The 144,179-nt window shown below is 41.5% G+C and overlaps 5 protein-coding genes across 5 annotated transcripts in view; 2 read left to right on the forward strand and 3 right to left on the reverse strand.

The window, feature by feature from the left end:
* Nucleotides 1-48,803: 48,803 nt before the first annotated feature.
* rab27b (RAB27B, member RAS oncogene family) lies at nt 48,804-51,991 on the reverse strand (the record flags this gene model as incomplete). Its single annotated transcript, XM_083910835.1, has 5 exons — nt 48,804-48,990; nt 50,358-50,481; nt 50,700-50,803; nt 51,655-51,743; nt 51,839-51,991. 5 exons carry the CDS (start codon nt 51,989-51,991, stop codon nt 48,804-48,806), a joined length of 657 nt encoding a protein of 218 aa, XP_083766961.1.
* A 32,523-nt stretch (nt 51,992-84,514) lies between these two features.
* Nucleotides 84,515-88,223, forward strand: brcc3 (BRCA1/BRCA2-containing complex, subunit 3). The gene is made up of 2 exons (XM_083892188.1): nt 84,515-85,048; nt 86,732-88,223. Exons 1-2 carry the CDS (start codon nt 84,617-84,619, stop codon nt 87,080-87,082), a joined length of 783 nt encoding a protein of 260 aa, XP_083748314.1. The 5' UTR covers nt 84,515-84,616; the 3' UTR covers nt 87,083-88,223.
* Nucleotides 88,224-88,619: 396 nt separating this feature from the next.
* cfap44 (cilia and flagella associated protein 44) lies at nt 88,620-108,158 on the reverse strand (the record flags this gene model as incomplete). Its single annotated transcript, XM_083910077.1, has 34 exons — nt 88,620-88,835; nt 88,947-89,081; nt 89,178-89,338; nt 90,152-90,383; nt 90,560-90,676; nt 91,626-91,756; nt 91,875-91,958; nt 92,083-92,278; nt 93,603-93,806; nt 94,264-94,378; nt 94,594-94,838; nt 95,898-96,075; nt 96,858-97,002; nt 97,488-97,708; nt 98,398-98,528; nt 98,636-98,798; nt 98,883-98,938; nt 99,763-100,042; nt 101,059-101,201; nt 101,284-101,460; nt 101,548-101,700; nt 103,105-103,215; nt 103,395-103,604; nt 103,694-103,788; nt 104,564-104,663; nt 104,788-104,835; nt 104,920-105,075; nt 105,164-105,328; nt 105,782-105,896; nt 106,014-106,230; nt 106,305-106,407; nt 106,964-107,126; nt 107,488-107,659; nt 108,107-108,158. 34 exons carry the CDS (start codon nt 108,156-108,158, stop codon nt 88,620-88,622), a joined length of 5,190 nt encoding a protein of 1,729 aa, XP_083766203.1.
* A 496-nt stretch (nt 108,159-108,654) lies between these two features.
* On the forward strand, nt 108,655-115,529 carry slc31a2 (solute carrier family 31 member 2). Its single transcript, XM_083899858.1, has 4 exons — nt 108,655-109,049; nt 113,520-113,586; nt 113,659-113,881; nt 114,811-115,529. Exons 1-4 carry the CDS (start codon nt 109,041-109,043, stop codon nt 114,977-114,979), a joined length of 468 nt encoding a protein of 155 aa, XP_083755984.1. The 5' UTR covers nt 108,655-109,040; the 3' UTR covers nt 114,980-115,529.
* A 3,052-nt stretch (nt 115,530-118,581) lies between these two features.
* niban2a (niban apoptosis regulator 2a) overlaps nt 118,582-144,179 on the reverse strand; it is a gene marked incomplete at its 3' end in the record, with an annotated part of 27,666 nt that continues 2,068 nt past the window's right edge. The window contains exons 2-14 of the mRNA XM_083910751.1: nt 138,057-138,187; nt 137,268-137,396; nt 137,065-137,170; nt 136,804-136,971; nt 126,294-126,409; nt 124,882-124,986; nt 124,629-124,791; nt 121,503-121,690; nt 121,263-121,418; nt 121,011-121,124; nt 120,803-120,910; nt 120,545-120,656; nt 118,582-119,465 (exon numbers count right to left, since the gene is read on the reverse strand). Of these exons, the coding sequence (XP_083766877.1) occupies nt 118,582-119,465; nt 120,545-120,656; nt 120,803-120,910; nt 121,011-121,124; nt 121,263-121,418; nt 121,503-121,690; nt 124,629-124,791; nt 124,882-124,986; nt 126,294-126,409; nt 136,804-136,971; nt 137,065-137,170; nt 137,268-137,396; nt 138,057-138,187 (2,480 nt within the window). The remainder of the gene's footprint in view (nt 119,466-120,544; nt 120,657-120,802; nt 120,911-121,010; nt 121,125-121,262; nt 121,419-121,502; nt 121,691-124,628; nt 124,792-124,881; nt 124,987-126,293; nt 126,410-136,803; nt 136,972-137,064; nt 137,171-137,267; nt 137,397-138,056; nt 138,188-144,179) is intronic.

A 144,179-nucleotide genomic window follows, 5' to 3' on the forward strand; every position in this document is an offset into this window, starting at 1 on the left:
TTTAAAGGTTCCACCTGGAACCCTTTTGGAGGGTTTTTAAAGGGTTCTCTGGATCAAAATGGTTCTTACTGGAACCATTAGTGTTACCAAGAACCCTTGAAAAACCCTTGTAGAAGAACCCTTTTGGAACCCTTATTTCACAGAGTGTAGTTTCAATGTAAAAGTGCGGTTCTTACTGGAACCATTAGTGTTACCAAGAACCCTTGAAAAACCCTTTTTTCGAGGAAAAGTTTTTTCAGAAGCAAATGGTTCCAGTTACAACCTCAGCCCTTGTAGAAGAACCATTTTGGAACCCTTATTTCTACTTATAGTTCCAAATTCTACTAATATTTCCAAATTCTGCTTATAGAGTTTTTTTAAAGGTTCCACCTGGAACCCTTTCGGAGGGTTTTAAAGGGTTCTCTGGATCAAAATGGTTCTTACTGGAAACCATTAGTGTTACCAAGAACCCTTGGAAAAACCCTTGTAGAAGAACCCTTTTGGAACCCTTATTTCTAAGAGTGTAGTTTCAATGTGAAAGCGAGGACGAGGTATCGGATTCGGCTTTCCGTGAGAGAAAACAGTGCCAGTTTGAGTCTCTGAGTGAGTCACGGACACAGACAGTGAGACAGACAGTGAGACAGACAGTGAGACAGACAGACAGACAGATAGAGAGGACGATGAAGGTTAGCGTCGTCCTCTGCCAGCATGACTCAGCGACGCCTGTCGTCTCCTCAGCCCACAGCTCCTCAAACTCCACGAGTTCAGACACGACCAAATCGTTGGGTTTTCAGTTTGTTTGAGTTCAGGTTTAAAACCCTTCGTGTCCTCAAATGCCCCTCTCCCCCTCCCCCCCCCCCCCCGTCTCTGCGTCTGTCTTCTCTCTGGTTTAGTCGGAAATTCGTTGCCATGTGTGACGTAGCCAGGGTTCGGTCATGACTGACGGCTGAAATGTTAGACTCTCTGTCTTTTAAGCACACGATGACTTACAGATTACGACTGGGATTGTTTCGTCTCGCGCTAAACACACTTTTTCCTTTGACTCGTCTTTTCCACCGCGGCGACAGGTTTAGGCGTGTCGACGAGAAACACAAACCAAAACAAAACCAGATCGAGGACATGGCACTGATTTGTTTCCGACACGATGAAAGCTAATTCCGGTAGCACCATATTGGACAATAAGACATTGCGATGTTGCCTTGATAACAACGGAGATATCAGGAAATGATCCATTTGTCCTGATCCACTTTGACAATGAGCTGACTTTCTTCATGAAAACAAAAAGTATCTCAGAATGACTTGAAATTTACCATCATAATAGTCGGCATCACCCTGAACAAGAATCCATTGAAAATATTTGCAAACCTATAAAGGAATATTTTTAATTAATTTTTGAAAATCATGAAATGGTCCATTTGCCCTGATGCACTTTGACAGTGAACTGACTTTCTTCTCGAAAACGAAAAGTATCTCAGAATGACTGGAAATTTACCATCATAATAGTCGGCATCGCTCTGAACAAGGATCCGTTGAAAATATTCGCAAATCTCTTAAGGAATAATTTTGATGAATTTTTGAAAATCATGAAATAATCCGTTTGCTCTGATGCACTTTGACAGTGAGCTGACTTTCTTCAAAAAAACAAAAAGTATCTCGGAATGACTGGAAATTTACCATCATAATAGTCGGCATCGCCCTGAACAAGGATCTGTTGAAAATTTTTGCAAACCTCTTAAGGAATAATTTTAAGGAATTTTTGAAAATCATGAAATGATCCATTTGCTCTGATGCACTTTGACAGTGAGCTGACTTTCTTCAAAAAAACAAAAAGTATCTCGGAATGACTTGAAATTTACCATCATAATAGTCTGCATCGACCTGAACAAGGATCAGTTGAAAATATTTGCAAACCTATAAAGGAATATTTTTAATGAATTTTTGAAAATCATGAAATGATCCATTTGCTCTGATGCACTTTGACAGTGAGCTGACTTTCTTCTTGAAAACGAAAAGTATCTCGGAATGACTTGAAATTTACCAACATAATAGTCAGCATCGCCCTGAACAAGGATGTGTTGAAAATATATGCAAACCTCTTAAGGAATAATTTTAATGAATTTTTGAAAATCATGAAATAATCCATTTGCCCTGATTCACTTTGACAGTGAGCTGACTTTCTTCTTGAAAACGAAAAGTATCTCGGAATGACTTGAAATTTACCATCATAATAGTCAGCATCGCCCTGAATAAGGATCAGTTTAAAATATTCGTAAATCTCTTAAGGAATAATTTTAATGAATTTTTGAAAATCATGAAATGATCCATTTGCTCTGATGTACTTTGACAGTGAGCTGACTTTCTTCTCGAAAACAAAAAGTATCTCGGAATGACTTGAAATTTACCATCATAATAGTCGGCATCATCCTGAACAAGGATCCATTGAAAATATCCGCAAATCTTTTAAGGAATAATTTTAATGAATTTTTGAAAATCATGAAATGATCCATTTGCCCTGATGCACTTTGACAGTGAGCTGACTTTGTTCAAAAAAACAAAAAGTATCTCGGAATTACTTAAAATTTACCATCATAATAGTCGGCATCGACCTGAACAAGGATCAGTTAAAAATATTTGCAAAACCTATAAAGGAATATTTTTAAGGATTTTTTTTTAAATCATGAAATGGTCCATTTGCTCTGATGCACTTTGACAGTGAGCTGACTTTCTTCTCGAAAACGAAAAGTATCTCAGAATGACTTGAAATTTACCAACATAGTAGTCGGCATCGCCCTGAACAAGGATGTGTTGAAAATATTTGCAAATCTCTTAAGGAATAATTTTAATGAATTTTTGAAAATCAGGAAATGATCCATTTGGCCTGATGCACTTTGACAGTGAGCTGAGTCTCAAAAACAAAAAGTATCTCAGAATGACTTGAAATTTACCATCATAATAGTCTGCATCGCCCTGAACTAGGATCCGTTGAAAATATTCGCAAATCTCTTAAGGAATAATTTTAATGAATTTTTGAAAATCATGAAATAATCCATCTGCTCTGATGCACTTTGACAGTGAGCTGACATATCTTCTCGAAAACGAAAAGTATCTCAGAATGACTTGAAATTTACCATCATAATAGTCGGGATCACCCTGAACAAAGATGTGTTGAAAATATTCGCAAATCTCTTAAGGAATAATTTTAATGAATTTTTGAAAATCAGGAAATGATCCATTTGCCCTGATGCACTTTGACAGTGAGCTGAGTCTCAAAAACAAAAAGTATCTCGGAATGACTTGAAATTTACCATCATAATAGTCGGGATCGCCCTGAACAAGGATCTGTTGAAAATATTCGCAAATCTCTTAAGGAATAATTTTGATGAATTTTTGAATATCATGAAATGATCCATTTGCGCTGATGCACTTTGACAGTGAGCTGACTTTCTTCTCGAAAACGAAAAGTATCTCAGAATGACTTGAAATTAACCATCATAATAGTCAGCATCGCCCTGAACAAGGATGTGTTGAAAATATTTGCAAACCTCTTAAGGAATAATTTTAATGAATTTTTGAAAATCATGAAATAATCCATTTGCCCTGATTCACTTTGACAGTGAGCTGACTTTCTTCTCGAAAACAAAAAGTATCTCGGAATGACTTGAAATTTACCAACATAATAGTCGGCATCGACCTGAACAAGGATGTGTTGAAAATATTTGCAAATCTATTAAGGAATAATTTTAATACATTTTTGAAAATCAGGAAATGATCCATTTGTCCTGATGCACTTTGACAGTGAGCTGACTTTCTTCTTGAAAACGAAAAGTATCTCGGAATGACTTGAAATTTACCAACATAATAGTCAGCATCGCCCTGAACAAGGATGTGTTGAAAATATATGCAAACCTCTTAAGGAATAATTTTAATGAATTTTTGAAAATCATGAAATAATCCATTTGCCCTGATTCACTTTGACAGTGAGCTGACTTTCTTCTTGAAAACGAAAAGTATCTCGGAATGACTTGAAATTTACCATCATAATAGTCGGCATCGCCCTGAATAAGGATCAGTTTAAAATATTCGTAAATCTCCTAAGGAATAATTTGAATGAATTTTTGAAAATCATGAAATGATCCATTTGCCCTGATGCACTTTGACAGTGAGCTGACTTTCTTCTCAAAAACAAAAAGTATCTCGGAATGAAGAAAACAAAATTTCAGTAATTCCTCGCACCACTGTGTGACAGTCCAGACCATAATAACAATAATAATAAATAAATCTGCTCTCATTGTGAAAGTGAAAGTGATGAATGTATGAATGAATGTGATTGATGGTTGACTGCGGTCACTCAGCAATAAACAAAGAATGTGAAACTGGCTCTTGTCCAAGGTTATGATAGTTGGGGAGTTTTACTTTTTATTTCACTTTGAATGTTATTTTTAAATGTTTTAAAAGAGTAGGTTAGTAGTTAAATGCTTAGTTTTAGTTTAGTTTTAGTTAGTTTTAGTATTCGTTTTGTGTCATGAAACCCCCGACAAAATATGCCATTTAAAAAAATTATTTGGACAAATGATGAACAACCATCTCTGAATCGCAATTAACAGCTTTTTAAAAAAAATTTTTTTTAAAAACTCTAATTAAAATTTTTTATGACCTTGGCTCTTCAGGGTTCGGAGTGCGAGCAGAATCCCGGACTTAGGCGTTTGGCCGTTTGGAGCGAGGATCTGACCTTTGAACTCCAGCAGCTGCAGCGACGCACAGAGCAGGAGCTCGACAACATAAACACACAGTGAGTCCAGGCCGGTGTTGACCACACAAACATCACACCCGTGTATGCGTTTGTCAAATATGTACGTATTGTTCCTTCAAAGGCGGATTATTTGATTTCTTTTCGGCCGCAGGGTTGAACCACATTTGTTGTGTTTGAAGGGTGTCGTCATTGCTTTTCACTCAACCCCCCGGTGTGTGTGTTATAATTACAGTCCACTTGTCTTGAGGGTTTATTTTCTAAAGATCGACAACACTCCTTAGAAGGTGTGTTCATATCGAAAGTGGAGTGTCGCCCATTCAGCTATTATGGTCACTGGATCATTTCTGTTTATTCACACGTAAGTAAAACGTCCTTGAGGCTCGTGCTGTGACTAATTATGATTGTGGTAAAGTGCAACCGACAGTTTGACACATATTTACAAAGGTTACCAGGTAACGCAACTTTCTCGCTGACTTTCTTCCTCTTCGCCCGCTCTTGGTCGTACTTTCGTAAGAATTTTTAGTACTTGTTTGGCCGTCGGGTAACCGCGTTTGACCGAAGTTAGTTAGTGGAGCAAAAGCAACACAGTTTTGTGCAAGTGACAACGTTGCGTCACGCAACTTTATTCAGTTTACGCAAAAGCTCGGGCGGTTTGAAGTATTTGAACACGAGGAGCAAATAATGAGAGTCATCTGAATTTTGGGGGATTTGCGTCGCATGATTCGCTTGTTTTGGAGACGCCTAGATGTTGATGACGTGATGATGTTAGCGCCTACTCTAAAAGGGTGTAGTTATACGACTACCTGGACTCAATGTATGGCAAAGTAACGGGTCACTTCCTGTCTGGAAAGATCTACTTCCTGGGGCCCTTGGTCTCGTATATCAAGTTTCGAGCCAATCGGTCAATGTACGGGTGACTTAGCGTTTGGCAGCTAAAACGGCAGCATTCAAAATGGCCGACATCACATTGGGTCATGTTTATGTTTGTAGACGTACGGTCAGGTTCTCGTGTCACATACAAAGTTTTGTGCGGATAGGTCAATGTACGGTGAAGTTATTCCTGCGAATCCTCAAACAAAATGTATACTGCCAAGATGGACGCCACATTTAAAATGGCCGACTTCCTGTTGAGTCGGGGTCATGGTCCCGATGGTAATTTTTGTCCGTCCTGGGCTGAACGACGTTTCCACCAAATTTCGTGAAAATTGGTGCAACTAAATTTTTACCTGTTTCATATGCGTTTGACCTGAGGGGGCACTCCTGAGCCGTTTTGCATTGTTTTTTCGCATTGCCATTATTTTTATCCAATTTTCCCGTTTCCACGCGCGTTCAGGAGGTCAAATAATACAATAATAAATAATAACACCAAGGAAAACGATAGGTCCTCGTATCACTGTGTGAATCCTCGGTCCCCAAATGTGACGGCTAACTTGCCTGCTAAGAAAAATTGATGCTTTGGTGAAGTTCGTTCTTCCTTTTGGGAGAAACTATCCGGTTCGTCGCTGACTGGTGATTATTGTCTCCGGAGGTGGTGAAAGTCGACATAAAACCAGGAGCATGTTGTTTGGTGTTTGAACATGTGAGTGGGAGGAAGCTCGGTGTGTGTGTGTGTGTGTGTGTGTGTGTGTGTGTGTGTGTGTGTGTGTGTGTGTGTGTGTGTGTGTGTGTGTGTGTGTGTGTGCGTGTGTGTGCGTGCGTGTGCGTGTGTGTGCGTGTGTGTTCGTGTGTGTGTGGGCTTTTGTCACGGAGCTGAAAACCAACTGTGGGAGTTTCACTGTATCTCATAACAGCAGCAGGTTCTGCTCCACTTGAGAAAACAACAGGATCCTGCCTGTTTAAGTGTGTGTGTGTGTGTGTAAGTGTGTGTGTGTAAGTGTGTGAAAGTGTGACAGATGGGAGAACACACAGAATCGGAAAAAAAAAAGAAAGAAAGAACCATTCACTTTCGTTTTCTCTCTCAATTTCACTCTCTCTCTGTGTGTGTGTGTTCTTGTCCTTCTATCCTTACGGGGACCGTGACCTCACACATTACACATCTGGACCTTTTCCTTTCCTTGGTCCTCATAATATCAAAAATCCTGTTATATGTTCTGTTATGTTTGGGTTTTAAGCTCCAGGGTTAGGGATTGGACTTAAGTTAAAAAATGATCGTAAGGAGCTTGGAAAAGCTTGGTGTCAATTAGGATTCTCCAAAAACGAGAGTTACGGTACACTGCCGACGTTTTCCACAACAGATTAAGTGTCGTACAGCTCAGAGTGTCCACACACAAAAGCAAAACGTTTCCCTCTGTGCGTAAAGTGGACGTTAGCAAGTATGTTGTACGTTGTCCGGAGAATCTCAACGCCGATTGGCCGTCGCATCAGCGCGACTTTATCGCCAAGGTTCTTCAACTCAACTTCAGACTCGATGTGTGCGATCGGCGCGATTCGACACTTAACCTTTTCCTTGATGTCCTGTGATCCTGTGAAAGCCAAGGGGGTTGTTGCCGGTTCGAGTCCCCACCAGGTCATATAAAGGCCTGGGGTACTTTTGAGCAAAGGTAACCATCCCCTGCTGCTCCTGATTCTAGGAAGGTTTCTAGTAGAGGTTCCCTGCAGGACTGATAAAGTACTAGTTTATTTATTTAATGCACTATCGCAAGTAGTATTGGGCACGCTAACGCACGGCGCGTTTCCACGACGACTGACCTGGAAAAAGGCGCGCGTGACGCCATGTTTACGTGACTCCCCGATTGTTAAAATGAGTCTCTAAACTTAAGTAACGCTAAAGTTTAAAAACAGAGGCACACATACGCAGTAACACAGGTACGCTGGTTATTTGTTAGCGCTGCTCTTTTAGTTTTAATAAACAGAGCGCTCCAGTTCGACTGTAGGCGCTAAAGGAGCTAACGCAGCTAACCGAGCTAACTGGCGAACGGTGCCTGGACTCCGGTGCATGATGTCACGACGTCACGACGCCAAGGAAACGCGTCGTGCGTTAACGTTGACGCCGTTAACGTGCCCAGCGCTAATCTCAAGTCTTGCTAACTATATGTATCAGACCTTCAGATGTTGGATGTGGACTAGAGATTCCATCATGGGTCGTCTCGTCTAATAATCCAAACCAATTCCTATCTTAACCCTTAATATTAACTGGCCCTCAAAACCAAGTGTTGAGGGTCATTTTGTCACTTAGAAATGTTAAGACACCCCTTAAATGCAGATACAGTCTTCAGACTGTAGGGGGCAGAATAATGCGAAAGCTGCGTCCAGTCTGTCAACTCCAAAAAAGAAGAAGAACACATTTACGTCAGGATTATTTATTACGATCCGTTTGTCAGTCACACCACGGCTTATTGAAAAGTAAACCATAGCAAACCATCGCTTGTCCGCACCGGCCGACTATTGACAAAAGATCGTAAAATTAAAATAAACGTTACGCAACAATGACGTCAGTAATCCATAATATGGGCCTAAACTAAGATAATACAATGGTTTTCATCATTTTTATATCTATATTAACAAAGAAAACACTTCATTTGTAGCGTACTCGTTTTAGCTGCTTTCGGCCGCCATCTTTGTTACGTCAAAAACGCGCAATGCATTCTGGGTAGCCCTTGCTCCCCAAGGGCGGTCTCGGGAAAATTTCGATATTGAGGGCGATACAGCCCTTAAACTCGGCCCCTCAACTTAATTTTTCTGAGAATCGGGGACAGCACTTGCGCTAGCGTGAGCTAGGACTAGCATTATTGAGATTGAGCGTTAAGATCGAGAATTAATCAAGGAATTGGAATTCACAGACTTCAGCGTCGGTTGTGACAGTGAACTGACTCTGCCTCACCCTTCGCTCTCTGTTCTCCTGCCATCGCTTGGCAGAACAACAGTGCAACTCGTCTCGCTCGTGACAAGACGCAACACATCCCGGCGTTTAAGGCGTGCACGCACACACACACACACACACACACACACACACACACACGCACAGTTCTGATGATATTCCAGGAAACGTCCCATTTCTCACCAACCCTCATGTTGGCCGTTGCCAGCGGTTACCGACTCCTGTCACGACTTGGATAAAACGGGGGTTTAAATGAGTGGAGATTAACGCTTCCTTAATAACAACTGTTGCGTGTCGTCACGTCTCCGATACCCACACACACACACACGCACACGCACGCACACACATCCTGTCGGTTTACTGGAAGACGGCGATCGCGGCGACGACGTCAACACCCCCCCCCCCCGCGCGCGTTCGTTTCGACGTGGGTTTACCTCGTCTTTACCGGAGGATTACGTCGTAATGTCGGAGACAAACGAGCCGCGGGGGTGGAGTTTCTGAGGACGCTCGCAAAACACGGAGGATAAAGCCGCGGTTTTTTTTCCTCTCGGGAGCGAACGCTAAGCTGCTTTTTATACGGAGAGAACTTGTCGAGACTCGGCGTCTTTGTCCGTCTTCAGGATTGTTTCCGCTGTTTTTGTCCGAACTTAATCCCAAACGTAAGGTTCGGTTCCTTTATCGCAACAAAACTTTTCTCACGAAACAGAGGACGAGCGGCGTCGTACGAAGTAGCTGCAGCTGCGAACATTTTGGACGATCGACGCATAAAAGGTGTTTCGAGGACTCGTTTGGTCCATGAAATGTCGAAAAATTATGATCTTCTTGAATGTCCTGAGAAACCTGATTTAAATTTCAAAATAAAACTCAAATCGATGAAACCGTTATCATAAAAATAGTTGCCGTTTAATTTAGTACATTGGTTATTAGTCCATCAAACTTGCATTTAAGCTAATTTCATTCATGCTAATTTCTAGCGTTGAGCTAGCAAAGACTGAAAAGAGGCGTTCGCGAAAAGTTTCAGAGATGATGATTCTTGGTTGTTGAGTAGTTTGTTGACATAAACACTCACTGACTCCGCCCACCCCTGCTCTGCTGCTGTATACACACAAACGCTCCCTCAGAGAGATTGGCATATAAAGGTGTTTCGAGGACTCGTTTGGTCCATGAAATGTTGAAAAACTATGATTTTCTCGAATGTCCTGTGAAACCTGATTTAAATTTCAAAATAAAACTCAAATCGATGAATCAGTTATCAAAAAATAGTTAATAGCCAATTAATTTATTACATTGGTTATTAGTCCATCAAACTTGAATTTAAGCTAATTTCATTCATGCTAATTTCTAGCGTTGAGCTAGCAAAGACTGAAAAGAGGTGTCCGCGAAAAGTTTCAGAGATGATGATTCTTGGTTGTTGAGTAGTTTGTTGACATAAACACTCACTGACTCCGCCCACCCCTGCTCTGCTGCTGTATACACACAAACGCTCCCTCAGAGAGATTGGCATATAAAGGTGTTTCAAGGACTCGTTTGGTCCATGAAATGTTGAAAAATGATGATGTTCTCAAATGTCTTGATTTCTTTGTTTACGTGGAGCAAAGAAACCAGAGAATATGACAATTTTAGAAGCCGAAAAAACAATTTAATTTTCAAAATAAAACTCAAATCGATGAATTATGAAAGTAATGAAAAATAGTTGCTGATTAATTTAGTTAATTGGTTATTAATCCATCAAACTTTGATTTTAAACTAATTTCATTCAAACCAAACACAACTCTGTGTTTTTTCAGTATAGTGGCGTTTGGATCTCGTGTCGCCCGGTGACACGGGAAGGGATTTGTTTTAACGTAGAAAAAGACCGAAAAGAAGCGTCGACAAAAAGTTTCAGAGATGAATTCTCTTGTTCGGAAAACCAACCGGTTGTTTCGCTCGCTGACTCCGCCCACCCCTGCTCTGCTGCTGTAAACGCACAAACGCTCCCTCAGAGCCTGTTTTCAGATGAAGGAAACGCTAACATGCTAACACCAAACGTTACGTACTACGGCGTTAAATCCTCGGCGATAAACGCACATGAAACTATAGCATGAAATATTTACATACGTACGATTTACTAAATTACGACCAAACCGAAAATGTATTTGTTTTTGAAAACTTCTCGCAGCCAAACATGCAGTACCTAAAGCGCCCACCAGTGGGAGGGGGGGGTCATAGGCCTGAATCACTGATGTTCTCTTAACAAATTTTTTAACGCACAATTAATTAACGCAATCACCTCATCGTGAGCTATTTTTATCGCGATAAATAAAACCGTCCCTTATTTTGGTTCGTATTTTATTATAATCTGTATTTTTTGGATAGTTTTTACGATGGAGGACACGACAAACAAATGCTAACATGCTAACACCAAACGTTACGTACTACAGCGTTAAATCATCTGCGATAAACGCACACGAAAATATAGCATGAAATATTTCAGCCAAACGTGCAGTACCTAAAGCGTCCACCAGTGAGAGGGGGGGTAATAGTTCTGAATCGTTGTTGTTATCCTGACTTATTTAACTCGCTTTTTAGCACAATTAATGAGTGCAATCACCTCATCGTGAGCGGGTGATTGCCCTCTAGTGGACAATCGTCCCTTATTTTGGTTCGCATTTTATTATAACCTGTATTTTTTGGATAGTTTTTGCCTCTTATTTGTTTGTTTTTCATTAAAAAATAACTTTTCCTCTTCTTTATCGCTCTCGTTCCTCCTCCGCAGGACATTTTTCCTTCATCCCTACATTCCTTATTCCTTATTTCACTCCCTTATTCGTCGTTAATTATCTTCATTCTGTCTTTTTTTATATATATACATATATATATATATGTATATATATAATATAAAATAAATATTTCTCCCACATTCTTCGTCTCACGTGTGTCAAAACAACATTACGCTAAGTTCGTACAAAAACCTCGCGACCTCGACATGTGACAGGCTGTCAGTAAAAGATAAATAAATCAACAATAAGTCATAAATTAAAATAAATAAATATATAAATAACACCCACGCGTTTATTTCACCTGCAATTAGGGAAAAAAAAAACCTGTTTCTCGCATACGTTTTAACAACCCGGCGTTCACGCTTTTTTCTGTGCGTTAGCGTCACTGACAGCTGACTGTGTGTGTGTGTGTGTGTGTGTGTGTGGTTAATGAAGTCATGTGATCGGTTTTTCTTTTTGATTGACAGGTGACACGGCGGGCTCGTTTGCACGGCGCTGACATCACGTTTGTCTCCGCGTGAACACCGGGTTATAATTATAATTATATCGTTACCTATAGATCGACGACACTGGGGTTAAAATTCCCCCACAATCCCTCGGGGGGGGGGGGGGGGGGGGCGGTACTTAACATACACATCGCCATGGCGACGCAGAGATGCTCAGATTACGCTCGTGTCACAGATCTGTTGTTATTGGTGTTCTTTTAAGTAAAGAAAAATATTCTGAATTATTATAATATAATATATATATATATATATATATATATATACTACACTACTCTTACTACTTTCGCTAGTATTACTGTGTGTGTAAAGAAAAATAAGTGTGTTACCGGCCTCAAAAATGTGGTATTTTTTTATTTAAGAAAAATAGCTGTTTACACACATTAGAATTAGACGAACTGGAGTTTCCGGATATAAATTTTAAATTTATATTATATTATTATTATATTATTATTTATATAATATTTTAAATTGTAAAGAAAAACAACAAAAACCAGTACAATCACTATATTTACGTTTAATTATAATAATCCCAAATGTAAAATGGAGCCAGTGTTGAAGTGTCTGAACCCTGTATTCTTATGACTGTCCACCAGGGGGCGACTCCACTGGGTTAGTATGCAGCTTTAAGAGGAAAGTAGCTAAAATATTTCCCTGTGATGTTCTCAATCACTTTTTTCAACTCATGGCGTCCATTTTTTTTTTTTATAAATTATGGTCCCATTTCGTGTCAAACAGACCATAATTTAGCAGATTTATATGGGGGCGTGGCCGCTGTGATTGACAGCTGGGAGATTTTAGCTTCTAATAATGCTGCACGGAATTAAATATATGTTTAAAATAATAAGTCAAACCACTTAATTTTGCCGTTAGACTGCGTTTTCTAACAGAAACCTGTCGGGGATGTAAACGGCTCACTCTCCTGCACCAAACCCCATAGAGAATATCGACGATTTTAACGTCACGGCTCACAGGGGTCGTCGATCCACTCGCGCCTCCGTCTGTAAATTAAAATGTGCCATTTTGTAAAAATTCGAATCGCATTCGAAATCCTTCGTTTGGGATTCACGTCAGTGACACAGAGTGACCACACGAGGCAGCAGTAGAGCAGCAGCGCCCCCTGTGTTCCACCGTGAGCTGAAATCGCCGGTTTTCTTAATGGGATTTGGTGTAAGAGGAAGTAGTGTTTTTTCAAACCTTTATTTAGTTTATCTTCATAAAATAAGAAAGAAGAAGAAGAAATATTGTTTATTATCACACATTAAAGTTCACGCAGTAATAATAATAATAATTATTATTATTAATAATTGGTTTTATAATCTTTAACTTAAGGGTAAACTGTTTCCCTTAAGGAGCTTTTTTTGTTTTTGTTCCATCCTCGGATGATTCTCTTCTTCTTCACACTCCTCTCCTGTCATCATCTTCATCATCGTCATCATCAGCTGCTGCTGCTCTCTGTGTCACAGAGGTTTAGTGACCCCCGGTGGACGAACGTGTCATTGCGCCCTGTGACGGTTCACCTGGGAGTGGCTTTAAAAAAAATCAGGACTCGTGTTGTTGTTAATGAGTCCATATGTAAACACAGAGGTGGTTTATGAACACGGCCTGTTACTGACCGCCCACCTTCATCATCATCATCACCATCATCATCATCATCATCATCATCCTCTTTTACTGCCGCCATCTTTGACTTCTTTTAAACTTTACTGACACAGGTGTTTTTATACGACGTGGTTTATTTATAGAGAGAGAATCGTCACCGTCTCCACAGACGCTGCGCTAACTAACCAGTACTCGTCATATTCTATGAGTATAATGTCGCCCTCTGGTGGTCGCACGCACTTCCACGTTAGCGTTATCTCTAACTCTGTGATCCCGACATGAACGACGTGATCATGTGACTATTAAAGGTTTTCTGGCTGATGTTGACTTTTAAAAACTCGGGAGAATTATTGACCGACACTGTGTGTGTGTGTGTGTGTGTGTGTGTGTGTGTGTGTGTGTGTGTGTGTGTGTGTGTGTGTGTGTGTGTGTGTGTGTGTGTGTGTGTGTGTGTGTGTGTGTGTGTGTGTGTGTGTGTGTGTGTGTGTGTGTGTGTGTGTGTGTGTGTGTGAAAACACTGCGGTGTTTGTTCAAGGACGGGATCGAGTTCCTGTCAAACACCGGCGTTGTGACCCTGACGCTCGCGTCAGGACGAGGAAAAGTCGTAAAAAATCTGAAAAAAGAAAAAGGAAAACCCGACCTGGACTCGTTTGATCGTCGCCATGACGACCACCCGCGTGGAGGAACCAAGAAATCATGGAAAATGACGCGACTAAGACGTGTTTGTGCAGCTTTATCTGCACAGGTATGGCTGGTGCAGCCCAGTTTCCGTCAGTGTTTTGGCGTTAATCGCTCTCCAGACCAGTAGGTGGCGCCCACGCTTGGGTTTCTCGCCAGTTGACAACCTGAGAAGAAGAAGACGATGACGTTTTCGGACACTTGTTTTTAGGGTAGGAGGAAGAGTTCCACTGGTGATTCCACTTCTACAACTCGTGTTGTTTACAACCTTATATTGTGCCACCTAGTGGATTGGAGTGGAATGGAACACGGTTACGATCGTGCGGACAACTGCAGATCTATTAGTTTGTAGAATAACGATCGGCAGATTCTGGTGCTGGGCACATTAACGCGCTAACGGCGGTTAGCTGCGTTAAAGGCGGTTAGCTGCGTTAAAGGCGTCAACGCTAGCGCATGCCGACTGATCGGAAAAAAGACGAGCATGACGTCATGTTTGCGTGACTCCCGATTATTAAAATGAGTCTCTAAAGTATTTAGTCGTTATTTGTAGCGCTGATCTTTTCCTTTAATAAACAGACCGCTCTCCAGTACGACTGTAGGCGCGCTAATGGGCGCTAAAGGAGCTAACGCAGCTAACTTAGCTAACTGGTAAACGGAGCCTGGACTACGGTACCGCGCCACGTAAACATGACGTCGCACGCGGTTTTTTTCCCGGTCAGTCGTCATTGAAACGCGTCATATGAGTTGCGCGCGCTAACGTTAACCGCCGCTAACGTGTACAGCACTAGCGGATACAGAATGCATGGAAGTATGGCAGCCAATAGGAGGCCGTGATTGGTCAGAATCTCCTGTCACTTCATTTAAATAATGATGGAAGGTTTTTATGGAGTTATTGATCGAAAATGCCCGTCTTTTTAACCTTTTAGGTCATTTCTTTTCCGCTTCTGTGTTTTCAGACTCCTACAAATTAAAGGTCGTCGTCAGCTGCTGACTTTTGAGCTCTCGCATCTTCACGAGAAGAAGAAGCAGAACGAGGAGGACCTGAGGAGGATCTCCAGCCTTCAGAGGGCCACCGTGAGTGACCTCATTCTTTCAGAAGAGTTCCAGGTCGTGTGTCGGCAGCAGATCCTGATCGTGTTTTCCTTCCCTCTCCAGCTTCAGTTGTGCGCTCTTCACCAGCTTCAGGCCTCCATCACCGAGTGTGTGGTCCAGTCCGAGGGGCTGCTGTTCCAGGAGGAGGCGCTGTACGAGCTCCGAGACCTGCTGAGCCAAGACCTGCAGAGGTACCGGCAGGAGACGACCAGACTGAGCCGATTCACACGGAGAGTTCTCCTACAGTCCCACCGGTACCTGAACGCACCGCTCTGAACAAATACACATCATATACTACATGTTTCAGTTCAGGATGTTTGAAGTGTGTTTGTGTGTCATTTGTTTTAAATCACGGCTGCATCCTCTGGGATGCTGCCTCCATCAGTGACAGTGACACAAAGTGACCACACGAGGCAGCAGTGGACCCAGCAGCTCATGTGTCCTCCGTGTGACGGGAGATTCTGACCAATCACAGGGCAGTTCAGAGCGAGAGGGTCGGCCTCCTATCGGCTGCCGTAGTTCCCATGCATTCTATATCTGCTAGTGCTGGACACGTTAGCGGCCGGTTAGCGTTAGCGCACGTTTCCGCGACGACCGACCGGAAAAAAAGACGCGCGTGACGTCATGTTTACCCGCCACGGGCACCGTTTACCAGTTAGCGCCGTTAGCTGCGTTAGCGCCTTTAGCGCCCGTTAGCGCCCTAAACAAAATTTGATTTTGGGGCCCTCTGTTACTGCCAATAATAATGATTATTGATCTATTGACTATACTAAAGCTATTCTACTTATTCTACTCTGTCACAAATACGAATACACTTGTAAAACTAAATGTGAGGACTCAGCAACTCCCTCTACTGGCGACACAGAGAAACAATACATAATAACGGTTTAGATTGGGACCGGTTGGGATTCAAAATACACTTTTATATGTAAAAAAAACACAGCATTAAATAAAATAAACAAATAAATATCAAACAAATACTTCAATAATAATGTAAATCAACAGAGGCACCCGGAACAAGGTAATAACAATGGTTTATAAGTAAAATATAACGTTAAATAATCACATCTGGCAACTATGTAAAAACAAACTACAGCAATCCAAACTTTTTTTTTGAGTTAATTGCTCTTGGGGGCCCTCTAGTGGTCACGGGGCTTAGTACACGTATGCCTTTGGCCGGCCCTGTGTGTGTCGCCGTGAGCTCAAATCGCTGATTTTCTCTACGGGGGTTTGAGTTTGAGTTTGGACAGAAAGTTTTTCGGTTTTGTATAAAACGTCGATTCGACGCCTTTGTGTCCTTCAGGTCAGAGGGAGAGGACGCCATCGCTCACGGACGCGGTCACCAGAGCATGCTGGGAAAGAGCGAGACGGGACGGAACAATAACATGGTACGGTCGCATCACACGACGTCCACAACTTGAGCGGGAAAAGTGCTGAAATGTCACCGGACTTCATTATTCACGGTGAAACGGCTTTGTTCAAAAACTCGATCTCCTGGTTCAGGAAATGGAAGAAAAAAAAAGGAACGGGTGAATATTAATAAAAGGCAAAAAATAGAACTGCTCAGGTGTGTGTGTGTGTGTGTGTGTGTGTGTGTGTGTGTGTGTGTCTGGCATCGGTCCAGCTGTTGTCAGTCTCTCTCAGACAGTCGGAGTAGAGACAGAGGAAACATCTGCCTGCTCGTCTGGCTCTGTCTGTCACACACACACACACACACACACACACACACACACACACACACACACACACACACACACACACACATTAAAAAAAAACACCCCATAATAATTTGACACAGTTGTGACAGGAAACGACGAGGGAAGGAAACCTGGTTTTCGGAGTCTTATTATAACAGAAAACCTGTCAAAAGTGTCATCGCAGTTTAACTCGCCGAGCTTAAACACACAACGCGAAGACGAGACGACTGCCAACGCACAAACACACACACACAAACACACACAACACGACGCGAGTGTTACTGAGCTTCATTAAAACATTTAAAACAACAATAACACATTTATAGACACGAAAAAACGACGTCAAAAATCAACTATTTGTGACATTTTTCCCCCGTTAATGATCTTTAAATGTGGTAAAATACGGAAATATTGATGCTTTAATTTGATTAAATTGAGGTTAACTGGCTGAAAAAGAAGGAAACGGTAAAATAATGTTAAATAAAGACAAAAATTGTGACGCATTTGATGTATAACTTCATCACGTACCGTATAAACCACGAACTATCCCTTTAATTGTGGTTAAATACGGTCATCTATTATTGGGACAGTGTTTTTAAACGTAAATAAACGACGTAAAGGGCTCGACTAACGTGTCGTTTGAACAGGAAGTGGGTCGGCTCACGAGTGGTTGAACAGGAAGTGGGTCGGCTCACGAGTGGAAGGGGATTTCACGGCTGACGGATTTTGCGCGGCTCGTCGTTAGCTCCGATCCCGCTAAAATAATTTGCCCGTCAAACGTTAGCGCGCCGTAATGACTTGTTGACATTTGTGTTCTCCGAGTGTGACTCGAACCCCGCTAACACACACACACACACACACACACACAGCCGTAGCCTCGTTATCACATTATTTGTTGCTAATCCGTCAGAAAACGAGCCAGGATTTGTATAATCACACATCGTTTTAATGATTAGATATTAATTAAAAAAAATATTCAGCTAAGAGGTTTTTTTGTAGCTAAGCCAGATTTTGTTAATTGAATAAATGAACACTGTGCCGTCTGCTCAATATGTCCAGTTTAGGGTAATGAATATTAATTAACGTGAAAACATATTTTAAAAGAAAGACGACATAGATCGGCATTATTATTTTTTTTATAAATATTATACGCCCGTGGTTCTCAAACTGGGAGATAAATCATAATAATGTCATTGACGCCACTTACTGATTCAAACCAACAAATGAAACCAAAACGTTTGAAAATAAACTTTAACCTGCTGTTAATCTCATCTTTTGGCTAACCTTTAGCTAGCTGCTTTACTGGTTTAAAACAACACTATGTTAACTAATGTTAGCTAACAGTTAAAGTCTGAAACTGACTTAGCTGAGGTTGTTTAATGACATTAATGCTGATGTCAGCTAAGTTATGTTTTCACTTACTTTTAATTAGCTGCTAAAACGTTAGCGTTGATTGTTCTGCCCCGAACAGTAGCTCATGTTAATGTTAAGTAATGTTAGCTAACAGTTCAGTCTGAAACTGACTTGTCATGTTTTCGCTAACTAAGAACTAGCTGCTTAACTGATTTAAAACACAACTGTGTCACTTAGCTTTCATTGTTCTGCTACGAACAGTAGCTAATGTTAGCCAACACTTAGCTTTGACATAACTGGCATTATAACTGTTTTATGAACTGAAAGCTGGCGTCGTGTTTTTGCTAACTCTTTAGCTAGCTGCTGAACTGATTTAAAACACACCTATGTGTCACTTGGCGTTCATTGTTCTGCTACGAACAGTAGCTAATGTTAGCCAACACTTAGCTTTGACATAACTGGCATTATAACTGTAGTATGAAATGAAAGCTGGTATCGCGTGTTTTTGCTAACTCTTTAGCTAGCTGCTTTAAAACAAACCCACGGAAGTTTCCTTAGATTATTTTTCGTAGGACCACTGGCTAATGTTAGCTAACCGTTGCTATCACCTTTTGGCTATCAACAAATACATTTATTTTGCTATTTTCCCTTTTTAAAACTGTCTTTAATACATGAAAACAGAAAATAAAACAGTGTCAAGGAGGCGTTTCCTCAAACTATTTAGCTTATATTTACATTTTTATCTTTCCAAAACCCTAATTAAAAACCTGTGCAGGAGTTTATGCTCATGGGAAAATATATTTTAGAAATATTTAATAAATGTAGAATGTTATGTTTTAATTATTTGGTTAGCTACCTCTGTGTATCTTGGATAAAGTCAAATAATATAATATAACAGGAAGCTGTTTTAAAATGAAATTATCCTTATTTACCATATCAATAATTAATATTTAACAGGCTTACAGTGATGAAGTAAACACATGAAATAAAGAGAAACCCAGGATTAGTTTATAGCAGATTTCACTCACAAATATTAGTGTTAAAGTGATAAACGTAAGTGTTAGCGCGGGCAGCAGGACATCAGGTGAGGACAGAGAGACGGCCGTTGATTAATCTCTGATATTTACAGCCTTTAGGGGGGGGACGACACACAAACAACAACAACAACAACAACACAGGAGCATATTGCCAAACAGATTGTCTCGGGTCAAACGTAGCTTAGCGTTTTGCTCTTTGTCAGAAACATACGTGGCCAACACGCGACTGCTGCCGCTAATTGGTTATTAATTTATATTTCAATTACGTTAATAGATATATATACTTTTTTTTCCCCTTTTGTTTAATTTAATTAAAAGTGAAGATAAGTGAATAACTTTATTCTGCAGACTTTTGTGTTAAAAAAAAATACATGAAAAATGTTTATATTAAGAAACATACTGTTAGTGTTTAATTTGTAATACTCTTTTCAGCCACAAGAGCTGGACGCGTGCCCTCATTTTAGCCAACTAACAAAACTTAAAAAAACTGAATGTAGGATAAAAAAAACTAGAAGAAAAACTAAAGAACACAAAGCAGTTTTTGTGCAATTTGTGTCAACGCGTAATTTGTATGCTATTTAATTTAGCGTAAAAATAGACGGAGAGCGCTACGAGCAGAATATTTGTGTGTTTTTTTTTGACCTGTAAATCAGGATATTTCACTCTCAGGCTAACGTTGTTTTTTTTTTTTTTTTTTTATAATAATTCCATAAATCCAAAACTCAACAGTGCACACGGACGTCCTCGGCTGAAACCCTGAGCGCTGCTGCGCCAAACATCAGCGAGGCATTTGCCGTATTTCCCAGGGCGCATTGCCTTCATATATCTGGGTCAGATGGCGTTTCAGCGCTGCACCATATGTCTATACTGTAGTCAGACCACAGGGAATGGCAGACTATTGTGAGTCTGTGTGTGTGTGTGTGTGTGTGTGTGTACGTGTGTGTGTACATGTACATGTATGTCCAGGCCTTCAGGGAATATGGACCTGGTTTTCCTGAATGAACAGTGAGTCTCTGCAAACGGAGGCTGAGGAGGTTCGTGTGAGCGGAAAATAAATGTGAGGCGTGTGCGAAAAAACACATCTTTTATCTTAAATTTGTCACTTTGACTCTGCCGCACACCAAACTCCATAGAGAAAATGTGTGCGTTTCTAGCTAGTGTGGACGCAAAACGATATATTTTAACTCACTAATGATGGAAACGGTGGCTTAGCTAATGTTAGCTAACAGTTCACTCTGAAACTGACGTTAACAAGGGTGTCAGTAATGTCATATTTTTGCTAACTCATTAGCTAGCTGCTTAACTGATTGTCAACAATACTTAGCTTTGATTGTTCTGGTCAGTAGCTAATGCTAATGTTAGCCAACACTTCGCTTTGACACAACTGGCATTATAACTGTTTTACAAGATGAAAGCTGGCGTCGTGTTCTTGCTAATTCTTTAGCTAGATTCTCAACTGATTTACAACACTACTGTGTCACTTAGCGTTGATTGTTCTGGTCAATAGCTAATGTTAAAGTAGCTAACACTTAGCTTTGACATAACTGACATTATAACTGTTTTATGAGATGAAAGCTGGGGTCGGGTTTTTGCTAACTCTTTAGCTAGCTGCTTAACTGATTTACAACACTACTGTGTCACTTAGCTTTGATTGTTCTGGTCAATAGCTAATGTTAATGTTAGCCAACACTTAGTTTTGACATAACTGGCATTATAACTGTTTTATGAGATGAAAGCTGGCGTCGTGTTTTTGCTAACTCTTTAGCTAGCTGCTCAACTGATTTACAACACTACTGTGTCACTTAGCTTTGATTGTTCTGGTCAGTAGCTAATGCTAATGTTTGCCAACACTTAGCTTTGACATAACTGGCATTATAACTGTTTTATGAGATGAAAGCTGGCGTCGTGTTTTTGCTAACTCTTTAGCTAGCTGCTTAACTGATTTACAACACTACTGTGTTGCTTAGCGTTGATTGTTCTGGTCAATAGCTAATGTTAAAGTAGCTAACACTTATCCTTGACATAACTGGCATTATAACTGTTTTACGAGATGAAAGCTGGCGTCGTGTTTTTGCTAACTATTTAGCTAGCTGCTCAACTGATTTACAACACTACTGTGTCAATTAGCGTTGATTGTTCTGGTCAGTAGCTAATGTTAAAGTAGCTAACACTTAGCTTTGACATAACTGACATTATAACTGTTTTATGAGATGAAAGCTGGGGTCGGGTTTTTGCTAACTCTTTAGCTAGCTGCTTAACTGATTTACAACACTACTGTGTCACTTAGCTTTGATTGTTCTGGTCAGTAGCTAATGCTAATGTTAGCCAACACTTAGCTTTGACACAACTGGCATTATAACTGTTTTACGAGATGAAAGCTGGCGTCGTGTTTTTGCTAACTCTTTAGCTAGCTGCTTAACTGATTTACAACACTACTGTGTCACTTAGCTTTGATTGTTCTGGTCAGTAGCTAATGCTAATGTTTGCCAACACTTAGCTTTGACATAACTGACATTATAACTGTTTTATGAGATGAAAGCTGGCGTCGTGTTTTTGCTAACTCTTTAGCTAGCTGCTTAACTGATTTACAACACTACTGTGTTGCTTAGCGTTGATTGTTCTGGTCAATAGCTAATGTTAAAGTAGCTAACACTTATCCTTGACATAACTGGCATTATAACTGTTTTACGAGATGAAAGCTGGCGTCGTGTTTTTGCTAACTATTTAGCTAGCTGCTCAACTGATTTACAACACTACTGTGTCAATTAGCGTTGATTGTTCTGGTCAGTAGCTAATGTTAAAGTAGCTAACACTTAGCTTTGTCATAACTGACATTATAACTGTTTTATGAGATGAAAGCTGGGGTCGGGTTTTTGCTAACTCTTTAGCTAGCTGCTTAACTGATTTACAACACTACTGTGTCACTTAGCTTTGATTGTTCTGGTCAGTAGCTAATGCTAATGTTAGCCAACACTTAGCTTTGACACAACTGGCATTATAACTGTTTTACGAGATGAAAGCTGGCGTCATGTTTTTGCTAACTCTTTAGCTAGCTGCTTAACTGATTTACAACACTACTGTGTCACTTAGCTTTGATTGTTCTGGTCAGTAGCTAATGCTAATGTTTGCCAACACTTAGCTTTGACATAACTGACATTATAACTGTTTTATGAGATGAAAGCTGGCGTCGTGTTTTTGCTAACTCTTTAGCTAGCTGCTTAACTGATTTACAACACTACTGTGTTGCTTAGCGTTGATTGTTCTGGTCAATAGCTAATGTTAAAGTAGCTAACACTTATCCTTGACATAACTGGCATTATAACTGTTTTACGAGATGAAAGCTGGCGTCGTGTTTTTCCTAACTATTTAGCTAGCTGCTCAACTGATTTACAACACTACTGTGTCAATTAGCGTTGATTGTTCTGGTCAGTAGCTAATGTTAAAGTAGCTAACACTTAGCTTTGACATAACTGACATTATAACCGTTTTACGAGATGAAAGCTGGCGTCGTGTTTTTGCTAACTCTTTAGCTAGCTGCTCAACTGATTTACAACACTACTGTGTCAATTAGCGTTGATTGTTCTGGTCAGTAGCTAATGCTAATGTTAGCCAACACTTAGCTTTGACATAACTGACATTATAACTGTTTTATGAGATGAAAGCTGGCGTCGTGTTTTTGCTAACTCTTTAGCTAGCTGCTTAACTGATTTACAACACTACTGTGTCACTTAGCTTTGATTGTTCTGGTCAATAGCTAATGTTAAAGTTAGCCAACACTTAGCTTTGACATAACTGACATTATAACTGTTTTATGAGATGAAAGCTGGCGTCGTGTTTTTGCTAACTCTTTAAGTAGCTGCTTAACTGATTTGCAACACTATTGTGTCACTTGATTGTTCTGTTCAGTAGCTAATGCTAATGTTTGCCAACACTTAGCTTTGACATAACTTACATTATAACCGTTTTACGAGATGAAAGCTGGCGTCGTGTTTTTGCTAACTCTATTGCTAGCTGCTTAACTGATTTAAAACAACTGAAGTTTCCTTAGATTATTTTGAGTAGGACCACTGGCTAATGTTAGCCAACAGTTGCTATCATCTTTTGGCTATCAACAAAAAAAAATTATTTTATTTTTTTTGCTATTTTCACTTTCACTTGTCTTTAATACGGAGGTGTTTCCTCAAACTATTTAGCTTATATTTAACTGTTTATCTTCAGTGTATGCTCATGGAAAAATATAATTTATAAATATCCATGTAGGATGTTATGTTTTTATTTTTTTATTATTATTTTTTTATATTTATTTTTTTATTTGGCGATGGACTTTGGTTCAGGAGACTCAGTCATTGTTATAGCGACACAGTTTCCAGTTGGAATTCCCTTAAAATAGCTTAGCTTTTCCTTGTGTCCCCGCTGGCAGCCATGTTTACAGTGAGAGCGATCGTCCAGAATTCATCAGCTAATCCCAGCACGGCCTGTTAACATTTTAATATCGTGGTGATTAGCACCAATCCTAACCCCCAGACACCAAACCCTCCCTCCATCCCTCCCTCCCTCGCTGCCATCCCAGGCCCCGGCTTCTCTCCCTGGGGAAGCCGACCATGCGAGTCCCCGGGATTAAGGCCACTCGGTGCTTTGGAGTCTGGAGCCCTGAAAGTTAAACCCTGTGGATGTTTGCCATTTCATTTCTCTAAGTGGGCGCTGGCCTCTTGTTGTTAGGACGGTTAATTAAAGCGGGATTTATTCAAGAGTGATTTATTCAAAATGCGTCCATTTTCTGTAAATGTTTGAGTTTTGGAGTCCTTCCGTCTAATTGTCTGTTTGTTGAAGTCAAAGTCCTTTTTTTTGTCTGGATTTGTGTGTGTGTGAGACTGGGATGTTGTTTTGGGGGGGGGGGGGGGGGGGGGGTTATTTCCAGATGAATGAGCAGATGTTGCAGTTATTCAAGGGGGATTTATGTCAGGATGCAAACATGCACACACACACACACACACACACACACACACACACACACACACACACACACACACACACACACATACACACACATTCATACCGGACTTCATGTCATTAAGTATGCATTCCAACAATCACACACACACACAAAAGGTCCCAGAGTTAGACTGGATACGAACTGTTCATATAATAGTTTCTAAGGAGTTATAAAAAGGTAAAATTTAAGTTATTTTGATGTGAAACAAGAAAAATATACTTATATATTGGTCTGGTAAGCTAGCTATTAGCTGTTAGCAGCTAGCATCACTTACGCCGCGGCCTTTTCCAACAGGAAACTGAAATTTGCGTACGCATACCACTCTCACGTACATACCCAAAATGTACCTGGACCTGATTTCAGTCCAGTAGGTGGCAGTAATGTAGTGGCTACTTCCACTTTTATCGACATAAGTACGCTCATCATGACCCAAGCAAGAGTTTGCCTCTTGTGTTTGTGTTTGTATTCCTTTCAAAATGGGATTCTGGTTCTGGTTCTGGATCTCCTCGCAGAACCTCTCTTCACAACTAGCATCATCTCCTTCTTCTTCATCGTCGCGTCTTTGCTAACCGCTAAGCGTGCACCATCGTCATGGACTCTAAAGTGTTGATAGCTCAAGTTCTCAAATTTTGGACTGAAATTGGATGCCCACTTAAGGTCCCACCTGTATCCGGTTTTTTAATGAGCTAACATAAATAGTAGGTAGCTCCACTGTCCATTTCCACCATCAAAACAATCACATTAGCATTAGCATTGCATTCCCAGAACATTCCTTGACTGACAAGGACGTTTTTTGTTGCCACCAGTCTTGCTTCACGGTTGTGTGGGGGATCTTCTTTGTGTTCGTCCTCTTTCAGACCACCAACAAGGAAGAGGCAGAGCAGTTTTGGAAAGCCACTTACGTGAAACCGTCCGCAGGCTTGTCCCGTAGCACGAACCTCCGCCGAGCCGGTAGCATCAAAGACCTGATTAACAAATTCTCCGGCTCGGAGTACGTCTCCGCTTACGGGACTCTTCAAAGTCCTGCGTCCGGAGTGGGACGGAGCCAGAGGTGGGTCTCCATGGAGGCCCTGCACTCCGCAAAGTCGGGCAAAGTTGAGGGTCCGGTTCCCAGCATCAAAGTGAGTCCGCCGCTCAAAGAGCCCGGAAAAGGAGAGGCCAAGTCTGCCAAAGAGACTCGGATCGCTGCGAGAATGGACTGTTCGGCAGAAGACCGCGTCGAGAGCGCCGACCCCCTACCGAGGAACAAAGCTCAAACCGTAGCGGACTCTGGTAGAGACTCCATGGCCGACTCTGGAATGGGATCGGTAAGAAAAAAAACAAAACAAAACACCGGTGAAGTCTTTGCATGAAATGAAAATCTTGCATCCCTACGTGAAGACGGCACGACGGCACGACCCCGCAAGGTCGTTGAATGCATCTCGTTGCATGGCTAACAAAAATAAAAACGCCGCTCTCAATCCGCATGATGACTGGAGCAAATTTAACCACGTCAAGACTCTAAAGCACTACTAATCAAAAGTGGCCTCACAGATCTACCACTCACTCTCTTTGATTCTTTCACCTTGCAAGTTTTTGCCTGTGGACTAAAATAATAACCCTCTCACTACAGTCGTGTTGATTTTTTTGCTGCATGAAGTGATTATGACGCACTCGACTTTTTTGGTCTGACACTTTGCTTGGTGAGAAATAAGGCTTCTCGTCTACAGAACGTACCAACGCTGCGTGAAGTAATTACCGACTTAATGCCTTGTTTTTTTTTATGTCTGTTCGTCACGATCATCATGTCCCTGTGTTTCATGTCCAGATACATCATTTGTCCATCTGTTTAGCTGCTGGTTTAGCGATTCTCCGTATATTTGTTTTAGTGCTGTGCAATAGGCTAACGCGCGTTAACGCACGACACGTTCCCATGACGACCGAGCGGTAAAAAGACGCGCATGACGTCGTGTTTACATGCTGCGACACCGGAGTCCAATCGCCGTTTACCAGTTAGATCCATTAGCTGCATTAGCCGCTAGCGCTAAAAGGAGGCACTAACAAATAACCAGCGTACCTGTGTACCTGTACGTATGTGTGCCTCTGTTTTTAAAGATTAGCGTCACTTTAGAGACTAATTTTAACAATCTGGAGTCACGTGAACATGACGTCGCGCGCATCTTTTCCCGGTCAGTCGTCATGGAAACACGTCGTGCGCTAACGTTGACGCATTTGACAGCACTAATTTGTTTACCAAGAATCAAAAATGCGCAAAACCTAAATATTGCAATAAAAAAATCTAATTGTAAATAGCTATAAAATATCGCTATACCTTTTTTATACTCTTATGAGGTGGGGTTTTTTTTGCCAGTGTTTATCGCAATCGTACTTTGTTGATTTTTTAGAAATATCGCTTTTATTTTGCGAAAAACTGTAACACAAAATTTGTTCTGCAACTTAAAAAAAACTCTTTTATCTGTAAATGAATATCAAAGATATGACAATAACAATAGAAATCAATTTTAGTGTGGTTTAGCTAACATTTAGCCCATGACCTGGAGACGATGACTCTCCTGTGGCTAACGCTACTGCTAGCAGTGTGCATAATTAATTGCTAACATTAGCTTTAATCAAGTTAGCAGCTAGCTAAAGTTCCTCGCCCATTTTCCGCCTTTTCACCTGGTCTTAACAGATGGTGTTAACTTGTAAAACAAGTGTTCTCTGACGCTAGAAGAATCTGGAGTTAAAATATGAAGTTATTGAAGTTATTTAGGTATATATATTAGTTATATATATATATATATATATAGCACTTTTCGTTCAAGGCAGTGCAACTCAAAGGAAAACAGGATAAAAAACGATAATCTAAGAAAAACAACTCAGCGCCAGCCCAACATTTGGCCGGTATTATGTATTAAAAACTGTAAGAAGTGAGTGAAGAAAGGAAGGAAGTGACAAAAGAAGTGAGGAAAGGAAATGAAGTGAGGAAACGGCCGTTAGGGAAAACACGAGAGACTAAAATATAACTAATATGCTAAAAACTGGAGGTAAACGAACACTAAAAAGAGACTTAAAGGTAGAATAAAATGAATTGTGAGGTAAAAAAACGTTGAAATAGCACATTTAAAAACAAAAATAGTTAGCATAAAACATTTAAAAATGATGCATAGCATAGTGAATACACGTAACTAATCACTAAGTAAATAACTAATAAAGTTAAATCCGCTTCTGTTTTGACGTTACATGCAATTTAAGCGCGTGACAAACGTGCGTCGCGTTTAGCGTGAACTCTCCGTCGCCGCGTTAGCTCGTCGCTCGTCAGCGTCAGCGTCCACAGCTGTAGCGGTAGCAGCGGAGTTTTTTTGTGCGATCGCCCGGCGAACGTCGTCAAAACATTTCATCGCAAAAAAAAAAAAAAAAAATAATAATAGTCCGTCGATATTTTGTCCAGCTGTTCGCCCAATATGTTCCGTTCCGTTTCTGTCAGTCGTACGTCGACGCCGTCTCTGTGGAGTCCTTCTGCCCCCTGGTGGCCGCAGAAGACGCTTCGAGATATTCTTGGAAAAGTTGATTGATTTGATTTATATTCTTCACAGAGATTAATCAGTGTGTTAATTTCTTTAGATTTTCAGCTTTTTTATATTTGATCATATAATGCCATTTGTCCACCTTCCTCATCCTCACGTTCCCTCTCCCCCAGGAGTCTGAATTTGACCTGAACAAGCAGCCCGACAGTCCCACAGAGGAGGGACCGTCCACACCCAGCGCCACGATCGTCAACCAGAACCCCAAGTATCAGCTGTTCCTCAACAACGACCTGAGGACCAACGGACTGAGCGGCGGCAAGGACGCCGACGCCCCTTTGGGAGCCGGCGGGTCGGCGGGCGAGAACGGCCCCCGACTGTCCCGGTGGGAGACGACCCGGCTGGAGCCCAACCAGTACCGGGGCTCCCTGGAGTCCCTGACCTCACGGGACTGGGACATGACGTCCGACAGGGTGAGTGAGGCAGACCGTGAATGTGTGTGTGTGTGTGTGTGTGATAATAAGATCCTGGAAAAACCCACTGCTATGGTTGTCAAACAGTGCCATCTTCTGGACAACACGGGTGATGGCATTTATAGTGTTATTGTGATTATTAGTATTGTATAAAGTAGCTTAAAGGGATATTTTCAGAGTAAAAGTACAAGTATGTTACCAGAAAATGTTTAAATAATATTACTTAAGTAAAAGTATATAACATTTACTGTACTTAAGTACACAATGTAGTAAAAGTACACATTTATTCTATTTAGGAAATGTAGTGGAGTAAAAGTAAAGTTGCTAGGGATATATATAACAAAGTAAGTATTTGTACTTGAGTACAGTAATGAAGTATTTGTACAAATGTAGAACTTTCATTTTGCCATATTTCTATTTAAATGATCCGTATCGTAACATTGTTCCTTTCCAGTTTTTGGACCGTACCATCTTTTGGACTAAACACAAATATAAGGTTTCTCATTGGCCGTCCTCTTTGTCTACGTGTTATCACAATGTCCTGTTTTTACCAGTTCAGTTTTTTTTTAAATTTTATTAAAGAAATTATTATTATTTGTTTTTTTTAAATTAAAATGACAGTTGAGAAACCTTCACATGTTCACATTCTTTCACAAATCAAATATAATCACCTGAATTTCAAGCACCTTTTTTGTTTCGAATTAAAAAAAGAAGTGGACGTTCATCACACTCCGCAGTAAAATCTCACTTGTAATTACGTGTAATTCACACCTAATAATGTGAATTATTTAATCATCCCGTTTAAAGTAATAAATGTACCAACTTCTATTATTACCGACATCTACATTATCTATCATTTTTGTTTTCCTGCGTCTTATGTTGTTTATTTGTTTGTTTACAGCTGGGTGTTGTTGACAGTCCTCCCCGAGTGTTCAACAGTCCGTACTCTACGGCTACCTCCATGGATTATAATCCCGTACATCGAATGTCAGAGTACAAGGTGAAGTCCTATTTAAAATGTTACTTCAATTATTTGATTTATTCATTTATATTTACTTGTATATTTGTTTATCTATATACTGTATATTATTATTAATATATATACTATATACGCATTTAGAGTGTTGTTATGAACTGCTATTGCTAGACTACATAAACATGTATCGGGCTAGCCAATGTTAGCTGTTGTGAGCCATCGTTAGCAGCAGCATGTACAGCTTTGTTATTAACTGCTGTTGCTAACAATATCAGTTGAGAAAGGCTAACATGTCTTGGACTAGCCATTGTTAGCTAGTGTTATCGACTGGTTTTGCTAACAATATGAGTTGAGAAAGGCTAACATGTCTCGGGCTAGCCATTCTTAGCTATCGTTAGCCATTGTTAGCTATTTTTAGCAGCAGCATGTACAGCTTTGTTAACGACTGGTTTTGCTAACAATATCAGTTTAGAAAGGCAAACATGTCTCAGACTAGCCATTCTTAGCTATTGTTAGCCATTGTTATCCATTGTTAGCAGCAGCACGTACAGCTTTGTTATCAACTGCTGTTGCTAACAATATCAGTTGAGAAAGGCTAACATGTATTGGGCTAGCCATTGTTAGCTAGTGTTATTGACTGGTTTTGCTAACAATATTAGTTGAGAAAGGCAAACATGTCTCAGACTAGCCATTGTTAGCTAGTGTTAGCCATTGTTCGCTATTGTTAGCAGCAGCAGCATGAACAGCTTTGTTATCAACTGCTGTTGCTAATAATATCAGTTGAGAAAGGCTAACATGTATTGGGCTAGCCATTGTTAGCTAGTGTTATTGACTGGTTTTGCTAACAATATTAGTTGAGAAAGGCAAACATGTCTCAGACTAGCCATTGTTAGCTAGTGTTAGCCATTGTTAGCTATTGTTAGCAGCAGCAGCATGAACAGCTTTGTTATCAACTGCTGTTGCTAACAATATCAGTTGAGAAAGGCTAACATGTATTGGGCTAGCCATTGTTAGCTAGTGTTATCGACTGGTTTTGCTAACAATGTCAGTTGAGAAAGGCAAACGTGTCTCAGACTAACCATTCTTAGCTATTGTTAGCCATTGTTCGCTATTGTTAGCAGCAGTAGCATGAACAGCTTTGTTATCAACTGCTGTTGCTAACAATATCAGTTGAGAAAGGCTAACATGTATTGGGCTAGCCATTGTTAGCTAGTGTTATTGACTGGTTTTGCTAACAATATTAGTTGAGAAAGGCAAACATGTCTCAGACTAGCTATTGTTAGCTAGTGTTAGCGACTGGTTTTGCTAACATTATCAGTTGAGAAAGGCAAACATGTCTCAGACTAGCCATTGTTAGCCATTGTTAGCTATTGTTAGCAGCAGCAGCAGCAGCATGTACAGCTCCGTTATCAACTGCTGTTGCTAACAATATCAGTTGAAAAAGACTAACATGTCTTGGGCTAGCCATTGTTAGCTAGTGTTATCGGCTGGTTTTGCTAACAATATCAGTTCAAAAAGGCAAACGTGTCTCAGACTAGCCATTGTTAGCTAGTGTTATTGACTGGTTTTGCTAACAATATCAGTTGAGAAAGGCAAATGTGTCTCAGACTAGCCATTCTAAGCTATGTTAGCCATTGTTAACTATTGTATCGTTACGATATTTCACTTTTCTGGACACAGTGTCCCACAGTGTCTCACAGTGTCTCACAGTGTCTCCGTCCTCGTCCCTCCAGGTGCAGAGTGGACTGTCTCCGGCCACCTCAGAGATGAACATTTACAGCATGAACAACCGCAGCACGAGTCCCGTGGGCATCAACACCTCGGTCAACATGAACGCGCATCGCTCGCGGTTCTCCACCTACGACACTCTGAGGAGGAGGCCGGAGGTCGTCATGCCTGCTCCACACATGCCCACGCACTACAGCATGCGCTCGGCCACTCTGGGCGCGCCCCACAACTCAAAGAACTACATCGAGGAACTGACCAAACAGCTGGACGTCCAACAGAAGGTGAGTCTGGTCAGGTTAATCTGGTTAATCTGGTTAATCTGGTTAATCTGGTTAATCTGGTTAATCTGGTTAATCTGGTTAATTCGATCCGTGACCGTCTACACCTGTCTGATGATCGTAAAGAGATTATAAACTCAAAATGTGTTTGTTTTTGTGCAGCGGAACCAGTTCCTCGAGGCAGAGAGTCTGGAGATGGAGAAGGAGAGGAACCAGATCAGGTACACTTCACTCTCCTGAACTCAACTTAACTTAACTTAACTTGACTTGACTTAACTTAACTTAACTTAACTTAACTTAACTTAACTTAACTTAACTTAACTTAGGTATGAGATGCGAGGTCTCCTGGTGAACAACGAGGACCTGCTGAGGACAAACACTCAACTGTCCAACGAGATGAAGAAGATGAGGGAGCAGATGATGGAGATGGAGAGAGAGAACCATATGATGTCTGAGAAGTACAGAGAGATGGAGGTAAAGAACGAACCAACGAACGAAGAGAGGGAGGGAGGATGAAGCAGGTGGAAACGTTCATGTGTTCACGACACTCGTGTGTGTGTGTGTGTGTGTCTTTGTGAAGGTGGAGGTGAGACAGGCGCGGGACATCATGGTGGAGGCCAACACTCAGGAGTACGCTTTCAACTACCTGCAGCAGTCGCTGAAGAACAAGATCCAGGACACTGAGGTAGGTTTTTCAGGGACTAAGAACTGAAACAAGCTTCTGCTGACTCGTGTTTCTCATCAGAAATGTATCACATGTTTAATTTTGGCGATTTTTTAAACAAACAAAAATAAAACAAGTGCATTTTTTTGTATGCAAAAAAGTCCAAAATATGGTTTCTCACATTTACATTTTCAAATTTTACTCGATTGTCGACGGACATATTTAATTTCCTTTGGTGTGAGTCAATGTTAAATAAAATAAAATAAAATTAAATTAAATTAAATTAAATTAAATTAAATTAAATTAAATTAAATTAAATTAAATTAAATTAAATTAAATGATTGTATTTATTTGTATTTGTTTTAAACATATCTATGTACATGATTTAAATTTTAGTTCTATTTTTCATTTGTGTATTGTATTTTAAAAGTTTTATATTTTAAATGTTGTATTCTTAATATATATATATATATATATACAATTACATTTTTAATTAAATTTAAATTAGATTTAAATTCATCTATACATTTATAAAAATGTACACAAGTATCTATATGTTTAACATAATACATTGAAATTAATAAATAACTGTATTTTACAATATTAACTTTAATTAGTACTTTAAGTTTTCTTTCAGAGTTACTATTTTTATTTTTTGTACCTTCTTATAAACTCTTAAAAAATTATATTGGTGAAAGAAAATGATCTTATATATAAGTTTTTTTTGGTAAAAGTGTGTATGTGTACACCTGTATTTGCATCTTTACGGGGACCAAGACTTTACACAACACAGTGAGGACCTCTTTTTTTTTTGTTTTGGTTTTAAAGTTGAATGCGTTAGAATTCATTTTAAGGGTAAGGATATGATTTAGTTTATTTTCAAAATTTTATTGAAGCGCCTGAAATGTATTGTATTAATAACGGGTCCCCACAAAGATGGTATTAACCTAAACACTGCGTGGTGTGTTCAGGAAAACCTGGACAAGCAGTCGCAGCACGCTCAGACTCTGAGCGAGAAGTTGTGGCTGGCAGAGCGACAACTGGAGGAGTTCGAGGTGGACAAGGAAACCAAGGACAAGAAGACGTTTGAGCTCACCAGCACCATCATCAGGCTGGAGACAGAGGTGCGGCCGCTGCTGCTGCTGCTGGTTTCTCTTTTACGAATCTTTATCATCGTGTCGTATCTTTAACATCTTGTGTGTGTTATTTTAGCTCAGCGAGGCCGTGCAGGTGTCCACGCAGGCGGCGGCGGAGATGAACCTGCAGAAGAAGCTGCGCGACGACGCCCACCTGAGGGTGGAGGAGCTGGAGGAGGCTCTGCTGGAGAAGGAGCAGGAGGTGCAGAAGCTGCAGATCATCGTCGGCAGGCTGCAGGGAGAGGTATTTTAACACTTTTAACACCCCCAGAAACCTTTTAATACTGGGTTAGAGAATCAGTCAATCACAGGTGTGTGTGTGTGTGTGTGCAGGTGTCTGGTAAGCTGATCGATAAGGAGCGGACTCTGGAGGAGGAGATCCAGCTCAGAGAGCGACTCCAGCTGCAGTGCAAACAGGCCGAGAGGACGGTGGACGACCTGCACATGGAGCTGCAGGCCGTGAACCAGGCCAGAGACGACCTGTCCAAACAGCTCAAACAGGCCCAGGTACGCGTCGGAGTGCACTATATACATATACATATGTACATATATGTATATAAATACTTGATATTTATATACATATACAGTATATATGGATTATAATCCCCTGCATCGAATGTCAGAGTACAAGGTGAAGTCCTATTTCAAATTTTACTTCAATTATTTGAATTATTCATTTATATTTACTTGTATATTTGTTTATCTATATACTGTACATTATTATTACTATATACGCATTTAGAGCGTTGTTATTGACTGCTATTGCTAAGACTACTAGTTGAGGAACATAAACATGTATCAGGCTAGCCATTGTTAGCTATCGTTAGCAGCAGCATGTACAGCTTTGTTATTGACTGGTTTTGCAAGGGCAAATATCTCTTGGGATAACCATTGTTAGCTTGTGTTATTGACTGGTTTTTCTAACAATAGCACTTGAGAAAGGCTTACATGTCTCAGACTAGCCATTGTTAGCTATTGTTAGCTACCGTTAGCAGCAGCAGCATGTACAGCTTTGTTATCAACTGCTGTTGCTAACAATATGAGTTGAGAAAGGCAAACATGTCTCAGACTAGCCATTCTTAGCTATTGTTAGCCATTGTTAGCTAGTGTTAGCAGCAGCAGCATGAACAGCTTTGTTATCAACTGCTGTTGCTAACAATATCAGTTGAGAAAGGCTAACATATCTTGGGCTAGCCATTGTTAGCTAGTGTTATCGACTGGTTTTGCTAACAATATGAGTTGAGAAAGGCCAACGTGTCCCAGGCTAGCCGTTATTAGCTATCGTTAGCCATTGTTAGCAGCAGCATGGACAGCTTTGTTAACAACTGGTTTTGCTAACAATATCAGTTGAGAAAGGCTAACATGTCGCAGACTAGCCATTCTTAGCTATTGTTAGCCATATGTACATGTATGTATATATATATATATAAATATTTGATGTTTCTGCGTCTTTCAGGAGAAGATGATCGACCTGGAGAGCGATCTGGAGGAGCTGCACGACAGCGAGCAGCGATGGGCCTCCAAACACAAGAGGACCATCGAGCAGGTGAAATAGAATGAGGACGAATGAGTTCAGGTCAATTCAAAAAATATTCATTTTATGGTTCACTGACATGTTTCCTGTGTGTGTGTGTGTGTGTGTGTGTGTGTGTGTGTGTGTGTGTGTGTGTGTGTGTGTGTGTGTGTGTGTGTGTGTGTGTTCAGACGGAGCAGCTGCAGCTGAAACTCATTCAGGAAAAGGATCTAAACGATCAGCTGGAAACTGACAAGGCTGTGACTGAGAGACAGGTACGGTGTGTGTGTGTGTGTGTGTGTGTGTGTGTGTGTGTGGGGGGGGGGTGTTTTTAACCAACAAAGTGAGGTCATTTTTACAAAGTGAGGACATTTTGCCCGGTCCTCACTTTGTTTTCATTGAAATCACTTCCTTGGGTTGTAAACATATAGCTATACTCTGTTTTTAACGGCGGTCTTCGATTTGGTACAAAACCCTGTTTTCCAGCCCCTGGTGTTTCACACACTTACTGCTCTGGGGCTCCACCTGCAGACATGTTATGGTACTGCACCCCAGTAGTTCTTTATAGATGTCATAATTGTGTTGATTTATAAAGTGGAAATTCCGGTCCTCACTTTGTCAGCACTTATACCCGGTCCTCAGTATGCAGCAAGTACAAGAATGTGTGTGTGTGTGTGTGTGTGTGTGTGTGTGTGTGTGTGTGTGTGTGTGTGTGTGTTCATTTACAAGTTCAAACAGTAAAGTGTCATTTGAAAACAGTAAAAACAAGCAGGCACAAAGCAGCAAAAAAATTTATAGGAAAACTACTACAATAATCTAATGGTGACACTTTTTGGTGAAAATTAATGAGGACATTTGACCTTGTGGGGACATTTTGTCTGGTCCTTGCAACTTTAAAGGACTTTTTGAGGATTAAGACTTGGGTTTTAGGGTGAGCATTGTGTTTAATTTAGGGTAAGAGTTTTTAGTTGTGATGGTAGGGAAATGAATCCAGCAGTGCTCTCTGGTGGACCAGGTGTGTAATGACACTGTGTATTTATTGCCTGTGATAGATATGCCTGTGCTACTCTCTTTAGTTTCTTATTTTACAAAGTATTTTTATTGATATTTATTTATTATAACTGTGGATGTTTTTGCAGTTGCGCGAGCTGCGTCTGGAGGTGGACGAGCTGCAGAGCTCCAGGGTTCAGGAGGACGTCATCTCCAGAGCCGAGAGCAGAGTCAAGGAGCTGGAGAACTTCCTGAGGACCGAGGAGAGGTCAGTGACAACAACAACAACAACAACAACAACAACAACAACAAAAAACATTTACAACCAACGATTCGAGTCATATTATAAACATAATGTTTTTGTGTTGTTGTGCAGGAACAAGGCCGTTCTCACAAACACCATCAGCAAGTTGGAGAGGAGAATCAACGAGCTGAGTGATCAGATGGAGGAGGAGCACAGGATATCTACTGAGCAGAAAGATCTGGTGAGACTCGTCACTGGTTTGCACGGAAAAAAATCAAATATACTGTAAATTTTAAATAATTACAGGGATAATGAGGAGGCAGAAGCGAGAATGTTTATGTTGAGGTCTGTTCTGGCAAATCAACAACCCCCGACAGAGGATTCTAAGATGGCTGCCACTCGTACAAACACGATTTCTTCTACTAATTAAATCAGTCGTACACATAGTGTTAGTTGCTAGAAATACTAGTGCTGTCAAACGTTAACGCGTCAACGGCGTTTAGCGACGTTAACGCACGACGGGTTTCCATGACGACTGACCGGAAAAAGACGTCATGTTTACGTGACTCCCGATTGTTAAAATGAGTCTCTAAAGTAACGCTAAACTTTAAAAACAGAGGCACACAAACGCAGTACACAAGTACGCTAGTTATTTGTTAGCGCTTCTCTTTTCGCTTAATAAACAGACCGCTCCAGTTTGACTGTAGGCGCGCTAAAAGGAGCTAAGGCAGCTAACGTAGCTAACTGGTAAACGGTGCCTGGACTCCGGCGTCGCGGCACGTAAACATGACGTCATGCGCGTCTTTTTTCCGGTCAGTCGTCATGGAAACGTGTCATGCGTTAACGTGTGTTGCGTTAACCTATTGCACAGCACTACAAAATGCTAATGCGTAGCGTTGTTGTCGCCTAACAATGGCTAACCTGAGATATGTTTACATCTATGTTTAGATGTTGAGACGGGTCATTGATTGGCAGAAACAGACATTTATTATGCATTGTTTTTTTTGTTTTTTTTTGCAGTGTCAGGTTTATTTTCAAAAAACTGACATATTTGTCCCTGGCGGCAAAAAATGTCACCTTCCCAAAAACGGCTGTAAGAATCTTAAATATTAGTTCTACATTTTTCCAAAAATGAATATCCTCTGGTAAATTTGAGCTTTATTCATTCAACACAGACAAAATTACTTGACAATAAAAAATTAAAAAACGGAACGGCACTTAATGTCCCGAGGAACTCTGAAGGGTTTTAACCCCTATGGAAGCCCTGGAGGTTCCAAAATCGTCCAAAAGTGAGTGACTTTTGTTGCGCAACTGAATGGTTTTTCTTCTCCCACAGATGAACCAGAGGATCCGCTCCCTCAAGCGTCAGCTGAACGAGACGGAGGAGGAGGCGAGCAGGAAGGAGGCGCAGTATCGCCACACCCAGAGAGAACTGACCGAGGAGCGGGAGACCAGCAGCCGCCTGCAGAGGCAACTGCTCGACCAGCACCTGCAGTCAAAGTACGCAACTCAAAATGTCGTACGGTTGTTGGTTAGAGCTAGCATGTTTAGCAAGTCCATCCAGTTGTTGTTGTTGTGAACGGAACATCTCAAGAAGTTGTTGAGGAAATTCTCAGAAATTTGGCAAAAACGTTCACTTGGACTCAAGGATGAACAAATTCAAAATTGGTTATGAAAAGTCAAGATCACTGTGGTCTGAAAACATCTCAAGATATGCTGAGATTTGGTAGAAACAATAACTGACTAGAATTAGGTGGTTACGCTAACCCTAGCTATCAATATCTCAAGAACATCTTCATCAATCACTTGGACTCACAAATGAACTGACTAGAATTTGGCGGTTGAAGGTTTAACTATCAATATCTCAAGAATGCCTTGAGGAAATTCTCTCAAATTTGGCAAAAACGTTCACTTGGACTCAAATATGAACAAATTCAAAATTGGTTATGACAAGTCAAGATTACTGTGGTTTAAAAAACACCTCAAGATACTCTGAGATTTGGTAGAAACAATAACAGAGTAGAGTTTGGTGGTTACGCTAACCCTAGCTATCAATATCTCAAGAATATCTTGAGGAAATTACCTAAAATTTGGCAAAAACGTTCACTTGGACTCAAATATGAATAAATTCAAAATTGGTGATGAAAAGTCAAGATTACTGGTGTAAAAATGCCTCAAGATACTCTAAGATTTGGTAGAAACAATAATGGAGTAGAATTTGGTGGTTACGCTAACCCTAACTATCAATATCTCAAAAACATCTTAAGGAAATTCAAATTTGGTACAAACAATCACTTGGACTCACAAATGAACTGACTAGAATCTGGCGGTTTGAGGTTTAACTATCAATATCTCAAGATTGTCTTGAGGAAATTACCTCAAATTTGGCAAAAACATTGACTTGGACTCATCGGTGAACTGTTGTAGATGGTTGTCGAAGGTCAAAAGGGTCAAGATTACTGTGGTCTATAGACAAACCAAAGATTATATCTCCTTTCAGATTTGGTACAAAGAGTCACAGAATTTGGTAGTTAAAGGCACCGTATGTAAGAATGTGGCCAAAAACGGTTACTACATTCAAATTCAAAATACAGAGGTCTTTTAGGTTTTGTTTTCTGACGTAACTGGCAACCTGTGGTTGCTCGGCAGCTGAGACTCTACTGACTGCAATGATTGGTAGACGGCGGTAGGTGGCGCCACATGATTTCCAAACATAAACATGATTTGCAGTTTGCAAAATACTTTTTTTTTAATGCAAAATATTTTGTCTGTACTGTTGTTGTTGGTGAGTTCAGTTTGTTATATGAACATTATTCCTGAGTCTCTGTGACATATTAGGAGGATTTTATGGCCTTTAGTTGCTTTAGATTTATTTCATAATGCACCTTTAACAAAGACCACTGTGACTTTGCAAATCATGTTTGAGGAAAAAAAAAATCTTCCGATTTGTTCCAAACGTTCACTTGAACTCGAGGACAAACTAATTAAAAACGTGGCGCTCTCAGGTCGACGTGACCTCGCGGAAACATGGTTTTTGCCTCGTGAGCGTGATAAAGACTCCAGTTCTCTTATTATTTCCTTTATTTTTAAATTAAACAAACCTCTCACTCACTCTCTCTCTCTCTCTCTTTCTCCAACAGGCGTAAGGAAGCTCTGACCATTCGTCAGACTCTTGATAACCTGAGGCTGGACCTGAGCGTCGACGATGAAGATGAAGAACAGCAGCAGCAGCAGCAGCAGCAGCCACCGCCTCAGGAGCTGACGGAGAACGTCTCCAAAGTGTGAACCCAAAACACTCAATCAGTCAATCAGTAAAACATAAATCTGTGTATATAAACGTCTGATTTTAATGAGACTCTCAGCCGACGTGACGGCACACACAAATTATACCAGGATTTATTATTTTTCTGTTGTGTTTGTTCACCAATAATAATAATAATTATTATTAATAATAATAAATTACAAAGCTAATTTGGTAATTGAGGCAAATAAGTTCAGGAATTTATAACCAATTCTCCATAAATGTCCATTATTTATCGCCCTCTCCTGGTGGCCGACAGGAAATCCATCCGACACTAATCCATTTTATTTCGATTGGACACACTTTTTTTCTTGGCCACTAGGGTGGTGTTTTTTGTTTTTTTTTTACGTTAAAATTAATTTACGATTCTATTCCGTTTTCAAAACCAGTATTTATCGGACTCGGCGTACATACTGCGATGTATTTTTGAGTGACCAAACTAACAAAACGTATCAACGAGAAGTAGCGAGAAGCTAAATACGACTAGCTTTATTGTCGCATTATTTATCGCCCTCTCCTGGTGGCCGACAGGAAATCCATCCGACACTAATCCATTTTATTTCGATTGGACACACTTTTTTTCTTGGCCACTAGGGTGGTGTTTTTTGGTTTTTTTTTACGTTAAAATTAATTTACGATTCTATTCCGTTTTCAAAACCAGTATTTATCGGATTCGGCGTACGTACTGCGATGTATTTTTGAGTGACCAAACCAACAAAACGTATCAACGAGAAGTAGCGAGAAGCTAAATACGACTAACTTTGTTGTCGCATTTTTTATCGCCCTCTCCTGGTGGCCGACAGGAAATCCATCCGACACTAATCCATTTTATCTCGATTGGACACACTTTTTTTCTTGGCCACTAGGGTGGTGTTTTTTGTTTTTTTTTTACGTTAAAATTAATTTACGATTTCTATTCCGTTTTCAAAACCAGTATTTATCAGATTCGGCGTACATACTGCGATGTATTTTTGAGTGACCAAACCAACAAAACGTATCAACGAGAAGTAGCGAGAAGCTAAATACGACTAACTTTGTTGTCGCATTATTTATCGCCCTCTCCTGGTGGCCGACAGGAAATCCATCCGACACTAATCCATTTTATCTCGATTGGACACACTTTTTTTCTTGGCCACTAGGGTGGTGTTTTGTTTTTTTTTTACGTTGAAATGGCGAATTGATTTACAATACTATTCCGTTTTCAAAACCAGTATTTATCGGATTCGGCGTACGTACTGCGATGTATTTTTGCGTGACCAAACTAACATTACGTATCAACGAGAAGTAGCGAGAAGCTAAATACGATTAGCTTTATTGTCGCATTATTTATCGCCCTCTCCTGGTGGCCAACAGGAAATTCAACACTAAGCCATTTTATTTCGATTGGACACACTTTTTTTCTTGGCCACTAGGGTGATGTTTTTTTACGTTAAAATGGCTAATTAATTTACGATACTATTCTGTTTTAAAAACCAATATTTATCGGACTGCTGTGTATTTTTGCGTGACCAGACCAAAACACACCAACGAGAAGTAGCGAGAAGCTAAATACGACTAGCTTTATTGTGGCAGAAAAACACCCTTTCACAATAAAACGAGCTAATTATTTCCTCTGTAGAATCAAAAAATGTTTTTTTGACTCAACAAATCACTGTTTTCCCGTAACTTTCTTTGCCGTCACTTTTAGTGTTTAGATTAACGTGTAACACATTTATCTGCAGTATTTTTGAACGTATCCCGCGCAGGCTGTTGACATATCATGTTTAAAAAACGATAACACGAAAAAACCAATTGAGATTTAGAGATTATTTATGTTGAATTCTTGCGTTTATGTTGACGAATTGATGAATTTTCCTGAATGTGCGGTTGCTTGTTTGTGGGGGCCGAGAATAATTCTTTAGGGAATGAAATGATGCGTACGTGTTGTTGTTGTTGTTGTTGTTGTTGTTGTTTATCAGGTATTTAAGGGGGTTTTGCTGCTGTATCTCTGGGCCTCCCTCATACATGAGATTTAAGGGATGAGAATTATTTAGAAGATGAAGAAAATCACCATTAATAGTGTGTGTGTGTGTGTGTGTGTCTCTCTTGAGTTGGTTGTGTTTTAATTCGGATTCACACAAATGCGCGTTAAACACATTTAGAATGTACAGTAATAGGTTTACTTTAAATGCAGTTTAAAAAAAAAAAAAGGATAAGTGCAGGTATGAAATGTTGAAAGTCAAGATTCCTCCCAAGTCTGGTCCTACAGAGAAAAAGCTAGATTAATTTAGTTTAGTTTAGTTTGCGATGGAAAAACCGAACTAGCAAGCTAGGCTAGCATCACCGTTAAGATACCGCGTCACAGAAACAACAACAACGTTGTCTTTTGGTAGAAAAAAAAAAAGGGTAAAAATGTAACATGAATTTAAACCACGCAGTGATGTTTTGTTTATTTTATGTATTTTATGTCATTTATGCTAGCTAGCAGCAGCTAACAGCCTCTTTACAGCTTAGCAGTAGCATAGCAGTTTCCAGCTAAGTATTAACGTCAACTCATGCTAGCCTTTATGCCTTCGACTTTATTTTAGTTCAATATATTTTCAATTATGACAGTTAAAACATTCTTTAAAAAGTATATTGAGCTGTTGCTTCGGCTCTGTTGTCACTTTTAATTTTTTTTTTTTTTTTTTTACACAAAATGTTATGGAAATTTATTTTTTGGGGGGGGTTTTAATTGTTTTCTTTATGAAGAGTTTTATGTGTTTAACTAACAAGTTTATGTTTAATTAACCAAACAATGGAATTGGATCACATAGCTCCCTAGCTAGCCTTATTTATGCTAACTTCCTGCGGTGCACAGTCTGGAATCGAAGGCAAATTCTCGGCTTTAAGGGAGGAATTTTACAAAATTACGGACACAGAACTTTGTGGAAACAAAGATCCGATAAAATACAATGTGGGTGTGAGATGTATGTTAGCGAAAAATGTGGCAGAGGAAAGAAAAGACATTTTAACTGTTAATCTGTGCTTTTATTGTGAAAGGGAAACGACAGGTTGGGGGGGTCAATGAATTTAAAAGATTGGGTGAAAATCAGGCTCTTTCACTGGTTTAATTGATGATGATTTTTGTGCTGCGGCGCCTGAACGTTATTTTTGAATGTTTATTAGAAAGACGAAGCTATTTTTCTTATTTTTCTGACACTCTTTGGATTCTTATGTTTACACCAGTTCATGTATTTTTGTTGTCGTTTTAGGAAATCATGAGTTTTCTCTATGAAAAACATTCATATTTCAGCCGTTGGGAAATTTCTTACGACAACTGTCATTGTCGACACACACAGACACACAAAGAAATGTACAAAGAAATGAAAAATACAACCACTTATTTTTGTAACTTACTCACTCCGTCACATTCTACTGGTTCTGCTGTTCCTGGGTATTTATTTTTACGTTTCATATTCTCTCTCTTTTGGTGAGAAGTTTCTTAAAAACAATATGCAAATAAATTCTCCACTGTGATAATATTATAACGTCTGTGTTTTTTATTTTATTTTGTTTTGTTTTGAAGAAGAAATGTTTGCTTCTTTCCTGGTGCTCCAGCTCCCCCTAGAGGCACCTCAGCACCACTGCAGCACCTCCATGTTTTGTCAGATTTTCACAATATTATTATTTTTGTATGAAAATGTCAAAAAATTGTATTGTAATTTGAAATGTATTAAATTTTGTTGAATTTAATTGAAAAGTTTCACCCGCAAGTTGAACGTCAACGGTTGTTATTGTCCTGCGCAAGCGCGCGCGTGCGACTACTCCCGTCATGCATTTCGGTTTGACGTGATTTTGACGTGATTTTGCGACTCCGAATATTAACGAAAAAATCCTTCGTACGAGCTCGGGAGAGTGAGTACCGGGGAGCCGTGTGTGATTTATACCGACATTCAGCCTTTAAATACGGAGGAAACAGCTGCTGACGTCACCCAAGGTTCAGGTGAGGAAGTTCTGAACCGGCACCGGTCACGGAGCTAATGCTAATGCTAACGCTAACGCTAGCGCTAGCAGCAGCAGCGCCGTCAAGGATTGTAGACCGGAGGACCCGAGACCGGGTTAAACCGGAGGACCCGAGACCAGAGGGTCTTAAACCGGAAGAGATCGGAGGACCCGAGACCGGCGGACCCGAGACCGGAGGACCCGAGACCGGAGGACCCGAGACCGGAGGACCCGAGACTGGATCTGAAACCGGAGAACCGAAGCCCGCAGGATCTGAAACCAGAGAACCGAAGACCGGAGGATCTTAAACCGAAGGACCCGAGACCGGTGGACCCAAGACCGGGGGACCTGAGACCAGAGGGTCTGGAACCGGAGGACCCGAGACCAGAGGGTCTTCAACCGGAGGACCAGATACCGGAGGGTCTTAAACCGAAGACCGGATTAAACCGAAGGACCCGAGCCCGGATTAAACCGAAGGACCCGAGACCGGATTTAACCGGAGGACCCGAGACCGGGTGATCTTAAACCTGAGGACCCGAGACCGGATCTGAAACCGGAGAACCGAAGTCCGGAGGACCCGAGACCGGATCTGAAACGTCCTCATCTAATCCCTGACGATCAATCTGGTAAGTGACTGTGTTTTTGTTTTGTTGTTTTACCCCATGACGATAGTGTTGTTATAATGTGGTGAAAGAGTGTTTACAGTGGCGTACATAGACATTTGGAAGGGCGGGGGGGGGGGGGGGGGGAATTAAACCCTTATTCATAAATCATTCTGATTATCAATCTGTGAGATTTCAAACAAAAACGTTATGTACGTTACTATTCTTTGATGTTTTTAGGGTGACTTTTTTTTTTTATGACTTGCGATGTCATGACTTTTCCGATGTTTGTGACATTTTTCCTTTTTTGGTACATTGTTATACTACAGGTTTTTTTTGTGTGGTTCCGATTAATTCCAATTTCTTGACTTTTCTTGCAATATTTATGACGCCTCACTACATTGCGATGTTTTGACTTTTTCTTAGTACGTTATTATACTACGATGTTTTTCGGGTGGTCCTGATGACTGTGTGATATCTATGACGCCTCACAAAATTGCGATATTTTTTAAATCTTTTTTAGTGCGTTATATACTACGATGTTTCTTGGGGTGGTTTTGATGACCTTTTGCGATATTTGTGACACCTCACTACATTGCGACATTTGTACTTTTTTTAGTACATTATAGTACGATGTTTTTCGGGCGGTCCTGATGACTTTGTGTGATATCTATTACGCCTCACTAAATTGCGATGTTTTTACGTTTTTTTGTACGTTATTATACAACGATGTTTTTCGGGGTGGTTTTGATGACCTTTTGCGATATTTGTGACGTCTCACTACATTGAGATGTTTTCACTTTTTTTAGTACATTATAGTACGATGTTTTTCGGGCGGTCCTGATGACTTTGTGTGATATCTATTACGCCTCACTAAATTGCGATGTTTTTACGTTTTTTTGTACGTTATTATACTACGATGTTTTTCGTTGCGGTTGTGATGACCTTTTGCGATATTTGAGACGTATCACTATATTGTGATGTTTTTACTTTTTTTAGTACGTTATTATACTACGATGTTTTTCATTGTGATGACCTTTTATTGGGGATGTCTCACTACATTGACATTTGAACTTTTTTGATACCTTTCTATGGCATGAAATTGGATAATATTTTGGTAGGCTAAGGCTGCGATCACATTTTGCGATGTTTGTGACACAGAATCTGTCACTTCGACACTTCTGGTCGAGACATAATAAGAAAAGAGCCAAAGGGTAAAAACAACCACAGAGATTTATTTGCAGCTCTGACATTAGAAACACTGAACACATCACAGGTCATTCCATTCTCAGGGCGTCAAACATGCTGACAGTGCAACAAACCCAACAAACACACACAGGCATCGATGCACACGGCGGGGGAAACCAAAAAAACCAAAACAAAAAGAACAAATGTGTACAAACTGCAGGCATCAGAGAGGAGAATTCACGCAGAGAATTTCCAAAAATAAAAGCTCTTAGAGGTACTTTAGGATTAATGAGCCATTTCCATATCGGGCACAAAAACATCAGTGTTTCTTCTTCTTCTTCCTCTTTGCCTCTGTTTTGTTTTTCTATAATCAATAATGCATTAAAATACTCAGTAGCTCACACACTTGAACAGAGGATCAGAGTTAATAACAGGCACAACATGACTCTTCAAAACAGTGTAAACTTCTCGGAAAACGACGTGAGACGACGAGACGATCGGGTTTAAGGCAGTAAAAACAAACGCACACAAAGCTCAACGCTAACGCGAAAGCAAACGTCGGACAAATGGAATCGGAGCGAAGGCGGCGACGACGAGGAGTGCGATAAGAGATGGGAAAAATAACGTAAAAGAAGATTGTCACTGGTAAAAGGCCTTGGTTCACGACGTGAAGAAAAATCGGGATTATTAAAGTTTCGAATACGAGTAAAATCTTAGCCTCAGCTGATACTGTCGCGTGCGTTCCCGGTGTTTCGCGAGATAAGATAAGGTTACGTACAAAGTCCGTGCAAAGATGCTAAATCTGTATAATTCGCTTCAGTACTTTAAATTAAAAATACTTTAAAGCAAAAACGACAATCATTTTTGCATCTTTGCTCTTTTTGCGATGGTTGTTGTGTCCCTGGACTTAAAAATGCTAGTTTGGTTTTCTGTCGCAAGCTAACGCAATCGCCCGCATCTGTGCGAGTAAAACCGTGAAAAATTGCCTTCAACATCTTGGATTTAGGATTCTGTTAAGAATGGCACTTAGTTTAAGACAGAATGCTAACTGAATAATACATGATGTCAAGTATCATTAGAGCCACATTAATTAGTATTTAATATGGCACTGCAGTTTAATGTTGGCAGACGTTAAAAACAAACTTTTACTCGTGGTGTTTTCTGTTTTTATTTGGCACACCCTTCAAAAAAACATGGGAATTAAATTATACTGGTACACGAAAATGACTGGAAACAAACTTCGGTGTCAAACGATACGCAGACGACACTCTTCTAATGATACATAACAGTGTTTTTTTGTATCATGCTGTGCTAACATCGCCTGTTTTTATTTGGCGTACCGTTAGATTTTAATATACACAACAAAGATGTGAAGCCACGGTGCTTTAAAGGTCCAGTAAGGCAGGATATTTAACTTTTTTTTTTTATTAAAATAATCACAAAACATTTCATCGTAATGTAAATAAAGTGAAATTAAAGAGAACTAGACTTGTGAGAAACTTAAAAATTAAAAGTCGTACAGTTAGCGCAATAAAACGAGTGTCACGAGTGGACGGTGATTTTTTCGCAAAATGAATCGTGCGAATGCTCATCTGGTGGGAGGAGCCAAAGAGAGGAAATGTTGCCACATTGTGAAATGAATCTCGGCTAAAGATCCCGCCTACTGCAGCTTTAATTAGCCTCGCATCAGGGAAATCAAAAAATTCTCTTGAACCATCGAGTTTCAGTTATTCAGTGGACAACTTGCATATTGGACCTTTTTAAAGGAAATGATCTTGAAACCAAACCAGATTTTTAACTCCATTTGACAAAGAAATCAATAAAACTGAATTATTTTTGGTTTGTGGACAAAAAACAAAACCTTTTTCCTGACACTTTCTGACATTTTTGGGACCAAACAAGTCCTCGATGAATCGAGAAAATAACTGACGGTTTAATCGAGTATGAAAATAATGGTTATTTGCCGCCAACAACAATATTATACGGATAATCTGATTCTGCGAAACAAGAAAAAAAGACGGTTAAGCTAAAAAAAACCAAAGTAATTTCTTCTCTATTTTTAAACAGTGTGATTCTTCATATTCTGTAAGTTAAATTTCTCATTTAAAGTTGACACATTATAGCAAATTAATGTACAGATATAACAAAACATGTTAAATCAGACAAAAGAAAATCATGTTGACTTTCTTCCAATTATTATATTATATTATATTATATTATATACTGTGTTATATAATTAGTCGTATCATAGCAACATTATTCGTGTAAAGGTGCCCTAAATAAAGCTCTGGATTCAAAAGTGTCAAAGGTCAAAGAAAGGTCGAGCTAAAATCAGCTGCCGTGAGATCGAACGTCACTTGACGGAGGTTTGACGGAGTATTTTCTTTAAAATACGTTCTATATACAAAAAATACTTTTGTTTTACTTAGTAATTTAGTAATTCACGTTCTTAAGTGATTTTTTTCCTCCAGTTAAGTTGTTGGTGATTCACGGTGACCTTTGACCTTCAGAGCAGCTGATAATAATCTGTACCTCTAACCGTGTGAAAGCGTACGCTGATGACGCTCTGATATTGATACATAAACGGTGTTTTAATCCTCAGCTGCACAAACACGCGTGACATGTTACAATCGTACAATTCTACCAACGTATCCCGATACAGTGAAATATCGCAATGTTTTTGCGTGGCGATATTATAGCGATTTTGAGTACGGCTAGTATCGATTTAATTGTTTTAAAATCATGTTACAAAAACACAGTAAACCTTTTGTGGATAAGCATTAAAAAAAAAAAAAAAAATATTAATAATAAATTGCGGTTTCAGTCCACTAGATGGCACCAAGTTGTCACTCTCACTAGAGCTGTTGTGTGAGTATATCATAATATATGATTGAGCAAATATCGTGATATATGTGGCAATTTTTCGAAACTTCCAACGGTTTCAAGGACCTCTGGGAACCTGATAATTGTATTTTAGTTCTTTAAAAAAAACCGGTGTAAAAGCTGGTTTGTGTGACGCGAGTTCTGCGATCGTTTCGATTCGGTCGTGAAGGACGTTTCCAGGGACGAGGACAAATGACGTGTCCTATAAACAATTCTACGTTTAAAAAAAACAAAAAACAACAAAAACTGATTTCTGTTGATTTGATGCGTTTGGAGAAAAAAATATCGGCCTTTATTGAAAATCACACGGAAATTGTAAGTGTAAAAACGACGATTGTGGGCTAATACGGGCGCAACATAGCACGTGTGATAGGCGGGAAAAATTAAAATTTAAAAATAAAGCAGTAACACAGTTATTGAGCATGTTTCAGGAGGAAAAACTTGGAATCCCAAAAATGACATTTAATATATTAATATAGACCGTATTTTTATTTTGAATTCAACCAATACTTTTTATAATTTGTTACAATTATGGGTAAAATAAAACTTTTCCATTTCTGGAATTAGATTTGTGATGATGGAAATACACAAATTGGAAATAAAATATGGATTTAATCATTCGAAACTATTGTGTTTTATTTGTTTGAAAAGACACTTTTTGTTTTGCAACGATCAGAATTTTGTTTGCTCCGATTCTTTTGTTTTTTTGTGCCGTCGACTTCCAACAAAAATAACTGTAAGTAGCTAACGTTTGTGAGATTAAATCCATATTTTATTAGCAATTTAAAGTGTTGTTTGAAAATATTGACACAAATCTAATTCCATAAAACAACAAGGTGGCACATTTTATATGAATTTAATTTTCCTCCCGAACAAAAAAGCTCTGTGGCAGACGCACAGGCGCTGAGACTGTGCTAACGTGAGTGTCCACTAGAGGGCGGTAGAGCTGTGTCACTGACAGAGAAGCGTGAGGTTTGAGACTGAAAAGAAACATGCGGTCAAACGTGACAGACGATGGCGGGAATGTGACGAGTAGAAAGGACGGACGGACGGACGGACGCGTGAGTGCGTGCGTGGTTTCCTGAATCGACCTCTTGACCCCTAACACCCACACTTCTTGGCGGCGGGCTGCTCGTCGGCGAGCTTGGCGGCGCCGTTGCCGTTGGCGGCCTCTGCGGGCGGTTTGTCCACGCACTGCTCCATCCTCTTCATGACCAGGTCCAGCAGCGTGATCACCGTCTTGTCCACTTCGGCGCCCGTCGCCGCACTCGTCTCAAAGTACGGGATCCTGAGAGGGACAACAACGTATGTGTCGTTTATTCTCAAACAGTGGACGGACTTTAGTCCTGGTTCTTAATCATGTCTTTAGAGTGTTTTTAGCGTCGATGAGAACTTATTATCTGCCAATGATGAAATGGAAATTGTAATTTTTACCCACTTTCACAGTGTGTTGTGCCTTAAAATGAAGAAAAACACCTATGAAAAACCTATCTAGCTATACGTATAATTATTTTGAATCTGCAGAACAACCAACCTCTCCTAACAAACAAGTTTAAGAAAATAAAAAACCCCATAATATTATAAATGAATGAGGTTTATTGTCCGATTCTCTCGGGTTAATTTCTTCCTGGAACAGGGTTGTTGTTGCCAGGCAACAGAGGTGTCAGCTGACTGGACACACACCAGGAAGTGACTTGTTGCCTCGTCTAACAGGAAGTCGGTCGTTTACAAAAGTCAGCGTCGTGAACCGTCCGTCTAACTGTGTGTGTATGTGTGTGTGTGTGATGAGACACTTTCTGACCACTATATTAGGTACACCTGTTGAACTGCACGCTCATGTTAATATTTGATCAGATATTTGATGTTGGTGACAAACGAGCTGGTTTAAGAATTTAACAAACTGCACCATAACACCATATTTCTCCCATTTATTATTATTATTTACTATTTAACTATTATTTAGTTTAAAGTGTTCAAGAAAAATGAGGAGAATCCTGGTGTATGAGGTCCAAAAAAGTATTCGAAAAAATTCTATTTAAGCTTACGAGAAAAAAATCATAAAATTGAAAATTCTTCTGGCAATATTCTGAATTTATTCTTCACTTAAGTTTGGCTCTAATACTCCGTTGCAACGTTGCACGTATCTTGTGGGAGTATGTTTAGATTTTGATGTAATATAGTACGTATAATTGCTAGTGCTGTCAAACGCTAACACATCAACGGCGTTTAATGGCGGCGATGCTAACGCATGACGCGTTTCCATGACGACTGACATGATAAAGACGCGCGTGGCGTCATGTTTACGTGACTCCCGATTGTTAAAATGAGTAACGCTAAACTTTAAAAACAGAGGCACACTGGTTATTTGCAGCACTGCTCTTTTCGTTTAATAAACAGACCGCTTCGGTTCCACTGCAGGCTAACGCTAACGGCGCTAAAAGGAGCTAATGCAGCTAACGGAGCGAACTGGTTAAACGGTGCCTGGACTCCGGTGTCACGGCACCACGCCATGCGCGTCTTTTTTTCCGGTCAGTCGTCATGGAAACTTGTCGTGCGTCAACACGCGTTAACGTGCGTTAACCTTTTGCACATCGCTAATAATTGCACATAATATGAATATTAGTGGACAGAGATATTCAGACCCTCGGAACTCACCCGTATTTATCGGCCAGCTCTTTGACCTGTTTCTCCTGAACTTCCCGCTGGTCGGCCAAGTCGGCCTTGTTTCCCACCAACACGATGTCTGGGTTCTCACAGTAGGCGTTGGCCTGTAGTTGGCCTGGATACAAACAAACAAACGAAAGCAAACAAACGAGACGTGCAAACATTAACACGGAGAACTCGATCCAGTTATACGTGAAACGCGACGCAAACGCAGACTTTCTTCATATTACAACTTCTTTAACATCCCTGTAATTGACTTATTATTCCAGAGGTTTTTGGACCACTAGAGGCACCGTAGAGTAACATATTGACAGGAAAGAGATAACGACGTACTCATCCAGTTTCTGACATTGAGGAAACTCTGCTGACTGGTGAGGTCAAACATCAGCAGGAACCCCATGGCGTCTCTGAAGAACGCCGTCGTCAGGCTGCGGAACCTGAAACAAATATATACGCAAACGTTATACAGTACACTGTAAAAAAAAAAAAAAAGTTGCGAAAAATTCAAAACTTTATGCAGTCAATTTTTGAGTTGACAGCCCAACAAAAGATCTCGAGTTTTTAAAAAATTTCCATCAACTAAATTTTGTTAGACAAACTTGTAAGTTAGCATTGTGCCAACTCAAAATTCTCTTTTCAAACAGTTTGGCTAACTAATCTTGTTCAGATAATGTAAAAAAATGTATTACAAAATAAAATGTTGAATTTTAATAATATTTAATAATTATATTAGTTGATGGAATTCTTTTTAAAACTTGAGATCTTTAGTTGGGCTGTCAACTCAAAAATTGATTGCATCAAGTTGCCTTGAAATTTTGAGTTTCCTTTTTTTACAGTGTATATAAAAGCGTCTTAGTGTCAATATTCCAATCTCAAACTCATTCTAATGATGCTATATTTTTTGTTAATCCACCAACAAACACGACTGTGACTACAGATTAAATATTTTTGAGTCGCCAGTTAGTTTCGGCGTCGATAAAACGGTGCAAAAATGTCTCCAAATTTCAAAATAAAAGACTCTTGAAGGTCAGTTTACCGTCATGGAAGATACAAACCAACCAGGGGTAAATGGCTGCCGAATATTTATTTTAGTCATTTAATGTAAGTAACAAGTCTTTGGTCGCCATAAAACGTAACGGTCCTGACGAGGGTGGTGTTTATACTCGGTCCCCGCGAGGTAACGAAAACACACACACAGAGATAGAGATAATAATAATAATAATAATGCATTTTCAAGTGTCATTAAACAATCTTTTTAATCTGGCTGACGTGAACACACTGTCCTCACCTCTCCTGTCCGGCCGTGTCCCAAAGCTGAAGGTGGACCTTGAAGGTTTTCCCCGTGTTCGTTCCATTAGGGTTCGAGGACGTGTACACCTGACAACACACACACACACACACACACACACACACGTTACTAGCTTACTTTACCGACGCAGTCGATTCCAGTGGAGACTCGGCTCTAAACTCACCACTCTCTTTTCCCTGAAGTCGATGCCGACTGTGGTGATGAATTTGGGGTTGAACTTGTTGTCGGTGTATCTGTACAGGAACGTGGTCTTTCCCACGCCAGAGTCTCCCAGGGCCAGGAGCTTTATCAGGTAGTCATAGTCCCCATCAGTCATAGTGATGACCCAGATATAAACCTGGAGGAAAAAACAAACGGAACTATAACGTGTGAACGCGGGAGCTAAAGGCGGCGAGTAAGAAATGGAATAAGTCCATGTTTGTGTGTTTTTATACCAGCTCTCAGAGGCCACGGATGAATTATGGACACACAATCACAGGGTCAGTGTGTTCCCAGAAAGTCCAAAACCCCCCAACTTTAACAAAAACAAAGCATTCCTGGAGATGTTTATGTTGCAACAGCACTCTGTGAAAATCACATGATTTGAACACATTTACAATAAGTGGTTATATTGATTTAAACCGGATTTCTGATTCAAGAAAGTCACATTTTAAAGGTGCATTATGTAATAAATCTAAATCCTCCTGTTACGTCACAGAGACTCAGGAATAATGTTCATATAACAAACTGAACTCACCAACAACAACAGTACAGACAAAAATATTTGCATTAAAAAAATATATTTTGCAGACTGCAAATCATGTTTATGTTTTGAAATCATGTTTTGGCGTCATGTGGCGCCACCTACCGCCGTCTACCAATCATTGCAGTCAGTAGAGTCCCAGCTGCCGAGCAACCACGGGTTGCCAGTTAAAACGAAACCTAAAAAAAATACCTCTCTGTATTTTGAATTTGAATGTAGTAACCCTTTTTGGCCACATTCTTACATATGGCGCCTTTAAGCTTTTGATTCTTGCCTTGATTCTCTGAATACCAGGATTAAAAAATCCCAGTAAATGAGCAGTTTCTGAAATATTCAGACTAACAAACTGTTCGTTTTCATAATCTGTCCATTATTTTCTGGATTCATCGAGAAATCGCTCAGTCTTAATATTTTCTTTGTTATATGGAGCAAAAAAAACCCCAGAAAATATTAATATTTAAAAAGCTGAAAAATCGGAACAACTTGTTTTAATACATTTTAAAAAAAACACTACATTTTCAAAATAAATGTATTTGGGGGAAATTGTGTTCAGCAAAGTTTCAGGCACTTAACAACTCTTTAAGAGATAAAAGCAAAATATACATGTAAAGAAAAGAAAACATAACATAAAACACACGTGTCAAACTCAAGGCCCGGGGGCCAGATGTGGTCCGCCACGTCATTTTATGTGGCCCGCGAGTGATTGATTGGTCTTAATAATGTGTTAAAATAGGTCTATGCTGCTTTAAGGCGTGCGTTGACCATAAACTACTCAAATTTCCCACAATGCATTGCGATTGCGTTACCCGCAAAGTGACGGCACCGCCACTAGATCGGAGTGTATCATTGTATGTGGATCATGCGACGAGTGAAATTGAATAAGTAATAAATACAGAAAGTTATTTAGCAACATGTTACGGATTAATTACCTTTATTTGACATTATATTTGGTTACATTTAGTTACATTTATTCTGTATGACAGTTACATCTGGCCCTTTGAGGGTAACCGTTATGCTGATGTGGCCCTCAGTGAAAATGAGTTTGACCACCCTGACATAAGATGATATAGACAGTTTTAACTCGTCTGCTTCCGTGTGATTGGTCGATGCGATGCCGTGTTTACAAGCAGTTCAACAGGTGTACCTAATAAAGTGGCTGTGTACATCAGAGGAGGAAACAGAAAAAGGAATTCAGTGTTTCCGTGTGAGACGATCCAGCGAGTCGTTGTGCGTTTGCCTCGCAGCTACATTGCTGCTTTATTTAGAGAGCGGATCATAAGACTCTTTAATTCACTCAGCTGAGACGAACCACGTACAACACACACACAACACTGGCCTTTATATCGTAGCGTGGACACACTCGTTAACCACCAGCTCTGATCTCCTCACAATAAGATCACTGTTTTCATTTGATTACAACTACAACGCTGTTAAAGCCCAACACACACACGGAAACGTTATATAAATTGTGTCAAAGTCGGTTTTCTGTCTCATGATTTTACACAAACACACAGAGGCTGATAATCCAGTTTGAAACCTAGCTTAAGTTCACTCTCCTCCTCACACCACCACAAGTCCATAGAGAAAACCAAGGATTTTAACATCACAGCACACAGTTGTTGTTGATCCACTGCTGCCTCCATCAGTGAGTTTCACGTGTGTTATTTTCTGACTTCGGCTTTTGAAATTCTTTGTTTGGATTTACCCAAAGTGACCACACGAGGCAGCAGCAGCAGTCCAGATCGCTGATTTTCTTAATGGACTTTGGTGTGAGGGAGCGCACAGATTACAGACCTCAGTTTCCAGTCGGAAAAGGTTGTTATTATTGAGATAAAGAGGCAAAAGTATTGTTAAAATAATCTGGACTTAAGCTAGTGTAGATGTCTATCAAGAGAGCCTTTTGTTAAGTGGCTAAATTAGTGATTTTGGTGTACTACCGGTTCCAAAATACTGATTTTGATATGGATTTGATAAATATGGCTACCATACGAAAAGTTTATTTTAGGTCAAATATTATTATCTAACAACTCTACATTAAAACATCTAAAAAAAAAAAAAAAAAACATGAGTAATTATGACCCAGATTATATATGTTGTTGAATATTGTACTTTAAATCCATAGAGATCATTTTGTTTATGCTTTTAATGGCGTCATTTACGGTCCCTGCTATAACTTAAACAACTACTAAAAGATGGTGTGAATGTTTTTGATCTATATCTGAAATTTTAAAATCTTAAATGTCTCCCTAAAATTTTGCTGGCCTATATTTTAGCTGAAGTTCTACGTGCATATAGTCAAATGAATAGTGGCTAGGCTAACTAGCGGTACAGGATATTTCACAGTTTGTCCTGGAAGTAGTTGATGAATGATGAATTCAACATGGCCTAAAATGAAAAAGGTTTTAAATATTTAAATAATTGTTGTGAGGAGACGGCTAAAACCATACAAAAGACAACAATTCCCATAATTCCACGCTGCTTTCCGACATCACCTAACCAGGTATTTTGTTATCATTTTCACTAAGAGACACTTAGCAACAGAAATAACATACTTTTATGTGTTTTTCAGAGTAAGTAGTACAAGATCTACAGTCTTACTTTTGAACATTAGAGAAAGTGTTTACAGAGTAAACGGCAGATGCTAAATCAAGGCTAATGCTACACTCTGCTGGTATTGTGGACGCTCTAATCACACGGTACAAGAATCCTGTGGGGCTTTAACGAAATAAAACCCCCAACGGTTTATGAGAAACATCACAAATCCAAAGTGATGTTTCCATATATTTAAAGAAATTAAACATTTTCTATATAAGGCGAAACCATCTCTATATTAGACATTTAGCGTCCATTAGTGGTGATATCGACGGAGCCCTCGGGGAGTGTGAGACGGGGGGGGGGGGGGGGGGGAGGATTTGACCTCATTGATCCGTCATTACTGGTGGAAAAACTAGCGCCGTGTGTAGCGCGATGAGTCCGTCACTCGCTATTTCCCCCGGGTGAACGAGTCGACAGCAGCCCGGTCAGCTGACGGCACGGGAATTTTTGATTTCTCATGATGTTTGCTCGGTTTCACGGTGGTGGTGAAAGAAAACTAGAACGTAAAGCAACACAATGTAAGAGATTTTAACAGCCTGAGGAGGAAGCAATACCGTTTATCAACCGTAGGGGGACCCCGAGAGCAAATCCTACTTTGTGTTACTTTAAAAAACTAAGTCTCAATGAAAAAAATCAGGTACAATATTACTTAAATTTGGAAAAACAATGAGATAACGTTGATTAAAGATAATCACAATATAAATCGTTGTAAAAGCAAATTTGTGTTGCAACTATTAGTCGCTAGTATTTTGAGTTGAATTGATTTATCAGTTTGAGGTATTAAAAAAAATATATATAATTTCAGTTTATTCAGCTTCTTAAATGTGAATATTTTCTGGTTTCTTTGTTCCAAATAACAACGAAATTATCATAATTTCCAGGTTTTGAAAACCCTGATCAACGTTTTATGACATTTTATGGACCAAATAAATAATAACAGATTAATCAGTTATTTAAACAGCCCCAAAATGACTCGCAACTTCATTTTGTGCATTTATTTTCAAACATATACACATAAATCTTAACTAAAAGGTTGTTTCAGGTCATTACAACATAATTCAGGCTTAATTATTACTTTTTTTTAAAGCACGCTCTAGTTCAATATTTACACACATGACACCGTCATTAACGTCAACTACTCTGTATTCTCGTGCAACGGCGAGCACTCAGAGATATGTACACACAGCAGGCAGCCACATTAATTAAAAATAAAGAAATAAAGAAATGCACAGCATTGTGTACGACTGTGGATCGTGGAGGGAAATGTTTTTTGCCCGCGTCTTAATACGAGCAGCGAGAACAAAACCATAAAACACAGAGAGAACATTAAAAATGTATGAACGACACAACGGGAGAGAAGGAGGTGAAACACGAGAGGAAAAACACAAACCAGTCCTTTGAGCGCAGAGGAGATGCTTCGTGTGTTATTGACATATCAGTGATGTGAATTAGTGTCAATTTGCCGTCTTTTGAGGAAACTGTGGTTTGTTCTTCCTCCTCGCGTTTCGAGATAAGAGCGACACGACTTTCAGAGTCAGAGACACAAACGAGTCTGCAGATTCACTCACTTTAACACAGTTTGTTGTGTATTTGTATATAGTATGTGTATAATTTGACTGGCATCGGCAGATATTGGTTTTTAAAGATGCCCTGATATGACTAATAACTAAAATTGTGGCTGAATAAGCTGCTACTTCCTTCACTTCTATGCTAACGCCATCTACAAGTATATGTTTAAGTTTATTTTACTTTTGTATAATGAAGAAAATTTGGATTACAACCTTCAAATAATGTCTAATAAAGATTATTTTGATGGTAGAGCCCTGGGTCAGGCTTGTGTTTAGACTGACAACAGTACCTTTACTTCGTAGGTAGGGTGTGCCTGATTGCCGCATCGCAGAGATACGTAGCGTAGAACGACGTCAATGAACGCAACACAACAGAAAACAATGGAGGACGTCTAGCGGCTCCACCCTGACCTTACCGTTCTATTTTACGCTGGTACCCCAAGGGAAGGGTGCCAAGAAAAATGGAACGGTAAGGGCTGGTAAATCTACATCGTGTTACTTAACGTTAAGCCAAGCCTCAGCCTCAGTGACATCGCTCAACTTGGAACAATTAAGCACTGGGTCAGGCTCGTGTTTGGACTGAGAACCTTTACTTCGTAGGTAGGGTGTGCCCGATTGCCCGCATCGCAGAGATACGTATCGTAGAACGACAATGAACGCAACACAACAGAAACAAATGGAATACTTCTAGCAGCTCCACCCTGACCTTACCGTATACTATTTTAATCTGCTACACCAAGACCCCAAGGGTGCCAAGAAAATAGAACGGTAGGGGCTGGTAAATCTACATCGTGTAACTTAACGTTAAGCCTCAGTGACATCGCTCAATTTGGAACAATTGGACCCTGGGTCAGGCTTGTGTTCGGACTGAGAACAGTACCTCTTCTTAGTAGGTAGGGTATGCCCGATTGCCGTGTCACAGAGAACCGTAACATGAGGTTATACCGGTGCGACAACCACTAACAACTAAGGACAACATTAAAGGACATCTGGCAGCTCCTTCGTGGTCAGGGTGGAGCTAGACTGTCTCCACCCTGACCTTACCGTACTATTTTATGCTGGTACCCCAGGGGAATGGTGCCAGAAAATGGAATGGTAGGGGCTGGTAAATCTACATTGTGTTACTTAATGTTGAGCCAAACCTCAGCCTCAGTGACATCGCTCAATTTGGAACAATTAAGCCCTGGGTCAGGTCAGTGTTTGGACTGAGAACCGTACCTTTACTTGGTAGGTAGGGTATGCCCGATTGCCGCGATGCATAACGTGAGGTCGTACCAGTGCGACAACAACTAACAAGGAAATTTGAACGCGACACAAACGGACAACAATGAAGAACATCTGGCAGCGCCACGCTGACCTTACTGTATTATTTTACCCTGGTACACCAACGGAAGGGTGCCAAGAAAATGGAACGGTATCATACCGAACCGTTCCACTCGATGGAACTTCTGGTTTCTCCTTTACGGCGTACGTCACCCTCATACGATATTGTTTACCTCCTGTGGGGGGACCGCAAGACCAAATCCTACGTTTTGTTACTTAACGTCGAGCCAAACCTCGGGCCTCAGTGACGTCACACAATTCATTCATACTTGAAGACACTCCCGGGGCAGATGCACTAACATTTTGACGCCCCAACTTTAGGACGTTCCGTCATGCATCGTCTAAAATAGCTAGACCACGGTTAAACCGCAGACCGACTGTACTTGTCCTTTCTCGTACGTACCACATGCAGTCATAGGAGAGTGTGTGAGGGAAAACTCCCCGCCTCTTAAACTCAGTCGTAATCCAGATGATGGCGTTTTGAGTGCTCAACCCTTGGTGAAGGGTGAATCCGGAACTTCCCCCACAAACTGGTGTACCACAAATACCTATTATGGATAAAAGGTCAGCAGACATTTGTCAGCGACCTTTAGGTTTGACTGTTGTGGTCTCTTCATCGACTTAAGCAGATCAGACAACTGACTAATTGTTCTGTGGGCTCGGCTAAGGGCCTTTTGTTGTCGTTGCCAATCTATTTCTCCACAGTCGAGGATCAATAACCGCTAACGTGGACAAACATCGTCCTCCTGATGATCTAATCTGTGCCGGCAAGGTTTACCCCTCAAACTGTCCGGAACCTCTCAGCTTTTCAGACCCAATCAGCAAAGAACACAAGAAAAGCCTTTGTCGTCATCGTTGTAAAAGACATGAAATTTGAAGTTGATCTTCTGAAATCCAATTAAAAAAGTATCCAATATAAGAAACAAAATTGCTAAGTGCATTAAGCTAAAATTAAATTTTGAGTTTTATTCAAATCACATTTGAGAAAACTAGCAATTTTTGTCCGAAATCAAAACATGAGGGGAAAATTCAAACTCTTTATCTATTTTCGAGAGCCAGTCAGCTGTGTGGTGTGAATATGCGATGGCAAAAAAAAAAATTCTTCATATCCCAGTGGCTAAGTGCCCCAAAGTGTCCCAGAGTGGAAAAAAAACAACCTAGTGCAGGTCTGTAATTCCAACCAAAAAACAAATTAGAGAAGAACACTGTGCAAATCACACGGAACGTGGAAACACAAGAGTGACCATTGTCCACAAACCTGCTGGTCTCATGACCTCGGGTCTTTAGCCTAACCTGGTTACGCTCGACAGAGTCGTAAAATAACAGCTGAGGCGGCAGAAACGTGACGGCTAATTCAATAAACGACCAGGTGCTATCACTGCTTTAGAAACGTTGTATGACGAGTTCTTTAAGTCAATGAGTTTGGTCTTTGGATACTTTAGTGGTATCAAACTTACTAGGTCTGCAACACTCGTGTGTGAATATTTTCTGGTTTCTTTGCTCAATTTAACAAAGAAATTATTAAGGCATCATCGCGTCAATGTTTGGGAAACTTTCTCGGCATTTTCTGACATTTTTAACGAAGAAAGCGCGAGTTAGCTAAAAGGCACGACTCGGGTCTAGAGCTACAAATAAAGCATTTTACTCTGAGCCATGTAATTTTGAAACATGGGTATTGATATTGCATTGGAAGCAAAAATTCACGTAGATATAAATTTTGTGCCATTTACGTCCTAAATACTCCGAATGCAAATCCTGTGAAACTCGTATTAATTGCAAGTTGGAATATTTTTAGCGAATTTGATTTCGAACAATCAAAAACGTGACATAATAGTGCAAAAAAATAATGGAAAAACATCATAATAATAGTAATATAAATGGATAATAAATTAAACATGGTACTAATATGGTGTTCTGTTAAAATACGATGTGGAACTTCCATCTTCTTGTTCTTTCCCCTTAATCTACTTTGCTTCACTGCTGATGGTGGTGGAGGTCACGTGATCGGTCAGCTGACTTCATCTGATGTCCTGTGCTGTTGCTGCTGCTGCTGCTGTTGTTATTTCGCCCGAGGACGCGACACAAACATCATGATCTCTGCTGTCGAGTACCGAGTATAATCCACTCTCTGTTTTTCACTGGTATTCTTTTTAAAACAACTTAAATTGAAAAAAAATCGCTTGGTTTACGGCGTCTTAATCTGATTAAAGGTTTCTCTTCCTGTTGGTTTTTCGCTCCTAAAGTCCCCGTGATTCCAGTTTGAACTTTCATAAATCTTCATGGTGACGCCACATTCGCAATTAATTCATAATTAAGAAAACAGGGTAACGGTAGCTTGAAATGCTGACTCAGGAAACGGTCCCTTAATCTGTCAACCTCTAATCTGACTGTGACTGTGATTTCTTATTTGATCTTTTTTACTCAAATTCACTTCCATAAATAGTCAAACCAGAGAAAATCCCCCCAATTCTGCTGTTTTTACGACAAATTAGTCAAGCAAACGGATTCATTTTCTCCACGGGAGAATCATCGTTTCACCGCAACAAAGATTTTAATTAACTAACACCCGTAAAGACTTGAGATAAGACGAATTTACCTCCAAAAATTTGGATTTTCTCACAAGTCAAAATAGAAAATGAAGTCGTGTGTATTCTACTCTATCAGTGATTCCCAAAGTCTGGCTCGGGGACCCACAGATGGGTCACAGGAGATGTTTTTTTGGGTCCTCCAACAAATTTTTCTGAATGTGAAATAGCGGAGAAAAGCTACGTTGCTAAGAGCTAAGAGATGTCTGTCAAATTGCAACATAACTGACACAAACTGACGTATACGTTGCTAAGTCTGTTTTTCACGCACGTCTGAGACTGTTGACGTTAGCTTGTCGTGCCTTAAAGTTTGGCCGAGAGCGAAACATTGTTCCAGAGAGAAGTTAAATATTGACGCAGATTTCTGCTTCGCTATACTGTGAAATATAAAACAGAGGAACAACAGAACAGAACCAAAGGAAAGTGACGAGAACAGAACTCGAGTGTCTGACAGAAGCAGAAACGGGAGCATTTCCTTTGCTCTCACTGTCGACGTTCATCACATCAGCTCTTCTCTCCTGAGCCTGCAGCTAAAGACGCTCTCTTAAATTACCTTTTTATTCCAAAATGACATCACCTGCTGTCAAACTCGTTTCAGGATAATTCTGTTTAAACAAAGCCAGTGGGCTTTTTGACAAACAGTCGCACTGAAAAACTCAAGTCACATTTTTCTGTTTCTTTTCAAAACAAAAAAAAAAACAAGGAGTTATTCAAGGTTTTCCACGACTGCAGCGATTAACAGGGTTCCCACATCGAATTCAAGGACTTTCCAGGAACTTAATTCCCCTCAAATTCAAGGACAGAATGCGTTGACACCGATTAAGATCGGACGGACAACTTGTAATTAGCGTCTTCGCCCATGTCGTCCACTTTTATTATTGATTATCTTTTATTATTATTATTATTATTATTAGTGATCGTCTTTGGGATCTTGGTCAAATCAGTCTTGTTGGAATTTGGAATTTTCAACCAGTCATTTGCTCTCTTGTATTAACTTTACTCGCCCGTTGTTGTTCTGCACGGAATCTCGCCATCAACGGCGGTTGGACAGTGTCCACAGCACCGTCCTCGTAATTATAAGGCATCAAACAGTATCCTGGAATCCCTGGAATTATGCTAAGCAGAAAAAAAAGTAGTAACTATGTTTTTTTGGCCATATTCTACAGTTTTTCTTCCCAGGTTTAATGTCCTAACTTTCAACTTTTATACGTTTAAAAAAAAGGAAGTTAAACTAAACGCAGTACGTGTCCATGTCGAGAACTCGGTTCCTTATCCCCGTAAAAAAAAAAGTGCTAGAGGGAAATTGAAGTTATCTCCACTCCACTAGGTGGCGATGCCCCCTTTCCGCTCGTTTGTGTTGGGTTGTTTCCATTTTAGCACGCGGCTAATGTTGCTTACGAGTCTTTTTCACCTTGGAAATATCAAATTTGTTTAGTCGACGGAGCCTTTAATCGATCGTATTGCCTCAACCAACTTAAGTATTTTTTTTATTTAAACGTAAAAGGAAATAAATGTCGCAGATTCACAATCAAACTACGCAATTTAACCCAAATCTGTTTAATGAACATTTGAAAGCTATCAGATCAGAGCTCTTTAAAGATGTATATTGATATTTTTACTGATTTTACTACGAAAACATCATCATTGAATAATCTTATGAAGTTATTTCCACAACATTTGTTTGCATGAGGCTAAAAACCGACAGACGAGCGTGACAATATTAAATTAAACTAAATTGAATTAAATTGATTAAAATTTCATGACTGTGAGGCAACAGCAAAGCAAATATAAATGTTTAATTTAGTGTTTTCAAACTTCACTTTGCATCTTTTATAAATGATATTGTTACCTAAGCCCTTTAATTTGGTTGTACAATAAAGATTCTATTTTATCTTTAATGACAATCTTTAATGTCTCCTTTGGAAAGTGAAAATGGATGAAAAACTTAAAAAAATTAAGTTAATTTGAACTAAAATTAGGAAATCAATTGATTGCTTTTAGTTTTAATCAATTCAATTAAAATTGTTGCGACTCACATTTGTCTAAAATCAACTTCTTTAAAGTTTATCCATCTAGTTGTTTTTAACAGTTTTCTCCATTATTAACTTTGACGAAGCTGCTCTTTGTTTCACGTCATTTTGGAACAAAGTTTCCAAACAAAAAGAACCTAAAATATAGAAAAAAACATCAGCTGACGTCCAACAAACTGACGGTTAGCGACTTATAAAGAAAAGGGTGTGAGCTACATTCCACGGCCACAGATGCAGCGGTGATGACATTTCCCTGTCTTACAAAAAAAAAAGAAAGAAAATCCAGTTTTCCTGCCCTGTGTGTGTGTGTGTGTGTGTGTGTGTGTGTGTGTCCTCGCTCTGCAGCCGCACAAACAAACACGCAAACAGACGAACGGCAGCAAACAAACATCCTGCCGAGACTCTGCCGCTCTGCTCTTACCTCAGAGGATCCTCCGTCGCTTCTACACCGAGATCCTGAGGAAGACGAGAGGCAGCTGACCAGCAGGTCAGCATCTACACACACACACACACACACACACACACACACTGACTGTCTGTCTGTCTGTCTGACTGCCTGTCTGTCTGTCTGACTGAATGAGGCTGGATCTCTGCACGAGTGGAAGAGCCGAGTAGGGATTGAGCTGGAAGCAGCAGAGCAGACACGAAGCCCCGCCCCCTCACTGACCAGCTGACTGCTGCAGGGAGCGTTCATTAACCAGCATGAGACTGAAGATCAGAGAGAGAGAGACACACACAACTTAGTCATTAACCAGGGAAACTGACTCACTAATGACGCTCTTTACACCACCACACACTTCCAGAGAGACTCAGACTCATTTTATTTGCTCTCACATCAGCGATAGGACCTGGTTCTGAGCGATATGATGCTAAAATGTGACGTCAACAGACTGACGTGTCGTCACTGAGAAAGTCGCGAGCGCAAGAATCTGAATCGTCGTCATCTAGAGCTGCGAACTAACGAGGATGTTCTCGAAAGTCTTGTTTTTGTCCACAAATCAAAAATGATTCCGTTTTTTCTAGTGCTGGGCGCGTTAACGACGTCAACGTCAACGCACATTAACGCACAAAGCGTTTCCATGACGACTGACAGTTACACTGTAGGCGCGCTAACGGCGCTAAAGGAGCTAACGGTGCCCGGACTCTAACACGGCGTCACGCGCGTCTTTTTCTTGTCAGTCGTCATGGAAATGCGTCATGCGTTAACGTGCTGTTAACGTTGACGCTGTTAACAACCGTTAGCGCATTTTTTTTAATTATTTCTTTGTTATGGGGAGCAAAGAAACAAAGAAAATATTCACATTTAAGAAGCTAAAAAAAATCTGAAATCTTGGAAGAAAGCTTCAAACCAATTAAGCAATTATCAAAATAGTTGACGATCAATTTAGTCATAGCTCATGTATCGGATATTGGCAAAAAGGTTCAATATCATGTATTCCTATACTCTTACCCTTCTGGAAAACTAACTAACTAACTAACCACCAGCACCACCAACTGATCATTACCTAAGAGAATGAATACATTATTCACTGACTAATCAACAAACTTCATCAAATTTGCGTAAATAACCAGTGAACTGAGCTAACCGTAAAGGCTGACTGAATAACTATAACTACAACTGACTAACTAAATAACTATCTGAACAAACGGACTATAAACCTCCTGGATAACTGACAATTGGTGTAACTAACAAACCAAATAACTTACTACATCTGTCATCGGCTCAGCACACCAACAAACCAACCAACGGATCAGTGACTAATCATTACCTAAAATAATGAATAAATGATGAACTTACTAATTAACTAACCCTGTAAAATTAACTGAAAAATGGTTTAGGGTTAACTAACTGAATGTCTGACTGATTCATTGACTAACTACTGACCTAGTTATTGGCTAACTGGTTACAAGATGATAGTCATGTTCTGACACCTGACTGGTTACCAGCTGACTGGTTACCAGCTGACTGGTTACCAGCTGACTGGTTACCAGCTGACTGGTTACCAGCTGACTGGTTAGTTCCCTCTTGAGGTTCACATGTGGTTTTCAGCTTTTTCCTGTTTCTCCTGTTTTCTCTGTGTAATCAGAGGGAGGAGCCACATCACCATGAACACACACACACACACACACACACACACACACACACACACACACACACACACACACACACACACACACACACACACACACACACACACACACACACACACACACACACACACACACACACACACACACACACACTTTCATCACACAGCATGACCTGAGGCTGTTCTGCTCTGCAACTACTAACTGATAAGGGTGTATGTGTGCGTGTGTGTGTGTGTGCGTGCGTGTGTGTGTGCGAGTGTGTGAAGCCTCAGGAATATCAAGTCATCGATTTTTTGAGGAAATCAGTCAAACACGCGTGCAGTTAAAGTGACAGTGAATTTAAAAGTGGACGTTGAAGACACTCAAAGCAAATATTAGTTGTACAATTCATGTGGATTCAGTGCTGCTGTCAAGGGTCGGCTGTTAACCAACGATTCCGCGAGCGTCTTCACTGCTGCACCGGCCCCAAACTCATGCTAAGAGCTAAGCTAGGGAAGTAAATGCGGCTTTAAAAAAAAATGACCTTGGAGGTTCCCAAACTAGACCGTTTGTGATATCTAGGAAATTACAAAACTACGGACTGGCGATCTGTGACTCCGCCTTTAGCCGTATGTTAGCTACGCGACGCTCATGTGTTAGCGTTAGCGTCTCAGTACCGTGATTCCTAAACGGTTGAATAGCTGCCAGATCTGGAAAGTAAACGTCATCTTGGACAAAAGGGGGCAGAAGAACTCCCTCGTTAACGTTTATTTTTTGACAATTCTACAGCCATTAAATCTAAATAAATCCAGGCGATCTCCGTCATCTAATCTGATTTAAGAGGCTAAATTTTGCGTCACGTTCGAACAGAAAGCAGGTTCGTGTGCGCGTCCGTGCCTCGCGGCGACTAACACCCGACGTGACGATAACACAAAGAGACTCACAAAGAGAGAGGAGGAGGAGGAGGAGGAGGAGGAGGAGATAAAAAAAAACAAACCCTCAAACACATCTGCTCCTCACCATTTTCTCCTCTAATCGCAAAAAATAAGACACTTCAGTGAAACCGAAGCTTATCGTCGTCCATCAAAGAGCGACGTTTTTGAAAGATGGCACCAATTTCACACCTGGAGTTCGGTTCATTTAAGCTGAGACTGAGTACAACCCACCACACACACACACACGCACACACAGCTTAAGGGGAAAATAATAATAATAAAAACAACATGAAATGAACGATCATAATCCCATAACTTTTAATTCAATCTGCGCCATGAGAGAAAATTGCAGTGGAAATCCGCGGGGTGACCTTTACGCTTGGTTTAAAGGTCGACCAACCGCGACACGGACGGACAGAAGTGGAATTATTGACAAACGACAACAGGAGAGCGTCTGCTGCTCCTCTCAGCCAATCACGGCGCTCCGTTTCGTGTCCTTATAATGACCACATGTGACGGCGAGGAAAAAAAACAAGCAATCTGCTTTTAAACCAGTCGATTAAAATGAGATTTTCAACAGGAAACTGAAGTGTTTAAACAGGTTTACTTTCCCCGCACCAAAGTCCGTAGAGAAAATTAGCATTTTTTTAGCTCACAGGGACACAGGAGCTGCTGCTGCCTCCTGTGGTGAGTTTGTGTCACTGCGGTAAATCTAAACGAAGGATTTCAAACATTGAAGTCGCAAAATTTCACGTCTGAGCTCCGCCATTGTAGCTCAGACGTAACTGGCGACCCGTGGTTGCTCGGCAGCTCAGACTCTACTGACCGCTATGACTCGTAGACGGCGGTAGGTGGAGCCAAATGACACCAAAACATGATTTGCATTCTGCAAAAGATTTTTTTTAATGCAAATATTTTGGCTGTACTGTTGTTGTTGTTGTTGTTGGTGAGGATTCTATGGCCAGTTGCTTCAGATGTATTACATAATGCACCTTTAAAGGCGCCATATGTAAGAATGTGGCCAAAAACAGTTACTACATTCAAATTCAAAATACTGAGGTCTTTTAGGTTTCGTTTTCTGACGTAACTGGCAACTCGTGGTTTCTCGGCAGCTGAGACTCTACTGACTGCAATGATCGGTAGACGGCGGTAGGTGGCGCCACATGCCAAAACATGATTTTGAAACATAAACATGATTTGCATTCTGCAAAATATTTGTTTTAATGCAAATATTTTGTCTGTACTGTTGTTGTTGGTGAGTTCAGTTTGTTATATGAACATTATTCCTGAGTCTCTGTGACGTATTAGGAGGATTTTATGGCCAGTTGCTTTAGATTTATTACATAATTCACCTTTAAATTGATGATTTTTTTCAATGGGGTTTGGTGCTGGAGAGTGAGTGGATGGCAAGGTTCCACATAAAGTAAAATTTCCTGTTGACAAAGCCCGGCAAACGGCAAAATAAGACAGTAGGACATCGTAGAATTAGGCTGACATAGATATAAGAGGGTTAAAACACAAGCGAGGCGATTTAAATAAACACAACACAACTGCAGCTTCTCACCGGATCAAAGCAAGAATCGGCTTCTCAGCGGCTTCTCGGCGCGTCGTCGTGTACAGTTCACTCTTTCATTCTGTTCCACATGATTTGCTTAATAGGAAAATGCAGCGAGGGCAGGCGGAGATGTGAGGAGAAGGCCACTGGACCAAGAGTGAGATAACAACACTTTGAATACGACTCACACACACACACACACACACACACACACACACTCGACCACAGTCACAGTGGCTTAGAGCAGTTATTTGACCACGACATAGTACAATAAAAACTAAAGCTTATATCCTTATTTATCATCATAATTCAGCTTTAAAGACGTTTAACCTGCGACATCACAACACAACAACACAACCGGACAGCTTTTACACAAAAAGGTCACAAGTTCAAATCTCAAAGCAGACAGAGGAAATAATCCATGTGCAATAAAAGCAGCACTTTAACACCAGGCACGTCAACGTTTTGGCACCTTAAGCAATTCTGACACCTGCAGCCTGTCGTTCCTGCTGCTTTCTCGCTGAATTGCACATTTTGTGTTGTCGTTGGAGTTAAGTGTGTGTCTGCTATTAGGGCTGCGACGATTAACAGATGAAGTGACTGAGTTTGAGTGTTTTACCGGTTTCTTTATTGCCTAGAACAAAGAAATCATTAAAACTGAATCAAGATCATTTAATCAAGAAAATAATAGTTAATTTCAGGCCCTCGCTGTTGTGCCTTATTTCATTGTGTACCGTTTAACATGCGTGACGTGACGCAGCAACACATGACGAGCCGCGGCACAATCGTCCTTTATTAGTCCAACAGCGGGGACATTTGCAATTAGCCCCTGGCTAAAGTCTGGCATGTTAACACACTGTTGTTTCCCCGAATGAACCATGTGAATAAACGAACAATTAAAAGTCTAATTTCAGCTGCGTTTGAAAATGAAACCTTTAGAGATTGGAAAAAAAAAGGGTCTAAATCTACGTCTACGTTCCCACGCGGAACAACAATCTCGAACACTCGAAACTGCTGCTCTTCGTCTACGTTTTAAACTCAAATAAAACCGTACGCCGTCATTTGCGCTGACTCGTAGTCGTTAAGACGTGATGATGCAGCACTCGAGCTACACAGGTCTGCATTGTGTGAGTCGGGGGAAACAACAGCGCGAATCACATTTACACCACGGCGTCTCCAAACAATTAATACCCTTGTCGACTTTTGCTGTGAGAGGCTATTGTTGCCGTTACGACTCGGTATGTTGGCGTTATGCAAGGATGTGTCATTTCAGACGTGATGTAACTGACCGTTTTTCATTCTTCAGATTCTGAATCTGAATCTTAGCTCCTACAACTTCTTCATTGATTAGCTCTTAACAGATTTGAAGCTTTAACAACATCAACAAGTCTGATTTACGTTGTTCTCTCTCTCTCGAGATCGTCCAGAAAGGCTCCAAGTGAGAACCCACTGGTCCACAAGAGCCGTTCTGGACGTTATCCAGAGATTATCCGTAGGGTCTGTATGTGTGTGTGTGAGTGCAACTGTGCACGAAAGATGCTCCAGACAATTTATCTGGAGATTGTTCAAACAGATCTATAGTCGCTCCTGACTGTTTCCAGTTAATATGCCAATAAATGGAGGAGGATGGAGTCCGACTTAAAAATCTTAGCCAAATCAAATATGCAGAGCATCCACTTTGGTGAGCCCTGGAGAGGGAAAACCAGAAGAAGAAAAACAATTTGGAAAAGAATGGTAGACGGCAAATGTCTGCAAACGATGCACCAAAGATTGTGGGAAGGGATTTTATGAGAGAATTCGAGTGTCCACAAAAGTTGACCTAGACATTATTTTTGGAGATGGTTCGGAAGGTCTATAAGTGAGAGAGCAGATGTCCCCCCAAAAATGTCCCCACAATTTCTAGAGATCGTCCAGAAGGGTATGTCGGACAGCTAAAGTTGTTCCAGAGATTGACCGGAGAGGATGTTAGATGTAAGAACTTAAATGTTCACCAAAGTCGGTCCTCACAATGCCATCCAGAGATTATCTGGATGGATTCTTAAGACCGAAGATGTCCGCAAAAGAAGCTCTGGAGATTGTCCGAAGGGAATGGATGCAAGAACTCTGACCAAAGTCCAGAGATTCTGCAGATTCCGGAAATCAAACCTGTCTGCACAAGATACTCCAAAGGTTGACTGAAGAGTCTGTGTGTGAGGACGTCCAGGAAGGATCTGTAAGATCGAAGATCTCTCTTCAAAAAGTTACTCTGGAGATCGTCCAAGGGGATGGATGCAAGAACTCCGACCAAAGTCTAGAGATTCTGCAGATTCCGGAAATTCAACCTGTCTGCACAAGATACCCCAAAGATTGACTGAAGGGTTGGTGTGTGAGGACGTCCAGGAAGGATCTGTAAGACCCGAAGATCTCTCTTCAAAAGTTGCTCTGGAGATCGTCTGAAGGGGATGGATGCAAGAACTCAAAAGTTTGAGAAAGTCACTTGAACCAAAGTCCAGAGATTCTCCAGAGGGGTTTGAATACCAGACCAGAAATGTCAGAGGTTGTTTGAACGGATTAAATGTTAGACCACAACTTTTCAGAGGTTTCTGGAATCTGGAAAACTTTCCAGGAACCTTCTTCATTCTCAAGTCCATCTCAGTCCTGACCCGGATCTTCTGGACTATATTCTCCCACTGTTGTGAAATAATCTGATCCAGACCAAACCTTCTGCTGCGTCCGTAGGCTTCGTAGGTTTGCGTCCGCCTGACGCTGCAGAAACAAGTGTTTTCCAGTAAATGTGACCAGAACCAGTGTCCTTCATTAATTACCCACAATTCAAGAGACCTGAGCGACAACATGTGACCTTTTAACTGAGGTAATAAACAGAGAAGGGAGGGGGAGAACAGGTTAATGACAGCGCTGTAGTTTAAAAATGTATGAGTCTCCTGTGTCTGTGTGTGTGTGAGTGTGTGTGTGTGTGTGTCACACACTCCCTGCTGATTATATTTACGTCTGTGAAAGAGAAAGTTGTGTAATAAAGTCACGTCAGCTGGAGCTCGAGTCACGTGAGCTCGGATAAACACGGGGGTAAAAAAATAACCACGAAATGAAACCAATGATTCAGTAAATATCCTTCCTCCATTTTTTAAAACGCGTGATTAAAAATATATAAAATGTCATAGATTTATAACAAACAGGCTTCAGGCAGTGAGTGAACAGAATCGCCGTCTTGATGTGAAGTGGGGCATAAAAACTAAGATGCTGCCACAGTCCGGTATGAGACTGAATAAATAACTAAAGCGTGGATGTATGGCCGTAAAACTGCAGCGAGTCCCAGAGGATTCGGCTCGATACGACCTGGGCCGTAAATAATGAATTCCTCCTGCGAGTGCGGTTAGTCGGCCGCTGCCTGTGAATCTCAACTCGTCTGAAAGTAAATATCTCTGCGACGCTAATGAGGAGGAGACGAGGAAAAGACGCGAGAGTGAAAAGAAGAAAAAATAAACGATATATCTTTATAGGGATGTGAATCTTTGTGTGGCTCACGAGTCGATTCCGATTCTTAGAGTCACGATTCGATTCATACGATTCTCGATTCAAAAATTGATACAATGCATAGTGTGTTAAGGCAAATTATGCAGTTTGTATATGATAATGTGATAATGTGATCACACTTAAGACAAAAGTTAACATTTATTCATTCCTGTACAAAAAAATAACTACGTAATTGTTCGTCTTAGTCCGACTAAGACTAGCTTGATTTTAGTCGGACTAACGTGTTTACGGGACATTACGAAAAACTTAATTGTTATCTTAGTCCGACTAAGACTAGTTTGATTTTAGTCGGACTAACGTGTTTACGGGACATTACGAAAAACGTAATTGTTGTCTTAGTCCGACTAAGACTAGCTTGATTTTAGTCGGACTAACGTGTTTATGGGACATTACGAAAAACGTAGTTGTTGTCTTAGTCCGACTAAGACTAGCTTGATTTTAGTCAGACTAACGTGTTTACGGGACATTACGAAAAACGTAATTGTTGTTTGAGTCCGACTAAGACTAGCTTGATTTTAGTGGGACTAACGAGTTTACGGGACATTACGAAAAACGTAATTGTTGTCTTAGTCCGACTAAGACTAGCTTGATTTTAGTCGGACTAACGTGTTTACAGGACATTACGAAAAACGTAATTGTTGTCTTAGTCCGACTAAGACTAGCTTGATTTAAGTCGGACTAACGTGTTTACAGGACATTACGAAAAACTTAATTGTTGTCTTAGTCCGACTAAGACTAGCTTGATTTTAGTCGGACTAACGTGTTTACGGTACATTACGAAAAACGGAATTGTTGTCTTAGTCCGACTAAGACTAGCTTGATTTTAGTCGGACTCATGGTTTACAGGACATTACGAAAAACGTAATTGTTGTCTTAGTCCGACTAAGGCTAGCTTGATTTTAGTCGGACTAACGTGTTTACAGGACATTACGAAAAACTTAATTGTTGTCTAAGTCCGACTAAGGCTAAGCTGATTTTAGTCAGACAACCGTGTTTACAGGACATTACCAAAACCTGAATTGTCTTAGTCTGACTAAGACTAGCTTGATTTTAGTTGGGCTAACGTGTTTACAGGACATTATGAAAAACGTAATAGTTGTCTTAGTCCGACTAAGACTAGCTTGATTTTAGTCGGGCTAACTTGTGTTTACAGGACATTTAGGAAACCTGAATTGTTGACTTAGTCTCACTAAAACTCTCAATTTTAGGGGCTCCTCCCCCTGCTCTTCCATATATGGTCGTATCTGGTTTCAAAAGGAGATGGTACCAAATTGGAGGCTAAAGTCCGCTTTTTCTGACTTTTGAGCTGAAGTGAGACGACGGCAGACAAAGCTCCAGATAATTCAAAGAAAGAATTATTGTCGTTTTCATTAATGGAGCGCGTCTGCACCCAAATCCACGGACGTTTTCGAGTGTTTTCGATCGGCTTTCTTCAAAAGATTTGCGTCTAAACGCAAGGTTTGAAATGTGTGAAATGGACATTTTCATAATCCAATGCAGCAAAGAAGGGAAGGAGAGAGGCTTTACGGATGAGGAAGATTAGAGAGAGAAAGAGCAGAGGGAGGAACAGCCAGTTGCCTGGTGACGGAGGCAGAAGTAGAGGAAAGAGAAGAGAGAAGGTGAAGAAAGAAGACAGAATGAGGTGGTGGAGGAGGAGGAAGAAGAGGAAGAGAGGTGTGGGGTTGTTTCCAAGTGCAAAGAGTTGGTGGTCACGAGGCTGACGTCCCACCCACTGCACTCTCACACAGCTCCATCACCAGAGGAGGAGGAGGAAGAAGCTTCACGTCGTGAGTTTACTTGTAAAAATCCTCCACATCCACACGCCAGGGTTCAATGTCAACGAGAAAGAGATGAGACGGGGTCTGTTAGCGCAGTTATCATTCATCACAACTGGAGAATTAAGTTTGTGCAACTTTTATAAAACCGCTCGCTCTCCCCGCACCAAAGTCCATGGAGAAAATCAGTTTATGATTCAATTCAGAATCTTGGATGATTTTTTTTCCCCACCCCTAATACAGGACATTACGAAAAACGTAATTTTTGTCTTAGTCCGACTAAGACTAGCTTGATTTTAGTCGGACTAACGTGTTTACAGGACATTACGAAAAACTTAATTGGTGTATTAGTCTGACTAAGACTAGCTTGACAACAGTTGTTCATCCACTGCTGCCTCCTTCAGCAAGTTCAAACATGTCATTTGCTGAATTTTGACTTATTGACTTCAGATTTACCCAAGTGACTCAATCTTACCACACGAGGCAGCAGTAGACCAGCAGCTCCCGTGTCCTCGTGAGCTTAAGATGTTGATTTCTCTCTATGGGGTTTGGTGTGAGAGAGCGACGAGATTACAATGCGACACAAACATCCTGTTTCCTGGTGGAAAAGAGGGTCTAACGATGAGATTAAGTGGCAAATATGCGTTTAATATCTTAGATCTGAGCTGGTGTAGGTTTGATGTGACTGGACGTCTAAGACATCAGTGTTTCGGAAAGCCTGAAATGACCTCAGTTATCCCCCCCCCCCCCCCCTCCGTTTCCCTCCTGCAGCTTCTCTCTCGTTTGTTCAAAAACCAAACTCACTCGGTGTTTCTCTTGAAGTCGTGCCTGCGATGACCCGCGGGGGAAACGTCTGACGTACATCGACTCAACGCCTCTCAGCGGGAGAAGGAGAGCGAGGAGACGGCGATGACTCAACGCAAAGTCATAATGAAATCCTCCGCCCCTTTACAACATCAAATATAAAACCAAATATACTTGACGTCAAACTGCACTTCAAGGTTGTTACTGATGGGTTTCACGGTTTTACTGTGTCCAGTGGGGTTCCATTTTTTGGCACCCTTCCCCTGGGGCAACCAGAGTTATACGGTCAAGCTGATTTGAGTGCTGGGCGTGTTAACGGCGTCAACGTTAAACCCATGTGACGTTTATCGAGTGTTAAAATGAGTCTCTAAAGTAACGCTAAACTTAAAAAACAGAGGCGCACATACGCGGTACACAGGATATTTGTAGCGCTGCTCTTTTCGTTTAATAAACAGACCGCTACAGTTCGACTGTAGCTGTGCTAATGCCGCTAAACGAGCTAACGGAGCTAACTGGTAAACGGTGCCTGGACTCCGGTGTCGCGGCACGTAAACATTTTTCCGATCAGTCGTCATGGAAACACGCCATGCGTTAACGTGCTATGCGTTAACCCAGTTTTTTCTCAAACACCCGCGGTCTATTCACGTATAAAACTTGACGTCTTTGTTGAGACACAGCAGTCCGGTCCGACTAAGACTAGCTTGGTTTTAGTCGGACTAACGTGTTTACAGGACATTACGAAAACCAAATTGTTGTCTTAGTCCAACTAAGACTAGCTTGCGTTTAGTCGGACTAATGTGTTTACAGGACATTAAGAAAGCCAAATTTTTGTCTTAGTCCAACTAAGACTAGCTTGATTTTAGTCGGACTAACGTGTTTACAGTGTTTACAGGACATTAAGAAAACCAAATCGTTGTCTTACTCCGACTCAGACTAGCTTGATTTTATTCGGGCTAACGTGTTTACAGGACATTACGAAAACCTGAATTGTTGTCTTAGTCTGACTAAGACTAGCTTGATTTTAGTCAGACTAACGTGTTTACAGGACATTAAGAAAACCTGAATTGTTGTCTTAGTCCGACTAAGACTAGCTTGATTTTAGTCAAACTAACGTGTTTACAGGACATTAAGAAAACCTGAATTGTTCTCTTAGTCCGACTATACTGGCTGGATTTTAGTCGGACTAACGTGTTTACAGGACATTACGAAAACCTGAATTGTTGTCTTAGTCCGACTAAGACTACTAAAACTTACATACAAATGCAATGTTTTATAATAATAATTTTATTCTCATATTTCGTTAGTCTAAAACAGCAAAACTTTTTTCCAGGAGAAAATGTTACGTCACATTCGATCGCAACGCCAAAGCGCGGAAGTATTTCGGGTTCTACATCGTAGACGGCCAAGTAGCTTCGCTGCTAGCGCCACCCGAGCAAGGTGTCGTGTAATGTTTATTTGAACGTTGAATGTTTATTATTAACCTTTCATAGTTAGAGGCATAATTGTAAATCATAAAAACCTGGAATGAATGCGTTTTCCTTTGTCCACACAATTCACTGAAATCTAAATATTGTGAGCGTGTAGAAGCATGAATGTGTGTCGAGTCTCTGCAAACGCAGAATAAAGGGTATGAAGGTTTTCTCTCTCTCTCTCACTGAGCTCTGTGGTTAAAGAAAATACAAATCCACCTCTGCAGAGTCGTACGAATGACACCGCGTCCTCCCGCGCCAAATCACAAAATGTCAAGGCGGCGATGTAGCAGAAGATCACTCTGCCCTTCACTGAATGTCAGTTCAAATGAAAACAGCAGTGATCTCTTTTCCTTTCTTTCTTTCTTTCAAATAAACTTACAGAAAAATCTTCAAAGTTCAGGTGTAAACCAGAATCAAGAGGACAAAGATTCTGCCTCCCACCCACAACTCTGCATGAAAACCTGCAGGACGCAAAAGGTAAAAAAAAAAAAAAATTAATAAATAATAAAACAACTACTTTAACAAAGAGACTGACTCATAGAAATATCAGAGGAGAAATAACTGCAATGAAACGTGGAGGAGTACAGGTGGAGAAGAAAAGAATGAATAAAAGAGGAGAGTTAAGTCACACACACACATACACATACACAGCGTGTTGTGATGTAAAAATCACTGATTTTCTCTATGGACTTTGGTGCAGGGAGAGTGATCACTTTACAAACAGACACAAACTTCAGTTTCCTGTTTGTTTCTCTGGAACCTATAGCAGTAAATTTTCAGTTCTAACCCGTAGGGCTGAACCATTTTGAATAAATGTCTAATTGCGATTTTTTTAAACAGGAATTGCAATTGCGATATGATTTTCATTTTCATTGGAAAAACATATTTAAAATGATTTACTCTGTGATATTTGTGAGAAGAAAAGATGCCCCCTGCAGTCTGGAGAATATCATGTGTACATATCAAGAAAATGATTCATCTAAAATTATATTTTGACACATTTTGGCGTTAACAAATATTGCGCCTCCTGCGATTTGAAAATCGCGCGCCATAATCGCTAAAAACAAGACGTTCAATCCAAGATGCCGGCCTCCCTGTTGGGTTTGGATCATGGTCATAGTGCCATTTTTTCTTCGCCCCGACCTTCTACACATATGTACCAATTTTCGTACGTGTACGATAAACCTGCGGGGTGAATTTAGACAGTGGGCGGGGCACTTTGTTGGCCCCTCCCACGCCCAATTTTCTACGCACATTCACCGAACCGCTTTCAGACGTAAATTTGCACCAGGTCTGACGCGGTCTGAAAATCTGTGAGTTTTGGGGCGTGGGAAAGGCTTAAAAAACGCGATTCATTTGGTGGAAAAATAAGAAAAATTAAATCAAACCTCTAATTTTTGAACAGTTCATGTCGAGCGTTGCGCTGCCTCTGCCGTTAAAATAAATAAATAAATCAGGGTTATCCTCAGTCGTTAAAGCGGCCCCACGCGGCGACTCGTGAGGCGCTGTAATCCAGCTTTATATACGAGTGAGGATTAAAAAAAAAAGTCTGAGCGGAGGAGAGAGTGTGAGCTGCTGAGCAGATTTACCGTCCACAAAAACATTCTTCAGTATTGATCCGACGCTCTGATCATAGACACATCTCCTGTTCTCACTCTGTCTGTGTCCGTCTCCACATCGCTGTGAAAACTTCTGCTCCAGTATTTTTATACAAACAACGATGCTATTTGAATATTTCATAGTTATTATTCATCAAATATTTGTCCATGTCAGACTGGGACACTGTTTTGTCCAACTACAGAATTTCAGAATAAAACGGAACTATCTGATTGACGTAATTGGTCTATGACTAGCTCGATTTTAGTTGGACTAACGTGTTGACAGGACATTAAGAAAACCAAATTGTTGTCTTGGTCTGACTAACTCTAGCTAGCTTGATTTTAGTTGAACTAATGTGTTTACAGGACTTTAAGAAAACCAAATTGTCTCAGTCTGACTAAGACTAGCTAGCTGGATTTTAGTCAGACTAATATGTTGTTTACAGGACGTTAAGAAAACCAAATTGTCTCAGTCTGACTAAGACTAGCTAGCTGGATTTTAGTCAGACTAATGTGTTTACAGGACTTTAAGAAAACCAAATTGTCTTAGTCCGACTAGTGTGTTGTTAGACAGAATAAGATTAGCTTGATTTTAGTCGGACTAACGTGTTTACAGGACTTTAAGAAAACCAAATTGTCTTAGTCCGACTAAGATTAGCTTGAATTTAGTCGGACTAATGTGTTTACAGGACATTAAGAAAACCCGAATTGTTGTCTTAGTCTGACTAAGACTAGCTAGTTGGATTTTAGTCAGACTAATGTGTTTACAGGACATTAAGAAAACCAAATTGTTGTCTTGGTCTGACTAACTCTAGCTAGCTTGATTTTAGTTGAACTAATGTGTTTACAGGACTTTAAGAAAACCAAATTGTCTCAGTCTGACTAAGACTAGCTAGCTGGATTTTAGTCAGACTAATGTGTTTACAGGACTTTAAGAAAACCAAATTGTCTTAGTCCGACTAGTGTGTTGTTAGACGGAATAAGATTAGCTTGATATTAGTCGGACTAACGTGTTTACAGGACTTTAAGAAAACCAAATTGTCTTAGTCCGACTAAGATTAGCTTGAATTTAGTCGGACTAATGTGTTTACAGGACATTAAGAAAACCCGAATTGTTGTCTTAGTCTGACTAAGACTAGCTAGTTGGATTTTAGTCAGACTAATGTGTTTACAGGACATTAAGAAAGCCAAATTGTTGTCTTAGTCCGACTGAGACTACTAAAACTTACATACAAATGTACTGTTTTATAATAATAATTTCATTCTCATATTTTGTATGTCTACAATAGCAAAATATAAGTTCTTAATATAAGAAAATCAAGTCAATTTGACTCCTGTCCAAACACCAACAGTGTGTTAGTTTAGTTTTCAGACGTGGACTCAGAAAGACGATTGGGTCTGGACGTTTCCTGGAACACGGCAGAAGAAATTCTGGATCAAACTGCGATTTCAGTTTGAAAAATACATTTATTTATCGGTGCATGGCATCGTCCACTGCACTGCAAACAGACGTCTGGCGAGATAAATCCCAGCTCAGACTGATCGCCATGAATCCATTCCAGCTCCAGGTTTTCAAATGAGCTCACTGACACTTGGCTCCGAGCAAGCGCCGGAGATTTAACTCCAACGGGATTATTTTCCGCCAAGAACAAAAACTTGCGGGAAGACGAAACTCCTCGACAGATTCTGGAGGAGTGAAGTTGTCGTCCTCGGTGAACCAGGTGGAGAAGTCTTTTCTCTGCATTAATCATGTGAGAAAGGCTGATTCCTGCTGTTTCTGGTCAATAACCCGCAGGTGGGCGTCAGGAGGAAGAGGACGAGCGAGAGACGGAGGGAGACGGAGAGCGAGAAGAGAAGGGCACGCCAGGTAGGAAGAGCCGTCCTAGTGTTAGAAGGTCACGGAGAATCATCACAGCTAAACACATGACCTTAACTCCCCCCCCCGGCTGACTTTCCCTCCGCAGCAAACCTTCAAAAGCACAACTGGGCTTTTCAAACAGCGTCGCCACGGCAACTGATGATGCACCCGAGTGGAAACTGAAGTAGAAGCGTGTCGAAATAGTTCGACTGTGGCTACAAGACTCGTTTAGGTGGAAGACGTTTTTTAAAGAAAACAAAACGATTGATTGAAAAACTGATTTTAGCCACTTTACAACAGGCTCGCATTATCATCATTATATCATTAGATCACTTATCTGAACGTTAGACTGCGTGTTTTTTTTACGTTTGTTTCACTTGCTACGACAAGTCCGGGGTATTCGTGTTCAAGTTAGCGCCGGTACACACATCCAAAACACTGACAAAACTACCCAGATGTAGCAGAGCTAGCTAGCGGCTATTTGCCGCTATTTGAGTGCTTCGAGAGCGTTTGCTCGTCACATAGCTCTATATGACGGGCACGCGCACTCGGCAAAATAGCCGCTAGTTAGCTAGCTGCTTTCATATATCGTCGGTTACTTTCGCAAATAGCAAGCGGCTATTTGTTGAGCGCTTCGAGAGCGTTTGCCCGTCATATAGCTCTACACGACAGGCGTACGCTAGTTAGCTAGCTGCTCTCATAAATCGTCAATTATTTTCGCAAATAGCGAGCGGCTATTTGCCGAGCGTACGCCCGTCATGTAGCGCTACATGACGGGCATACACTCTTGAAGCACTCTGCAAAATAGCCGCTAGTTAGCTAGTTAGCTAGCTGCTTTTATATATCGTCGGTTACTTTCGCAAATAGCGAGCAGCTATTTGTTGAGCGCTTCGAGATCGTTTGCCCGTCGTATAGCTCTACATGACCGGTGTACGCTAGTTAGCTAGCTGCTCTCATAAATCGTCAGTAATTTCAGCAAATAGTGAGCGGCTATTTGCCGAGCATACGCCCGGCAAATGTAGCGCTACATGACGGGCATGCGCTCTTGAAGCATTCGGCAAAATAGCCGCTAGCTAGCTAGCTAGTTAGCTAGCAACCCTTTTCTGACATCAGTGTTCAAAGCTCAATGGTCCTTTGGATGTATATCAAACCAACATATTCCAACACATTTGGAATATGTCGGCAGATGTGGCCGCCATCTTTGTTGAAAAAAAAAATCAGCCGGTTCGCTGAATTTGCAAAGCATCGTGGGTAATTTCATCTTCCACTTTGTTTTAAACCCGCATCAGAGCTCAAAATTTAGGGGTTAGGGCAAAAATGTAGAACTGACACAGTTTATGAGATATATACACCTGAACTTCAAAAATCCCTATAAAACATGTCTGTTATTGTTTTATAATCCAGACTTTGGTTTAATAGTGTGTCCTTGCAACAAAAGTAGCTAAACAAAATATAATAACACCTATTTTAACACAGATTTTTAAGCCCAATTAATCACTCGAGGGCCACATCTGGACCCCGGGCCTTGAGTTTGACACGTGTGCTTTTAGCTAAACCTTCAAAAACCAAGCCTAAAAAAAACCCTGAAAGAGCCCTTTAAAGTTGTGAGGACCACACACAGTGTCCTCACAAAGACACACATACAAGAACATTGCATTGACTTGCATTGACCACATTAGTCCTAAAAACTGGACCAGTTCCTTGACCTGGTTTTGGTCTCCATGAGGACTTCCTGGTCCTGACAAGGTCAGAAGAAAGGTCCCTAAAAAGGCGACACACACACACACACACACACACACACACACACACACACACACACACACACACACACACACACACACACACACATGCGTGTAGAGCATGCTAAGTGAGGACACCCGTGGAGATAATCCTTTTAACCCTTACCTTACCTTAACCAGCACAACTAACAGATTAACCTTAAACCCTTAACACACACCCTTAAAGAGACCTTTAAAGTTGTGAGGACCACACACACACACACACACGCGCACACACACACACAGAGGCTGCAGACACTCCGGTCCACGGCTCTGCTGCTATGACTCATCCCGCCTGCCTCACACTGATGCTGGGGGGAGAACAAGTGACACGGAGGGGGGGGTGGGGGGGAATAAACAACCAAACAAACAACAAAAAACAACGCGAGACTCACCTGTTTATTCCTCTGAAGTCTCGCAGTAAAGTCACACACTGATGATGATGATGCTGCTGTCAGGTGTTTTCTTCTTCTTCTTCTGCTGCTGATGTTCGTCTCTTCCTCCTCCGCCGAGACGTCGCATCTCTCCCACGGTGCCGCTGGTGGAGGAAACCCCGCAGCAGAGAGAACACCGGCGGGCCCCGGGGCCTGGAGCTGCTGCTGTGAGTGAGTGAGTGAGTGGCGGGGGGCCGGCGGTGCTGTGGACACGGGAGGGGGGGTGGAGAGACCTGAGGACGGGACGGGACGGAGCGTGGCTTCAGCTCCGGCTCTTCTTCTTCTTCTTCTCCACGGTGGAGTGTGATGGATGTCGCTCCGCTTCCTCGAGAGGTGGCGGTTTGACGCTGCTGCTGCTGCTGCTGCTGCTGCGTTCACGGACCGCCGGAAAAGCCGGATTCGTCGGCAAACGCGAGCGTGTTCAACTTACAACAGAAAAGAAATGGCACAAAAATAACGTAGCGTGTCAACTACCTTTAATTCAGCCATATATAACAATGATTATATATATGTATATATATATATATATATATACATATATATAATGTGTATATATGTATATATACATAATGTATATATATGTGTATATATGTATATATATATGTATATAATATATACATATATACTATATATGTATATAAAATATATATATATATGTGTATATATATATATGTGTATATATATATATATGTATATATATATATGTGTATATATATATATATGTATATATATATATGTGTATATATATATATATACACATATATATATATATATATGTGTATATATATATATGTGTATATATATGTATATATGTGTATATATATGTATATGTATATATATGTATATAATATATACATATATACTATATATGTGTATATATACACACACACATATATATATATATATATATATATACACGTGTGTGTATATATATATATATATATGTATATATATATATGTGTATATATATATGTATATGTATATATATATATATGTATATGTATATATATGTATATATATATATTCAGGCACCAGGATATGGATAAAATATCAAAGTTTTTATTGTGTCAACCAAAACTAGCATAAAACGGCTAGCTTGACACACCATAACAAATATTTAAGATTATATTCACTGTTTTATTTCACTGTTATTCTGCCTTCTTTTTTTTTTTACTGGAAAGTGGAGTTTTTAAATCACTCAAATGAACCACTCACTCTCCCTGCACCAAACCCCATAGAGAAAATCACGTGGTGCAAGAGAATGAGCGGTTTATGAACTTTAGTTTTCAGGCAAAAATGGCTGTTTAATAATAACATAAAGTGTAAGACGTATTATTAAGATGTAGATTTTTAAAAGATGAACAAATACAACCATATTTTATTTATTTTTTAAAACTAGAGAATAAGCCATAGGAGATTCATTTAAATATATATGTGTTTGTACATATACATTATGACAACTATGATATATTTTCATGTATATACATTGATATTGAAAGTATACATTTAGTTCATTCTTAATGGAAGATGGTGTGTGATTAAATCAGTATAGATAATAGAATGTGAAAGTACAGACTATGTCAGTGAGCAAAGAAAAACTTTAAACTTATCAATGACTTATGAAAATATTATAAATAATATTTGATATAATATATTTTTACTTCTAAAAATAATATTATTTAGAAATAATTACGCTTACGAAATGTAAATCTGAAATTTCCTGCAGCACTTGAAGGCAGCAGTGGCGGCTACACGTTTATTTGACTTGGACAGCCGTGAACTCACAGGGTCCTAACGCCGACAGGGTTTATTTTTTTACCATAAATGCGCAACAGGTGCAAAAGTAAAAAAAAGAAGATACAGGTGGTAAAAAAAAATAAAAAATAAATAATGCTAATCATTATGTGTTTAAGTGAATAATTCCACAAATAATTATTTTTTCTGTCCATGATTTTCTGTCCAGAAGTCAAACTTTTCTTTTATTGTCTGTTTTTGTTTTTACGCACGTGCAAAGCTAATGTTTGCAAAAAAAATTAAACTTAATTTCAGTTTAAAATCCCCAAAAATACTTGTAGTAGTTTTGACAGGAAGTAGCGTATTTCCTACAAGTTAACTCTCCCCCTCTCTGCTGTGTACGAACTCCAAAGTTGTTTACACGAAAATACCAGGGTGCCATTTTTGTGTTGTCGTTGTTGTTGCACTCTGGGACTCGTTTTCAACAACGACAAAAGAAAGGAAAAACAAGCTGATAAACAGTCGAAAAACTTTTGCTAATTCTCCTAAACTTATTCTCATGTGTGCAGATCCTCGTTTATGTAGAGGAAACTGCAATTAGTAGCTGCAGCTACTGTATAATAGATGCATTTAATTACCCTGCACGAGCATTTAGAGCCTAAAGAGTGAATATTTTAAACAACCAGCTAAAGACGCAACTCGACAATTTAAATAAATATGGACAGAATGAATGCGGTGATATTTACAATCTGTATTATTCTTCAAAAATGACATAAAAAGACAGAAGACGAGTGTCCAGATGTTATTTATCCTCTGATGTGTTGTTTCTGTGTATATATATATATACACACACACACATACGACAAATACAGATGTTTCTGGGCTCGTGTTAATCCTTCAGTCCGGTCTGATTGGCTGCGTCTCTGTCGCCATGGTTACCACACGCCTCTGCAAACATGTGAGGAGAGCAAATGGTCTCACACACACACACACACACACACGTTTTAATCAAAGCGCACAGTGACTATGGGTGACATAAAGAGTGTGTGTGTGTGTGTGTGCAGCATCAAAGTTTTACCATCACGACCTGTTGCCATAGAGACATGAAGAGAGTGAAGAAGAAGAAGAAGTGTGTGTTTTTTTTTTTTTCTCTTTGTTAAACCTGATCAAACAGAAGATCGTGGAAAAAAACTCAACGCGTCGACGACGAGAGTTCGGAAAAAAGACGTCGCAAACGTCTTCTCGCATATTTTATTTTAAAAAGCAACAACAACAACAACGAGGCTTGCGTTTGTTTGTTTTGTTAATCCCATCCTTAATTTCCTGTTTGAAAAAAAGACTTTAAATTCATGTTCACAGTGACATATGAATGTGTTCACCTTCTTCTTCTTCTTCATCTAAAATTGTCCCACAGGCTGAACACTGAGAGGTGTAAACACTGCCCTCTACAGTTTGAAGTTCTTACTTCTCCAGATTAAATTATCATAACAAAATTTAAAAAAAGAAGACAATTCTGAATTCTGAGATTACAGTCAAAATTCCAAGAAAAGTCAGAGATTAAAGTCAGAACGCTGACATTAAAATACATTTTGAGTCTGAATTTTTAGATTAAGGTCAGATTTTCTGAGAATAAAGTCAGAATTTCTAAGATTAAAATCTGAATTTTTGAGACTAAAATCTGAAGTCAGAATTTCAAAGAATAAAGTCGAAATTTCCGAGATTAGTCACAATTTTTGAGAATAAAGTCGGAATTTCTGAGAATTAGGTCAGAATTCCAGAGAATTAAGTCAGAATTCCAGAGAATAAAGTCAGAATTTCTGAGATTATAGTCACAGTTTCCAAGAATAAAGTCATAATTTCTGAGATTATAGTCCCAATTTCTGAGATTAAAGTCTTAATTTTATGAGACTAAAATCTGAAGTCAGAATTTCAAAGAATAAAGTCGGAATTTCAGAGATTATAGTCGCAGTTTCCGAGAATAAAGTCAGTATTTCTCAGAATAAAGTCGTAATATCGGAGATTATAGTCACAATTTCCGAGATTAAAGTCATAATTTCTGAGATTATAGTCACAATTTCCGAGATTAAAGTTGGAATTTCTGAGATTATAGTCACAGTTTCTGAGAATAAAGTCATAATTTCTGAGATTATAGTCACAATTTCCGTGATTAAAGTCGGAATTTCTGAGATTATAGTCGCAGTTTCCGAGAATAAAGTCAGAATTTCTCAGAATAAAGTCGTAATATCTGAAATTATAGTCAGTTTCTGAGAATAAAGTCAGAATTTTTGAGATGAAATAGTTCCTGTTGAACAAAAACCTTCAGTTTCTTGTCATAATTCTCAGATTAAAGTCAAATTTAATCTATTTTTAAATGACTCTCCCTTCACTACAACACTAAAAAAACACAGTAAGCGGAACCTTTTGTTCGTGTAGCCGCTGCACGGACCCGGACTGTTTACGGCGCTGCACAGGTGAACGCGGAAGCGAAGCGCCGCTCCTGTCAGTGTTGTTGTTGTTGTTGTTGTTTTTCCTCCTCCGTGTCTCAAACACAAACATGGCGGTGAGCGCCGTTCACCTGGAGTCCGACGCCTTCCTCGTGTGCATGAACCACGCGCTGAGCACAGAGAAGGAGGAAGTCATGGGTCTGTGCATCGGCGAGGTGGAAAACTCGCGCCTCGTCCACATCCACTCCGTCATCATCCTCCGCCGCTCCGACAAGCGGAAGGACCGCGTGGAGATCTCGCCCGAGCAGCTGTCCGCGGCCTCCACGGAGGCGGAGCGGCTCGCGGACATGACGGGCAGGCCGATGCGCGTGGTCGGCTGGTACCACTCGCACCCGCACATCACCGTGTGGCCGTCGCACGTGGACGTGCGGACGCAGGCCATGTACCAGATGCTGGACCAGTGCTTCGTGGGCCTCATCTTCTCCTGCTTCATCGAGGACAAGAACACGAAGACGGGCCGCGTCCTGTACACCTGCTTCCAGGTGAGGACCAACCACCGTATATTGTGATTTTTGGCGTCAGTCTCCACCAGGGGGAGCCAGGGTGATATCGTACAATAGTGGGGCTATTTTCTGTGTTCTATTTACATCGGAAGTCAGTATTGGGAGCGATGTCGCGTTAATTTATCATATATATGTATATTTTTACTTTTAGGCCACATTTAATCCCTTAGCGCTAACTACTAAGACCATAACGTAAAGACAATGTTAGCATTTTCAAATTATATCGGAAATTTTTGTTTTATCGCTAATGTTACCTCTTAGCGACGACGGACCATAAGTTAAAGCGTATACTTTAGCAGAAGTGGTACAATATATCGTAAAATAGTGGCTAAAATCACTGGGGCTATTATCGGCTATTTACATCGGAAGTCAGAATTAGGAATGATGTCATGTCAGAGTTGAAGTTGAAATTTATCATATTTACGTATATATTTATTTATCTACTTAAACGATTATGTTAACATGTTAGCATTTTCAATTTATATCGGAATTTTTTTTCCCGCTAATGTTACCTCTTAGCGACGACGGACCAGATCTTAATGCTTATACTTTAGCAGAAGTGGTACAATATATCGTACAATAGTGGTTAAAATCATTTGGACTATTTATCTGTGTTCTATTTACATCGGAAGTCAGAATTGGGAGCGATGTCGCGTTAATTTATCATATATACGTGTATTTTTACTTTTAGGCCACATTTAATCCCTTAGCGCTAACTACTAAGACCATAACGTTAAGACAATGTTAGCATTTTCAATTTATATTTGATTTTTTTTTTTTCCGCTAATGTTACCTATTAGCGACAACTGACCAGATGTTAAAGCTTATACTTTAGCAGAAGTGGTAACATCACTGGGGCTATTATCGGTATAAATGGTGCATTCTATTTACACCGGAAGTCAGAATTAGGAGTGATGTCGCGTTAATTTATCATATATACGTATATTTTTACTTTTAGGCCACATTTAATCCCGTAGCGCTAACTACTAAAACCATAACGTTAAGACAATGTTAGCATTTTCAATTTATATCGGAATTTTTGTTTTATCGCTAATGTTACCTCTTAGCGACGACGGATCAGATGTTAAAGCTTGTACTTTAGCGGAAGCAGTAACGCTCCATACGTGAAGTCTATTAGCAGTAAAATAGTTTTTTTTACCATTGACGTGAGTGGCAGCCATCTTGGAAGCCTTTGTTGTGCTTGCGGAGGTTGCTCCAACTTTCGCGTTCCAGTTGAAACTAGGAAATTACGACTTTCTTAGACACTTTACGAGTTGAAAATAGTGACATCTAGTGGTGAGTCGTGACAGACGCTCCACTCACTCTTCACGTTGGCAAGTGCGTCGGTGAACTACGGTGGCCTTCACGTACGTTTGCGTTGTTAGCTTCTGCTTCAAAACTCGCACTCTTGCTAATTTGTCCTTTAGGGCCACTGTAGGAACTCGGGATGCACGATTTATTTTGCTAATATCCAATATCCACGGAAAATACGGAGTGCTTTGATGACCGATACCGATATATCCAAATTAGCTGTAGAGGGCGCTAACATAGACGTCAACGATGCAGGAGCTTTTTTTAGCCTAATTTAGCATTTTAAATCTCTATTGTCTTAATTTTTTTGTTTTTTGCTATTAAACTAAAAACAAACCCTCGTCACTTCAGTCCGTGCAGGCGCAGAAAGGCTCCGAGTACGAGCGCGTGGAGATCCCCGTCCACGTGGTGCCGCGCGACGCCATCGGTAAGGTTTGCCTGGAGTCGGCCGTGGAGCTGCCGCGGATCCTGTGTCAGGAGGAGCAGGACACGTACCGCAAGATCCACAGCCTGGCTCACCTGGACCCGGTCACCAAGATCCACAACGGCTCCGTGTTCACCAAGAACCTGTGCAGCCAGATGTCGGCGGTGAGCGGGCCGCTGCTGCAGTGGCTGGAGGACCGGCTGCAGCAGAACCAGCAGAACGTGGTGGAGCTGCAGCGCGAGAAGGAGAAGCTGCTGCAGGAGCTCAGCGCTCTGTGACTCTGTCCGGTGCCGAAGTAAATCCAGTCCGTGTTTTCTCTGATCGATCAAATCCATAAGTTAACTGCTCTGTTGGAACGGTTTCACCAAACCTGCCCGGAAACAAAGACTGGGGCGGGACCCGTGTGGGGGACGTGGGAGATTTTTTTGGGGGTCCGCACAAAAATTAGCTTAATTTTTCCCGACTTCTTACTTAAGATTTAACCTTTAAATGTTGCAATAATTTCAAACGTCTCGAGGAACTAAAATTTTCCATTTTCGAATTCAAAACGATTTAGAAAATTTTAAATTTGCTGCTACATTCTTGCACAAAAAATTTGCCCTCGTCACGATTTACGTTGTATATTTGTTTTACGAAAATTTGCCGTCTTTAAAAAAGTTATGGAAATACTTTATCAGAACAGTTATATTATTATAAATAAATTATTGATAAATTATTTAATATGCCAATAGTTTCACGCTTCTTTTTCAAATTTAAAAACAAGTTCTTTGTTGTTTCAGTTTCTTAAATTTGTAAAAACCTAAACTACTAATTATTTTCAGTATCGATGAGTAAATGGATTAGTTGTTCTTTAAAACAAATATAAAGATAATTATTAATAATTTGAAAATGTAGTTAAATTTAACAAAATTGTCAAAATTTGATGCTTAAACGTCTTAAATTATTGTTTTTTTTGTTTTTTCTGACGGTTAAATTAATATCTGTTTTGTTTGAGAACGTTGTCAATTTGAGGTTTTTGGAAACAATTTTCTGAAGTTATCAACAGATTAAATCACTAATTAAATTAGAAATAAATGAGTTGTTGCCTTAAATCTGGTCAGATTTAGTTTTTGTTCCCAATTTAAATAAAAATATACCTTTTTGTCTATAAGTTGTACCTTAATTGTAAAATATAACGATAATAAAACAATCCTCTGACCTTTTCGTGTTGCATCTAACCCATAATAATAAGATTTACGTAGATAATAATAATAATAATAACAGGAGCTGAGCATGTGAAGACGCCGCCTCTGAATCGGAGCTTCTTATTGGACGACAGACTAATCAAAGTGTTACTGTAGATACTGTAAATGTGCGTGAAGGTTATGGGATGTCGATGGTAAGATGGCTGCCTGTCTTTCACAGATGTGTAAATGCTTATGTGTGTGTGTGTGTGTGTGTGTGTGTTCACCTCCCACAACTGTAAAATAAAACCTATTTTCTTACTGAAGATTCAGTCTAAGACTTTGCATGTCATGCCTCTGTTTGTCCAGCAGGTGTCCTCGTTGCCTTCAATGATCTTAGCCTTAATCTGACATCTGATTTATATCATCTGAGCCTTTCGTTAAGTGTGTTTTTTCCTGGTGTTTTTACTCAAAACTACCACTTTAAGACTTAGTGAAATAACAGTCAGTATTAAAACAGCATCTTTTAATCTTTAATAATAAGAAAACTTGGAATAAATAACCGTGAATCCGTCTAAAAACTGGTAAACATCGACTCTACTTGTGTGAGTTTTGCACTTGAGCCAGTTTGAACGGACGCACTGGTCTGTGGTCACTGGTGTGGGTGTGGCCTGTGGTGGAGGCGGGGGGGGAGAGGGGGCGTCGCCGGCGCCTGACTGGGGGCAACGACGTGACCTCCTTTACGGGACAGGAAGTGAATCTCTCTCCTGATGACCTCGGCCTGATCCGCCTGCTTCTTCACCAGCGTCTGCAGACGACGCGCCTCGTCCTGGTCCACGCGTCTCCTGTGGTCCTGGAACGGCGCCCCCTGGATGCCAAAAAAACAGACGGAAACGACGTCCAGGTACTTGAAGGGAAACTGATGTTGTGTTATTTGATGATGTTGATGCAAAAATGGTGAAAATTAAATGAAAATTACAGGGTTTTTCTGCCTGGTGTCCAGTTTACGCCTCAGCTCCGCGTTCTCGTCGACGAGGTTTTTCTTCCCGGCGAGAAGATCCGTGTTGTGCTTGATCACGTCCATCAGAGCGTCATGTGACGCCTCTACCTTCACCTGGAGACGCAAGACAAATGACGACAAAGGTCTCAAACACACACGTGAACGCACACAGTGTAGACAGACACACACACACACACAGACAGGAAGTACCTCCCACTCTTTCATCTCGGTGCTCCACTGAGTTTCCTGAAGAAGCTTCTGCTGCTTCAGCTCCTCCAGATCTCGGTTTCCTGTGAGCGTCTGCAGAGCTTCAAGATTCACCAACCTGCCAAACTTCCTCATCATCAGAGTGTCGCAGTGCTCCTGCAGCTCTGACACACACACACACACACACACACACACAAATCTTCAATGACCCATGTCTATTTAGGACGGTTTTCAAAAACTTTCAAGGGCCTTGAAACTTTTTTTTTTTTATTTCAAATTTACAAACTTTAATATCCCATGTCTATTTAGGTGATATTCAAGAATTTTCAAGGGCCTTGAAAAAAAAATTAAATTCACAAACTTTCACTGACCCACATCTATTTAGGGCGGTTTTCAAAAACTTTCAAAGACTTTGAAAAAAAAAAAATGAAATTGACAAACTTTCAATGACCCATGTCTATTTAGGGTGTTTTTTTCAAAAACTTTCAAGGATTTTGAAAAAAAATTCACATTCACAGACTTTCAATGACCCATGTCTACTTGGGACGATTTTCAAGAACTTTCAAGGACCTTGAAAAAAGTTTTAAATTCCCAAGCTTTCAATGACCCATGTCTACTTGGGGCAGTTTTAAAAAAACTTTCAAGGGCCTTGAAACTTTTTTTTTTTTTTTTTTATCAAATTCACAAACTTTAATATACAATGTCGTCTTAGGGAGATTTTCAAAAACCTTCAAGGACCTTGGGGAAAAAAAATGTCAATTCCCAAGCTTTCAATGACCCATGTCTATTTAGGGCAGTTTTCAAAAACTTTCAAGGACTTTGAAAAAAATTTAATTCGCAAACTTTCAATGACCCATGTCATGTCCCAGGGCCTTGAAAGTTTTTTTTTTTTTTTTCAAATTCACAAACTTTAATGACTCGTGTCTTTTTCAGGCTATTTTCAAGAACTTTCAGGGACTTCAAGGTCCCTGTGTTACCCCGTCTGACCCCCGTGTGGCGCTGTTCACCTCGTATCTGGGCCTTCAGGTCCTTGCAGTCGTGGATCAGACGGCCGTGGTCTCTGCGGACCTGCACTTTAGCTTCTCTCTGCTGGTTCTTCTCCACGTGAAGCTGCTGGATTCTTCCCTTCAGTCTGTGAAGCTCCGCCCTCTCCACGACCAACGCCTCGCTCAGGTCTGACGCCAGAGCGTCGCCCGAGATGAACTCAATCTGTCAAACACACGGGGGAAAATACTGTATGTGTCTTTGAATAATCTGTGGGATTGTGAACGTCTTGTGTGTGTGTGTGTGTGTGTGTGTGTGTGTGTGTGTGTGTGTGTGTGTGTGTGTGTGTGTGTGTGTGTGTGTGTGTGTGTGTGTGTGTGTGTGTGTGTGTGTGTGTTGACCTGGTGCAGTCTGAGAGGAACCACCACGTCCAGCTCGTTCATCTTAATCTGCTTCTCTCTCTGGATTAACTCCAGGTCGTTTTCTGCCGCCTTCACACTGACCTTCACTGTTCTCTGCTGCAGAGGAACACAAACATCAGCTGGATTTAATCTGAATTTACGATGGAAACTAGGGTTGAACAATTTAATCCAGCTTTAGATTTTTCAGTTTTTTAACTTCTGAATTTTTTCTGCGGATACAGAGAAGTTTCCTGCTGTTGGATTAATCTAATCTAATCTAAAATAATCTAGTCTAATCTAATCTGATCTAATGTAACCTAATCTAGTCTACATTGGTCAAGCGTTGTCTACAAAATAGAAAATCCAAACTAGTCTACTCTTGTGTAGTCTATTCTACTCTAATCTAGTCTAATCTAGTCTAATCTAATCATAATCTAGTCTATTCTATTCCAATCCAGCCCACTCTAATCTAATCTAGTTTCTTCTAACCTAATCCAATCTAAATGGGATCTGATATAGTCTTTTCTAATCTAATCTAATCTAGTGTAATGTATTCTAAATGTAACCTAATCTACTTAAGTCAAGCCTAATCTAATCCAATCTAGTCTAGTCTCTTGTAATCTAATATAATCTTGTCTACTGTAGTCTACTAAAATCTGATCCAATCTACTCTAGTCAAAAATAATATAATCTTGTCTCTTAAATCTAATCCAATCTTCCCTAATTTAATCTAATACAATCGAGTCTACTCTATTCTGATCTAATCTAATCCAGTCTAATCTAATCCAATCTAGTCTCTTGTAATCTAATACACTCTCGTCTACTATTGTCTACTCAAATCTGATCCAATCTACTCTAGTCTAAAATAATACAATCTTGTCTCTTGAAATCTAATCTAATCTTCTCTAATTTAATCTAATACAATCTAGTCTGATCTAATCTAATCCAGTCTAATCTAAATCATATCTCAGTGAAGTAACATCCAATATTCAGCAGATTAATGTTAATATTCTCTCATGAACTTAGTGACGTTTGTGTCAAACTCTGTGATAATCTGAACGTTGACCTTCCTGACGAGGACGTCTCTCTCCTCCTTCAGGACGTCCGCTCTCCTCTGCTCGTCCTGCAGCAGCGTCTCCACGTCCACGCGACGCTCGCGCAGCTTCAGAGTGTTCTCGTACAACTGTGAGTCGCAGTCTGACGCGCACACGCACACACACACACACACACACACACACACACACACACACACACACACACAGTGTAATATCTCACTTCCTGTTTGTGTTTAATCTGATGTGTGTGTTGTGTTTACTTTGCAGAGCGTTTTCCTCTGAGCCACTGTCATCGTCGTCTTCATCTTCATCATCAGAGTCTTCATCACTGTCCACGTCTTCATCTGCAAACACACACACACACACACTGGGGTCATGAAGGCCACACACACACACACACACACACACTGGGGTCATGAAGGCCTCACACACACACACACACACACAGTCGTGTCCTCATGTCCTCACCATGTGTCCCTCTCTTCTCTCTCGTCTTCACTCGTCTCACGTTCCTCCTGAAGACTTTGGACAGAGACGACTCAAACTTCCCGCTCTGACTCAGCGACGCCTGGAAGGAGACGACCACGTCCTTCTGTCTGTCCTGAAGCTTCAGCACCTCTCTGAGCCTCAGAGACAACTGCTGTTCACACTCGTCCACACGGGACTGTGGACAGGACAGAGAGGACAAGAGAGGACAAGAGAGGATGGGAGAGAGAGAGACGATGAGAGGACAACAGAGGAGGAGAGGACAAGAGAGGACGGAGAGAGGACAAGACAGGACGGAGAGAGGACAAGACAGGACGGAGAGAGGACAAGAGAAGACGGGAGAGAGGACAAGAGAGGACGGAGAGAGGACAAGAGAGAGGAGGAGAGGACAAGAGAGGACGAGAGAGAGGACAAGAGAGGACAGAGAGGACGGGAGAGAGGACAAGAGAGGACAAGGAGAGGACGGAGAGGACAGAGAGGACAAGGAGAGGACAGAGAGGACAAGGAGAGGACAAGAGGGGACAAGAGAGGACAAAAGAGGACAAGAGAGGACGGAGACAAGGAGAGGACGGAGAGACATGGAGAGGACAAAAGAGGGCGGAGAGACAAGGAGAGGACAAGAGGATGGAGAGGACAAGAGAGTACGGAGAGACAAGGAGAGGACAAGAGAGACAGGGAGAGGACAGAGAGACGAGAGGACAAGAGAGGACAAGGAGAGGACGGGAGAGGAAAAGAGAGAGGATGGAGAGGACAAGAGAGGGCGGAGAGACAAGGAGAGGACAAGAGAGACAGGGAGAGGACAAGAGAGTACGGAGAGACAAGGAGAGGACAAGAAAGACAGGGAGAGGACAAGGAGAGGACGGAGAGGACAAAAGGACGGAGACAAGGAGAGGACGAAGACGACAAGAGAGGACAGAGGACAAGGAGAGGACAAGAGAGGAGGAGAGGACAAGGAGAGGACGGGAGAGAGGACAGAGAGGACGGAGAGGACGGGAAAGAACAAGGAGAGGACAAGGAGAGGACGGAGAAGACAAGGAGAGGACAAAAGAGGACAAGAGAGGACGGAGACAAGGAGAGGACGGAGAGACATGGAGAGGACAAGAGAGGGCGGAGAGACAAGGAGAGGACAAGAGAGACAGGGAGAGGACAAGAGAGTACGGAGAGACAAGGAGAGGACAAGAAAGACAGGGAGAGTACAAGGAGAGGACGGAGAGGACAAAAGGACGGAGACAAGGAGAGGACGAAGACGACAAGAGAGGACAGAGAGACAAGGAGAGGACAAGAGTGACAAGGAGAGGACAAGAGTGACAAGGAGAGGACGGAGAGGATGGAGAGGACGAGCGAGACAAAGCTGAGTGTATGAACAAACTAGTCTGATCGCGTTTATCGTACGACTTCAAAAAAAAAGCCACAGTTTGTAACAGAATAAACACAATGACAAAAAAAAGTGGATTAAATCATGTCATATATTCCGTTATATATATATATATATTGCGACGTACCGCGATGCTGCTCTCCTCCCTCAGGAGTCGGTCCAGCGCCCCCTGCAGGCCGCTCTCCCTCCTCTCAAACTCCATGAGCAGCAGCAGCTCCTGGCAGAGCGTGGCGTGGCGGAGCTCGTCCGCCTTCAGCTGCCAGTCCAGGTGAAGCTTGTGGTGACGCAGCAGCAGCAGCTCGGCGTCGAAGCGCCGCAGCGAACCCTGCGCCTGATCGCACCAGACAGACACCGTGTGGTCGCGTGAGGTACTGCGCTCTCTTAGCAACAACGTTAAATCTACGGTATCTCACTGTGTTTCCGTCCTGCACCGAATCCCATAGAGAAAATCGTCGATTTTATCTTGTGGGGACGCGGGGCCTTGTTCCTCCATCACGACATTCAAATGTAGTGACACAAAGTGACCACACGAGGCAGCAGTGAACGACCTGTGTCCTCCATGAGAAATAAATCGCCGATTTTCTCTATGGGCTTTGGTGTGAGAGTTCTCGCGGTTGACAAACGCTAGTTTTCGCTCACGAAAGTCTGTGAATCAGTGAAATGAAGCGAAGAAAACACATAATTAAGATACTTTAGACTCAAACAGGCATAGATTAGTCAGTATTATAATATAGATTCTCAGTATAGGGGGCGCTAACAGCACCGATTATGTAATGAAGCTCAGAAACCTGCTCCAGGAGCGAGTCCTGCTCGTAGAGGAGTTTGAGCTCCTCCTCCTTTCGTAGCTCCGCCTCCAAGTCATTCAGCTCCTCCTCTTCTTCTTCCTCATCATCTTCTTCTATTCTTCCTGAAGGATGGAGGCTTCCTCCTCCTCCTCCTCCTCTCTCCTGAACATCTCTCTCTTTCTCCAGCTGCTCCAGCAAACGCGTTGTTCCCTCATCCTCCTCGTCTTCCTTCTGCTGCATGAACTTTAATCTGCTAAATTGAAGATATGCTGGATTAAAGTTCCCCCCCCCGTGTGCTACAGAGGTTCTAACAGACAGTCAGTGATATCTCACCTCTGTTCCCTCAGGACTCTGTATCTGTCCAGCGTGGAGTCGTCAAACTGCAGCCTCCTCTCCGGCGTTTCCTCGGGTCGTGGCGTCGGCGGGGGGGCGGGGCCGGGGCGGCGGAGGTGACCCGGCAGACGCCGCTGGGTGTCGGCGAGCTGCTCGGCCTGAGCCCGTAATCTGGAAACCAGGCGGAGCTTGGAGTCGCGCAACGCCACGATGCGTCCGTTCATCGCCGTCTGTTTGTCGCGGATCTGAGAGGACGAACGGAGACGCTGAGTCAGTGTTTTATTATGTTTTAAGATGCAAAAGTATGTTATTTTTGTTGAAAAAAGCTGAAGTTTTTTGTTTAAAAACTGTCATTTGTTAAAAAACATCTTGAAAATGACTCAAACAACGACTAAATTTATCAAAATAAATCAAAAATCGGAAAGAAATCTTGAATAAAACTAGTGCTGGGCACTAGCTTAACGCACATTAGCGCGTTTCCATGACGACTGACCGGAAAAGACGCGCGTGACGTCATGTTTACGTGCCGCGACACCGGAGTCCAGGCACCGTTTACCAGTTAGCTCCGTTAGCTGCATTAGCTCGTTTAGCGCCGTTAGCGTTAGCCTACGGTGGAACTGGAGCGGTCTGTTTATTAAACGAAAAGAGCAGCGCTAACAAATAACCAGCGTAACTGTGTACTGCGTATGTGTGCCTCTTGTTTTTAAACTGTAGCGTTACTTTAGAGACTCATTTTACTTTTTCCAATCAGTCGTCATGGAAACGCATCATGCGCTAATGTGCGTTAACGCGCTAACACGCCCAGCACTAAATTTAACACAATTTTTTTTTGATTTTGTCTAGTTAGCTTATGACAACAATATCCTAAGAATAATATTCACCACTTTATCTCGATGTTACACAAACTTTAGCAACAGGAAACCGATGTTTCTGTCCCTTTCCAATGCACTCACTCTCCCTGCACCAAACCCCATAGAGAAAATCACTGATTTTAACGTCACAGCACAGTATTTAAAACACAAACTTGTTGATCCACTGCTGCCTCCATCACTGAGTTCAACTGTCTTATTTTGTCACTTCTGTGTTTGAAAACCTCCGTTCAGATTGACCTCAGTGACACAAAGTGACCACACGAGGCAGCAGTGGACCAGCAGCTCCTGCGTCCCCCGTGAGCTAAAAATCGATGATTTTAGGAATGAGATTTGGTGCGAGAAAATTAGTATGTTAACGTTGGAATAATGTATTTTAACATCCAAAAACCTCATGTTCAACAATATATTTGTGTAGCGTGTGTTTCTGTGTACGTTTTTCTCCAGGTCGTTAATCTCCGCCCTCTTCTTCTCCGTGTTGGTCCTCAGGTGTTCGGGCACCGCTCGCTCGGTCTCCGTCCTCAGCTTCAAGTCTCCGACGTTCTCCCGGGCTTCACGGATGTCCCGCGCGGCCCGCGGGTCCTCGTAGTCCGCGTCGGGCTTCTCTGCGTAACTGAGGTAACGACAAATGTTTACAACTACATCTCACTGTTAAAGGTGCATTATGTAATAAATCATAAAATCCTCCTAATATGTCACAGAGACTCAGGAATAATGTTCATATAACAAACTGAACTCACCGACAACAACAGCACAGACAAAATATTTGCATTAAAAAAAAGTATTTTGCAGACAGCAAATCATGTTTTGGCGCCACCTACCGCCGTCTACCAATCATTGCGGTCGGTAGAGTCTCAGCTGCCGAGCAACCACGGGTTGCCAGTTACGTCAGAAAACGTATAACCTAAAAAGACCTCGGTATTTTGAATTTGAATGTAGCAACCGTTTTTGGCCACATTCTTACATATGGCGCCTTTAAACAAGCTGAAAACACAACTGTGTAAAACACTCACTCTCCCTGCACCAAACCCCATAGAGAAAATCTGCGATTTTACATCACAGCACACAGGAGTTGTTGATCCACATTTGCTCAAAATATAGTTCAAAATATGTTATTTTGTCACTTTTGTGTTTGAAATCCTTACTTTGGATGAACATGCGTGACACAAAGTTACCACACGAGGCAGCAGTGGACCAGAAGCTGCTGAGTCACCATGAGATAAAAACGCTGATTTTCTCAAAGGGGTTTGGTGAGACGCTCACAAACTTGAGTTTCCAGTCAGAAATTGGCCTTTTTTAGACGAGATATCTCGAGTTCCTGCAGTTTTCAGGGAGGGCAAACATCTGTGGATCCGTAAAAACGAGATCTAAAAGTGTTTAAATGTTCAAACTCACAGTCGAGTCCACTCCTGCTTCCTCTTCTCCATCTTGGCTCGAGCTTGCTCGGCTTTCTCTGCGGCTTTCCTCAGCTTCTCCTCTTGACGATCTCCCAGTTTGATCCCTGCTGGTCGAGTCACCCTGGGCCTCAACGCCTCCTCCTCTGGACACACACACACAGAGGTCAAAAGGTCAAAAGGTCATTCATCAGTGTGTGTGTGTACTTGCGGCATACTGAGGACCAGTGAGTGTTTTTAACCAACAAAGTGAGGTCTTTTTTACAAAGTGAGGACATTTTGGCCGGTCCTCACTTTGTTTTCATTCAAATCACTTTCTTATGTTGTAAACATGCTGTAGTCTGTTTTTAACAGAGGTCAATTTGGTACAAAAACCTGTTTTCCAGCCCTGTTGTTTCACACACTTTTTGCTCTGGGGCTCCTCCTGCAGACGTGTTATGGTACTGCACCCAGTAGTTCTTTATAGATGTCATTCATGAGGTAGATATTTGTAATGGTGTCGATTTATAAAATGATAATGTTGGTCCTCACTTTGTCAGCACCTTTACCCGGTCCTCAGTGTACAGCAAGTACAAGAGTGTGTGTGTGTGTGTGTGTGTGTGTGTGTGTGTGTGTGTGTGTGTGTGTTTACCTCCAGTGTGGCCGCTGTCATCTCCAGGTCCTCCTCTGTGTTTCCTGCGCTCCGCCCCCGCCGCAGCATCGCCGTCACCGTCAGGCTGAGTGGGCGTGGTCACGCGGTCATCGGGCGCCGCCTGCGGCTCGGCGAGCGTCTTCACGAGGTACGTGGAGACGCTGTGGTCGCTGCGGACGGCGAACACGCACACGGCGTTTTCCTCCAGAGAATCCCAGAACCTGTAAGAGTTGCGTTCTTGTTCTTGACTCTGGTTTTTCTGTACACGTCTTTATTTGATATAAATACTGTGATATAAACTGTTTTCATGCATTTTTAACTGATTAGTACAGATTTTTGTGGTCAAAAATGGCACCAAATTTGACATTGTTTCAAAAACATGTGGAAAAAATTACTTATTAGGAAAAGAAAATATTGTGGTAATCAAAAAAAAAGATAAAATATTGTATTGTTACAAAAAAATAACATATTTTACCCCCCAAAAGAAATCAAAATTATGTTTCAAATGATCATAATGTTAAGGAAAATACAAAATAATAACATTAAAAAATCATGCTACAGTTGTTACATCAAACAAATGTTACTGAAAATGTAACTAAACGTGGTAACGTTACAAAAGGTTACACATTAGTATAATGCTACAAAAAAATGCTAACGCTACAAAAAATGCTACATAATGTAACACAACACAAACATGTTACTTAGAATATAAATAGTTTGAGTTTGAACATTTTAAAGTGAATAATCAAATAAATAAGATAATTTAATATCTTTATGGTCCTGAAAAGGATTAAACAGATGCAGGTGCCCCCTTGTGGCATTTCTGAATAAATCATGAGGACTGTATGTTAGCGAGGTGTGTGTGTGTGTGTGTGTGTGTGTGTGTGTGTGTGTGTGTGTGTGTCAGTACCACTCCTGTATTTTGCTCAGAGCGACTCGACTGCGCTCGTCCTCCCAGCTCAGCTCTTCTCTGACCTCCAGGATCAGCCTGGACTTTTCCACTTCTGCCTGTTCCCGGAAACACGAGTCCAGCTGCAGCTCCTGCACACAAAACGTGTGTAAACCATAGAGAATGAGGACATTTTGTCTGGTCCTAAGACCTGGTTTTAGGGGTGAGTCGTGGTCGAGGACAGTAAGAACGCTGTGACCTCAGGCGTGAGGCGGACGTGCTCGGACAGTCTCTGGTTGTCCGTCAGCAGCTGCTTGTACGTCCTCTGAAGCTCGGCCAGCTTCTTCCTCTTCGCCGCCAGCTTCAGCTCGGCCTCTCGCTGCAGGCGACTCGTCTCCAGGTTCTGTTTCGCCGTCTCTATGCTGGAAAGGGACGAAGAGACGATGAGACAAGACGAGGAGACGATGGACGAACCCAAAGAGAGGATCAGGGATCGTCATCATCACCTGTCGGCCGCTGGATCCTCGATGTCCTGAGCCAACACTTCGTTTTCAAGACCAACCTGTTTGAGTAAAGACATTTGAACGTCACATTCATGAAGACATGAAGACATGAAATGTTGGTGAAAACTCTTTAAGAAACCCGAATTGTTGTCTTAGTCTGACTAAGACTAGCTCAATTTTAGTCCGACTATCGTGTTTACAGGACATTAAGAAACCCGAATTGTTGTCTTAGTCCGACTAAGACTAGCTTGACTAGTTGGACTAATGTGTTTACAGGATATTAAGAAACCCGAATTGTTATCTTAGTCGGACTAAGACTAGCTCGATTTTAGTCGGACTATTGTGTTTACAGGATATTAAGAAACCCGAATTGTTGTCTTAGTCGGACTAAGATTGGCTCAATTTTAGTCGGACTATTGTGTTTAAAGGACATTAAGAAACCCGAATTGTTGTCTTAGTCGGACTAAGACTAGCTCACATTTAATCGGACTATTGTGTTTACAGGGCATTAAGAAACCCGAATTGTTGTCTTAGTCGGACTAAGACTAGCTCAATTTTAATCGGACTAACATGTTTACAGGACATTAAGAAACCCGAATTGTTGTCTTAGTCGGACTAAGACTAGCTCAATTTTAATCGGACTAACATGTTTACAGGACATTAAGAAACCCGAATTGTTGTCTTAGTCGGACTTAGACTAGCTCAATTTTAATCGGACTATTGTGTTTACAGGACATTAAGAAACCCGAGTTGTTGTCTTAGTCTGACTACGACTAACTCAATTTTAGTCCGACTAACATGTTTTCAGGATATTAAGAAACCCAAATTGTTGTCACCTCCTACAGTTTGATTTCACCCACATGAACACATGAGGAAAACTCACCCTCGGTGAAGGAACCTTGGCCCTGGTGCTCTTCAGGCTCCTCTCTAGCTCCTCCGGAGGAAGCAGACTGAAGGAGAAGATGTTGCCGTCGTCCCCCGCCGTCAGCACAAAGCGGTCGTCGTGGCTACAGCGGATGTGACGCAGGTGTCCGTACTGGTTGTCGTGAACGTTGAGCGCCCAGTACGCCCGCAAAGACGAGAGGCCGCCGTCGTCCGGCTGCAGCGGGTAAACTCGGACGGCACCGGAGCGCGTGCCGCAGAGCAGCAGCTGCCTGTTAGCGCTGCGACAACACGACAGAGGTAACACGGACATGTGAGGGCGCTGTGGAGTTCAAACGAGAGTCGGACCTCGTTCACGAACTCTAACGCACATTTAAGATAGAAAATCAAAACAAATATGTGAGTAAAGACACGTTTTGTGCTAATTCAGTAGTAGTCGGACTATAAATCGCATTATCCAGGTATGTTAGTCTGACTAAGACTAGTTCGATTTTATTTGGACTATTGTGTTGACAGGACATTAAGAAAACCCGAATAGTTGTCTTAATCGGACTAAGACTAGATTGATTTTAGTCTAACTAACGTGTTTACAGGACATTAAGAAAACCAAATTGTTGTCTTAGTCCGACTAAGACTAGCTCAATTTTAGTCGGACTATTGTGTTTACAGGACATTAAGAAACCTGAATTATGGTCTTAGTCAGACTAAAACTAGCTCAATTTTAATCGGACTCTTGTGTTTTCAGGACATGAAGAAACCCAAATTGCTGTCTTAGTCTGACTAAGATTAGCTCAGTTTTAGTCGAACTATTGTGTTTAGAGGACATTAAAAAACCTGAATTTTTGTCTTAGTCGGACTAAGACTAGCTCTATTTTAATCAGACTATTGTGTTTACAGGACATTGAGAAACCCATATTGTTGTCTTAGTCCGACTAAGACTAGCTCGTGTTTAGTCAGACTATTGTGTTTACAGGATATTAAGAAACCTGAATTATGGTCTAAGTCAGACTAAGACTAGCTCAATTTTAATCAGACTTTTGTGTTTACAGGACATTAAGAAAACCCAAAATGTTGTCTTAGTCGGACTAAGACTAGATCGATTTTAATAGGACTATTGTGTTTACAGGACATTAAGAAAACCCAAGTTGTTGTCTTAGTCGGACTAAGACTAGCTCGATTTTAATAGGACTATCGTATTTACAGGACATTAAGAAAACCAAATTATTGCCTTAGTCCGACTATATGTCGCGATGCTAACAGCGGTTAGCCGACACTTAGCCTCTGTTGGTCGAAGTACCTGAAGGTGACGGAAATAACGGGGTCGTCGTCTGTGTCGTGAACGGACAGGAAGTCAAAGGGCTCGTGCGACGCCTGATCCAGATCCTCGTCCTGTTCCTCTGGGAATTTACAGTGATACAGGAAACCAGAGTCAAAACCTCCCTGCACAGAGAAAATAGTAATGTTAGACAGAAAATACATCTTTATATGTTTAAATTTCTTATTCGTCTTTCCCTGTGCGCACCATCGAGAGCCAGAAGTGTCCAGGCTGAGAATAGAAACCACAGTAGAGAGGACTTGGAGGGTCAGGGATGTAAATGGGTGGTAACTCTTCATCTTCCTTCTCCTCGTCTTCTTCTGCCTTTTCCTCTTTCCTCTTCTCCTCCTTCACAACTTTACGTCTTGCGATTTCCTCTTCTCTCTGAAACACAAACATACCCAAAAATAATGATATTCTTACGCTCTTCTTCCATGTGACCGATTCAGCCGAGGAACTTTGATTCCAGACCTTGATTCGTGACTTGATGCTCCTGAACCTGAAGGATCTTCTGGGCAGATCCAGCAGCTGGAAGCTCTTGGTCGGGTTCTGAGCCTTTGGATCAGGACTGTGCACCTCGACCACATGACCACTGTGACACAGGATGAGCAGTCTGTTCTCACTCTGGGTGACAAAGGTGAGTGGATTGTTGGTGATCTAATGTACTCTACCATCACAGATGACAGTGAGTGAAAGTGTGAGTGTGTGAGTGAGTTAATGTGTGAGAGAGTGAGTGAGTGAAAGCGTGTGTGAGTGAGTGAAAGTGTGAAAGATTGAGTGAAAGTGTGAGTGAGTGAAAGTGTGAAAGTGTGAGTGAAAGTGTGAGTGTGTGAGTGAATGAAAGTGAGTGTGTGAGTGAGTGAAAGTGTGAGAATGAAAGTGTGAAAGAGTGAGTGAGTGTGAGTGAAAGTGTGAGTGTGTGAGTGAGTGAACGTGTGAGTGAGTGAAAGTGTGAGTGAGCGAGTGAAAATGTGAGTGAGTGAGTTAAAGTGTGAGTGAGTGAGTGAGTGAGTGAGTGAAAGTGTGAGTGAGCGAGTGAGAGAAAGTGTGAGTGAGTGAGTGAAAGTGTGAGTGAGTGAAAGTGTGAGAGTGAAAGTGTGTGTGGGTGAGTAAAAGTGTGAGTGAGTGAGTAAAAGTGTGAGTGAGTGAGTGTTTGAGTGAGTGAAAGTGTGAGTGAGTGAGTAAAAGTGTGAGTGAGTGAGTAAAAGTGTGAGTGAGTGAGTGTTTGAGTGAGTGAAAGTGTGAGTGAGTGAGTGTTTGAGTGAGTGAAAGTGTGAGTGAGTGAGTGTTTGAGTGAGTGAAAGTGTGAGTGAGTGAAAGTGTGTGTGGGTGAGTAAAAGTGTGAGTGCGTGAGTGAGTGTTTGAGTTAGTGAAAGTGTGAGTGAGTGAAAGTGTGAGAGTGAAAGTGTGAGTGTGTGAGTGAGTGAACGTGTGAGTGAGTGAAAGTGTGAGTGAGCGAGTGAAAATGTGAGTGAGTGAGTTAAAGTGTGAGTGAGTGAGTGAGTGAGTGAGTGAAAGTGTGAGTGAGCGAGTGAGAGAAAGTGTGAGTGAGTGAGTGAAAGTGTGAGTGAGTGAAAGTGTGAGAGTGAAAGTGTGTGTGGGTGAGTAAAAGTGTGAGTGAGTGAGTAAAAGTGTGAGTGAGTGAGTGTTTGAGTGAGTGAAAGTGTGAGTGAGTGAGTAAAAGTGTGAGTGAGTGAGTAAAAGTGTGAGTGAGTGAGTGTTTGAGTGAGTGAAAGTGTGAGTGAGTGAGTGTTTGAGTGAGTGAAAGTGTGAGTGAGTGAGTGTTTGAGTGAGTGAAAGTGTGAGTGAGTGAAAGTGTGTGTGGGTGAGTAAAAGTGTGAGTGCGTGAGTGAGTGTTTGAGTTAGTGAAAGTGTGAGTGAGTGTTTGAGTAAGTGAAAATGTGTGAAAGTGTGAGTGAGTGAGTGAAAATGTGTGAAAGTATGAGTGGGTGAGTGAGTGAAAATGTGTGAAAGTGTGAGTGAGTGAGTACTCACATATGTGGGTGGAAAAGTGAGTTAGCCACCTACGTGGGAGTGAGGCGACCACTGCAGCTCCTGCACCGGCCCGGGAACATGAATGAAGCCGATGGGACAGTAGGTTTCCCCGACAGTGAAGAAGAAGACGGTGCAGTCGGAGCTCTGAGCCGGAACAGCAACAAGGTAAGAAGATAAACATACACACGGGGAATATGACACTGATTTCTTATGTAAAATCCCAAATCTCTTAATCGCTGGTGTTCACGGTTTTAGCTTTAATATACGTTTACGTGGATCGTTACATATGCAGATGACACCAATATGTTGGTTAAACGTCGTACCCCTGAGGCCAAGATGTCTCCGTCGCGGTCGAATGCCAGAGCGGTTACTGCAGCAGTGTGGGGTTTGAAGGCCTGCAGGAGGCGGAGCCTAGCGTCTCCTCTGGGGTCACGCCCACTGAGCACGTGACGCCGCTGAGCGCTGTAGAGCTCCAGCACACGCACCACGCCGTCCTCAAAACCCGTCACCAGTAAACCTCCACTCTGGTTCACCTGCACACAGGTCACCATCGTCTCCATCATCATCATCATCATCATCATCTTCTTCTTCATCATCTATGAGTCATCTTTAATGTTCTTACCAAAGGCGGAGCCCAGATGAGGGCGGTTCCACCCTGATTGAAACGACTCATGGTCACTTCTGTTTTTGACAGGAAGTCAAACACTCTGACTGAACCTGGAGATGAAAGAGGAACACACTGTTAGTGTGTGAGTGAGTGAAAGTGTGAGTGAGTGAGTGAGTGAGTGAAAGTGTGTGTGAGTGAGTGAAAGTGCGAGTGTTTGAGTGAGTGAAAGTGTGAGTGAGTGAGTGAGTGAGTGAGTGAAAGTGGGAGTGAAAGTGTGTGTGAGTGAGTGAAAGTGTGTGTGAGTGAGTGAAAGTGTGAGTGTTTGAGTGAGTGAAAGTGTGAGTGAGTGAGTGAAAGTGTGAGTGAGTGAGTGAGTGAAAGTGTGAGTAAATGAAAGTGTGAGTGTTTGATTGAGTGAAAGTGTGTGTGAGTGAGTGAGTGAAAGTGTGAGTGAGTGAAAGTGAGTGAATGAAAGTGTGAGTGAGTGAGTGAAAGTGTGAGTGAGTGAGTGAGTGAGTGAGTGAGTGAAAGTGTGAGTGTGTGAGAATGAGTGAGTGAAAGTGTGTGAGTGAACGTGAAAGTGTGAGTGAGTTAAAGTGTGTGAGTGAAAGTGTGAGTAAGTGAATGTGTGGGTGAGTGTGTGTGAGTCAAAGTGAGTGTGTGAGAATGAGTGAGTGAAAGTGTGCGAGTGAGTGAAAGTGTGAGTGAGTTAAAGTGTATGAGTGAGTGAGTGAGTGAGTGAAAGTGTAAGTGAAAGTGTGAGTGAGTGAGTGAGTGAGTGAGTGAGTGAGTGAGTGAGTGAGTGAATGAAAGTGTGAGTGAGTGAGTGAGTGAGTGAGTAAGTGAGTGAGTGAGTGAAAGTGTAAGTGAGTGAGTGTCTCTCACGGTCAGGAGCAGTCGTGGCCATCAGGTGTGATTTCTGTGACACGTCCAGACCTTTGATTGCTCCGGAGTGGAATGAAAACAAACACTCAGGATCAGGAGTCTGTGAAGACACAGAGAACACAATGAACATAGTGAACACATGATGACGAGGGAGTTTAAAGGATAGTTCAGGGTTTTTAAAATAAGGTTTGTATGAGGCCAAAGTGTCAGTGTAGGGAACTTTCCGTGTTGGTGAACGACAGATCCAGTTTCCAGATTGCTCCGTTGGAATCCTGCAGGACAAAGATCAGGATCGAGGATCAGGACTGAGTCTGTGTCTGGTTTCCACTGGAGTTCACTTCCTGTGGTGCACTGACCTGAGCGAACCAGACGAAGGCGTCGCTCTGTGGACTCTTCACCACGGACCACAGGCTCACGTTGCGTCCGACCACCATCTCGTTCATGGGCTCCACCTCGAAGCGGCCGCTGTCGCCGTTGCCGTCGGCGACGTGGATGCTCTCAAAGTCCCAGGCCTGGAGTTAGAGAAATGCACTTTATTATGTACGCCTGTGAAACTGCTCTTAAACACATACCCGAGTAAAGTAAAAAAGAGATTCTCACCCGCACCGCTCCGTCAGAACCGATCGTCATCAGCTGTCCGTCGTCCAGGACGAACGGCTGCACCGCCCCCGTGTGGCAGCTCCGCCCGTCTCGTCTGCAAATCTCCGCCTTGATGGCGTTTCCGTCCCAGAGCAGCAGGTTTCCCCACTCTGTCCCGGACACCACCTGACGGGACAAAAAAACAACAACAACAACAACAACAGTTTAATCAAACTAAGACCATAGTCTGACTAAGACGGGCAATCGGACAACTTGCGAGTGCGAGTGTACATGCGTAGTGCAGTTTATGCATCGTCTCTAGTAATCCGACTATGAATCACATTATCCAGGTATGTTAGTCTGACTAAAATCGAGCTAGTCTTAGTCGGACTAACATGACATTAAGAATTATTGTCTTAGTCTGACTAAAATTGGACTTTTAACATACATGTTAACACAATGATTAACAGTTCTCGCGTCTACTTACATCCATGCGTCCAATGTCACCGTAGCATTAAAGACGCTAGCTGACCGCCGCTGCCACCCGCTGGCTTCACCGTGCACTGCATAAAGACTACCATCACAGCATTTGCTGCAACGTTGATCCGGTAACATCTGAAATTATATATATTTTTTTACCTTTCCATCGGGAAGTTCCAAGTATCCGTCAATATCCGTCGCTGCGGTGATTCCGAAATGTCCCACGTGTCCTTGTAGTTTCAGACCAGTGAATGTGCTGGAAATTTTCCAGAACCTGTAAACAAGATTTTTTTAACACTTCATACTTACTCGTTATTTTAAGTTGTTAAGTTATTAACTTAAGTTATTTTTTAGTTTCCAGACCCTTAACTATCACTTTTGGGGGATTTACTTGATGTGTCCGGATCCCGACGACGTGAGCAGTGCCGGGTTGTACGCGGAGAAGCTAACTCTGTAGACCTCCTGAGAGATGGCCTTGCACCTGAGCACCACCTCCTCCCGCCTCCAGTTCCACAGCGTCAGCATGTAGTCCGGGGCTCCGCCCACACTGGCGAGCACGCTCCCGTCGTGGTTAAACTGCACGGAGCTGAACGCCTGCGCTGTGCCACCTACGAAAAAACACTCGCAGGTTATAAAAATCATCGTCACCAAACAAACGCTGGAGAAGTTTAAGAATCTTTACCTCGGAGGATGCGATAAAGTCGTAGCGATGGATATTCGTAAACGAGGATGTTTGGCTGGTTTCCCTTCTCCGCCACGACAAAGAACTCTCGGCTCGGATGAACCTTAACGTACCAAAAACAACGTTTTTAACCAACGTCAGTCACGTTTTTTTACTTTTACGCTAGTTTTTGCGATAACTGACACATGGTGCCGATAAATTTGGCTTCAAAACACAAAGAAGTGTCCATAAAAAGTTTCAAAAATGAATTGAATTCTACTGCTAGTAAAACACAGTCGTTGAGCAGCCCCCCGCCTATGCTCTGCTGCTGTATACACACAAACGCTCCCTCTGAGGTCTGATAGTTTTGCCTGATAGAATCTGAATTTTTTTTTAACATAATTTCTGTTGAAGAAGAATAAACAGACGCAGAACAACAACATAAGCGACATGTTAAACAACAACAAATGTTGCGTACTGCAGCTTTAAGAATAACTTTTATACTTCGTAAATTACGTGTACGAAATAAAAATTTATTTTGTCGCACATTTCTGTAAAAAGAACAACAACACTTGCTATAAGTTGTGTGAATTTCCATTAGTGTTGATATCTCGCCAACACACAGCCCTAGTGATTTGCTACTCAGAGCCACCAGGGGGAGCCTGCATCCCTTTTTTTACCGTGATGGCGCCGATTCCTCCGCCGCCGCAGGAGCGCAGGTACTTGCGCTCGGCGGTGACGACGTCCAGCAGCACCAGCAGGTTTCCCGCGACGAAGATCAGAGTTGTGTCGTCCAGAAGCTGCAGGTTAGCGCGACGGCGGCTGTCGTAGCCGAACGAGTGTCTGCGACGAGGTCGGTCCCATCAAGGATCAACGTCGTCAGGTGATCGTACACACGTATAATAAATTGAGTTTAAATGTGATCCCGTAAAATGTGATCGACAGCCCCCTGGTGGAGCAACGAGGTACTGCAGGCGGAGTGCGACGAGAGGTCAAAAATAAGATGAATTTTATTAAGTTCCTTTCCAAATAGTTTCACTTCAGATATTCATATTTTGTAATATATTATTGTCCGTAAATAGTAAATTTTTATCCAGTCGTCTTGTGTGAGGATCAGAGTTGTGAAATAATGTGTAAAAATGTGCTTCAAAATGTTTAAATAATGACAAACTAAACCCATAACAATAACATTTATGAAGGATACGAGAGGTGCAGGAGGTTTTCTGGGATTTCAGAGCCCGGTGTGACGAACGGTCTGGAGCTCAGATCCTCGTATTTGTAGTAGGTGTCTGCAGAGAGCTGCTGGTTCAAATCCTGCTCGCTCTTCTCTTCCTGCTGCTGCTGCTGCTGCATCACTGAGGGTTTAACGTCAAACACTAGGAAGGAGGAAACAGATTTAGGAATTAGGAACTAGGAAATCTGGAAAAACAAAACAAAAAACAGGCATATGATTGATGGGAACGTGTCTCAAATGGAAAACAGATTTTGGGAAGGACGTTTTTAATTTTTTAACGAAAACAAAACTATTTTTAATTGTATAAATTTAATATATGCACATATAAATGGCCAGGACACTTCATATCTGTCAATAAACCCTTTATTTCTGCCCTCACACCGTGTTGGTTTTATGGATTCATGCAGTAAATTCTCACCTGTTCATTATTTTTATTAGTTAAACTTACTATTAGTGTGTGTTTTGACTGAATGCTGCCGGGGAAATAGCGCCCCCTCGTGGAGGCCCACTCTTCCTACACAGCAGTATTACAGTATACATTCATAAATGACTGATAGTTCTTTTAAATAAGAGTTATATTGACGTCTACCGTCACTGTTGTCTTCCTCAACAGGAGCTGTGTCCTCTTCCTCTTCCGCCATTTTAAACTGACAAACAAACAAACAAACAAACACAGGTTTACAGTCACTTCCTGTCAAGTTTACTTGTTTAAATAAAGTTGTTATTTGTCTTTTAAACGGAAATGAAGATGCTGGTATTCAATGTTTACTTCTTACCTTGCAGTTTTAACTCCACACACGTCTCACAACAGCATTAGCTTCAGTTTGGAAGCTTCGGAGAGACGTTGCCAGGCAACCGCACCACGTGCCACAGCACAGCCAGCTGGTCAGACCGTGTAATTACGTCTTACACCACCAGTAAGTAAACGGCGACTAAAATATATATTCTATGTATATCGTAAATATTTAATTTACAGTTACAGTATATCATTTTCTGTTTGTTATGTATCTAAATGTTAAATAAAGTTGTTCAAAAAAGGCCTTCGGCTACTTCCGTTGATCACGTGACCAACGGCAGTCACTCCGATTGGCGCAGTGTTCGGGACAATTATTCAAGATGGCCGCCGTTTGTGTTCTTTGTTTGGCGCACGGTTTAACTTCCTTTAATCAACTGTTGCGCAAATATTTGACCGTTCCCACTGTTTTCCACGCGTGTAGCGCCAGCACTCGGGTTTACGGAGGTTCTGGGTGGGAGTTGACCGGCTCGTGAGCGACATATTCGGCTGTCAACCGCTGTCACCGCGGCGCTAGCTTAACAGTTTACGGCGAGACTCCATTAACCGTGAGCCACCTGTTTTACGGTTGTCGCTGCCGTGCGGGGCTCCGCTGCAGAAAACAACCCCCCGAGTTGAGCGATTGTTCTGCGGCAACAGGCAGCTGCTTCACCCGGGCCGCTCTGGGTCTGTTTAACCGCGGAGAGACTGTGGCTTTTAGCACCGGGAGCCTCTTCTCAGCCGCTCCACCATGATGTCCGTAAGTAACGAGCCTGTTTTATAAGTTTGGTCAAAGTTTATGTGAAGCGTTGTAAAAGTTTATGCTACTCAAAGTATTGGGGTATCATGTAGTAAATAGAGGCTACATGAAGCTAACCACCACAGCTACACGATATTAGGGGAAAAAAACATGGAATTGTGTTGTTTATAAAATTAAATGACGACGTGACTTCTGCTTTACTGACATTAAACCGACAGTGACTGGGATTAAAATGGCATAATCTCCCCTTTAAAGTTGCAATTGACGGTTATTTTCATAATGATTAATCTGCCGATTATTTTCTCGATTAACCGAGAAATTGTTTGGTCTGTAAAATATCAGGAAATGTTGAAAAATGTAGAAAAATTAAAGTTAGACGTGATTATAGACCACAGGTTCTCAGGAAACCACTTACACACATTTTCTGTGTTGTTTACCTTTTATTTAAAGGTGCATTATGTAATAAATCTAAAGCAACTGGCCATAAAATCCTCCTAATATGTCACAGAGACTCAGGAATAATGTTCATATAACAAACTGAACTCACCAACAACAACAGTACAGACAAAATATTTGCATTAAAATAAATATTTTGCATACTGCATATTTGTTTTGAAATCATGTTTTGGCATGTGGCGCCAATCATTGCAGTCAGTAGAGTCTCAGCTGCTGAACAACCACAGGTTGCCAGTTACTTCAGAAAACGAAACCTAAAAGACCTCAGTATTTTGAATTTGAATGTAGTAACCGCTTTTGGCCACATTCTTACATATGGCACCTTCTAAGGCTCAAAAAATGCAAAAAAAAATCGATTAGAAAGCTAGTGCCATCTAATGGTCAGGCTGTATATTGCGTTATCCACCTCTGCTGGACTATTAGTTTGTTTGTACCATTTTCTACACGCTCCAGTTAAAGTTCCTCAGCTCCACTACACTAGAACAGTATTCCAGATTTCCCTCTGGTGGTCCACGTACCACAGTTTGAGAACCGTGGTCCTGACGGGATCTGACTGATAAGAGGATTGTTGACTCGAGTTACAAATATCAGAATTTCCCCGATGTCGTCAACTTGTTTTTCAAGGAGCTCTGACTTCATACAAAGGGGAGGACTTCCTCGTACAAACTGCTCGCTGCCACGGATCGTCAGGCTAGCTTTACACGACAACGATCTGAACACAAACCCGCAAAAAGTGGTCGTTGAGTTCCAGCTTTTTATTCAGCGTTTAGACGAGCGTCTTTGGGCGGAAATCCGCACGCACACGGTGACGCAAAAGTGCGTGAAATTTGATGTAGTGTGCATACCGGGTGGCTAGGTGGCACTGTGAAGCACTGCCATAGAACAACAGCAGGAGCGCGAAGTAGCAGCTAAGGCAACTTGAATGTCCGCCTGATGGATTATAATCCCACGTTTGTTGTCGTTTGGCTGTACTGCACAAGGATCTGACGTCAACATGTATGGGAGGATAGCCAACTTTTGGGTTCTCAACCCTTTAGACGGGAACGATACGGTGGAGAGTTTTTAAGATTTCCACTTTTTGCGTTTTTAAGCCCCAAAAACGGCGTCGCCATCTAAAGGCACATCTGATAAAAAATATTTTGACGGATTTCCCCGGGAGCGTTGTCGTTGACTCAGAAGAGTCACTGCTTTGGTCATCTTGAACAATATTGACACTGCACTCACTCACCAAGTTAATTGCTGAGATTTGGCAGCACAGTGACATCACTCGAACGTTGAACGTTGGGTCTAGAAAATAGCTTAATCTTGCCGTTAGTCAGCCTTTTTGTGACTGGAAACTAAAGTTTCCCCAACCACAGACTCGCCTGCACCAAATCCCGTAGGTTTATGTCACTTGGGTACGTCTTTACTGTGGATTTCAAACACTGAAGTCACAAAATAACGCGGTTGAACGTTCTGATGGAGGCAGCAGTGGCTCACCACCTCCTGTGTTTCCCGTGATGTGTCAAATTGCTGCTTTTCTCTATGGACTTTGGTGTGGGGAGAGTGAGCGGTTGCCAGAGAGCGACGCAAACTTTAGTTTTCAGGTTGGAAAACGCTCTTAAGAAGTGGCAAATGTTTTCTAAAAGACAGCGCACACTTCAGCTGGTGTGCCAGCTGAAGTGTGCTGAAGTGTGACTCAACAGCAAACCACTTTACATAAAGTACTCTACGTGAATACCGATGTACTTATTTACCCTCGGGGCCAGGGTGTGTGTTCTAACCAAACATCGAACATTCACAGAATAGAAAACCTGAGATTTTACTTTAAAAACGGGATAAACTGTTGGTTTCGCACCAGATTCGAAGCCTAATTGTGTGATTACTAAGTACGAAATCATGTTATTATGAACGATTAAATGAGTCATTTGTTAATCGAAATGATGTGGATTGACTTGGTTTTTTGTGCATCGGTTGAGTTATTGCAGGTCAGACCTTGACCGCTGAGAAACAGTCGTGCTTGGTCAGGTGGTGGCGGCACACACACACACACACACACACACACACACACACACACACACACACACACACACACACACACACACACACACACACACACACACACACACACACGCACGCACAGTAAATTCCTTTGTCATTGGTTCTGACAGAGGAATTTACTTTTTGTTCCTGAAGCACCTGCACTAAGAAGCTGGATTTACAGTCGTTGCCGTTGTCGCAGTAACTTCAGATTTTAAAGGTACAGTAAGCAACACTGCGACGAGAACACGACGTCCACAGATTGTTTAGATAACTCGTCGACAGTTGACCTGAGGTGAACTCTCTCTCTTTAACCATTGACATGTGTTTTATTGCCTTTATTTATCCCATGACTCTCTCCTGAAAAACCAGAGGCAGCAGATTTTAATGCGGACGACGGGAACTCAAACGTTTATTATAACGTGAGAATGAAACGGTAAAGGTCTGTTCTGGACAGGTCCCGACAGGTTTTTAAACCGCTTCTAAGATGCAGGAAGTTTGTCGTATTTAATACATACAAAAAACCACCGTGCAAACATTCTCAGGAAACCAAAGAAGGAGAACGAGTCGGTAACTCGTAAAAGTTAAACATGCACCATAAAAATGTAAGAAAGTGCAAGTTACAGGATTTAAAAACGATGACTGCTCACTTAAGCGTCTCCACCTGTTTCACCTGTTTATAGTTCTGTATATTTAAACGACCTTTTCAGTGATAAAGTTTAGATTCAGTGAAGAAGAGAGACGGTGGAAACGCGTGTCCTGGGTTTGTTGTCGATGAACAGATGAAGCCATTGTCGGTCAGCGCGAGTCGTAATTACGTGGGAACGTTGGGAATTCAACAATTACGTTAACACAGAGGAGGTTTTTTTTTGTATATTATGGTCTGTTTCAGTTCCCAACCATGACAGAGGATTCCAAGACAAACAACAAACACTGCTAATTCTACCGTTAACATCACCTCCGTGTCTCAGTCAGTCAGCTGTATTATACTGTAATACTTCCTCATCGGTGTTTCTCAAACAAAAGTCTATTATGGTGTTTTCCTATTATACTCCTGTCGCACCTGTTTGTTTGTGTTTTTTCGTTTTTCCATCAGTGACAGAACCTTGAACCTGGTGTTATTTTTAGTACATGAATAAAAGAGCTGATACTATTAAATGTGACGTCAACAGACGAAGTGTTAACTGGAAGAGTTCATCTCTGCGTTAATTTCCAACATTTAGCAGAGGAAACGAAACTAAAATGTCATAGTTTATCGGAAGAAAAGCCTGCGATCGATCGTGAGCTCGAATCACGACCTAACGTTCAGTTCAGGAAGTGCTGAACGATTCTGTGAATCTTTCTAATCATTCATTTGCACCCAAAACAACTCTTTACAAAGTCAATTAAAAACGTACCTTCTTTGAAAAGGCTCTTATTTTGGTTTTTATCTGTAAGTTTGTTCTCTTCTTAGCAACTTCCTGTCTACGGTTTTTGATGAATTTATCTGAATTTTCTTTAGTGATCACCTGACTATGTTCTCATGTACCCACTGAAAATGATCACATGTTCTCTTTATAATGATCTTCACAGATCAGGATGGTTGTTCTCATGTCGGATGCTAATAGCTAGCAGCTAGAGTTCTGCACACATCCAGAAAGTTCTTGTGGATCAAAATGTGAACGTTTGTGACCTCGATTCTTGTATTTTGAGGGTTTTTTGTCTTTGTACCTTGTGTTCATAAGAGCTTTTTAAATAAAGTTCTTATTGTACTCTTTCTTTTATTGTTAATGTGTGAGGATGTGGAGTTTGTAAGTGATGATGAAAAGACCACAGACTAATGACAGAGAGCTCACTCTCACGGTGGAAACCTGATATTTGTGTGATCAACCCCGGTTGACACCTGTTTCTGCTCTAATTCTGTTCGTCCAGATCAGGAAGAGAAGCTTCCACAGATTATCCATCATCACACTCTGAGGTTAAAGAGAACATAATCCTCTGGTTTTTCTCTTTTAGATGACGTTTGGCTTCTCGAGCAGCGTGATGCTGCTCTTTGACTTCTGGGACGTGAACGGACCTGTGGGTGAGTCACGTCGTCACAGACGCAGATTATTATTATTATTATTATTATCACTAATGTGTGTGTGTTGTGCAGGAATGGTGTTCTCCGTGTTGCTCGTGGCGCTGCTCACCGTCTTCTACGAGGTGCTGAAGGTGTGGAGGGTTTGGTTGAGCAGCAAATCTAAACTGGCACGGCCCGGCGCCGCGGCGGGGCCGTGTCGCAGCGACAGCAGCGCCATCCTGGACAGGAGCCAATCGGAATCGTCCGTGGCGACCACAGAGACTCTCAACACTCCGGACACCGACTCCAGGAAACGGTCAGGACCTACCCTATACCTGTTTTGGCCAGTAGGGGGAGAAAAAAAGCAGTCTAGACGTCTGTTTTTAAGTACAGCACAAATGTAAACAATAAAAGACGCAATATATTTTTCTTTTAATTCCCAAGGCAACGGTGATTTTCAAATTAAAATAGCCTTTAATATTTAACTTTTTCTTTTGGCTTCCCCGTCTCTAGGGGGCGCCACATTAAATCACCCGACCTTCACATTTATTCCAGTTTGGGACTCACTGGGGAGTCAGGATTTGTACCGGCAACCCAAGCTCCCTTTCCACTAGTCCATGAACTGGCCCAAATATTTAATTTTCTTATATAGTTCTTTTTTAAAAAACAGAATTATAACAATTTTACAGGTAAATTACTGTATTTGTGTTTACATAAAATGCATAAAAAGCAGTTGTTTTGTGTGATATTATGGGAACGCAAATATAAATCAACTATTTTGATCTACTTTGAGCTTCTTGGCTTCTTAAATGTGAATATTTACGGGTTTTGTTTGCTCAATTAAACAAAGAAATCATTAAAAACTGATTAAAAGAACGATATAAAACAGATAATTTAACGTAAACAGAACTTTTCCTGTACAATCTTTTTCTTTTCAGTCCATGAAAGTGTTACGTACACGCCACATTGTCTCAAAAATGCTCTTCACACACGTGAAACCTCCCAAAATGACTCTAAACACTGTAGTTTATATGCCAGGCCTGTATGTGGCGCTGTAACACCGCGTCAGAATGACTTCAGATTTAGAGAAGACGACGTGGAGAGGTGGAGCCATGACGTCGTCCAAAAGTAGATTTTAAGGACTCGTTCTTGTGTACAAACCCTCAGATTGTATAGAAACTGACGCCATTTTGGCTCCACGTTTGCGGATTCTGTTAAACTCACGCCGTGTCCGTGTTTTTTCAGTCTCCTCCTGCTTCACGGCGTCCAGGCCGCCCTCCACGTGCTGCAGGTGACGCTGGGCTACATGCTGATGCTGTGCGTCATGTCCTACAACGCCTGGATCTTCCTGGGCGTCGTCGCGGGCTCGGCGCTCGGCTACTTCATCTCGTTCCCTCTGGTGGCTACGGACTGACGGGGTATCGCACACACGCTGGAATAAATCGATTTAAAAACAAACACTCCCTCTGCTGCTCTCAGGCACAGAATCTGTCACGATGTTAACACTCGAGGATAACGGGGGGGGGGGGGGAGATCGGGAACTCTAAACGCTTTGTGTCAGTCGTTCCTGGATGTGGAAACTGAAACAAAAGAAACTCTTTACGTCTTTGGGACTGACTCGTGACGGCCAGGAGGACTTGTGTAATTGAATGTTTTCTTCTACGAACCATGTTTTCTTTTCAATGAGCTGCCTTTCACATTTAGAGCCGTTTGCGAGCGACGTTGCGTGCATCTCGTAGCGACCGCTAATGATATCGACTCCCAACGCTAACTAACTTGAACGTCTCGATTGCTTTACAGACTTTTATTGCGACGGGGTGGTGAGGTGAGGTGTCGGACTACTGAAGGTCTTCTTCCCAAGCTGCTTCCATACTTGGGGAAAGCACCAGGGGGCAGTATATAAGAGTCAGGTACTGCGATTGTTGTGTTTGTTGCTCGAGAAAGTTCACATTGAACTCTTTGCTTTGACGACTTGAAACCATGCATAGTTTTTGTGTTTAAAAACTTTGTAACTCTGTTTTTGATTCTTTAAGTCAATAATAAAAAACAATTAACGTAGTTTCTTGGTTCGAGGTTGTGAAAACCCTCCTGTGTCCGTTTTGAGGAAGTGAATCATGTGAGTTTTATGCGATTTATGAGTCACTGAGACGGTGAACGAGGGCCACGACAAAGAAACAGGAAAAGAAAAAGCAGCAGGATCATATTCATGTGTATCGTTTCCTCTGTTATTTCACAATAGTTTTTCCAAGTGATCATGATAACAGACGTGTACCTGATAATCTGAAGGCGATTTCACTGCATACAAACCTTTGTTTTTAGATTGAGTTAAGAAGAGAAGATAAACACGAAGGTCAAAAACTCTGACTCACAGGAATTAAATAAAAGGTAAGTGTGTGTTTGTATGAGTTGCCGACACAGTCCACACCTTGATATCTGATGAATTTTTTTCCCCTCGCTGCTTAATCTTGGTGTTGGGCAAGTTTGTTCACCAAGAAAATGAAACTTACTTTAACACTTTAACTCTCCCCACACCAAACCCCACAGAGAAAATCAGTGATTTTAGCTCACGTGGACACAGGAGCTGCTGGTCCGCTGCTGCCTCGTGTGGTCACTTTGTATGGAAGTAAATCTGTGCCATCTGAGTTTGAATTCGAATTTCTAACACTGAATTTTTTTTGCATCAAAATTAGACTTTTAATTTTATAAACCATCAAATTTCAACTACTGGTTTTTTTTTGCCATTGATTTTTTTTCAAAAAATTTGATGTGTCAAAAAATTCAGTTGCAAAAAATTCGATGTCAAAAAAAATTCAGTTGCAAAAAATTTGATGTCTCAAAAAATTCGATGTCTAAAAATATTCACTTGCAAAAATTCAGTCGCAAAAAATTCACTTGCAAAAAGTCAGTTAATATCCAGGTCACCAGAGAGAAGCAATCGATCCCTGAATTTTTTGCAAGTGAATTTTTTGCAACTGAATTTATTGAGACATCGAATTTTTTTACACTGAATTTATTTCAACGTTGAAAAAAAAAATTAATGGCAAAAAAAACCAGTGCTTGAAATTTGATGGTTTTTAAAATTCAAAGTCTAATTTCGATGCAAAAAAAATTCAGTGTTATAAATTCGAATTCAAACTCAGATGGCACAGATTTACTTCCATAACTTTATGCCACTGAGGTCAATCTGAACAAAGGATTTCAAAAGCCGAATTTTACAAAATAACACGTTTAAACTTAGTGATGGAGGCAGCAGTGGATCAACGACTCCTGTGAACTCCTGTGTGCCGTTATGTAAAAAATCTGTGATTTTCTCTATGGGGTTTGGTGTGGGAGAATAAGAGGATTATAAAGTGACTCTAACTTCAGTTTCTTCTTTAAAAAGCCATCATAAGAGGATGGAAAAGTAGTGAATGTGTTGTTAAGATATCATAGATTTAAACAAGTGTGGATTTAATAGGATTGGGATTATTTTTTTGGCAGAATTAACACAATAAAAGACGAACAGCAGTTTTGCAGACTGATTTTATTTCAGAGATAAAGCCTAGTATTTACAGTTTCTTTTTAAAAACTCTTGGTTTCCTGGAACACAGATAGTTTTTCCCAAAGCATGAAGGAATCTCACATTTCTGAGTGTTTCATTTATATATATATATATATATATATATATATTTTTATACCGGTAAGAACAAACATAATCTGATGCAGTTTGATACCATGTTGTGTGAAGTTTCCCTCTCACCCGGAAAAGATGGAATTAAATAGGAAAATACTAGTTTTTTTTTTTTTTTAAATAAAGTTCAAAGCACTTCAGTGACAGGTAACTTATGCAAATGATGTTTTCTGGTTATTTTCCCCTCACACACACGAGAAAAAAAAAAAAATCACTGGAATTTCAAAATAAAAGCAGTTTGTAGTGAAACGCGTTGAAACATAAAGGCCATTTGCAAATACGACAAAAAAACAGCTCGCATACTCAAAATATTTATAAAAATAGACGGCAATATTTGAAAAAAAAGAAAAAAAACAGTAGTTACAAACACAGCGGCATCAAAACTGTGATTATGGCGCCCCCTGTTGCCCAGATAGAGTTATCACGAGTATAATATAAGACCTGATCTGCTGCTGCTGCATTTAGTGACATTACTGATGTAAACAAACCATCGTCGGGAAAAGTCAAAATAACGTGAGATTAATGCAAGTGTTTCTCCCTCATTTGGTTTAAAACAAATAAAAATAACAACAGCACTGAGAACATGGACGACGGGAAGAACTGGGTTTGGCCACAAAATTGACACCAGATTAAATCTAAAATATTTTAAGAATATCATAATCTCGATGGTTTCTGGCTGGAAACTGAATTTTTCTGTCACTTTGTGAACCCACACCAAACCCCATAGAGAAAATCAGCGTTTTTAATCCACTTCTGCCTCCGTTAGAGAGTCAAAATGTGTTAATCTTGTCACTTTCGTTGTTCTAAACGCATCATTTGGATTTACCGACGCGACACAAACGTACGAAACGACACTTTTCTCTATGGAGTTTGGTGTGGGAGAGCGTGGCTTTACAAACGTTAAGGTTTCCATGCAGAAAAGGCGGTTTAAACGGCAACGGAACACACTCTTAAGACATCACAGACTTAGTGTGGTGTAGAATTTGTTTTGTAAAAATCTTGTTTTTTTTTATACAGTCGCACTTCAAAAAGATTTCTCCCTTTTTATTTGTGTATTTTTGTGTATTTTTTCCGTACAGTTGCTGAATCCAGATGCCTCATACCACTTAAGAGAGACAGAAAATGAATGAAAACATGCATCGGTATCGGCTTAGCTGCAAAAAAAAGACGACCGGTCACCAAAGATATGTCTCAGAAAAGTCTTGAGGAGGACGAGAGCGTTGGCTTTGGAGCGTTCGTTCAACAAAGACAAAAAAACACGGCAATAAAGAAAGCTTTAAATAAAATTCGTCCGACGTTTTCTGCGGGTTCATATTTACACGCGGGACGTTTTTTTTTTTTCCTTCCTACGCCATAATCACGTCCACTTCTACCGGGTCAATGATTTTGTCCTCTCCGCTCACGCCGTTTGTGGTGATCGGCCCCTTCACGCCTTCGTCCGACTCTTGGTTCGTCGGCGACTGGAAGCCGCTGTCGTCTCGCGGGCTGGAGTCCGAAGACGGCAGCGGCGGCGGATCGGAGTCGGACTCCGCGGCGGAGACCTCGGCGATCGGTTGACCGTCTTCTTCCTGCAGCGCTTCCTGCGTTTCCTCGGCGATGCTCTCGACGGCCTGATCGTCCTTAGCCGCCGCCGCTGCCGCCGCCTCTTGGCCCTCGCTTCCCAGCAGCTCCTTGAGGATTGTCTGTGGCGACTTCTTGATCGAATTCCGCTGGACTTTCTCCACCACGGTGGTGACGTGCGTCACGTCCTCCTGCAGGCCGTCCTCGGCGGTGATGGTGCTGTCGGCCGGCTCCATCAGGTTGGTCACGGGGCTCTGCTCCTCCTCCGACTCCGGCACCGCCACCTCTACCACCGGGTTGATCAAGTCCCTGATTTCTTCCATCGGAGACATCGGCTCCTCGGGCAACTCCTCGTCCTCGCTTTTGTCCTCGCACGCTTCGACGTCCTCCTCGGGGATGAGCTCCACCCCCGGAACTTCCATGCAAGACTCGTAGGCCACGGGCAGTCCGTCCAACTGGATCATGGACACCACTTGCCTGCGCCTACTCCCAGAACCCCCTTCTTCCTTACCGCCGTTGACCGCGTCGTCTGGCTCTTCGCCGCCAAATTTAGCCGCCCAGTCCACCTGAGGAGTTTCTCCGAGCAGGTGCAGGTTGGGGTCGCTGTTGGTCAGGACGATGCTGTCCCTGTAGAGGTTGTGTCTCCGCTGGACGGCTGCCTCTTTCACAGCTGGACACAAAAGACACAGAGGAGACAATTAGAAAAGTTATCAAGTTGTATGTTGTCATCCGTTTTGGCGTTGGGCGTTCCGTTACTCCTGGTCCTGGAGGATGCGTTTAGGACTTGCTAATGCAAAGGTGTTGTAGAGTGCCCACCAAATCTGGGTGCACTCTGTACGACCAGGAGAACGCTCTTGTCCAAGAGCTCTATTTGGACTTTTCCAAAGTTGAGACATCTGGAAAGTTCCAGATGTCTCAACTTTCCTGCTGTTACTATTGCTAACTTGCTAACCGCTATGATTAGGTTGTCTTGACCAGAGGGTCGCAGTGGGTGCTGTGCCTATCTCAACTGACATTGGGCGATAGGCGGGGTACACCCTGGACGGTTCGCCAGTCCATCGCAGGGCCACGTATAGAGAGAAACAACCATTCACTCACACACCTACGGTCAATTTAGAGTGACCAATTCACCTAATCCCCATATCGCATGTTTTTGGACTGTGGGAGGAAGCCGGAGAACCCGGAGAAAACCCACGCACACACGGGGAGAACATGCAAACTCCTTGCTGAAAGGCCCTTGTTCCGAAGTTGTTCCAAACGGAGCTCGAACCCAGGAACCGGGGTCTTCTTGCTGCAAAGGCAAGTGTGCTAACCACTACACCAACCGTGGGCGTCTTTTGGGGTAACCCTCTTTAGCTATCCGTGCTCGATCTCGTCAAATCTGGCCACATCAAGGACCACAAGTTCCGTAACGGATTTCGCCGTGTCTTCACGCGTACGTAAAGTATTAACGTTTAACGATAGGTGTTCCTTACGCCTAGCTGCTTGTGGGAGCTGCTAACGCGAAAGTATTGTGCTGCCTACCAAAGTTGGCAGGACAAAATCGGCCAGCAACCTGGGAGAAAGGTTTGGATGTTGTTCCTGTTTGAGCGTCATAAGCTGCGTAAACGTGATTTGAGTAGCTAGCTACTGTGCTGCCCCTTTTGTAAAGTTGACATCGCACACCTTCAAGTAAAATGTGTATTTTTGATCTAATTCTGTCCTGACTTTGAGAGGTAGAATCTAAACGCCACTTCTTTGCCGCCTCACCCATCATTATGTCCTTGGTGACGGACTGCAGCACCACCTCCTCGTACATGTTCTCCACCAGCAGGAAACGGGAGAAGTCCTCAAAGATCAGCTCTCTGAAGCGAGGCAGCTCCTGAGGGACGATTGGGAAAGAAACTATGAGCTTCAGGCAAAGACTTCTGAAGGTTCTGAGACCTTCCTGATGCCCGGATGTAGGTTAGGGGTTAGCAGAAGGATTAATTGTAAAGAAGTAGATTAGAAGTGTTTGGTGCGACTCACAGGTGGGCAGGAAGTTGAGAGCTGCTGGAGCATGTATGGGATGATGATCTGCAGCAGAGCTTCTCTGAAGAACTTCTTACGCACCGAGCTGCTGTCGTAGTCGTATTTCTGAAGCGACAGAAAGGTAAGAATCACACACGGTGCACGTAACGAGAAGTGGTCTATCCTGAAATGTGTTTCTCAGGAATTTTAATAGATAAAAAATTACCTTGAGGACCCTGTCCTGGCATCGCTGGACGTTCTTGCACATGTCCTCTTCACCCTGGTCCTTCAAAGACTGGTTTAGCAGCTGCTCAAACGTGTACACAGCGTTGTCCATTTGCTGTCAGAATAATGACAAAAAAAACAATACTAATTGTAATAATAATGTTTGTCCAGCAGGTGGCAGCAGAGGTTGGGTGCTGCCGTCTTGTGGAGCTTTTTAAGGCTTATTTGACACGCCGGCTCTTGAAGGACTCACCTCCCTCATGAGGATCTGGGCCCTGCTGACGAACACGTTGGGGCTGCAGACGTCAAACCTCTGCTGAAGGCCCTCCAGGTTCAGCTCCTCCATCTTCTCGTAGCAGCTCTGCATCTTCACCGGGTGGAAGGCGAGCATGGAGAGTCTGTCCATGTGCTGATGGGAACATGGAACACGGTTAGTCACAATCACACGTATAAAAAAAAAGACAGATCTGAGGCCGGTGAAGCACGGACTCACCTCCCCCAGCTTGTCCTTGGCTCCACCGTTGAGCGAGTTCTTGCTGATCTCCACCATCTCCCTGAAGAAGACCTCCCTGACCTCGGAGAAGCCTCTGCTCGTTGGCTCCATCAGGGCCTCCAGGATGGAGCTGATGTAAGGCTGGATGCTGGTCCGTAGGAGAGGTTCCACCTTGGGCGACACCAGAGCTGCTGACCACCAACGCACGGAAGGAGAAAACGGACTCGGGGTTAGTCGTAAAAAAAAAAAAGCACATGCACCAAACTCCATAGGGAAAAAGCAGCGATTTAAGCTCAGGGGGGAAACGGGAGCTGCTGCCCTGCTGCTGCCTCGTGTGGTCAGTTTGTGATCGAAAACGAAGTGTTTCAAACACAGAACACCACAAAGTAACACATCTTAGCATGAACTCGCTGACAGATGCAGAACAGTGGATCCACAACCCCTGTTTTTCTGGTGTTGTATAAAAAAACGCTTGTTTTTTCAATGGGGTTTGGTGCAAGGAGAGAGTGACGGTTTTAAAAAAAAAAAAAGTGACACAAACTTGATTTTCCTGTCAGAAATTCTTGTCTAATGGTGAGAAAAAGTTAAGCTAAAGCCCTTGAGCGCGATTGCAACAGGTGAGACTTTGCATTAGTGCTTTAAAAATCTGGGGTTTTTTTTTTTACCACTGAATGTGTTAAAATACCTGCACATACAACCCAAACTACCTCATGTGTTTAAGCAGCTTTCAAACAGCACTCCAGTGCAGTGAAGCTGCATGTTTGCATACAGTGGAGTTTTATCTGTGCGGATGAAGTTTCAAATGGCTTATATAAGGAAAGGCAATGGAATGCAGCTCCGCCACTTGAACTCACAGAGTAATGGTACACATGGGGAAAAACAGTGAGAGAGAGAGAGAGTGGTCTGTGCCAGATTAACTTCTGAACTGACGTTCACTCACAGGGTTTTCACCCCCAGGTGATTCACAAGTCGCTAATTAGACATCTGAGAGAGAGAGAGAGAGAGAGAGCCGGAGTCACGGGTTTTTTAGTGAGCTGTGAGTGTGCAGAGATCATGGGGGGGAAAAAATCGCGGGATCTTTGGAAACCCAAGCACCCGTTGGCGTCGTTACTCCGGGACCAGACGAGTCACTTTTCGCTCTTTGCTTTCGGCCGATAATAATCCCAACGCGGCGACAGTCACCGAGGCAAACAATGGAGCGTGCACCGCGGAGGTGTGGAAGATCCTGTTACGCGGTTTTAACAAGTCACGGCCCAAATCCAAGTTTGCGCGGCGCGTTCGTGTAGGGCGTAAGCGGAGACGGCCTTTATTGAGACGATTGAAATATCAATGGAGTGATAGTCATTTTAGCCCAGTTGAAGAAGAACTTAACTCTTCTGTCTTGGGGTGAATTCCAATTCCTTACCTAACCCTCAATCTTAACCCTCAATCTCAAAAATGTGCGCTCCCTCTAGTGCAAAGTGCTGTCCCCGATTCTCAGAAAAAATTAAGTTGAGGGGCCAAGTTTAAGGGCTGCATCGCCCTCAATATTGAGATTTTCCCCGAGACCACCCTTGGGAGCGAGGGCTACCCAGAATGCATTGCGTGTTATCACGTAACAAAGATGGCGGCCGAAAGCAGCGAAACGAGTGCGATACGAATGAAGTATTTTCTTTGTTAATAGAGATATAAAAATTATCTTAGTTTAGGCCCATATTATGGATTACTGACGTCATTGTTGCGTAACATTTATGTTTTAATTTTTACGATCTTTTGTCAATAATTCGTGGTGTGTGCTAACTGTCAGCTGAATATTTGTATGAGTATCATCTTATAACTAACTGACAACCTAATAACTTGACTGACAAACGGATCAGAATAAATAATCCTGACGTAAATGTGTTCTTCTTCTTCTTCTTTTTTGGACGCAGCTTTGGCGTTATTCTGCCCCCTACAGTCTGAAGACGTATCTGCATTTAAGGGGTGTCCCATTTCTAAGTGACAAAATAACCCTCAACACTTGGTTTTGAGGGTTATTTAAGATAAGGGTTGAGATTGAGGAACTGGAATTGGCCCTTGGTTTGTGACTCACTCACTCTCCCGCACCAAACCCCATAGTGAAAATTGACGATTTTAGCTCACCGGGACACGGGAGCTGCTGATCTACAGCTGCCTTTTAATACGTTTTTGTCACTTTTGGTCAAATTAAATGAAGGATTTCAAACACCAAAAATGACAATGTAAGACATTTGAACTTATCGATGGAGGCAGCCGTGGATCAACAAGCCCTGTGTAGCTGTGGTATAAAAATTGCTAGTTTTTTTGTATGGACTTTGGTGCAGGCGAAATAACGGTTCACAAACTTGTTGGGGAAAAGCACTTTAGCCCACTGGAGCAGCTCCCACTTGATAAAGAACTTACTCTTCTGTCTTTATCTCAACGTTGGACAACTTTTTGCAACAAGGAAAACCTTGGTTTGTGACTCACTCATTCTCCCGCACCAAACCCCATAGAGAAAATTGGCGATTTTAGCTCACAGGGACACGGGAGCTGCTGATCTACAGCTGCCTTTTAATACGTTTTTGTCACTTTTGGTCAAATTAAATGAAGGATTTCAAACACCAAAAATGACAAAATAAGACGTTTGAACTTATCGATGGAGGCAGCAGTGGCTCAACAACCCCTGTTTGGCTGTGGTGTAAAAATTGCTAGTTTTTTTGTATGGACTTTGGTGCAGGCGAAATAACGGTTCACAAACTTGTCGGGAAAAGGCTGTGAAACGGTGAAAAAAGCTCTTTAGCTCACAGGAGCAGCTGCCACTTCAAGAAGAACTTACTCTTCTGTCTTTATCTCAACGTTGGACAACTTTTTCCAACAAGGAAAACCTTGGTTTGTGACTCACTCATTCTCCCGCACCAAACTCCATAGAGAAAATTGGCCATTTTTCTCTCACAGGGACACGGGAGCTGCTGATCTAATGCTGACGAAATAAGACGTTTGAACTTATAGCAGTGGATCAACAACGCCTGTGTAGCTGTGGTGTAGTTTTCTGTATAGACTTGGAAAAATCTGGTTTTCCTTCATGTTTTCACTGACGTCCACACTTCAAAAAATAAAACGCCAAACTCTGCAGGCGCGATTGGTCACCTCGTATCTTGCCGCAGACGTGCTCTTTGGACGTGATGATCTGGTCCATGTCCGTCCTCAGCCTGGCGTCCAGCGGAGCTCTCTGGGCCTCGCAGGTGTCCAGCAGGGCGGCGTACTGAGCGCTGGTCTGAGACAACACCTGGCGGTAGACGGCGTCGGAGATCTGCAGCAGGTAAAGAGAGACGTTCACATCTTCACTATCTTTACTCTGGTTTGCTTCTCTCTCCCTGGACGTTTTTAGACGCTCGCTCACCAACATCCAGTTCCTCTGCCTCTGCTGCATCTTCCCCTTCAGACGCGGAGCGATGGCACTTCTTAACTCGGGGTGAAGCGTCTCCATCACCAGGTTAGCCAGAATCTGTACAAACACACACACAACATACAGTTCTTTTCTATTTACTCTGTAAGGTTCCATTTTCCCCTCCTCCCTGGATCAGGAAGTTAACGTTACCATGGCAACAAGAGGTGTAGTCACACAAAAACAACAACCGATATCGTCGATGTAAAGAAAAACAAAAATAAACCTGGAAAAAAAACAACAACCACAGCCATTTCCTGTGTGGTTAACGTGGATACAGTGGAGTTATTATTGAGAAGAAAACACACCCTAACACCTCTGTTAGGGTGTGTTTTCTTTATATTTTTGATCTTTTTTCTTACTGCAAATTTAACTTTATGTCACTTTCTAAACAATTTATTCTCCCGCACCAAACTCCATAGAGAAAATCAGCGATTTTAGCTCATGGTGACCACACGGGAGCTGCTGCTCCGCTGCTGCCTCGTGTGGTCACTTTGTGCTGCTGCATTAAATCGGAATGATGAAATTCAAACACGGAAGTGTCAAAATAACACATTTGAACTTAGTAATGGAGGCAGCAGTGGATCAACGACTCCTGTGGTGTTAAAATCAACGATTTTCTCTATGGGGTTTGGTGTGAGCAGGTTCACAGAGTGACCCACACTTCAGTTTCCTGTTAAATGGAGTCGTCTAACAGTGAATTAAAGCAGTAAACGTGTTGTCGAGATGTTGTACAGTAACTCTGACGTGACTATGTAGACGTAGGACAGAACGAGCTGAAATTACAGGAGGCTGTGTTGGGATTTTGCTAACCTCGTACAACCGCGCTTCTAAATAAATCCTTATATTAACAAAGTAAGAATTTGTTTGTGTTCCTGGAGCCGGAAAGAAACGGGAGGAAATCAGGTGTGATGAAGGAATGGTGACAAACACAAACACAGAGAGGGCGAGTGTGGAGATTTTGAAAGGAGCTCATTCAGAGCCGAGGCCTCCATTCAACAGTGTGAGGGTGAGGTCCAGCTGCTGCTGTTCCTGTGAAGAACGGCTCATTCTGCAGTCTGAACGAGTGTGTGTGTGTGTGTTCAGAATGTAAACGAGTGTTTGTGTTGTTGTTTTAAAAAAAAGTCCACCTCATAATCGTTCATCATTCTGAACTAAGACTTTTTGTAGTTTGTAGCAACTCGGAAATTCCAAGATCGTGAGGAGCGGAAACTCGGAGCAACCTCACCTCGGATGGATGGGAATTAATCAGGGTAAGAAATTAAACTGTTTAAACAATTTTTTCAGGGGTGTTTTTAAATAATTTCCACATGAATACAAACTTTTAAAAATACTTAAAAACGATATAATAAATCTGAGTTCCTGACCTGCGGCGGTGTCCCGCACATCATGTCCCACGTCCCGTAGTGTCCCTGGGCTTGTCTGTGTTTCCTCACCGCGTCGGTGAACGCTGGCGTCTCCACTGTTAGTTCCTCGGACAGACCTGTGGGGGGCAGCAGAGAGTTGCTAACGTTAAAGATGAAAAAATAGCCACAAAACACAAAAATGTACTTGGTTGTACCCACTCTGACAGATGTGAAAACAACAGTTTTCCCGCCATTTTTAGAAATGTACCAATGTACAAATGTAAGTCCTTTTGTTTTGCTAATGTCCGTCGCGCAGCAGTTAGCAGCAAAGCCTTCGCTATGACCTGTATTTTGTTATGTCGTTAGAAACTTTCAGTCCACAGCAAATTCAACCTAAAAACTAAAATGTATAAACAAAAGCGTGTGCGTATGTTGACGACGGTGTACAGGTATGTATGAGGCAAGCTAACATGCTAAAAGCGCTGCTGCTGCTGAGAAAACGCGTCGTACAGTAGCTCGGCACTCGTGTGTTCAGTCTTGTAGCATGTTGTGTTTTAGCTAGGCTAATTAATCAAGTAAACACATGTATAAAATAGTTAAATAATGTTGCTAAAGCCAGTTAGCATTGACATTTTGACTCTTTAACAGCTACAGCAACTTCAGCCGTAAATTTTTTTGACATTTCACAATGCAAATCTCGTGCTCCTTTAAGCTAGCGCAGCAGCTAGCACCTTCTTTAAAAAATCTTTTAGTGTATTGTCGACGTCAAACATACAGTTAGCTTAAATCAGAGGCCCCAAACTTGCGACCCGCGGGTCAAATGTGGCCCTCGAGATGATTTAATGTGGCCCACCACTTAACATCATGTTATTTTTTAAATGTTTTTGAAGTAATGGATTAAATTAGCATCATAGCTATGCTTTTATTATGGAATTCTGTGAAATATTATTTTTCACTTTAGCGGTGCCCTACTGTCCAGACTCGATGCTCACTGGGCCCCAGGTCTTTAGAGATTGAGACCCCTGGCTTAAATAATCTTAGTAAGAAGACTTGGAGAATCTGCTTTTGACCCAGCTCTGCAAATCGGTCAAAAGCCGGCTTTTATTTCTCGACATCAGCGTTTTCACAGTTCCCGAAGCGTCTGAGTCACCTCTGAGTCTTAATTTAGTTTCTGTTCAGTCACAGTTCACATCACGCACCGATGTGTCATCCCCCCCCCAAAAACAGGAAGATGTTCTGTGCGGTTGCTAACGGTTACCAGTCGCCCCTCCCAGCTGCGACAGGACAACAGTCGTGGCGTGTATAAACAGGTGTGCGGATTAAAAAGAAAAAAATCCCTTTAATTTGCAGTGTGTCGTCGTCTGTGGCAGCGACAGCGCTCGTCCGTCTGATGCACGCGTTTCTAATTAAAGGACGCTTTAGCTTTTTAATCGTCCCAGACTGCGTTTCACCGTTTAGCTTTTTTTTTTGCTACACGACTTCAAAGCGAAGCTTTTCACACAGAAACCTCGGACTCGGACACATGAGGGCGAATATTTAGGAGAATATGCAAAAGTTTTGTTTGTCGTATCGGCTTTTCATCCAATTGGAACCAGCATGTTGGGAGCTCTGAAATGTTGTTTTTGGTTGTTTTGGTGTCACGAAAATGCCAGTTAGCATCGAGCTGCTTCTTCCTATTCCCGACATTTGAAATATTAAGTAGCATCAGCTGCTGTGACCTCGTTCTCAGTTGCCGGCGGACAAAAAATCTTAAAAGCAAACACACTAGAGAACATGCAAATATCCGCGCAGACGGATATTTAGATATCTGAGCTTTTGTTCAGAGGCTGAAACCTGTTTTTTTCCCTTGCGTAGCTGTTAGCATCTCAGTGTTTACCAGACATTATTGTGTTAGTCTGACTTAAATCGTATTATTCATTTTCCTCTTTTATGAACACCGCTTTGTTTCAATTCTGTTGTTGTTTTAAAAGTGCTTTATAAATAAAGTTGGATTGGATTAGGTTTAAAAACAATACAAGGAAACATGCTCGTCAGACTGAAATGACTAAATACTAAATCACATTTCAAAGCTAGATTAACAATCCCATGTGATCGGGAGTTAAATAACTTTTGCGTAACGGTAAAAACAACTCGGAACGGTGCTCGACATGCTAGTTCCAAGCTAAATACAGAAAACAGGCTAATCCTAACAAGCTAGCAAGGGGCTATGTCATGAGCTAGCATAGCGTAGGCAACAAGGTTATTGCGAAAACTAAAACATTTTCTGGAACTGAAATGAAAAAAAAAGGATAACTAACTCAAACTGAGCCATGTGTTTATAAAACGACGTAAAATTGTAGTTAAAATTGTTGCGAAAATGTGCTCAGTTTTTGTATTTTGATGAAATTAGTGGGTTTTTTTCCCTGACGGCAATTTTGAATCGTTGTAATTAAGACACACGATAGTTATTATCACCTTTTTTAAACCTTGCACCTAAAACTAATTAAAAACTAAAGTAAAACTAAGCATTTACTAATTATAAAAACTAGCAAAAACTAGCAATCCTGCTATAAAAGCTAATTAAAACCAACTCATTTTAAAAAGCAAAAAAGTCAAAACTAAATAATAAAATATTATAACTATTATAACGTTGGTAGGTAGACATACTTTATGTAGTAAATAAATAATAATAATAATAATAATAAAACATGCTAATTGACCGCTAGCCTCCTTAAAACACCTATCCCTTTCCATTTGAACGTGTTAGCTTCACAGGAGCCACATGTAAAACACAGATATTCTGCTCATCTGGTCGACATGAACATGGAAAACCACACATTTGAAATTCTAAAGATTTGAATCCACACTGAAGCGACTAAAGCTTCCTCTGTGCTGAGTTTGAATAACGCTCCAATAAAACCATCAGAGCTCATTTCACATGCAAATGCTTCACTTCACGGAACTTATCCAGTTCTTCAGAGGCGACGTTACCGCCTTATTAGGACCAGGTTTTTAGCCTCTGTGAGGACTCACTGGTCCTGACGAGGTCAGAAACACACACTCGGAGTCATGTGTGTGTATGTGCGTGTGTGTATGTGTGTGTGCGTGTGTGTGAAGGCCTGGGAACTCGTCCCCGGCTGCTACTAAAACATCCAGATCGTGGTGAGCGAGGCAGGGAGGGAAATGCCTCAAATAAAAGGAGCGTGGTAAACGCTGCCACATGTGCTATTTATACAAACACACACACATGCACACACACACACACACACACACATTCTTGTACTTGCTGCATACTGAGGACTGGGCTGCTGACAAAGTGAGGACCAGCATTTCCACTTTAAAAATCAACACAATTACAAATATCTACTTCATGAATGACATCTACAAAGAACTACTGGGTGCAGTACCATTTTTTCTTCTAAATTTTGGTCCAAAATTTGACAAAAACGTCATACTTATACTATGTCGACCAAAATTTGAAAAAAAGTAATGTGACTCGAAATTTTTGGTCCAAAATTTGACAAAAATGTGATACTATACTATGTCGACCAAAATTTAAAAAAAAAAATTGACCAAAAATTTTTGGTCCAAAATTTGACAAAAATGTGATACTATACTGTCGACCAAAATAAAAAAAAAAAATTGACCAAAAATTTTTGGTCCAAAATTTGACAAAAACGTGATACTATACTATGTTGACCAAAATTTTAAAAAAAAATTTGACGCAAAATTTTTGTTCCAAAATTTGACTAAAACGTGATACTATACTATGTCGCCCAAAATTAAAAATTTTTTTTTGACAAAAACGTCATACTATACTATGTTGTCCAAAATAAAAATAAAAAATTTGACGCAACATTTTGGTCCAAAATTTGACAAAAACGTCATACTATACTATGTTGTCCAAAATTTGAAAAAAAAAGATTTTGGTCCAAAATTTGACAAAAAAGTGATACTATACTATGTCGACCAACATTTAAAACAAAAAATTTGACCAAAAATTTTTGGTCCAAAATTTGACAAAAACGTGATACTATACTATGTCATCCAAAATTGTTTTTTTTTTTTTTTGACAAATGGAGTATAGCATGTTATAGCAACCTAAGGAAGTGATTTCAATGAAAACAAAATGAGGACCGGCCAAAATGTCCTCACTCCGTAAAAATGACCTCACTTTGTTGGTTAAAAACCCTCACTGGTCCTCAGTATGCCGCAAGTACAAGAACACACACACACACACACACTAACATGAACACACACACACTGCAGAGAAGCTAATCTGTGTGTTGATCTGACTCGCTGCACTCACATGGAGAATGCGTACGGTGGTTCATCACAGGCATGTTTTCCCTTTTCCTACTCACTCCCAAAGGGGGAAAAATCCCCTTTAAGTGAGCAACAAAGTGGAAGTGCAGACACACACACACACACACACACACACACACACACACGGAAACATCTGACAAAGACGAGGGAAACTGAACTTCTGATGTGTTATCGTGTCGTTTCAGATTTAAGATCCTTTCGTCCAGACTCGCGTCAGTGACACAAAGTGACCACACGAGGCAGCAGTAGACCAGCAGCTCCTGTGTTCCCCCGTAAGCTTAATAAAACTGCTGGTTTTCTCAATGGACTTCAGTTCATGTATGGATTTCTTTAAAAAGAGGCTTTTAAATGATCAAAAGTGTGGAGATGTTTTCACCTTCTTGTCCAAGAAGCTTCTTCACTTCAAACCATGAAACCAAATATGGAGGTCATCAGGGTTGAAGAAGAAGAAGAAGAAGAAACCTCTTGGATTTGAGGTGATTCATCTTCAACGAGAGAGTCCAGGTGCCTACGGCGAACTTGCTGATGTTCCTCAACAGGAACTTCCCATAAAGAGGCCAACGTAGGAGTCTAAGACGCTACTTTTATGGTTAAGTTAGACCAAGATATGTTTGCGTCCATCATTTTTGCCACTTCTCAATCGGAAGCGATGAAACCGAGCTAAAGACCTGGACGATTGAGAACCTTCAAGACTGGTGGAACCTTCTCGCGTAAGCTCTCTTTGAAGCATCATCTTCGTCTTTGACCAAAACAATAGAAGAACCGCCAAGAAGACTGAAGAATATTGTGCTGGAGGATCCACGTTTGTCCCTGAAGGACGACGTGGATCACAGAAGAAGAAGAAGAAGAAAGTCCTCTGTGATCCACGTGGAGGAGGTAAAAAATCTAAACGTCTCCGAGTCCTCGGTGAATTCGCCTCGAAGCTCGTCAGCGCAGACGACTTCCTGTCTCCCTCTCCCCGACTCCTCTGGCCACTTCCTGTCTTTGTCAGCCTCCACTGAGTCACTGAGACTTCACCACAGCAGACAAAACAACACAAGAACACACACACGAGTGTGCACACAAGTGTGTGTGTGTGTGTGTGTGTGTGTGTGTGCGGTTCAGGAAACGTTCAGGCATTTCTGTCGTCCGATTTCTTGGAAACATTAAAAAGAGAAATGAGATGCATGACGTCCTGTTTACTGACCACTTTATTAGGAACACTTGATGTTTTTAGTCCTTTCCTGATACCGTTTATTTTTTTATTAGAGCAGCCAAAAGACTGATGGTTGATGCCACTTTTTTTTGCCTTTACTAAATACATTTGTCCAATTTTCTTTTCTCCATCTTCCATCTGATAAAATATGAAAATAAGTGTTTAACGAGAACAAATAATACTAAAGAAATTGCTTTAATTCAGTAACTTGTTGAACAATCTATTGACTGTTGTGCTTCTCCTTATGAGTGTTTTTATTCAATTACTGTTTAAAATAGTCTCACTTTATGTCATTTTTAATTGTTTATTTTTCATTTTACTGTAATTTCTCCCCCTTTTTCTTCTAAATCTACAGTTATAATCTACAGTTAATGTCTGCGCTGCAGTGCAATTATATATATATTTATTTTTTTCTATTAAAAATAAGCTAAATATTACCTGCACGAAAAAGAAAACTAAACATTTTTCGATAAAGAAAATGACATTTTCGTGACTTTCGTGAAAAATTGCGTAATTGCTAATTATTTCACTTTTCGGGTTGATGGTTATTCGCGCATTTGTCGTCACAATTTGAAGATAATGACGACTCAACGAGGGGAAGCTCGTAGATTTTGTCACTTATAATATTAAAAAGTGTGACGCTGATTACGCTTATGCCGAACGGAAAAATATACCGAACGTCCACTAGGGGGGCGACTCCACTGAATGCAAGAGGGAAATCCGCTGTAAACGAATCATCGCTGAACGTCAATCTTGTAAATTTTTGCGGAAAGCAAACGAGGAAGGTTTGATTGACAGATGGTGTCGTCCAATCGGAGCGTGTTTGCGAGGCGACGCCTTCTTTTTCCGAACTCGTGTTTGCAAAACGTTCGACATCTACTTCTTCTTCTTCTGCTGCTGTATTTGCGTTGCGCCGTTTAATCCCAGAAGAGTCAACAGTCAAAAACACGTCAACATGTGCGTTGGTTAAAAGGTCCAGTGAGTTAGAGGAAGTGCCCGGGGGGTCAGAGGTCAGACTGTAAAACCATTCATCACCCTTTTCACTCCCCCCTCCCCGGTTTAGTTCTGGTTTTCCTTAAGAACACTGCAGCAGATGGAGGTGAGACGCAGGGCGTGTTCACACAGGCACAGAAAAAACACGAATGCCAGCCGCGACGCTCGCAGCAGCCATGGTGACAGTAAAACAGCAACACAGTGGGTTACTCTGTGTGTGTGTGTGTGTGTGTGTGTGTCTGACAACACACGCCTTCACGCCCCGGAATTTAGTGCTGCAGCAGCAGGGACCGCGGCGCTCACTGAGCATGCCCAGACAGGTCAGCGTTAGGCGGGGAAGAAGTGAGACGTGAACGTGTGTGTGAAGCAGGAAAAACACCGTGGGGGTGGGGGGGGGGTTTGACTTCAGGCTGAGGAATCTGAACGTAAACGTGTTCCTGTGATCAGTATTTGAAAGTTTTCAGTGTTCAGTGGTTTGTGAGCGCGTTGTTGTGAGAGGGTGAATTCATGCAGCGCAGTCCGCGACTTCATCGTCACGCAAACACAAGGTCGAATCAGGTTCAGCAGCTTTTTGTCAGCGTGGGTTCATTCACTTCACTGCTACGGAGGTTTAATTGTACTGTTTGTGATACACTGTGTGTGTGTGTGTGTGTGTGTGTGTGTGTGTGTGTGTGTACTGACATATTCTACTCAGCTTGTAAAAAAGTCGCTTGTTTTTAAAATGTAGTAAAAGTTACTTTCTTGTGTCAAAAACAATTCTCACATTAATAGTTTTTGAACCTTTACAAATTAAAGTGCTGACAAAATAAAATATGTAAATACAAAATATATCAGTCAAAAAGGGTCAAAGGTCACAAATGTCACCCACTCAGGGGCCTTAATTAACGCCAATTCACCTGTCCTCATCGTTCACCTGTCTGTCCTCATCGTTCACTTGTCTGTCCTCATAGTTCACTTGTCTGTCCTCATCATTCACGTGTCCTCATATGTCACCTGTCCTCTTCGTTCACCTGTCCTCTTCGTTCACCTGTCCTCTTCGTTCACCTGTCCTCTTCGTTCACCTGTCCTCATCATTCACCTGTCTGTCCTCATCATTCATTAACCTGTCTGTCTTCATAGTTCACCTGTCCTCATAGTTCACATATCCTTATAGTTCACCTGTCCTCATAGTTCACCTGTCCTCATCATTAATTCACCTGTCTGTCCTCATCGTTCACCTGTCCTCCTCATTCACCTGCCCTCCTCGTTCACCTGTCCTCTTCGTTCACCTGTCCTCTTCGTCCACCTGTCCTCATCGTTCACCTGTCCTCTTCGTTCACCTGTCCTCTTCGTTCACCCGTCCTCATCATTCAATTGTCCTCAGCATTCACTTGTCTGTCCTCATAGTTCACTTGTCCTCATCGTTCACCTGTCCTCATAGTTCACCTGTCTTCATCGTTCATTGCCAAAGTTTCCAGTTCTAAAATGGGTTTTTTAATTCAGCCTAACATTTTTTACTCAGTAACAGTATCAGTATAATACTTTGAAAAAAAAACATAAGTAAAATCACAAATTTTAAAAATTGACACATAGACCTACTCAATTCATTCACTACTTCATTACTTTCCAGCTCTGTCTCTAGTGTTGATCTGTTGTTGACGACGGTAATGTCCGCTCGTGCGTAATCATGCTAACACCCTGACAACGGCACAGTAGTCACAGATGAATTCAGTATAGCGTTAGCTTGACAGCAGCTCCGTCTGTGAAACACACCCTCAGCCTGAGAACCACATGTAGGTCGGTATTTGAAAAATTAAGGTCAGCTCAGGTGTAAAGTATTTCTGAGTCACGTCCTTTAAATGCTAATAACTGTAGACAAATGCACTGAATCTTCTTTTAGTAATGCTTCCACAAAGGTTAGCCTAGCTAGCCCCTCCCTTGCTGCTATAAGCTAGCAAATATACTTGTTTCTTTGCTATAAAACTAGCAATGCTAGGCTACACTAGAGTCGTGCTAATGTGAGAAACTACAATCTTGCTCTGTGTCACTGTTAAACAACATTTTACGACAGGAAACTGAAGTTTGCGTCGCTTTTTAAAATCTCCCGCACCAAACCCCATTGAGAAAACCATCGATTCTTTGTTCAGATTTACCTCAGTGACACAGAGTGACCACACGAGGCAGCAGTGGACCAGCAGCTCCTGTGTCCATGTGAGATAAAATCACTGATTTTCTCTATGGGGTTTGGTGCAGTGACACGTGCGGTTTACAAAGCTACGCAAATTAGATTTTCCTATATTTAGGTAGCAAATACGCGCACATTTAAAGTTGTATTGACATGAAACTATTGTAGTAAACACCGTGTGAATATGTTAAGCTTCGTGTTCACCAACATTGTGAGCCAAGTCGCCGCATGCCTGCACACAACCACAAAAATGTAACCTTGACGCTCGTCAAAAAATTATAACGACAATTTGTCTTCCTGGTGCTTTACTCACAAACACTGTTCGTGTACTTACCAGAAGCAATGAGCTCGGTCGCACAATTTTATTTGACTCGCGATGGAAACGGGCCAGTGATTTCCGCTCACGTTGAACGTCGTCCTTATGCAAATGTGTGGTGAAAACTGGGCAGTGATTGTTGTTTGTTCGCACTGTAACTTCCTGTAACTCTGTGATCCAATGACGACAACGACAACAACAACATGCCACACTGAGACCAAGAGGCAGCGATAAATAAACAAACTCACATCACTGTCTTGGATTCCTACACGAACCACCTGACTCAGATGGTATGTGAAGCCTTCACACTGTGACACACACACACACACACACACACACACACACACACACACACACACACACACACACACACACACACACACACCCTGGTCTCATTGTTCTGATATCCAAGTGCCACATATGAGGTTAACTGAAGTCATGTGTCACTTAAAACTGGTCGTTACTGATCAATAATTTCATAAAAATCCAGAAATAATCTGATCTGATCTCTGGACTCTTGTTTCCAGCAGTGGAGAACTCTGGGAAAACCTAAGGACGAAAACGTGTCAACATGCTAATGGTAAGATCTATGTTGTACGAGAAGCTAATTTACGCTAGTGAAAGTACATTTGCGTATTTTTATGCTAATTTTGTGTCCAGAGTTCAGCATTGTCCTACAAAAACGTAGCATCTTCTTGCATGTTTGCTTTGACTTTATTTGTTATCTCATTGAGTTAAATTGGTGGTTCTTTTCTCCAGAACTTTCTCCAGAACTTTCAACAGAACTTTCAACAGAACTTTCTCCAGAACTTTTCCCAGAGCTTTCTCCACAACTTTCCCCAGAACTTTCCCCAGAACTTTCTCCAGAATTTTCCACAGAGCTATCTACAGAACTTTCAACAGAACTTTCAACAAAACTTTCAGCAGAACTTTCTCCAGAGCTTTCTACAGAACTTTCTCCAGAGCTTTCCCAGGAGCTTTCTCCAGAGCTTTCCACCCAAACTTTCCTCAGAGCTTTCTCCAGAACTTTCCCCAGAACTTTCTCTAGAACTTTCCCCAGATCATTCCCACAGAACTTTCTCCAGAATTTTCCCCAGAGCTTTCTCAAGAACTTTCCCCAGAGCTTTCTCCAGAACTTTCCCCAGAGCTTTCCCCAGAACTTTCTCTAGAACTTTCCCCAGAGCTTTCTCCAGAACTTTCCCCAGAACTTTCCCACAGAACTTTCCCCAGAACTTTCTCAAGAACTTTCTCCAGAACTCTCTCCAGAACTTTCTCCTTCTATCCGGTGAAATTCCAGGATAAGAACTGAGTAGAATGAAGCAGTGGAGAATTCCCAGCTGCTTCCTGGAGCTCGACCCAAGCTCCGCCCCCTCATCTGGATGACATCCTCCTGCTGTTGTGAGTGGCAACAGCAGTGGTCATATGTGAACGTAAAACTCACGAAAATACACCCCTTTTTTGTGTCTGGAAACAACTTTTAGCGTCAGTTTGCGTGAAATAATTTTTGGTAGATGTTTGCGATGTTTGTGTAGATGTTAGTAGATGTTTGTGTTGTTACCGTTGTTGCAGTGTCGGACGCAGTCCTGCAGAACCGCGTGCCACTTCTTCTGCTCCTTCTCCGACATCACGCAGAAGTAGTGGTGGCGAGCGTACGGGTGGTAGAGGATGAGCGGGAACTCGGTCGCGCACTTGATGAACGGATGACTGCCCACTTTGGCCTTGATGCCTGCGGCGAGTCAGAAGACACAGTGAGGAACTCGTTTGGATGAAGAAGTTTGTCCACAAACTCTTCTTCTTGTCACTAACTGCTGTCTTTTACCTGGCAGGCTGGCGTTCATCAGCTCCATGTACTCCTCCAGAGAGTCCAGGGCCTTGTAGCCGGCACAGTTGATGGTGACCTTCGGGTGAAGACCTCGTTCATTTGCCTGTCGGAGAGCGAGAGAGAGAGACACTTTAGCTGTGTTAGCGCAGGTGCTAACATCGCGCGTTTTATCGGTTAGTTAAAGTGAAGAGGAAGCTCACGGTTTTGTTCTCGTAGAGGTTGATGGCGTAGCTGTTTGGAACCGACACGAAGCGACTCCTCCATTTCCGGTTCTCCTCCAGGTACTGGAACAAACTCCCGGAGAAAATGGAGCGGCCCGCTAACGGATCCTGAACAAAACATGGACACGGTCAACCGGTCATCGTAAAGGTGTGTTCATACTGAACGTGATTAGTATGTGTCACGTGAAAAAATAAAACACGTTAAGTTGGTGCGACGTTGTTATTGGAAGTCGGAATTTCTGAGTTTGCTACATTTACTATTATTCATTTTAAATAATTCGTACACGAGTCCTGTTCAAGTTGTATTCGTAGACATGTTGCTACGCTGTTTTTGCTAGCAAAAAATACAGAATACAGCGTCGTTTGCGTCCTGGAGCGTAGCCCTCCTTGGTTCCGACTTCCTATTTCCGATGTAATTGGAACACATTGCTATTAAGTTTTTTTTTCGTAAAAATTGCGGTTGTTTTTGTGAGGCTCCTGTGACCTTGAAATTTGACCTTTGTCCACCAAAATCAGATGAGATCCTCCTTGAATCTGAGTGAACATTTGTACCAAATTTGAAAGCATTCCTTTATTGCGTTCTTAAGTTATTATTTTCAGAATTAGAAGACAAAAGGAAAACAAGGCGCCTCTGGCCACAGCTGTTATAATAATAAAATTATATTGCGACAATTATTGTAATTGTCTCATTGTTCGTACCTCGGTGCTTCAGTATATGACTCAATATGCCTGTATAAAAACCACATCACAACAATGTTTTTGCCTTGCCTTCCTGTGCAGCAGCTGCGACTGAGTTCCTCCTCCCGCTTCGATCTCGTAGCGTACGCTGTTGAAGAGAGCGACGGCGTACTGCTGCTGGTACACGGCGCCGAAATCCTTCATCACGTCTTTGGTGCGAGCTGCAGACGGTGAGTACAGGACACAGGACAACACGTCAGGAAACATCACAGTTAGAAAAACAGATTTTAGCCACACAGTAACTAAAAATCTATGCTAGTTTACGCTAGTTTATGCTAGTTTACGTGTAAACTACGCTAGTTAAACACCTCTCACTCTACCACACCAAACCCCATAGAGCACCACAGCTCCACGGCAGCTGCTGGTCCTCTACTGCCTCGTGTGGTCACTTTGTTTGAGCTAATGCTAGAACTAACACTAGAGCTAACTCTAGAACTAATACTACAGCTTACACTTGGAGCTAACACCACATCTAATACTAGAACCTAGCTAACACTAAATCTACGCTAGCTTAAGTCTACGATATCTTCAGAACGCGTTCGCGTCTTTATCTTCACTGTTAGTGAACTAAAGTTTAAACACCGCTCACTCTCCCACACCAAACCCCATAGAGAAAATGTGCGATTTTAGCACGTGGTTCCACAGCAGCTGCCGGTCCTCTGCTGCCTCGTGTGGTCGCTTTGTGTCACTGGTTTTAATCTGAGCAAAGGATTTTAAACAACCAAAGTCACAAAATAAGTCATTTTAAATCCCTGACGGAGGTTTCAGTGGATCAACAACTCCTGTTTGCTGTGACGTTAAATCGCTGATTTTCTCTATGGGTTTTGGTGCAGGGAGAGCGAGTGAGTTTACAAACTTTAGTTTTCAGTCAGAAAAGTCTGTCAAACAGTGAGATTAAATTATCATAGACTTAATCTGGCTCAGAATGAAGTAGTTAAATACATGCAAATTGTCGTAGACGTGGAGACACAGGTGACGACTGGAGCCTCCTGATATCAGCGCTTTATGGAAAGTGTCGAGTAATAAAATGTTCAAATGGGTTTTCTTTAGAGAGCGACTCAGCAAAAAAGATATCTGTCATTTTTTATCTTCATGGAAATGAATCTAATTAGTGTTTGTGAATATCTTCTAGTTTAAAACGTCATTTCATCTCCATCAAACCGAGGCGTTATCCACGTGTGAGGAGCTGAAAACTCTGATAACCTGATTTAATTCGTAGAAAAAAAAAACATTTAAAGGTGCATTATGTAATAAATCATAAAATCCTCCTAATATGTCACAGAGACTCAGGAATAATGTTCATATAACTAACTGAACTCACCAACAACAACAGTACAGACAAAATATTCGCAATTTTTTTGCAGACTGCAAATCATGTTTATGTTTTGAAATCATGTTTTGGCGTCATGTGGCGCCACCTACCGCCGTCTACCGATCATTGCGGTCGGTAGAGTCTCAGCTGCCGAGCAACTAGGGGTTGCCAGTTACGTCAGAAAACGAAACCTAAAAGACCTCGGTATTTTGAATTTGAATGTAGTAACCGTTTTTGGCCACATTCTTACATATGGCGCCTTTAAATGAATCATGAAAATACTTGATGATTCATAAAGTAACTGAATAATTATCATAGTCCACATTCCAGGTCGGAGACTCAGTGTTTTTCCACAAATCCTCTCTCTGAGTCTCTCACAGTCTCACTGGAAAAACTGGAAAATATTCACAAGTTGATTTAAAATGTCTTGTTTTGAGAATAATAATCTGCCTGGCGAGAAAACTTAAAAATAAATTGTGAATTTAGCTACTTTCAGACACAATTATGCTTTAAAATGAGGAAAAACAAACCAAAAACTCGACTAAAACGGCAGAAATAGCCTTCTTTCACTTGATTAAGCTGATTTTAACCATGCCTTCCTTTCTTTTCTTATATTTGCACACACAGACACACACACACACACACACACTGATCAGTGATTGTGTGTTTTACACGCCTTAAACACACAGCGGCAGTGAAAGGACACACAAACCATCAGCAGCAAACCATTATTTCAGCTCAGTGACTTGGAATTAAAGCTCAAAATAAGCTGCTATGTCAGATTAAGACACTATTTTACATTATTAACAGTGTAAAACTTGTTTATTTTACTCTTTTACTGTGTATTTTTTGCAGTTTAACAGAGAGAGAGAAGCATGAGATGTTCCCACAGTTTCCAGTTTCTGGAAAAAGTCTGTGTTCGTTGGACGATCGGTGACATTTTTTGACGAGGTCGGCGTCACACGGCGTCGACTTGTGATTTGTTTATGGAAGAGACGACACAGGAAGGAGGGAGGGAAGGAGGGAAGGAGGGAAGGAGGGAGGAGGGAGGAGGGAGGAGGGAGGGGAGGAAGGAAGGAGCTGACAGGACGGGGACAGATGTGGACGGAATGTGGAGGAGACGAGGACACGAGCGAGAGACAAACACTGTGTCGCAGCGAGGAGGGAGACGGAGAATAACAACGTAGGGTCAGATGTGACGGACCATTTAATCCACAAGGAGGCGGTAAAGCAACGTTACAGACGCAAATACGACAACTGTGTTTCCACAAGGGGCGGAGCTTCAAGTTGTCCAAGTGACACGGAACAACACTAAAAGTCGCAAAATAAAAGAATAAATACGTGAGTGTCACTTGATAAGGGTTAGCGCTATAGCGTTACGACACTATTACGCAAACTGCGCAAGAGAGGAGGCGGAGCTACAAGTGGGCGGGATTATACACAGGGGGCTAACGTGAGAAATAACACTAGAGCTAACACTAGAACTAATAATACAGCTAACACTAGAGCTAACAATATAACTAACAGTACAGCTAACATCAGAGCTAATACTAGAACTAATACTAGAGCTAACACTAGAACTAATACTAGAGCTAACTCTAGAACTGACACTACAGCTAACTCTAGAACTGACACTACAGCTAACTCTAGAACTAACACTACAGCTAACTCTAGAACTAACACTACAGCTAACACTAGAATTAACACTACAGCTAACATTAGAATTAACACTACAGCTAGCATTAGAATTAACACTACAGCTAACATTAGAATTAACGCTACAGCTAACATTAGAATTAACGCTACGGCTAACACTAGAATTAACACTACAGCTAACATAAGAATTAACGCTACAACTAACACTAGAATTAATGCTACAGCTAACACTAGAGTTAACACTACAGCTAACACTACAACTAACACTACAGCTAACACTGGAACTAACACTACAGCTAACGCTAGAACTAACACTACAGCTAACTCTAGAACTAACACTACAGCTAACGCTAGAACTAACACTACAGCTAACTCTAGAACTAACACTACAGTACTGCTACTAAAACATGTGTTCGCCCCCTGCTGGAAAACGAGACAAAAAAAACCCTAACGTGTTTTTGTTTTATAAGAAAAAAAACCCGAAAACAAAATTATTACATTTAATCTGACTAGTTTTTGGCTGCACTTCGTACATGTGTAGAATTTATCGGGTTCCGGTTACGAATCGGGCAAACCTCGTCTAAAGCCCGACATTCCACGTTTGTTCAGTCACGTTTTATCGTACGTTCTCACCAAATACAACGCAAAGTGTTAAGTCGTTATTTAAGTCTTACGAATCCCGTGACACAAATTTTTACATATTTGTGGGAAACTAAGCAAATTAGCAATGCTAATTTTTTTCCCTCGCGTGATTACATAAAAAACATGTGTCCACTATAGTTGGAAATGCCGACTCAGCGTTTCTATCCAACTAAATGCAAATACTAGATGAGCAGATACGATGTGTCGTGAAATTTCGGTACTCGCGCAAAACTGTGGAACATTTTCTCAGTCTAGAGATCGGAACTTGAAATATTTGAACAAAAAAACACAAATCGATGATGTCTCTTTTCCTGCGTAAACTATAGAAACATTGTAGTTGGAAATGCCGACTTAGCATTCCCAAACTACTGAATTAAAAGACAAAAATGGCTAAATTTGCATCATTGTGGTAATTGCACACAATTTTCCTAAATTGCTCGAGACATATTAGATAGGTTTTGTGGGTATTTCAGTCGGGACTTCAGAAGAAGCAGCTGTAAAAGTTCAGATATATGAAATAATCCCTTGTTTCCTGACTCCCTCACTGTCATGACTGAGCGTTAATCTGTTTAGTCAGATTTTCTTTAGGCCTCGACTGATTTTGTCTGCGTTTCCATCTCCTCTGAGTAAAGTTCCACCGTGTAATAATAAGTGCTGCTTCTCAGCGGCCACGTTCCAAACGTGAACCCACTTGGTATTTTCCACTGGAGCGGCCGTGCCAAAGACAGCAGACGGAGAAAGTGAACGGGAACGACCTTTACGCGCAGCTGGAAACTTGGGAATTTAGGAACAAAGACCACGTCATGAAGAACACAAACCTCGTCCTTCACTCAACGTAGATGTCGACTAATTCTGTCTTGTACTTCTGTCAACGTGTCTGGGCAGGATCTGGTGGAATTTACGACATAAATAAAGACTATAGGTTCATTCAACTGTGCAAGAAAGGAGTCGGAGCTACCGGTGGGCGGGGCTATATGCAAGGGGCGGAACTTCGAGTTGTCCAAATCACACAGAACCATGCTAATAATCGACAAAATAAAAACATCAGTGTTACGCGATGAGGGTTAGCGTTATAACGTTACGACACATTGCGCAAACTGCGCCAGAGAGGAGGCGGGGCTACAAGTGGGCGGGACTATATACAGAGGGCTAACACGAGCTTACGCTAGAGCTAATATTAGAACTAACAGTACAGCTAACACTAGAGCTATCACTAGAATTAACAGTACAGTTGATACTAGAACTAACAAGAGAGCTAACTCTAGAACTAAAATTACAGCTTACACTATAGCTAACACTACAGCTAATACTAGAACTAAGACTAGAGCTAACACTACAGCTAATACTAGGACTAACAGGAGAGCTAACTCTAGAACTAACACTAGAGCTATATCTAGAACTAATACTACAGCTTACACTAGAGCCAACACTACAGCTAATACTAGAACTAACACTAGAGCTAACACTAGAACTAATACTACAGCTTACCCTAGAGCTAACGCTACACCTAATACTAGAACTAGTACTAGAGCTAACTCTCGAACTTATACTAAAACTAACACTACAGCTAACACTAGAACTAACACTAGCGCTAACACTAGAACTAACACTACAGCTAATACCAGAGCTAACACTAGAACTAACACTAGCGCTAACACTACATCTAATACTAGAGCTAACACTACAGCTAACACTAGAGTGCTGCAGTAGCACTAGCATTGTTGCTACATTAGACAGATGCTAGCTGCTGTAAAAACCAAACCAAACCAGACGAAGCAGCAAACTCGCTCAGTTTAGACTTTGGAATAATCTGAACGCTACGTGGTTTTCAAGACATTACATCGCAGAAATATTTTAGCACAAATTCAAGTATTTTTGTGCGTTAATTTTCTATTTTTTTTGTGCTTTCATCGAACAGGACAGTGAAGCATGAAACGAGGGGAAGACGCACAGCAATTTCGTAATTTAGTGAGATTAGTGTAATCCACATATTGCAGATTAGGATGACTAACTGCAAACACATATGTACTGCACTGTCTGTGCTTGGTCTTTGTGTGTAATCCCGAATGCTTTTTTAATCCCACTGCAGGGAAGTTTTCAGTCTTTCCTGACCTGGAGACGACGACTGTTTTTCACGCTCAGTCTCCGTCGACGACACTGAAGTGACTGTGTGTGTGTGTGTGTGTGTGTGCGTGTGTGCGTGTGTGTGTGTGTGTGTGTGTGCGTGTGTGGGAGGAGATCAGTCCATGTGCTTAAACTGCAAAGGTCTAGTTTGGTCTGCGTTGCCTCCCTGTTAAAGTGATTTCATCACCTTTGCAGTTTAAGCACATTCTGACATGGACTGATCTCCTCCCACACACGCACACACACACACACACACACACACACACACACACACAGTGTCCCGTTTTTATGCCTTAGCGAGGACACGTTGTCGCATTTAGGCTGCAAAACGTGCAAATATCTGCAATATAGAGTGTCTTCTATCCTGTTTTTCCAGCACAACCTATAGACAATCCAACAACGACAACTATATAAACACA

The sequence above is a fragment of the Microchirus variegatus genome (assembly GCF_963457635.1).
Source record: "Microchirus variegatus genome assembly, chromosome: 1".
NCBI lineage: Eukaryota > Metazoa > Chordata > Actinopteri > Pleuronectiformes > Soleidae > Microchirus > Microchirus variegatus.

Coding starts and splice junctions, on each gene's coding strand:
- brcc3 (XM_083892188.1), top strand. CDS start 84,617: ATGGCGGTGAGCGCCGTTCACCTGGAGTCCGACGCCTTCCTCGTGTGC. Junction 85,049..86,731: donor TCCTGTACACCTGCTTCCAG/GTGAGGACCAAC, acceptor TCGTCACTTCAG/TCCGTGCAGGCGCAGAAAGG.
- slc31a2 (XM_083899858.1), top strand. Junction 113,587..113,658: donor GGACGTGAACGGACCTGTGG/GTGAGTCACGTC, acceptor TGTGTTGTGCAG/GAATGGTGTTCTCCGTGTTG. Junction 113,882..114,810: donor GACACCGACTCCAGGAAACG/GTCAGGACCTAC, acceptor GTGTTTTTTCAG/TCTCCTCCTGCTTCACGGCG.